The sequence below is a fragment of the Sciurus carolinensis genome, chromosome 9 (assembly GCF_902686445.1).
Source record: "Sciurus carolinensis chromosome 9, mSciCar1.2, whole genome shotgun sequence".
Taxonomy (NCBI): Eukaryota; Metazoa; Chordata; class Mammalia; order Rodentia; family Sciuridae; genus Sciurus; species Sciurus carolinensis.
This window is the reverse complement of record NC_062221.1, coordinates 29,026,394-29,133,249: the sequence shown is the minus strand read 5'-3', so window position 1 is coordinate 29,133,249 and position 106,856 is coordinate 29,026,394. Positions and strand designations below refer to the sequence as shown.

At 47.3% G+C, this 106,856-nt stretch overlaps 4 protein-coding genes, 1 non-coding gene and 1 pseudogene across 25 annotated transcripts; 2 read left to right on the top strand and 4 right to left on the bottom strand.

The window, feature by feature from the left end:
- Positions 1–13,436: 13,436 nt before the first annotated feature.
- On the bottom strand, positions 13,437–15,437 carry Tmem89 (transmembrane protein 89). 2 transcript variants are annotated; one of them, XM_047563303.1, is made up of 3 exons: positions 15,036–15,437; positions 14,714–14,768; positions 13,437–14,575 (listed from the first exon to the last, which is right to left on the bottom strand). In XM_047563303.1, the coding sequence occupies exons 1-3, from the start codon at positions 15,435–15,437 to the stop codon at positions 14,460–14,462; spliced, it is 573 nt and encodes a 190-aa protein (XP_047419259.1). In that variant the 3' UTR covers positions 13,437–14,459. The 2 variants fall into 2 exon arrangements, with proteins under 2 accessions (XP_047419259.1, XP_047419260.1); XM_047563304.1 differs by lacking the exon at positions 14,714–14,768 and having other exon boundaries at positions 13,437–14,566.
- A 1,373-nt stretch (positions 15,438–16,810) lies between these two features.
- Celsr3 (cadherin EGF LAG seven-pass G-type receptor 3) lies at positions 16,811–54,122 on the bottom strand. 13 transcript variants are annotated; one of them, XM_047563302.1, is made up of 54 exons: positions 50,436–54,122; positions 48,019–48,669; positions 47,365–47,590; positions 46,968–47,083; positions 46,523–46,611; positions 46,253–46,410; positions 45,466–45,629; positions 45,053–45,178; positions 44,798–44,967; positions 44,190–44,375; positions 43,508–43,624; positions 42,939–43,110; positions 42,641–42,782; positions 42,422–42,542; positions 41,950–42,133; positions 41,534–41,635; positions 40,071–40,165; positions 39,658–39,867; positions 39,195–39,390; positions 38,793–38,948; positions 38,249–38,420; positions 37,504–37,671; positions 37,146–37,272; positions 36,848–37,054; positions 36,438–36,612; positions 36,103–36,215; positions 35,582–35,661; positions 35,006–35,132; positions 34,300–34,416; positions 34,045–34,193; positions 33,684–33,793; positions 33,159–33,317; positions 32,429–32,629; positions 30,827–31,712; positions 24,615–24,773; positions 24,393–24,532; positions 24,125–24,235; positions 23,423–23,586; positions 23,116–23,280; positions 22,885–23,037; positions 22,442–22,524; positions 22,210–22,357; positions 21,860–21,973; positions 21,670–21,747; positions 21,281–21,376; positions 21,084–21,190; positions 20,844–20,913; positions 19,819–19,911; positions 19,633–19,737; positions 19,179–19,271; positions 18,262–18,438; positions 18,026–18,080; positions 17,315–17,451; positions 16,936–17,078 (listed from the first exon to the last, which is right to left on the bottom strand). In XM_047563302.1, exons 1-54 carry the CDS (start codon positions 54,112–54,114, stop codon positions 17,064–17,066), a joined length of 12,114 nt encoding a protein of 4,037 aa, XP_047419258.1. In that variant the 5' UTR covers positions 54,115–54,122; the 3' UTR covers positions 16,936–17,063. The 13 variants fall into 13 exon arrangements, with proteins under 13 accessions (XP_047419256.1, XP_047419250.1, XP_047419249.1 ...); XM_047563289.1 differs by lacking the exons at positions 16,936–17,078; positions 17,315–17,451; positions 18,026–18,080; ... (15 more) ...; positions 24,393–24,532; positions 24,615–24,773 and adding exons at positions 27,790–29,476; positions 41,311–41,325; XM_047563290.1 differs by lacking the exons at positions 16,936–17,078; positions 17,315–17,451; positions 18,026–18,080; ... (15 more) ...; positions 24,393–24,532; positions 24,615–24,773 and adding exons at positions 27,790–29,476; positions 41,311–41,325 and having other exon boundaries at positions 35,006–35,129.
- A 7,384-nt stretch (positions 54,123–61,506) lies between these two features.
- Nckipsd (NCK interacting protein with SH3 domain) lies at positions 61,507–71,009 on the bottom strand. Of its 3 annotated transcripts, none has more exons than XM_047564149.1 (13): positions 70,752–71,009; positions 69,021–69,130; positions 68,572–68,776; positions 68,302–68,392; positions 67,578–68,068; positions 66,363–66,533; positions 66,101–66,187; positions 65,876–66,014; positions 65,683–65,763; positions 65,372–65,500; positions 65,187–65,279; positions 64,875–65,047; positions 61,509–62,424 (listed from the first exon to the last, which is right to left on the bottom strand). In XM_047564149.1, the coding sequence occupies exons 1-13, from the start codon at positions 70,920–70,922 to the stop codon at positions 62,221–62,223; spliced, it is 2,145 nt and encodes a 714-aa protein (XP_047420105.1). In that variant the 5' UTR covers positions 70,923–71,009; the 3' UTR covers positions 61,509–62,220. The 3 variants fall into 3 exon arrangements, 2 of the variants coding, with proteins under 2 accessions (XP_047420106.1, XP_047420105.1); XR_007110203.1 differs by having other exon boundaries at positions 62,287–62,424; positions 65,167–65,279; XM_047564150.1 differs by lacking the exon at positions 66,101–66,187 and having other exon boundaries at positions 61,507–62,424.
- Positions 69,954–70,027, top strand: Trnat-ugu (transfer RNA threonine (anticodon UGU)). Its single transcript has one exon. It is a non-coding gene; the product is annotated as a tRNA-Thr (tRNA).
- A 1,914-nt stretch (positions 71,010–72,923) lies between the features above and the next one.
- Ip6k2 (inositol hexakisphosphate kinase 2) lies at positions 72,924–102,639 on the bottom strand. Of its 6 annotated transcripts, XM_047564917.1 has the most exons (7): positions 80,652–80,786; positions 80,480–80,513; positions 78,857–78,925; positions 78,543–78,765; positions 77,525–77,700; positions 74,362–74,537; positions 72,924–73,694 (listed from the first exon to the last, which is right to left on the bottom strand). In XM_047564917.1, exons 1-7 carry the CDS (start codon positions 80,745–80,747, stop codon positions 73,194–73,196), a joined length of 1,275 nt encoding a protein of 424 aa, XP_047420873.1. In that variant the 5' UTR covers positions 80,748–80,786; the 3' UTR covers positions 72,924–73,193. The 6 variants fall into 6 exon arrangements, with proteins under 6 accessions (XP_047420873.1, XP_047420869.1, XP_047420871.1 ...); XM_047564913.1 differs by lacking the exons at positions 78,857–78,925; positions 80,480–80,513 and adding an exon at positions 102,488–102,639 and having other exon boundaries at positions 80,652–80,987; XM_047564915.1 differs by lacking the exons at positions 78,857–78,925; positions 80,480–80,513 and adding an exon at positions 102,488–102,636 and having other exon boundaries at positions 80,652–80,984.
- Positions 83,896–84,916, top strand: LOC124993556 (60S ribosomal protein L37-like; annotated as a pseudogene).
- Positions 102,640–106,856: the final 4,217 nt, after the last annotated feature.

Here is a 106,856-nt window from a genome sequence, read left to right as displayed (position 1 = left end):
GCCAATCTAATAACGAGGGAGGACACGGTTTTGAGTAAAGGAAAAAGGTTTATTGCTTTGTTGGCAAAGGAGAAACACAGAAGACTCCTGTCCCAAAGGCTGCAATTCTGCCCATCAGCAGGAACAGGGACTTTTAAAGAAGTGATTCAGAGAAAATAAGATTAGGGAGTGTAAGGAATCCCATGTAAGGAATCCCATGAAAACCACACCGGACATGGGAAATCACATAAGGGAGTTTATTAAGCAAACAGAGTGTCTCCCTGCAGGGTAAGAGAGAAAATGAGAGCAAAAGAAAGGGAAAGAGAAAGGGCGCGCACTAGAGAGAGTGGAAAGCGAGGAGGAGAAAGAAAGTGAGTCAGGGGGATAGAAAAGCAAGAGAGAAAAGATGGCGGGGGTGGCTACCCTTAAGCAGTTGAATTCTGCCGGGCTAACAGGGGACCAATAACAGAGAAGGATACTTGCAAGCTGACTGATGAACCAATAGCTAGCTAGGATGTTCACAGACTGACAGTAGTTGGGAGGCGGAGAAATGACTGCAATGGAAGGGTGGGGAGAGCAGCTTTGTACATTACAGGGAGGAGCAATAAAGAAGGAGAAGATCAGTGAAAGAAGATCAGGGAGGAGAAGGTCAGGGAGAAGAAGGTTGGGAAAAAGAAAAAAAAAGGAAAACATGTAAGTTTCAAAGCCACAAGGTATATAGTCAAAGCATCAAGGGAACCCCTATTACAAGCCTGCAAAACTCAGACCCCTACTGTAACCAGTTGCCATTTTCTCTCTTTATAACGTGTCTAAAGCATCGCTGATCCTTTGAGGTCTGTCTCGGTTTTTTTTTCTTTCTCTTTCATTTAACTTTCAATAATAGTTCCTTGTTTGGGTTCTACCACTGAGCCACATTCCCAGCCCTCATCATTGTTTTTTGTTGTTCTTCTTCTTCTTAGTTATACATGACTGAATGTATTTTAACATGTGATACATAAATGGGGTATAACTTCCCATTCTTGTGGTTGTACGTAATGTGGAGTATTCATGTGACAATAGGAAACATGTCCAATTAATTCTGTTTTTCCATTCCCATCCCTCCTCCCTATGGTCCATCCCTGCCCCCATCCCCAGCCAATCCAGTTTAGCTCCACACACACCCCTATTGTGAGTCAGCATCCACATATCAGAGAGAACATTCGGCCTTTAGTTTTTTGGGATTGGCTTATGATCGTCTCCATATGAATCCATTTGAAGCCAGAATTGGGGACAAGCAGTTAGTGTAGAAATAGGGGATCAAGTCAAATCGAGGAAATGGAGGCCGTGAAAGTCATCTGCCTCTGGAAATTGGAGACTGCCCCTGGAAGAATGGAATGTCAAGGATCTCTGGACCCCAAATTTAGCTGCCCTAATCAAGGACTGCAGGCAAGGAGCTGCTAATTAATGCCCCCTGGGCCCTTACCTAGCTGAATCACTTTGGCCATCCCCCTACCCCATCCCCTTCTCACTTTTTAAATCTCACCTGCAAAACCAGGCCTAGTCACATAAGCAGGAAGGAGAGAACTGGAGAACAAAAGAGACCTTAACCTATGAAAGATGTAGGGTGGGCTCACTTCTTGGGATTCTAGAACATCAGCCATGGCCCCCTTCTCTCTCCCAGTAGAAGTCTGTATTATTACCTTTAAATAAAACCTGCTTAATATGCTTGTCTTGGCTGCTTCTCTAGTGTTCAAACTTCAACATTAGAGGGAGCAGAACTCGTCACCCATAAATGGCGGTATCACATTTACTGGCAGATGCCAAAGTTTCATTCTTCTTTATGACTTGAAAGGCCCCAGCTCTTTGTCTTAAACCCATGACCTAGGACACTCTACCAAACCCCCCCCCTGGGAAGGTTGCACGGCCTACCTGGAGGTCGTTAAACTGATAACTAGGTTAAGAAAGAATAGGGCGGTTGGGAAAGCATAGATCATCGGGTCCCAGGGAGTGCCTGAACAATCAGGAACTGATAAGCGGGAACCAGGAACCATAAAAATACCAAGAATACCAAGTGATAATTGTGGATTTTTTTTGGGATATAATAACCTTACCCTTCAAGTAACCTATGTGCTGTGTACGTGCTGGATTCAAAATAACCAATAGGAAACCTGTTGCTTACCGCGCGCGCGAAACCTGCCCCTTTACCCTATAAAAACCTGTACCCCAAAAAGCCCGGTGTGCCAGTTCACCGAAGCTCCGGCTGAGGTTTTACTGAGCACCCGCAGGCGCCTGTGTAATCAATAAACTGCCTCTTGCTTTTGCAGCCAGTGATTACGTGAGTTCTTCCTTGGACAGGGGGGCTTAGGGTCTTTCAGACTAATATTCCATTGTGTATTTGTACAACCTTATTGTTTTGATATGTGGATATGTGTTTCCCCAATGGCCTGTGATGTTGTGATGTTGAGCATCTTTTCATTTGCTTATTGTTCTTTTTTTTTTTTTGGACACCAAGGATTGAACCCAGGGGCACTTAACCACTGGGCCACATCCCCAGTTCTACTTTGTATTTTATTTAGAGACAGGGTTTCACTGAGTTGCTTAGCACCTTGCAGTTGCTGAGTCTGGCTTTGAACTTGTGATCCTCCTGTCTCAGCCTCCTGAGCCACTGGAATTATAGGCAAGCACCACCGTGCCTGGTACTTTTATTTTATTTTTTTTTAGTTGTTGATGGATCTTTATTTTATTTATTTATTTATATGTGGTGCTAAGAATCAAACCCAGTGCCTCACACATGCTAGGCACATGATTTACCTGTAAGATCAGGTAGAGGTAACCGAAGGACAGATAGGCCAGGTGTAATTTAGAAAAAGAATTTTACTGGGACAGCTCTTGGGTGAGGTTCACCAGTCCTCCAGGGTGAGGGCTGGGATGGAGGACCAGAGAAGTCACGGCTGGGCCCCAGGGGGTCAGTGCTTTTGCAGTCCGGGATAGGTGGGGGAAGGCTTGAAGGTTTAGTGTTCCCTGAGGTTGGCTGGAGACCCTGTAGGGACTCGTGTCCTTCTAGGATTGGCTGGGGACTGATGATTGATGGGCGGTTGTGAGACACCACTAGGGTTTATCTGTCAATATCTGGTTGTTCTTTGGCACGGGTTACCTGATGCCCTGCCCCAATCCAGCCACCTCAGACTGCCCTAACAGTACCACTGAGCCACAACCCCAGCCCTTATTAGCAATTTTTCTATCTTCTTTAGAGTATCAAGTCCCTTGCCCTTTTTTTTTTTTTTTTTTTTGGTACCCGGGATTAAACCCAGGAGTGCTTAACCCCTGAGACACATACCCAGCCAATATTTAAAAACATACTTTTTTAGTTGTTGATGGGCCTTTATTTTTTTCATTTATTTATATGCACTGCTTGAGAATTGAATCCAGGGCCTCACGCATGCTAGTCAAGTGCTCATCCACTGAGCCACAACACCAGCACCCCCAGTCAATTTTAAAAAAATATTTTTCAGTTGTAGATGGACACAATACCTTTATTTATTTATTTTTATGTGGTGCTGAGGATTGAACCCAGGGCCTCACATGCTAGGCAAGTGCTCTACCACTGAGCTACAACCCCAGCACCCCCAGTCAATTTTTATAATTCATTTAGAGACAGGGTCTTGCCAAGTTCCTTAGTACCTCACTAAATTGCTAAGGCTGGCTTTGAACTCGTGATCCTCCTGAGCTGTATGTGTGGGCCACTGTACTTGGCTCCTTGACAATTCTTAATTGAGTTGCTTATATTTTTATTGTTGAGTTGTAGAAATCATTTAAATATTCTAGATATTCATTTCTTAATCTGATACTGATACTGCCATTTACCAGTGATGAGTTCTGCTTCCTCAGGTGTTGAAGTATAACATCAGAGAAGCGCACCAAGGCAAGTATATTAAGAGGGTTTTATTTAAAAGTAATAAAACTGACTTCTCCCCCCTTATCTCTCCTTCCTGCCTATGTGACTAGGCCCTGTTTTGCAGGTGAGACAAAAAGTGAGAAGCAGATGGTCAAGGAGAGGGCCAAAGTGATTCAGCCAAGTAAGGGCCCAGGGGGCATTAATTAGCAACTCCTTGCCTGTAGTCCTTGAAAATGACAGGTAAATTTGGTAATCAATGGGCTCCGGAGATCCTTGACATTCCATTCTCCCAGGGGTAGTCTCCAACTTCCAGAGGCAGATAGCTTTCATGGCCTCCATTTCCTCGATTTGACCCAATCCCCTATTTCTACACTAACTGCCTGTCCCCAGTTCTGGCTTCATTATCAGATACATGATTTTCAAATATTTTCTTCCATTTTATTGGCTATTTTATTTTGATGAGATTCAATTAATGTATTTTTTCTTTTGGTAAAATAAAAAGTTACTATCTTCTGAAAGGATTTGGTGAATTTTCACCCACATTTTTAGTTTTAGTTCTAAAATTTAAGTATTTGATGTATTTTGTATATTATGTAAGGTAAAGATCCACTTATTCTCTTGTGTGTGTTGGTGTAGTGCTCCCCACAGTCTTGCGTATGCTAGGCAAACACTAGAGCACTGAACTAAATACCCCAACACTTTTGCAGATAGATATCCATTTTTCCAGCATCATTTGTTGAAAAGACTGTCTCTTCCTCATTGAACAGGGTCTTATAATATAATATAAAGCTGCTCCCCCACCCTTTATGCTGCAGCCATTTCTCCGCCTCCCAACTTACAACATAGCTTGTCAGTCTGTGAACATCCTAGCTAGCTATTGGTCCATCAGTCAGCCTGCAAGTATCCTTCTCCATTATTGGTCCCTTGTTAGCCCTCGAAATTCCACTACTTAAGAATAGCTCCCTCGCAATTCTCTCTCTCTCTCCTCTTCGCTTTCGTGCTCTCTCCTTCTGGCTCTCTCTCTCTCTCTCTCTCTCTCTCTCTCTCTCTCTCTCTCTCTCTCTCTCTCTCTCCCTCTCTCTCTCTCTCCCTCCCTCCCTCCCTCCCTCCCTCTCATTTTCTCTCTTACCTTGCAGGGAGACACTTTGCCTGTTTGCTTAATAAACTCTCTTATGTGAGTTCCCATGTCTGGAGTGGTTTCTGGGTTCTTACAGGTCTTAGCAAATTGGAAAACTGAACCAAGCAAACTGGCACATGCCTATAATCCTGTAACACTGATCCACTTTATGCTTTGAATATAACCCTTGCTGTTCTGCCATGGCAGCTTGGATTTTTTTCAATGGACATGTTTCTTTCTTCCTCTCTCCCTGCTCTTCCCTAATCTCCCCACCTCCCTAATCTCAGGGGAAACAGAATTACCTTTCTTCCCCATCCTAGGCAGAATTATCTGTACCTGAGTACACACCCACCGTAGGAATGAAGTAATCAGATTTTGAGGATAGTACCAGAAGATCTCAGAAATGACTGTCTCCCAAAATAACAGTGCATTACAATTCCAGACACAGAACACATGGAATATAGCCTTTGAATCACCTCTTTAAAAGCCCCCTGTTCCTGCTGATGGGCAGAATCACAGCCTCTGGGACAGAGTCCCCTGTGTTTCTCCTTTGCTAGCAAAACATCAAAACTTTTTGCTTTTTCTCAAGACCGTGTCCTTGTTATTGGATTGGCATTGGGCACAGGAATGAACCCATTTTGGTGGTGCTGGGGATTGCATTTGAGGCAAGCACTCTACCAACTGAGCTCTATCCCCATATCCCTAGCCGTCCCAAGAGAGAAGGTTTCCCCCCCTGCACCCTACTGGGGTGGGCAACACTGAATATAGATAGCCCTTGCTTCTCTGCCACTGTGACTTACATTTTAAATGGACACATTTCTTTCTCTTCCTCTTTCTCTCTCCCTCCCTAGTCTCTCCCGCTCCCTAATCTCAGAGGAAATAAGATGATTTTTCTTCCACATCCTTGGCAGAGTTATCTGTCCTTGAGCACACATTCAGCACAGGAATGAAGTAATTCAGATTTGGGAATGGCACCAGAATGATCTAAGAACCAGAAGATCTAAGAACAAGTGAATTACAACTCAAGACAGAGAACACCGGGAATGTAGCCTTCGAATGACCTTAGGAAAAAAAAAAAAAAAGCAAAACCCTGTTCCCCCTGATGGTTAGGATCACAGCCTTTGGGATGGGAGTCCCCTGTGTTTGTTTTTCCTTTGCTAGCAAAGCAATTAACTTCTTCCTTTTTCTTTTCTTTTTTTTTTTTTTTTTTTTTTTTTTGGGTGCTGGGGATCGAATCCAGGGCCTTGTGCTTGCAAGGCAAGCACTCTACCGACTGAGCTATCTCCCCAGCCCCCCTTTTTCTTAAAACTGTCCTCATTATTGGATTGTCATAGGGGACAAGGACCAAGCTTTCAGTAACAGTCTTATATGTAGAAAACTACAAAGAATCCACAAAAAAAATCACTAGACTTAATAAATGCATTCAGCAAAGTAGCAAGATATAAAATCAACACAATTTAATTGTATCTCTATACACTTGCAATGAGAAATATGAAAAGGAAATTTTTAGTAATCCATGTACAAAAAAATCCATGTACTATAGCTTCAAAAGATGATATAAATAGGAATAAGGGGAAAGCTTTCAGTTCTTTTTTTTTTTACTACTGAATATGAAGTTAGCTGTTTCATATTTTGCCTTTACTGTGTTGAAGTAATTTCTATTTCTAGTTTATTCACTGCTTTTATTACCAAACAGCATTGAATTTTGTCAAATTCTTACATTATTTGTATAACAATAATATAGCCAATCTGGCTTTCTTCTGGTTACTATTTGCACGCAGTATCTTTTTCCATCCTTTTGTTTCGGGGAAACAGACTGGTAGAGAAGTAGCAAGCAAGCAGAATTCAGTTAGAACTCCAAATTTTATGCAGATGGGCCCACAGGAAAACAAAACTCCAAATTCTGAATAACCATCCACAGCTTCTCACAACATTTATAGGCTATCTATAAATTTTCTAGTCTTCCTGATATACAGTTGTGCATGGGGTTTCTAGCAGGACTCATGTTTACAGAAGCAGAACATGATGAGGGGGATAATTGGCTCCTCTTACAAGGTTTTTGATAAATCTCTAGCCTTGAGCCCAGAGTCTCCACAGGTGCGTTTACATTTCAAAGGGGGAGTAGTCATAATCCCAGGGGAAGTTATCTACGATCCAAAAGGTAGGGGCCCATGGTCAATCAGGCTTCCTGGAGAAAGGCTGAGAGGAGAAGGGAACTGACCCCTCCCCCTGGCATTGGTTTCTTAGCATAACATTTTTATAAATTTCATTTCACAACCAGGTCAGGTTTTGCCATCACACTTTTAGCCTTTCAGTACCCTTATATCTGCAACTCTTATAGACTGCATATAGATGAACTCCTTTTTTGTTTTAGTTATTTTTTCTTATTTTCAGTACCAGGATTATGCATGCTAGGTGTGTACTCTACTACTGAGCTACATCCCCAGCCCAGATGAACTTTTTTAACCATTTGTCAATCTGGTTTTTAAATTGGAGAGTTTAGTTCACTTGAATTTAATGTAATTACTGATAAAGTATTCACTTCTACCATTTAGCTATGTCTTCTGTATGTCTTGTCTTATATATATCTATCTATATACATATATATTATACGCTTTTTTTCTTTCTCTTTTGGTACCAGGGATTGAACCAGGGGCACTTAACCACTGAGTCACATCCCCAGCCCTTTTAAATTTTTTAATTTTGAGACAGGGTCTCACTAAGTGGATGAGGCTGGCTTTGAACTACAGGCATGTACCACCACACCCAGGTTTGTTTGTTTATACTGGAGATTAAACCTAGGGGCACTTAACCACTGAGCCACATCCCCAGACTTTTTTTGTATTTTATTTAAAGACAGGGTCTCACTGAATTGCATAGGGCCTCACTAATTTGCTGAGGCTGGCTTTGAACTCCTGCCTCAGCCTCCAGAGCTGCTGGTTTTACAGGCATGCACCACCACACCTGGCCCAACTTTATTTTTATTTCGAGACACCCACAGAGCAGCCCAAAGAAAGGTCATGTACATTGATCTGTGAAGGAAGCCTTTATCATCAATGATAAAGAGGCTCCTGAACAACCAGACATGATGGTGTATGTCTGTTATCCCAGCAATGCAGGAGGTTAAGGCAGGAGGATCATAAATTCAAGGTCAGCCTGGGCAACTTAGTGAAACTGTCTCAAAATAATGTGTTTGGTTTTTTTTTTCTTGTTGTTGTTTGGTACCAGGGATTGAACTCAGGGACACTTGACCACTGAGTCACATCCCCAGCCCTATTTTGTATTTTTATTTAGAGACAGGGTCTCAATGAATTGCTTAGTGCCTCACTTTTGCTGAGGCTAGTTTGAACTCACAATTCTGTCTCAGACTCCAGAGCCTCTGGATTACAGATATATGCCACCACACTTAGCTTCAAAATAAAAATTTAAAAGGGGTGAGAATGTAGCTCAGTGGTAATGTGTGTGAAGCCCTAGGTTCAGCCCCCAGTATGAAAAAGAGAAACAGAGAGAGAGAGAGAGAGAAAACTGAAATGCCTTTAAGACTCCTAAGACCCCATGATCCTAAGCAATGGAGTACTTAGGATCCAATATCAATGGAATGTTCACAGGTTCCAGTCCTCCTCTTTCTTGGGCATTTTGATCCACATCAGATGACAGAAAAGAGAATCACCAGCAATACCAATTACTAGTCAGTTGAGTTTCTTAAATTTGTCTACCCTATCACTTGAAAGTGTAATCTCTGTGGGACACACAAAGATGAAGTTAAGAGGATAAAAAAAACACAGCACATTTTCCTGTGGAGTCACATAGGTTGATATATTTGAACTGACTGGAAAAATACTGTGGCTTTGAAGTTGGGAGTAAGGGACCCAATTTTGGCATTTTCTAAAGACATTTTGTTATTAATCCTTATAGATCTCCCATTGTTCTCTCTGATTGCAGGATTATCTTTCCATCTCAAATAATTTTTCTTCCCCTTTCTTTATATTCTCATTCTAGAAATTCCATAATGGACATATTCTACTTAATGGTGTCCCATAGGTCCTTCAAGATCTGTTCATTCTTCTTCATTCTTATTGATCCTCAGACTTGATAATTACAATTGTCTTATCTTCCAGTTCAGTGCTCCTTTCTTCTGCCTGTTCCAGTTTGTTCATGAACCTTCTAGTAAATTTTTCATTTCAAACATTATATTCTTCAGTTCTAGAGTGTGTTTGATTTCTTCTTAAAATTTCTCTTAATAGTCTCATAACTGGTATTCTGAAGTCCAGGACAGCGGTGCACACCTGCAATCCCAGCTACCTGGGTAGCTGAGGCAGGAAGGTTGCAAGTTTGAGGCCAACCTCAGCAATTTAGCAAGACCCTATCTCAAAATAAAACATAAAAAGGGCTGGGGATGTGGCTTGGTGGCTAAGTGCCCCTGGGTTGAAACCCTGGTATTAAAAAAAAAAAAAAAAAAAGAACTGGTATTATGAGTATTATGTGTGGTATCTTTGGAAATCCAATTATCTTACTCCTCAAGGATAGTCGATTTCTGCTTATTAAAAAGATGGGGCCACCTGTTTGTGACTTTTACATACTATTTTTGCAAAATGTATGTTCTTTTTGTGTGTAGTCACTGAAATTTGTTCCATTGTCTTAGGTCAGTAAGACCTAATCTTTTAGGATAAAGATATCCTAAAACATCTGGCTTCCAAAAAGAGAGAAATACTGTATCTTTAGATTTCCTGCAACTGGGAAGTCACTTCAGCTTCCCAGCTGCAGGGATTGAAAGAGTGGAAATTCACTAAACTTTACCAATTTCTTTATCAAACTATCTCCTGGATGCTACCAGTGTTCATCTAGACTTCAGAGTTCCAAAAAGTTGGTTCAGGCAGTTTCTACAAACTCAATACTTGTTTCTATGGAGGGAAACTTGTGAAGTTTTCTAATCCACTCTCTTCTGTGACCTCACACCCCTCTTGCATATTACTCTTAAAACTTTATCACTCAAAATAAAAAAACCTCATATTATTAGAATTGCATCAACTCCAACAATTTGGGGTGAAGTGCTTTCCTGGACAGTTGAACGAGAATTTCCAATATCAAGTTCTAATTTCATTGGGTGTAACAGTTTCTTTCAATTTATATCCCTCTTCTTACAGTTACCATAAGTAGCAAAAACCCAGAGTGGACCTTCAACACTTTGCTTAGAAATCTATGCTGCTTTATATCCAAGTTTATAGTTTACAAATTCTACTTTCCACCCTACTATGGGATTCAATTCCACTAAACTTTCTGCAACTAAATAACAAGGATTCTTTTTCCTATAACTTCTAAGCCCTCACCAGCAGGATCCTTAATATTCAGATTTCTTTTAACAGTTCATTGAAGGCAATCTTGGCTTTTTCCTGTTACGCTTCTCATTATTCTTCTGGCCTCTGCCAACTGCCCAGTTCCACCTTTTTGGGAATTTGTGTGTGTGTGTGTGTGTGTACCAGAGTTTGAACCCAGAGGCACTTAACCATTGAGCAACATTCCAGACCTTTTCATATTTTAAGGACACCTTTTTTTTTTTCAGTGCTAGGGATCGAACCCAGGGCCTTGTGCTTGTAAGGCAAATATTCTACCAACTGAGCTATACCCCCAGCCCCACTTTTTGTATTTTAGAGACAGGGTCTCACTGAGTTGCTTAGAGCCTTGCTAAATTGCTGAGGCCAACTTTGAACTCACAATCCTCCTGCCTCAGCCTCCTGAGCTGCTGGGGTTACAAGCGTGCACCACTGCACCAGCATGCTTTTGGAATTGTTACAGCAGTATCTTATTCTCTAATCTCTATTAGTTTTCTATTCCTACAATAATATATTACTCCTGGGTTGGGGGTGTAGCTCAATGTTAGAGCACTTGCCTAGCATGCACAAGGCCCTGGGTTCAATCCCTATCGACATACACACACACATACAAATTAACACAAACTTAGTGACTTAGAACACAAATTTATATCACAACTCTGTCTCTGTAGGCTAGAAGTTCAACCGTGGGTTTCATTGGGCTAAAATCAATGTATCAGCAGGGATGCAATCCTTTCTGGAGGTTATTGGAGAAAATTTGCTCACTAAGGTTGTTGGCAGAATTCAGTTACTAGTGGCTTTAGGAGTGAGGTTCCTATTTCTTTGCTGTCACCTGAGGGTCTTTTCCTGCTTGTAGAAGCCACCTGAATTCCTTGGATCCTTGGCCAATTGTGGAGGATCAAGTCCCTCTCATACTTTGAATATCTGACCAACTCCTGCTTTTCCAACTCTTCCACTTTCAGGCTCTTGTAATTATATTGGGACCACCAAAATAACCCACAATGATCTCACAATATTAAAGTCCTTTCCCCTAACTTCATCTGCAAAGTACTGTAACATATTCAGAGGTTCCAGGGATTAAGATATGGACATCGTTAAGGGATCATCATTCTACCTATCACACCCTCTCTAGTAGACACCAATTCTTGCTCCTCCTTAGACCCCTCCTTCCTTCTTTCCAGAGCACCTTCTTTCCCTTGATCTCCTGATCACCTTAAAGTTCCTTTAACAGGTCAAGTTGTCTCCCCACTAGGCACTTGAATGTTTGTCCTTCTGAGTGGAACTCTCTTCCCTTCCTCTGGTCATTCTACTCATCCTTCAGGTCCCAGCTGTCAGCCCACCTCTGTACCACCTCAGCTGGGCAGCATACTTTACTTCAGAATAATTGCCTTTTCAAGTCTGTTTCATCAGCACTATGCCTCTATTTGCAGTAGGTAAGGGAGGAATCAGGTCTATTATGCACATTAGTATAAATACTCACATCCACAATAGAGTCAGCAAACAGGAGGTGTTCATTAAACCTTGTAGAGTGCAGTGGTGGATCTCACAAGAGGCAAATGAAGTTTGGCCTTCAATGTCTTTTACTTTCAGGCCTTGAGAAGGGCCCCAGTAGTGTGTCTGGGGGCAAATATTTTTGGAAAACATACAAAATTAAGATAATCTAATTGCATTCATTTAGGACCTCTGTCCTTTCTGCTCAGACTTGTCTCCAGCCTCATGTGGTAGGACATTAGAGAAGCTGTGGCATTTTGGAGTACATCCAAGGGGAAGGTGGGTTGGGGATTCCAGGTTGGGTTCCCTGGAAAGCTAGCTCTAAGAGGGAGATTAGCGTCCAAGATATTTACCAGAGCAGTCAGCTGGGATCAGTACCTGAGGAAGAATAGGGTTGGGTAGAGGAAGAAATGTAGGCTCTCCATGGCTGAGGCAAACCTGTCTTCTGGTTGCCTTCCCAGTGGCTGGTAGTAGCCAGTTCTTTTTTGAAGGGGACTTAAGTGGCACATCTGTCTACCACAAGGAAACACTTGGATTGGGTTAGGAGGGACATATTTATGTGATTTGTTCCACTCCTGTGTAAAGTTAGCTTATTAATCCTCTTCTGGAATGTAGCCTGTAGGAACTCCTATCAGGTGAGAACTCCTGATAGAAGTACAAAGTCTTAAAAAGTCTTAATGCACTAAGAAAGTGCCCCACAGCTCTCAGTACTGGAAAAATCATGAGACATGAAGGAAAAACAAGGTTTGAAATATGTGGAGCCAGAAGTCCACCTATGGAAAATTCTTCCAAATCTTACAGTTCCTGTATGAAAAATGGATGAGTTTCCAAATTTGGCAGCAATCCTTATACCATCAGTTGTTGGGGGCTATGCCATGCGGACTATGCCAAGATGGCGCCTGGCAGCCAGCCAGAGGTTGTTTTGATCACATTGGTGGTGAGGTTGATTAACATAAGCACACCCAGGTGATTTATCATTGGCCGTATTCAATTAAGTCCACCGCACACAACGTGCACAGGTGTTCCGAGTGCTCCTGATGGTGCCTGCTCATTTTAACCTTTACCGTAGTTGGACAGCTAGCTCCTCGCCTAATCTCCGCATAATTGGTGTCAGCCCTACGCTTCACCTCCTGGAGGAGATATAAGCCGAGGAGAGCCAGGGTTCCCCGGTTTCCTGAATCGAAAATAAACCATTCCGAAATCAAGAGCCTCGCTACTTGTTTGTCTCCCGCGCCAAACTGACTCCGCTGGACGGCGTCAATCAGTAACAGGATAGAAAGTAAAATAACTTTCCTAAACTATCAAATAATTAAAACTCAAATTTTAATCAACTGTTGGAAGACTGAATTATCTTTCCCTTTTCTAGTAAAAAAATTCTCCCCCTAAATTACAAAATCCTTATTGTTTAGAGGCCATCAGAGTAAGAAGTCAGAAAACGGAGGGGAAAATTATAGGAATGTGTTACATAATATGAACCATAAAAGATATACTTCCAGATTCACTATTATAATTATTTATCAACTTAAAACCATTTTTAATTTGTCATCATTTTTTTTTCAATGCTGAGAATTGAACCCAGGGCCTTGTGCACATGCTCTGCTACTGAGCTAAACTTTTTCACTTGTTTCTAGTGTTCAATTTATTTTTTATTTATTTTTATTGTTCCTAGTATTCAACTTGCAATGGCATATTCTTTTTCTAAAACAGGGGACCCCCAAAATGCATGTGTCTCAGGCCCAAATCCACATGGATCACCTTTATTTAGTAGGACAGAGGGAAGGGAGTAAGTCTGGGGAAGTTTGACCCTTCCTCCTCTTCCAGGGACCTTGGAGCAAGAGCCCTCGGGCATCAGAGAATGTTTGAGGTGGCTACAAAAACAAAGGTAACTAGGGCTGCCTACCTGGCTCCAGGTTGGTACTTCTGGGCCTGAGCTGGGGATGGGGACAGTGGGGGACCTGAATAGGTGCCAAGGATCTGGAGAGTGGCTGCTATAGGAGACTCAATAGCAGTGACCCCACTGGAGTAAGGTCATGCCAAGTCCAGGGAAGAAGGAAAAAAAAGTCAGCTGCTTTCAGGTGGCAAGACTAAAACGTCATGAGGACGTCTCCCCCACTGACCTCCCAAAGGTGATGATGAAGGTGGAGGGAAGTAAAGGATTGGATGATACCCCAGAGACTGGGGGGTTCTCAGTCCCCATCAGAGATCCTTGGAATCTGGTTCTAGCCTCATCACTACCCTCCTCAGATGACCAGGCCCTTTCTCTGTACCCCATCTGCACTGGAGAAGCCTGGACCCTTCCTTGGCACATGAAGTCTTCCACTAACAACCACTACCCATCCTTTCAAGAAGCAGGGAATATCAAACACAGTTCAGACTGAGGTCTCCACCTGGAGTAACCTTTCTCATACCCATTCCTCCATAGGACTCAGGCACTTTGTCATTTCCTAGACTCCACAGACCTGCTGGTTCTAAGAATAGAAAGGGGCCACAGGGTAAAGAGAGGCCGAGAGAGAACACTTGCACCGGCTTGAGTCCCAGCCAGGGACCTCAGATTATCCCCACGTTGGCTGGCCATCAGGCAGAGAGAAATGTGTTGGATCACCCATACTAGGTGGGAGTCTCCTTTATTTGAATTCGTTGCTGGGTAGCTAGACGCTGCAGGTGGCCCTCAATATGGATCAGGAGGGCATCCAGCATGTGAAGGACCCCAAGGAGTAGGGCACGATCTGAAATTGGAGTCCGCCGTTTCCAAGGTCCGTAGGAACAAGTGGTCACCTGTGGATTCTGGGAATAGGAGTCCAAGTCTTATTCCAAAAGGTAGGAGTGATTGGAGGGAGGGGAAGGGGGCCTAGCAAGTGGCAGCAAGGAGAAGGGTGTAGGGTTATGGGCTTGTGCCTAAAGGAGATGGGAGAGATGACTTACGGTGATAAATCCCTGAGGGTCTCCTATAGGCTAGCAGTTCATGGGACCTATGGGCCTGGATGAGAAATGGGTATACAAAAGGAGGACAAATTGGGCAGCGTACTGACCATGGGGAATAGTCAGGATGGATGGGTTCTAGACATGCATTTCATGGAGATGTGTGGACAGATGCAGGGACAATAGGGTATGGGGTTGGGTGAGGTTGGGCAGGAGGCCCATGAGACCTTATAAGGAAGACTTATTGGGGAGGGATGGGTGGAAGGTATGGGCCCATTGGGCATGAGTGGACAAAGGAGCTGTGGGGGAGGAGTACTGTGCTCACCTTACCCTTAGTGACCTGTGAACGCCACCGCTGCAGCATCGCACGGCTGATCACCAGCATCATAGTGGTGGTTATTGTGACTCCAGCCACAGGGTAGATGCGGTTCCCTCCCAGGCCCACCCAACTGCCAGGACAGCCCAGGCTGCTCCTGCAAGAGTCCAGGCTGTTTGGCTGGCAGCCCCAGGGCTGCAAGTCCAAACCCACCTGGTACCAGAGGGGCCGTGACCAGGCATGGGTGGGAGCAGGTATTGCCAAGAGGAGCAGTGACAACAGAAAATACAGTGCGTGCAGCATGGCTGCGGCCACTACCAGAAGTCGGAACCTCTGCGCTTGGCAACCACCAAACACCCCTCCCCCAAGAGCAGGCCCAGCTCTAAGGTAACAGGTTCCAGCTGGGCCCATAGCCTTTCATGACCAGCCTGGACAGAAAATGGAGGTGGGGGACTGGGTTCCAGGGCTGGGGGAGAATGGCAGGTCTGGGGCCTGGCAGGCCCAGGACAGAGGGAACACTTCTTATCCTCTACCTTCCCTGCTTCCACATCACCTATCATCCCTTGCTAAAATCTAAATACCCATGGCCACTATAGCCCTTTGTTCTTCACCAGAGACAACACTCCCAGGTCAATCAAGCAGTGTATAACAGAGCTGCTCACTGACCGTGTCCCAACCCAGCCCAGCTCCACCATCCATATTGTATGAGGGCTCAAAAACATGGTGCCCCTCAGTGAAATCTGAGGGTTTACACTGGCCTGTGAGATCTCCCTCCCACTCATTTGTGCTACACCTGACTCATGCACACATCTGTTATTCCCTATGTCAGGAGCAATCTGTCTTAGTCACCTTCTTCTGGCTAGAGTTTCAGTTCAACTGACACCTGCTCCCTAAGCCTCCCTCCCATGACCATCTTGAGTAACACAGCCCTTTCTAATGTGACCCCCTACATTGTTAATGCTTCAAAGTACTTCTACCTTCAATTTCATATTTGAGGTCTACCTTCCACTCCAGCATTCAAGTCTCATTCAATCAATATTTACAGAGCACCAGTTCCTGGTACCAGAATGCAGTGTGACAGCAGACAAAAAGCTCTGATTTCCTGGACTGAGGTGAGGTTCTAGGGGGAGGACAGATGGTTTGTAAATATAGTGCCAGGCACTGACATAGGCCATGATAAAAATAGGCATGGGCAAGGGTGCCTGGGTGATTTGGAGGGCAGAGCAGTCTCTGTGGTCAGTAAATGATGAATGGCAAAGTTCACATTTTGAGCAGGTGATTCAAGTCCTGTACTCCTTTAAACATTTCCCCACATTTGCTCATTTAATATCGAGTAGTTCATGAGGTGAATACTATTGCCACTCTACTCATACTGAGGCCCAGAAAGATCCTAGTGCCCCCATAGACACTCTGCCAATCTACTGTGTCAAAGTCCCCATCTGCTGGGTCATATGCCCTGATGTTGGCATTTACTGGCAGAAATCAACAAATGCTTCTTGGCTGACAGTACTCTGCCAAGTCCAATGATCTAATTATGTAAATAGGCAATCAATCACACTTATTTTAAAATGTCTATCTGTATATGGATGGGGAGAAACTTGAGCCTGGGATGTCCCCACATTGGGTCTGGCCCCATAGCTCCCCTACTTTGCATACTCTGCCTGACCTTCCCCTACAAACCCTGTCCTCTTCAGTCTCTACCTCGGAGCATAAAAAGGTCAGAAGCCAGAACTGTGAACCATTCAACTCCCCAGTCAAGCTCCTACCATGCCATGGCAAAGCCTGGAACTGGTTGAACAAATCTTTATTCCTGAGACTGAAAATAGACATTGGTTCCCTCCCCAAACCTGGCCAAGGCTAGCCTGACCATAGTACCCTCTCTCAGGCCTATAGCCTGAACTTGGATTCCTAAGACCTCCGTCCCTGAGGATGTGTGCACCAAGGGGTTCCTGGGTGGACCAGGTGTAGGAGAGCTTCTTAACAGTCCTCTGTCACAACCTCCAGCGGTGAGCAGTCTTGGACAAGGTGGCAATACAGTCAGAGTTTGGTGGCCTGCGTAAATGGAGGAGGGGAAGTTCTAGTCAGTCTCCTGGGGACATAAACCAAACACTTTCCCCAGGACAGCAACCCCTGCTCCCAGGAGCAGCTTAATCCAAAGGCAACAGGGGAAGGAAATGGTCCACTGAAGGCAGAACCTGGTCAACAGATGGACTTCCTGGAGTTGGGGTCAGGTTGGGGACAAGCAACAAATTAACAAAATCAGCCTAGTAGGCCAGAAACAAGCTTACCAAAACAGGGCTGACAGGGCCAGACCTGGAGTGTTGGAGGGCAAAGGTCACAGCATCATGAACAGATACAAAGAGATGCTGTTTTGTTATAGATGCATCGAAGAACCGCCCAGCCTCAAGCTGGGTGACCACAGGACCTGTATGCAAGGAATAGGTCTCCTCTGACTCTCAGGACCACTACGAATTCCAGTCCTAGGCACCCATAGAATAATCTGATGTCTGCCACACTATCTCCCACCTGAGACTGCAGCTAGACACCCAGTTGCTCCTTACACTTGACCCTTTCCTCCCAGGGACCCCCTTTTTTTTTTTTTTTAAATAAAGGTGCTGGGAACTGAACTCAGGGCCTTGTGCATGCAAGGCAAGCACTCTACCAACTGAGCTATATTCCCAGCCCAATTGTTTTAGTTGTAGGTGGATACAATACCTTTATTTTATTTTTATGTGGTGTTGAGAATCAAACCCAGGGCCTCACATGCTAGGCGAGCATTCTACCACTGAGCCACAACCCCAGTCCTGTTGCTGGGGATTGAACCCAGGGCCCTGTGCTTGTAAGGCAAGCACTCTACCAACTGAGCTATCTCCCAAGCCCACACCCAGGGCACTTTTGACCTCCAGTTTCACAGACTTTTTCCTTGCGATTTCTGGCAAACCTCTCAGCAAAGAGTCCCAACCTCTTCCTAGATCACCCTGTTAGCCCAAACAACGCACTGTGGCAGGATGCGATGTACACCTCCACTTCGATCTCCCGGAAGTCACGGAAAATCTGCAGCAACAAAAGAGGCTGAACTCAAGGAAGGTTCAGAGACTCAGGGGGGGTACTTCGGTAGGTTTGGGAGGTGAGCTTTCAGGGTTTGGGGCCATCAGCAAGCTCAGAGGGATCTCAGGGAAAGTTACAGAGTCAGCGTGGAAGCCAGGGGGGCCATGGTCTGCCTGCAGCTCCTTACATTCTTTAGGCTCTTGATGCACACAGTGTCTACAAAAGAGAGGGCACCCAGGTCCAGGATGAGGCTATGAAAGTCCGGCTGAGGCAGGCCCAGGGCCTTCAGCGTAGGCACATCTGGAGCCTTGAAATCTTCTTGACCACTAGCCACAACCTCCTCCAGCTCATTCTCTGGCCTTGCCTGCAGGGGAACCAGACATATGGAAGGATAGCCCATGAGAAAGTGAAAGCAGGGAACGTACAAAGCACCTGGGGACACATGGGATCAGACATGACAGCATGCATGTAAACACCCACATATATAGGGAAATGCAGGAAATACATAAGGACATAGACATGGGGGAGTCATGTATGTATGCAAGGACAGGCAATGTAGATATGTGGGGATATACAGGAGGGCATGCCCAGATATTCACATACAGCTGTTACCTCCTGGGTTCAGGCTTAAAAGGGACACAAGAAGGGAGGATGCTGGGAAACTATGTTCCATCAGCTCCAGGCAGGGTGGAGTGGGTAGGGGTACAAGGACAGACCGGAACAGACAAATGCATTCATGTGCACACACTCACACAGACACCTTGGCAGCCCGTTCTGTTTGAGTCTCTAATTGAGCGGACCATCCCTGTTCCCTAGATTTTCCCCATATATTCAAGCCCTTCCCTCTATCCATGAGCACAGACTATGGGATCTATAAATTCAAGGTCTTTATCTAGGCCTGAGATTATAGACAAAGAGAACAACAAGCAGAATTCTGTTTTGCCAGCAGTCTCTCCACAGAGTGTCAGAGCCCTCACCCTAGTCCTGCCGTTGTCATATCCTTGAACCCACCATTGGTGGAGGTCCATGAATTTCCTCAGATGTGTGGGCACCCACATCTCTGCAGTTCATGGCTGACCTCTCCTCTCCCACTTCTAGCCTCACCTTGGTCTTAGAGCCTTCTACATCATTGCTCTTGATGTCTCCAAGACTGGTGTTGACATTGATGGAAAGTGAGTTGTCCCTGGAAGAAGTGGCCTACGCCAGGGAAGAGTGGAAACAGGAAAGAGTTATCCCAGCTGTCATATGACAACATGTCAGGCAGGTTCTGGGCAAGTAAGTGGGCCAGGCTGCAAGGCTCTGACCAATCCTGAGAACAACCACAGAAATGGAAGGATTATCATGGTACACACTGTCACATGTATAGGAAGAACAACAAAAGACCACCAAGAGCCCTGCCAGGGAGTGAAACAGGGAGGCTAGGAGAAAGGTTGGGGGAGGAACACTGGGGCAGGGACAGAGGTCAACAGTGAGATAAGTTGGTTGGGGTCAATAGCAGGATGGGGGCAGAGGCCAGCCCAGGGCAGGGCCAGGAGTCAGCCACTGGAAGGGGCCCTGCCTGTTCTTGGGGCAGCTTGTCTTTCTGCAGGTGCTTCAGCTTCAGCTCCTGCTTCTTGAGCAATTTCTTCTTCTGGGAGATGAGGTGGTCAACATCCACACCACACTAGAGGTGAATGTAAAAGAAGATGGGGCACCCTGGGAAGGCAAGGGGCCCTCAGACAGTCCCCAGGGGTCCCAGTCTCACCCTTTGCTTCAGTGTGTCACTGTAGAGCTCAGCGTTGGCAAAGTATATGGTGGCTGAGGAGCGAAAGACCTTCACACCTGGGACCTCCCTGGCCTGAGGATGGGACAGGGTTATAGGGGAGCTGAGTCCTCTTGCTCCACTGCATCCTCTTCTATCTTTCCTCCCCAAGGGCACTCAGTGCCTACCACCTCCCACCCTCTGTCCCCAGACTGTGACCCAAACCCTGCCCAGAGCTTGACTCCCCATCCTGCTTCTTCACCCCTGCCCAGGCCCTCTCCCCTCTCCTGCCCTTTGCCACTACCCAGGTCAGATTTTGGTGGTTCCTAGGCCTCTTCTTAGATCTCCAACTCCCATCATGTGGGGTTTTTTCCTGTGCGCAGACTCCTCTAAGCTGTCACTCCAATCAGACCACCCTCAGTTCCCACCTCATTCACAACAGTCAGATCTTTGCTAGGCCTGTGCCATATGGTGCTCCCTCTCCATCCAGCTAAGCCAATCCCCTCATGTCCTCTCCCACACTTTGGATTCCTTGGTCCCACCCTTTATTTCTGCCTATCACACTATGCTCACCCTTTAAGTCTCCATGTCAGGGGGAAGTAGCTTACTTTATTCCTGGCCCCACCAGCTGTTTCCGTCCTCACAGGAATCAAATGAATGCTCAGAGATTTAGCAGATCAATCGATTAGATCAGGAAATAGCCTCTCCTACATCTGTGGCCTAGGACCCTGCCCCTCTATACTACTGACCCAGGGCTTCTCCTCAGGATGAGACTTACACTGCTAGCTCCAAGATTGACCCTTCACCAGACCCCTAGACCTATCTCTCTCCACTCCTTCTGTCCCTACCCAGCCCCTCACCCAGAGTGGGGGTTACAGACCCAAACTCCTCACTTGAAATTCCAAGGACCAAAGTCACAGTGCTCTCAGTCTGCTGGGTCCTTGCCAGTGTGGAAGGGATTGACAAGGGCCTGCTCTACCTGTCCTACCCAAATCATGCTGTCCTCCTACTCAGCCTCTGCCACTCACATCTGAGTACTCTGCCACGTCTCTGTAAATATCCGTGTCTGACACCTGCCCCAGGACAGAGTAGTGAGGTCTGTGGAGGTGAGAGTGAGTATAAGAAGAGAAGAAAGGGAGACATGAGGGCACACTGAGGAGCCTATGGTTCCCCCTTTCCCAGAGATATGGGGAAAGCTGAGGGGAGCCAGTGTGCAACTTACTCCCTCGACAGCTGGAATGAGCGGGGGACCAAAAGGGTTGACTCACAGCTGTGTTCGGACCACTACAAGCAGCAGGGAGAAGCCTACTGCAACTGCCAGGCCAAGGTCCAGGTTCAGCAGGATGGTGGCCACAAAGGTCACCAGCCAGATGAGCTGAAAATAGAAGGGCAGGAGTTAAAGGGTCTAGAGAGGTCACTGGGGCTAAAGGCCCCAATCCCATCTCTTGGCTCCCAGGCCTCTTACCAGGTCCATACGATTTGCCTTCCAGAGGGAACATATGTCAGAAAATTGCATCAACATGCCCTTTAGGTTCACGATAATGGTGGCTGCCAAGACTGCCTGAGATAGAGGGAATATCACCAGGGCTACTGATAGGTGCCTAGATACTGACCTCAACCACCTAGGCATGATCCAGACTGATCACAAGAACCTGGTCAGAACCCACCGTGACTCTAACAACTTGGATTTGACTCTAAAAAATTCTAACACCTGACCCTAGAGGCCAAATCTCACCCCACCCTTGAAAACTAGGGCATGATCTTGTATGCCTGCTCCTTACTTGGGTATAAACCAAACTGAGACCCTGACCTCACCAAAGCCCTGAAAACTGGTTGGGTGGGATGGGGGCTCACCCTAGGTAGATCTTGGAAGAGTTCCCCAAGTTTGAGAATGATGAGGAGGATGAAAAGGGAAGAGACGGCTCCAGCAACCTATGGGAGAGGGATGAGCAGTGGGTGGAGATGAGCAGGTGTAAACTACCCTGGCAAAACAATGTGCATGCATAGGTATAAGTATACCCTCAAGCCCATACCCAAAACCCACCTGTGTGTTGCCCCCAGTGCTTTCCTGTACAAGGCTCCGGGACATAGAGCAACTCACAGGGAAGCATTGGAAGATACCCCCAATGAGGTTACTGAGGCCAAGGGCCACTAGCTCCTGTTGGGGGAACATGGGTTTAAGGAGACTTGCCAGAGATGCCTGGTCACTACTCCACTCTGTTTAGGCTGATGCATCTCCAATCCCCAACCCCACTTAAGGGCCTCCAAAGACTTGGCTGCTGTACCACACATCCTTTTCCTCCACCCTCAGTCCCACACAAGTCCCACCAAGCCTCCCTCCCCTCAGGTTCTGGGGACTCTCTATGTCCCCTATGTGTCCCTCATCACCAAGACCTGGTTGCTGTCCACACGGTAGCCATGTCTCAGGGCAAAGATCTTCCCCAGTGAGATGGCAATGGCAAACCCAACCACAGCGATGGCGAAGGCATTTCCCACAAGCTTTACAAACAGCTGGGGGTTGGGAGCCACGGGGGGTACAAGTCTGAAAGAGGCATCTGTGAGGTCAGAGATAAGTCATGTCCCTGGCTACCCAGCCTTTCCTTCCTTGACAGAGTCCAGAACTTACCCTGCAGGGATGTTGCCCACAACATCCACCCCAAATCTCTGCTTCAGGCCCACACCATAGGAAATGCCTGTGGCCCCAATGAGCTGTGGGGAGAGGACAGAATCAGAGGAGGAAGGTGCAGGTATTATTGTCTGGGAAAATGGATAAACCCCCTTGGGAGAAAGAAGACATTGGAGCAAAATAATCTTCTGAGGGATGGGGAGTTGACAGAGTGAAACAGACATCACCATTTTGGGAAGGGGAGATGCCACCAGGGGTAAGGAGAAGTCAATGGTTTTTTTTTTTTTTTTTGCTGAAATACTCAAGAACCCTCACAGTGACCACTTCAACCAGCTCTCAAATACCTGGAGGCTTCCCACATAGCTGGGATCTATCCTCACTTGCCCTCTTCCCCACTGCCCTCTGACACCCAAACCACAAGCAGTTCACCAGGAAACCCGAACCGTGAGCAATTCCCCAGGTATCGGCAGGGGCAGATACCGCTGCAGCTTGTCATTCAACAGCTTCACCACCACAAGTACCACCCCTGCCACAACTGCGGTGACCACGGTGCCGATGACACTCTGGGACAGCTTCCAGCAGACCTCCAGCACTGTCTGAGGAGAGGTGGGGTCACAGCCAGCACTCAAGTTCATGGGGCACATCTATTCACCCCTTATCCCACCCTTACTCACATAGATGAGGGACAGCGGCCCTGAGTGGCTCTCCAGCTGGAGGCCAAACACATACTTGAGCTGTGAGACAAAGACCTGCACAGATGCAGCTGTGGTATAGCTGCGGACCAGAGGCTCTGACAGGTAGGTGACCACAAAGCCAAAGTGCACCAGGCCCAGTCCCACCTGTGGGATGACAGGGGAGAGTCAGGGCAGGCAGGAGTCCTAGGGGTGGTCTAGGACAGATGGAATCAGAACCACAGGGGATAAGTGAATGGGGGTGGGGGGAAGGATGGTGATAGGGAATCTGGGGGCTGGGGAAACATACTTGGAAGAGCCCAACCAGGACACTGAGTGTGGAGGCCAACTGCACACGGGTGGCATCTCTGGCTGTTTCATTGACTGTGGAATTTGAGTCTAGCAGGAAGTCTTTATCTGGGGCTAGGGATTCTGTCACACTGCCCACCATCACAGACATGACAGCAAAGGTCCCTGCAGGGGCAGAGCAGGGCAGGTCTGAAGAGAAGAGAACGCTGCCCTCCCCTGGAGCTTTGGTCTTAAGAGAGCCAGGGGACATCCAGTTCTGAACAAATGTCCTTAGAATAAGGCTGTGTAGATGAGGGCAGGTCAGGAGTCGACCCTGAGGCTCATGGGTTCTTAAGGGTATTAGAAATGCTGCCCTACATTATGTACCTTGCACCACTTGTGTCATTGGCCTAGAGAGACACAGGCTCTCCATGAATTGGGGAAGGGGAGACAGCCTGCATTGACTGCCCCACATTCCTGGCCCCTTGATCTGCCTCATCCACTCACATTCTCCTGGAGCCAGGGCTTTGAGGTACCCTGCATCTGTGCTTCCACAATCAATGGCCTAGTCCTGCCTAGGGATGACCCATGGGCCAGGCTCCTAGTGACCCAGCAGCCATGCTACTCTCTCCCCTACTTCCCTGCCCTGCTCAGCCCTCCCTCACCCTGTCCTCCATGAGGGATATGGGCATCCTCCTAGAAGTCTAGGTGTGACTCCACTTACCCACAGAGATATGCCGGGAAGTACCAAACAGGAAGTAGATGAAGACTGGGTAGAAGGAGCTATAGAGGCCAAACACAGGAGGCAATCCAGCCAGGAGGGCATAGGCTAAGCCTGGGGATCAAAAGATAGCAAAGCAGGTTTGAAGATGAGGATCTAAAAGGTTGGGGGAATCCCAGCCCTGGTTAGGGCTGGATCAGAGATCATGTGTCCAGGTTTGGTATATCACAGATCACAGGGATTCCAGGTCAGGACCTTGAATATGGCTCACCCTGTGGAAGCTGCATGATGGCAACACTCAAGCCAGATAACAGGTCACCCAGGAGCCAGTCACGCACAGGATAATGGGGTAACCAGCCCAAGATGGGGAGATGTTGGGTCAGAAGGGCACGGGTACGTGCGTGGGAGCACCTGGGGATGTAAGGGGTATATATGAGGGACAGAGGCTACCTGGGCCCTGCCAGAGTCCCCAGTCCTCTCTCCCCGGCCTTACTGCAACCACGTTCTCCAATGATGGGTCCTAGGTGCTGAGCCCCAGCGCCCCAGCTCTTCCAGTTGCTCCTGGTTCATTAGTGGTCGTTCCACATGATAATCTTGCTTCTGCAGCTCCATTGTCTGTGTTGCAGACAGGAGTGCCTGTGTGTCCTTTGGTCTGCGGTAGCGAGATCAGAGATACAGGTAAGGATACCCCTTACCCAACCTTCCCTACACTTACACCTGGGACCAGAGTCAAATACCTGATTTTTCCAGGCCCCAAGATCTAGATAGATCCAGCCCCCAGCTGGTCCCTGCAGGCCCCATGCCCACACCCAGGCAGAGGCAGTACCTGAACTTTGGCTGGTGGAAACCTCTTTCTGGGCCAAAGTCCCTCACGAAGGGATGAACAAGACCCACACTTCCAGCCTAGGTGTGGCTGCCCAGCCCTGAGTACTGGTCCAGGTCTAGGTCCAGGTCCAGGTCCAGGTCCAGGTCCAGGTCCAGGCTGATTGCTCTTATTAGCCCCTTCCTCCCAGTCCCTTACCCTCCCTGAGTCAATTCCTGTGTCCTCATCCAGCTGCCACATGAGCCCAGTCCTGGCTGGCAGAGAACAAGTTTAGGGAAGGAATCGAGCAAACTAGAGGTCCAAGTTTTCAAGCAATTCTGTCCAAGCTTTCAGGCCTCCAGATGAGACCCTCCCCTTGAAGGGAAGGACTACTTTCCCCTGGGCCTCTAGTCCCAGGGTGGAAGCTGGGGCCTACTCTGGGGAAGTCAAAGGATGGCTCTCACCTGCGGGAATCTCTGAGGAGAAAGGGGTCTTTCCTGTATTTGGAAGGTCTCACTTGGGAGGAGACAGTCCCATCTGGAAAGCAAAGCTTTTCCCTTAAGTAGGGAAAGTAACCTTGGAATAGAAACTTTCAGGGGCCACTTAGAGGGAACTCTGACCTAACAGGAAAGCCTTCACCCATCAGGCAAATTCTAATCTGAGGTAAAGTTCTGACCTGGAAAGAATCTTTTATCTGCCTAATGGCTCCCCTCTGAAGTGAAAGAAAGACCTTATCTGAGAATAGGAGATAGAGATGGGTAGGTAGGAGGGGGAAGTCTTATCTGGGAAATACTCTCACCTAGGGGAGGCCACACATGGCTTGGGAAAAAGGTCTCTTGGGAATAGCTCTCAACCCGGTAACGGTGGTAGAGGGGGTTCTGGAGCGGGAGGGGTTCTAGCATATTAGGAAAGTTTCCACCAGTCTGGAGAGTTTTGACCTAGGAGAAGCTCCAACCAGGGGAGAGGATCCCACCCGAGGAGCAGGAACTCACCTGGGAAAAGCGTCTAACCTGGATGTCCCTGTAGGAGGAGGGAGTAGAGCTGGTGCAAGTAAGATCCTCAGAGGGCTCCGCTGTTTCACGGAGATCTTAGAGACTCCTCTCCCCTCCTCAGTAAGTCACTGAGGTCTTCTTAAAGGGCTCCCTCCCTCGCAACGCGTGTCGCTCGCCTAGAGGGCGGAGCCTTGATCCTTGGCCCCTCCCTCTGGGAGGGCACAGGGCCCTGTTAGGCCAGAGCTCTCATTCCCTGCTCAGTTATTCAGTTAGGCTGATTTGGGTCCCAGCTGATCCACAGGTCCCAGCCAGAAACTCTCTTGCAGCGATCTCCCAACCCCAACGCACCCCAGCCAGCACACCTCCAGGGCCGGGGCTCCTCTGTACGCAGCCACCTCCCTGCGGCCCCCAGTTAACCCTCGGACAGAACTCCAGTGGCTTTACGCATAGCCCTCAGGGGCTGGGGTCGCGCCGGCTCCCGCCCCCATCCCTCGCTGCAGATGGGTAGCCACCTGTGGGAAATTGTCAAAGCGGTAAACCAGTGATTGGCAGAAGGAAAAGCCTACTAGGGACTTAGCGGTCTCTCTTCGGAAGCCCAGGCCGGGAGACCGCGAGAAGACCACGAGTCTACCCGCGCCTCTCGGACAAGCGGAACCCGAGCCATGTCCTGCACTCACCCCGAAGCATCCGACAGCCCCATGGCCCTCAGGCTGCTAAACCGACTGCTCCAGCAAAAGGCCGCTTGGGGCCCGAGGTGGCACGCAGAGAGGGGCGAGGTGGGCCTCAAGCTCCCGGGGCTTATCCAGGGCAGGATGGGGAAGGTTTGGGCCAATCAGCGTCCTGGGGGCAGGGACTGAGTCACGCTTTCTGGGCGGGGCGAGCCGGGAGAAGGGAAGTTTAACCCCTTCTTCACCCGCGGCATGGCTCTTTTCTTGCTCCCCCTTGCGGCTTGCTTAACCGCCTGCCCCGAGCCTGATGGAACCGCAGAACTTGAACCAAGAACCGAGCAGGACTGCCAGCGCAGTACTGGCCATAGCCACGCCTCTGGGGCCCTGAGTGTGATGGAGCCGATCCTGGTGCTGGTTTTGCAGAGGTTCGCTGGGTAGTGTGACCTAATGGGTATGTCCAGTGACCTCAACATTAACTCTGAGGAATGCAGGTTTTGTGGGGCCTCTCATATGTCCAAGTTAAGGGTGTCACCCTCAGGCTTTCCCTTGGAGACCAGAAGGCATGATTCCGAGACCAGCAAAATGTCAAGTCCTCCTCTTCAACTCTGGCTGTGAGGATCCCTCCGAAAGGTGCAGGAAGCACAACCTTCCTGAGCCATGGAGGAACCCAACATTCTGCCAGTCAAAAAGGCTTGTAGGGATTAGTGCTGCAGTGAGCAAGGCTGGAACTACAAGAGGAGCTCCTAGGGTTAGTTGACAATTCCTGGTGCCTAGGGCCAGGGAGGATCCTGTAACAGTGGTCCACTTTATGTTTTGAATATAGCCCTTGCTGCTCTGCCACTGTAGCCAGGGCTGCAGGCCCTGAACACTAAGGAAGTCCTCATGCTGCTGCCTTGACCAAGAAGAGGTTCCCATTGACACCCTACTCCCAGCACTTTTGCTCTAATTCCAGCCCCAAACACAAGGTGAGGGACCAGATTTCAAAGAGAAAAAGATGAGAACCTGGTCCAAATCTCCCATGAAATGAGCAAAAAAGAAAAAAGAAAAGAAAACAAAAACAAAAACGCCCTAGATATTCTTGAGGGAGGAGGGCTAGGAGTCCTTCCAAAGATCAATCTGACCTGAATCATTCACAGCCACCATCCTACCACCACCACCTCCAACAGAAAGAGGCAACAACTGTTTTCTATAGAAGTTTATTCCCAAAACAGAGCGCGGCTTCACGGAACAATTTACACAGACAGGAAAGAGGGCCACTGGGCTTGAGAGGGGGGACCCCAGAGAGGGGAATCTACAGAACCTAGGACATAGCAAGGATACCCTCTCACCCACAGCAGGCCACTCAGCCCTTTGAGGGCTGGGGTCATTTTGGGTAAGAAGAGCTGGGGTCCTGGCTGGTGGGATTTGAAACCAGTCAGTGAAGTAGAATCTCTTAATCTTAAGGAGAATAAACTGCCTCCAAGAGCATGCATGGCGTGGGGGGTGGGGAGGTGTCTGCATAGACCCAACCCAACACAACCACTGTTGATAATGGTAAAAGGATGCCTACTCTCAGACCTTCTGGGCCTGCAGTCAAATTGGGGGCTCAGGATTGACCTTTGGCCTGGGAGAGCTAGGAGTTAGAAACCCCTTCAAGATGACCAGGCCCAGGATCTTCACAGGTGGGTCCTCTAAGCCCCTCTCCCACTTTCCCTACCTTTCACTTGCAAACAAAAGGGGGAAAAATTCTCAACTTAAACAAAATGTTAAAGTTCAAAATTTTAAGGTGTAAAAAAAAAGTTTTTAAAAAATCTCACCTGTAAACAAAGTAACAAAATTTTAAAGTCCCCAGTTCTGGACATCAGACAAAGTAACAAAAGTGAATTTTGTGAACAGAGTCCTAACAGTCATTTTTCCCTTTAAAAGGGAATAAAGGAGGGGTGGAACTGAGTCACTTCTGCAGCCCGGTGCCTAGGGCCAGGGAGAATCCTGTAAACATGGGAGGCAGTGGCACCTACATTCTGGGTCTTGAATTCCCTTGTTTCTGCTCCCTTTGTTCATTCTCCCACCCACCCCTCAGGGGGTAGTGCGGGGGAATCAAATGGCACCACAGACAACTTTTGCTTGGGCAGGGGCAGGTCAGTGACCCTCAACCTACCCAATACTGGAATGTCTGAGTAGAGGCCTGGGCCCCTCCACAAGGGAGAAAGGGAAGCCTTGCTCTGTAAACATGACATCTGCTGCTCCACCAGTGCCCACAGCATCAGTCCTAGGTCATAAGGCAGTAAGTGGCAGGGACTCCATGTAATAAACACACACATCCACGGGGAGGGGTGGTATAAGCAAGCCCCCATGAGGGGATGAAAGGACCCCTGTTTCCAAGACCAACTCCCAACCCCAAAAGTTAGGCTAGTGGGGCATTTAAGAGAAAATGAAGATCAGTTCTGTACTTTGGGCCCTGACAATCCTCAGATCAAGCTGGGGGTGGGGTGGGGTGGGGGAAGGAGGGCATCTGTCCACCTCAGTAAGATGAGAGAAAAGAACATATGGTTTGCTAGGGACCCAAATGGGACCCAAATTCTGCAACTCTCTCTCTCTTTTCCCTTCCCTCTCCCAGCCCAGTCTCAAACCCCCAGGGGAGACAGAAAAGCTGAAAAATAACAAGCATATCTCTCTTGTTACAAAGGTACAAAATGTATAAAAGTCTTCCCTTCAGTCCCTTACCCACCCCGAACTTGTCACACTCATGCTCACTGACGCACATGGAACCTCCATACTGCCATAGAGGGAGCTGGAGGGAGGGCATATAGGATGCTGCCTTAGGATGGGCTCCCAACTCCTGGATTTTCTCCTGTTGCCCTGTTGTTCCTCATCTCATGTCATCCCTCAGGAGTGACCCTCACTTCTGGGAACCCTGTAGAGTTGAACATGGACATCAAAGTTAATTGCTGAAAGGATCCTAAGTCAGGTGTCTTCTGGCTTCTCTACCATACCTGACCTTCTCCACCTCCCCCATTACCCTTGCCTCTCAGTGTTCAGCCCTTCATAGCCTCTTTGGAGTCCTGAGTCCTCCACCCATTCTGAATACCTGAACTTGTCAATAAGTCTTCTTGACCACTTAGGTCTTTTCTCTTAGCACTTAGCAAGCACCTACCATGTACAGACACTATGTTAAGCACTTGGCACATAATGTCTCACAAATCTCCACATCTCAAAGAATTTGTTACTATTGACCTTTCTACAGATGAGGAAACTGAGGCTCACAGAGGCTTATACCCTGCCCAAGGTCACACAGCTAGTGAGGTAAGAGAACTCAAACTCAGACTGTATATTCTAAAGCCTGAGTCCCTACTCAGTTCCCCAGTCCTCCTCCTAGACAGCCAAAGGCCAAACTGTAGGGGGACCCAGGTGTAGGTCAGCTCCTTCTCATCCTCGCCCTTTAGTATCCCTCTAGAGCCCTGGGTCCTCCAACCCCACTGCCTTTCCCTCCTTTGTCTTCTCCCAAATACTGGGTCCTGCTCAGTTCTGTTGGCCCCCTGTCCTACCCCCAGAAACCCCTCAAAGCCATCTCTCAGCCTATAGACTCCCCACTCCTCCAGAGCTTGACTGAGCTGTTCTCCTTGAAACACAACTCTCCTATTGGCTTACAAGACCTGACATCTCCTGGTTTCTCCCCACGCTACCATTCCCCTTCAGGCTCTTGTGTATCCAGCTATTTTTGGGCATGTCTGCCATCTTCTACCCCACAGATGACTTGCAGGCTCCTGAGATGTACCAGATCCCAACTCAATCCTCTAACCCTCACAGCCCATAGTGCCCAAAGGTAGGAGGAACTTAATATTGACTAAATACAACAATGAACGAATGATTTATCCTCAAAGTTAGCTCTTCAGTCTGACGTGTCTGGTATCCTAGGATATGACCCCTTAGGCAAAGCCTCTGAAGCAAAACCTCCTTCACTCCTCTCTACCATTTGAAAATATGGGGTTATCTTCTACTTCCAGGCCTTGACTCCTGCCTTGCCCCTCCAATAGCTCCAGCCCTTTAGAGGACAACTATTTTTTCCTTAGCAATCATACAGCTGGTGAGTCCCTGGTAGTTACATTCCATTTCCATGCCAGACTTCTGTGCCTAGCCTGTGACCTCCTGGATGTACTGAGCCCACACCCATCTGTCAACCCCCACCCCATTCCATGCTGGAACCCAGGGTAGGAGGCTATCCTAAGCTAATAAGGGTGTGAGTGGATGGCTAGGTCATGCTTACTCTGAGTCTGGCGACAACTCTGAGATGCTGTGGGATGTGGCAGAGCGAGGTGTGGAGGGCCCAAGTGCAGAGGCTGTGGCAGACTGGGTTGCAGTGGTGTGAGGGCCAGAGGGCGTGCTTGAGGACTGCACAGAGGAAAGAGCTGAAGAGTTGAAAGAGGCGAGGATAGAGGAGAGAATGTCCAGTTGCTCTGTGGAGGGGCCATGGCTGGGGCCACTGGTTGGCTCCTCCCTAGCTCTGAGCAGCTGCAGGGGTGGTCCAAGGGCCTCTCGTGAGGAATGCCTACTAGGCACCTGATCCAGCTGCTCCCGGGAGTTCAAGCTCCTGGACAGAGTGTCCAGAGGCCGAGATGGCAAGAGGGGGTCCCTTGAGAGTTGCTGCTGGGGAGACAGGGGCAAAGTAGGGTGCTGTGGGTCAAGGTCCCGGGTGCGTCGGGGTGGGGGCAGTGTGCTCAGCCATTCTCGGGGTGCCCCTAAGTCAAGTGCATCCCGTGACCCAAAGCGACCAGCTGTGGCTCCAGGGTAGTCTCGGGGTGGCTGCCTCCGGGGTAGGGTACTGCCCCGATCTCTGGCCTCTAGGCGGCTTGATGCAGCATCCAGGTGTTCCTGGGAACCCGGCCTACTCAGGGGACGCAGAACAGGGACAGGGACTTCCTCCAGTCTCTCACGGCTCAGCTGCCGCCGTAGGAGCAGATCCAGTTGTTCTCGAGAAGAGTAGCGACTAGCTGGCTGTGAAAGGCTACCTGTGCCCCCACCAGCATAGATGCGACCATAAGAGGCAGCTGGCACAGCACGGTGACCCAAGGTAGCTGCACGGCACCAGGACAGCTCAGGAGCACCTCGGGTCTGTGGCACCAGTGGGTATTGCAACCGGTTCTTCAGGATGCCTACAGAAGAAACAAAATGGGAGGCAGGGTGGTATTCCCTTGGTCTAGAGATGGGGCAGTTGCTGGGACCCCTGTCAGAGTTGGGAATAGAAATCCCCTGGGCAGGAGTAGAGGCAGCCCTGGGGATCTCAAAGAGGCAGCAAGACAGAGGCCAGAATGGAGAGGTAATAATCCTCTGGCTCAGGTGAGGGCAGTCAAACTTTCTTGCTGAGGTCAAAAGAGGGGCAGCAGCCAGGTACTGGAAATGTAGGGTTAGGTCAAAGAGGAAGTTCCCAGGGCTGGGGCAAAAGCAGTCTCCAGGGTCCCTGTAATGCGAAATTGAAGGTAGAAGTGTCTTGTGTTGTGCAGGAACAACCTCTGGGGGTTCCTATAAAGCAAAGTAGGGAGACAGAAACTTTCCAGATCAAAGGGGCTCTTGGATCTGGGGGGCAACAGCTCCTAGTATCTCCTAGACTTGGGAGTAGAGAAGAGAGAAATCCCTTGGGTTGGGGCAGCACTGGCCTCTGGAAGTAGGATAGGGCACAGGAGGAAGGAATTGCCTAGGTCGGGATAGGTGCAGTTCCTGGGGACCATGAAGCAGGGTAGAGGAACAGAAACCTCCCAAATCAGAATCAGAGGAGTTCTCAGTTTGGGATCAGGAAGCTGAAATCGCTTGCATAAGGGCAAGAGTAGCCTCCAGGGTTCGTGCAATGAAGACCAAAGGTCAGAGACCATACCTTTCCTTTGGCGCTGGGACCGGCCCAGGGATGTTTCATCACCGCTGGTCAGGGCCAGATCTGGCTGGTTGTTGTTGGCTGCATCTTTGCTGGTGTCCAGGCCTAGGCGTCTTTCAGAGCCCCATGTCTGCAGAGCACAGGGGGCTACCTCACATTCCCCCAGGGCTGGCCAGTAGGATAGGAGGTCATTGCCATCCATGTCTGTGGAGCCAGGACAGGTTACATAACCCTCTGATTTGACCCCAGTGACTCATGACTTCTGTGACCCAGACTCAGTGACACTCAGTGATTCCTGACTTTTGGGACCTTTGGGACCTTTGGGAATCCTGGCTGTTCTCATTGAGTAGAGGTAAGAACAGGGAGGGGGTTACAATAAGGCCTCACCCCTAACTGAAAGTGGACAGATACTAGAGACAGGGTAGCCTAATGGCTGAGGGGTCAGGAAGACCAGATTGGGCCCCAACCCACAGGGACAGAGAGGTTGAAGGAATAACATGTCATTCTATAACATCCCTGACTTCATCATTCTATTGCTCAGGCTGTTCCTGTGTCATCCAGACACTGCTGGAAAACTGGATGGGAATGCTGCATGTGGTTCCCATGAAGACCTCAGAGGGTCCCAATGTGTCAGACTCAGGCATCCTGAGGAGATGACAGGGTCCCTGAATCACATCTAAGTGGAACATAGGGTATCCCTCAGTCACTCATGGAGTTAGAGTGTTCCCATCACCTTTGGGGTGAGTGAGGAGCCTCTCACTCTGGGCTGCCCGTCGGAGTGGACGCTGGAAACGACCTCGTGTCCGGCCATTGTCCTCGCTTTCTGAAGATGGAATAGACAGACTCCTCTCCTCCTCCAAGGACAGGTCACTGTCAGAGTCAGTGTCTGCACCTAGAGTTGGGAAGACCAGAAGGAGGAATATGTAGCCGTAGCTTGGGGAGGCAAAGGACTTGGGGGTAAGGAAGAGGCCTGGAGCTAAGGGTCTGGAGGTGGGCACAGCAAGGGAGTTGGGGACAGGGGACCCAGGTAGAACTTGAAAAGGGGATAACAGAAGGGCTAGAACTTATCAGGTATAAGCTGGGTTAGGAATGGGTTGGAAGAACCAGGGCTAGTTGGGTAGGTGCCTCCTAAGACAGTGACCTGGGGAGAGCTCATCCCATCCCAGTCAGCCACTGCTCTCAGTTTGGGGCAGTAGAAGGATCAGGAAAAGACCCTCTCCCTCCCTCCTTCCTTCCTGATCCAGGGCTCCAACTCCACCAGCATCTCGATGGAACATGGCCACATCCAGGTCAGTGGGGCCAGCATGAGCCTGGAGGCTGTGGTCAGTGTGGTCAGCAGCTGAGCCATGTCGAACCAGAACATTGTCCCTAGAAATACAGGAGACCCCACCAATCAAGGACAGATGTGATGGGGTGCTTTAGGAGCTGCAATATATTCAAGGACATGGCCAGCTGAGAGTAGAATGGCTGAAGGTATCCCTGGATATGTAGCAGAAAACATCTGGGCAGAGGCAACAGCAAGACCCCAGGTGGCTGAGATGAAGTCACCCGCCTTAGGATCTGGTATTGCCAACCCCCTGGTGAAGGGGGACTGGACTAAACCACACATGGCCACTCACCTGAGGTAGCTGCGGCCCCGCTGGCTGTCCTGGTCCTGGGTCCGGCCAGAGCGGGCACTACTCACTGAGGAGACGGTGGAAGCACCAAGAGTGATGCGGATGAGGCCACTCTCTTCAAAGAGGGCTGTGTTGTTGTAGGCCGCAGGTCCCTAAGGATGGTGGGTGGGACAGGGGTTTGAACCAGCTCTGAAGGAGCCTCAAACTCAGGCCTTCCAGAGTCCCCATGCTGACTCCCCAATCTTGGAAGCTCCTCACCGTCCCAGGTGCTGGCCTTGTCTCCTCAGGTACTGCCTTCCTGCCCAGACAGGCTGGTGTCCAGGCAGCCCGAGCATCTGCATTCAGGACACAAAAGAGCAGCAGCACTGCCAGGCCCTGGAGGTGAGCAAGGACCAGGGTGGGGTCATTAAAAGTCACTAAGAGATCAAAAAAGTCAGACAAGGTCAGAAGAGGGTCACCAGATATCCCTGTGGGTCAACAAGGAGGGAGTCAGTTATTGCAGGTTAGTGTGAGCCAGTGAGAAGTCCAAGTGGGGCTTAGAAAAGTCAGCAAGATAGGGCTGGGGAGATAGCTCAATTGGTAGAGTGCTTGCCTTACAAGCGCAAGGCCCTGGGTTCGATCCCCAGCACCGCAAAAAAAAAAAAAAAAAAAAAATTGAAAAGTCAGCAAGATCTGAACAACAGGAGTTAACTAGAGTCAGTGAGGGACCAGGAACACAATGTTAGTGAAGGTCTATCCAGAATCAGCACCCAGCCTGATGCATCAATGTCTAGTTGAGAGTCTGCCCCAGGTCTGGAGCTCACAGTTAGGGCCAGTGTCTGGTCTGGAGTAAGCACCCAGCATAGCAATAATGTTACCTACTCAGAATGAACTCCAGGCCTGGGGGCAATGCCTTCCCTGGAGCTAGGCCCAGCCTTCTGAAGCCCCATCTAGTTCTGGGATAGAGGAAGGGTGCAAAAGGTACCTGAAGGCCACAGAGTCCAGCATGAAGGTAGTGGAAGGCCAGGATGCTGTGGTTGACTGCCAGGAGGCCAAAGAGCCAGGAGGCACTGACCAGCAGGAGGAGCAGAAAAGAGCTGCGAAGGGTCCTGCTGCGAGGACATGGGAGGATACAGGAGGACACAAAGGGGTCACACTGGAAGAAAAGGAACTTATACAGGAACATGGGAGGTCTCAGAAGAACAGAGGGGAGATGGGAGGTCACACAAAGAACCAGGAGAGTACTTAGGGAGCCATGAGAGGACATGGGGAAAATGGAAGAGTGTAGGTGCCATGGAAGAAAACATGGGAACATATATGGGGCAGAGGGAAAAGTCAGTCACCCAAGCCATGGGAGACTCTGGGAAGGATGAGGAAACAAGGAGATGGTATAATGGAAGCACATGTGGGACCAAAGACAGACCACAGGGCAGGGCAGGCATGACTTCATCCAGAATTTAGAGCCCAACCTATACCAAGGATGCTCTGGGAGCTCCATATCTCATCCAGGAGGGGTCTTCCATCTGTGAACCCACCCTTTTCCCCAAGTCAGTCAACTCACAGCACAGAGGTCTTCTTGGCCTCCCTTTGTCCTGTGGAGCAGGATGTGCGGGCAGCAAGGAGAAACATAGTCCCATTCATCTGAACCCATGGCGGACATGTGGGGCCCAGGAAGGGCAGAGAGAAAGAGACAGAGATAGTGAGAGATAGGAATGGAGAGAGACCAAGACTACAGAGAGGCAGAACCTATGAGAAATTCACACACACACACACACACAAAGATACAGAGATCAGAAACATAAACAGAGGAGCTTAGAATCATGGAAAAGCTGGAAATAGGGAACCAGAGGGACTGAGAGATGGAGACAGAGATACAGAAAGAAGCAGAGAGAGTACCCAAGTCTCTGACCTCATGCCCTTCATCTCCATGCCAGCTGAGTGGGGAATGGTCACTCTGTGACCAGACAACAGAAGTAAAGAGAACCCAGGAAGCCTGTGGACTGCCACCTCAACACTCTGCAAAGTCCTCTCCCTTTGTCCTGGGAGGGAAGCACATGGTGGCATCAACTGTCGGGCACTCACCACAATGACCAGGACAACAGGGCCAGCAAAACTCCAGATGAGGGGTTCGTGGATGGAGATCCAGCAGAAGTCAGGATTCCCATAGCCCTCAGGATCCAGACCAACAGCAAGACCTTGGAAAAAGAAGGGGAAGGACCAAAGGGGTGTCTTCTAGAACCACTGACAACCCCTCGTGTGTGGGGAGTGGAGATGAACAGGTTTTTCCTTGAGTAGATGGCATTGGGGGGCTGGTCAGGGGTCATAATCAGGATTGGGGACATGGTCAGAGTTAGAACATGTGATAAATGGAGATTTTTGGGTCACATCCTTGAATAGACAAGTGGGCAGGGCCTCACCCAGCAGCACAGCAGGGACACCCCAGCCCAGGGTGTGGTAGAAGCGCATGGCACCACGGTCCACATTGCGGGGCTCAACCTGCATGCGATAGAGGTGCAGGCCCTGTACCAGGAGCCATGCAAAGGTGCTGAGGAAGAAGTAGTGCAGGAGGATGGCAACCACAGTGCACACCAGCTGAAGGCAGGAAAGGAGACATAAGCACATTTCCTGCCTTGCCCTACCTCTGACCCCATTGCAGGCATCTACTTCCCATCTCTGACTCTTAAACCACAGTATCTTACCCCAGCTTATTGTCCCAAACTGCCCACAACCTGAGCATCCCTAACCTCAGCTTCTGAACTTTGGCCCCAGGACTTCCCAGGTTAGGTGGGGTCATCAGAACACAGGTCCCCTAGCCCTGATTCTGCACCTGGTTATGGGTCCTGTGAATCCCCAGCAGGAAGAGAAGTTCTGCCACCCCCAGGGCAGCGGCTACATTGGCATGGATCCCACGCACATTGGACTTGAGACTGCGTAGGCTCAGCAAGACAGCTGCAGTCAGTACCAGCGCAGCCACAGACACTGCCACAACCACATGGGTGAACACAGCCAGAAGCTCCAAGTCACCTTCTAGCCGCTGTGGAGACAGAGATGGTTACTGGGGTATAAGGCAGAGCCTCCCTACCTTTCAACTTCCCGCTTCCTCAGAACCCAGAACAGAGCCCCACCTCACGGGGGGAGGCATCCATGAGGACACCAAAGGTGCCCGTCCGGCTGCAGCGACACCGTGCATGGGACCCATTCCTGTGCACCAGCTCACAGTCCCGTGCTGTCCACATGCCATGCTGGTCCACCCTGCAGCCACAGGACAGTTAGACCTACCTTTCCCAACAGGGAGTGCCCACTGCTAGGAATTGTAAAAGATGGTGGAAGGGGCGGAGGGTGCTTGAAGTTGGGGAGCAGCATTCCTCATGGGCCTACTTGCAAGGCAGCAAGGGTAGGGAGCTCAGGAGCAGGCTGGGATTATCAGTTGGCCTCTCAGAGGCTAATAGAGGGATCAAGGGTTTCCAGAGCAGGGGTCCTCACAGGCCAGGTGGGTCCCACTGCACGCAGATCGCCTTGCTCCGATTCGCTGTCTGCAATAGGCGGAACTCAAGGCTGATGGGGGACTCCAGAACACCCCTTAGGAAATTGCGTCCATGGAAAACAGCCACGCTCACCACCGGGGAGTTCATAACAGGGTTCTGGGGGAGCCTGAAGAGATACCCCATTTAAGCTTGGTCACTGATGACTGCTGATCTTTCCAAGCTCTAAATAGCTATCTTGCCCCATCTTCATACCACTTGCCATGGTTGACCTGGGGTCTAGGATGTCCCTAAAACAGATGGTCCTTCAAAGAATGCCTTCTTCCCTGGCCAGCATGCCAGGGGGCTTCAGATTCACTGCCCAGATTGGGGTCTGAGCAACTTTTGATGGTCTGCAACTGTTTGACTCAAACTTCCCCACTCTCACCTCCATCAGACCATCAATGCATCTGTCAGTGTATGTCCCAGTCAGTTGCCCTGTCTGCACCTGGCTCACATACCCCTCTTGTATAAATGACCCATCTGTGGCTCCATGCCGATCAGTCTTCACCTATTCTACTCTGCCCAAGTCCAGAGAAAATTCACATCGTACCTAACTTGGATAGGTCTTGGAGCTGTGTACAGGGACATCTTTGTATATCTGTGAACTTACACATCATTTCACCAAAAAAGAGGGTACTAGGCTAGGTAGAAGCTCACAGCAAACTCAGAAGTGAGGGGCCTGAGAATAGTTCTACTCATAGTACCTGGCGCCCCGGCGCTCAGCTTGGAACTGAGCAGGCAGCAGTCCCCCCAAGGTGCGGTACATGAGGAGAATGACAATGGAGATCCCAGACTCAGGTTCAGGCTCTGGAGGGGCTGGTGGAGGGACCACACTTGAGGCAGTAGAGTTTTCCAAGTTGATACTTGTGGGAAGAACTGACAGGGGGGAGGAAAGAACCACTGTTGAGTGGACTCTAACCTATAGAATCCACAAACCCAACACTGAACCCAACCCAGCATCAAGCACAGGGATCTATTCCTTGCAGGTCCAGAACTGGGAAGTATGGAAGGCAGACACCCATGAATGAAACATTCAGGACTGTGAAGGATCAGCTGTGGTGAGGGAGAGGATCTGGCAAGTGAGATTGGCAACATGCAGGGTAGAAGGTTGACCTGGAAGGGTCATATTTAGGAGGTCTGAGGCAGAGAAAGTCTAACAAGGGGAGAATCTGCAAGAGGGTAACATGGTGTCTGTCTTGAGAGAACAGGGAAACAGGACCTGGTCAGGGATTAACCAAAGGCTCTCACCTTCAGATAGGAATGGCTGTGGAGTCTGGGAAGGCAGCAGCACGTGGGTGTGAGGATCCCAGGCATCTTGGCCCCGAAAAAGGTTACTGTGGTAGCGGGGGTAGCGATGGGCCCCATGGGTTGAACTAGGGTGCTCCACACGGTCAATGCTGAGCACTGTTCAGGAGAAAGAAAGGTTACACCCATTAAGTAACTCCCATACCAAGAGTCTCATTTCCACCTACCCCAATCCTGCACCCAAGTTCCACAAGCCACATTTTCCTTGCCATTAGTAAAGAGACTGTCCCCACAAAGCCTGATATAGCCTCCTGCTACTGTTGGCATTAGCATTTATAGCCCCTCAGAACTCCAGGCCCCTGCCTTTTGCAGCCCCAGCTATACCCTGCCCCACCCACCACGCACTGATATTGGGTGTCACCAGTCCCACAGGATTCAGGTATGTGAGTTCCATATTCCTTGCGAGTGTGGCTGCATATTCCTCCAGATGCTGCATCAGCCCTGCGCTGCCTGGGGAGTCCCCAGGGGCTCGCTGCCCCAGCGCTGCCCACAGGTCCCCTGTCTCTGGAGCAAGCAGTGCAGAGCCAGCCCACAGCAGATTCTGAGAGGATGGAGATAGAGTTGAGCTCAGTCAGATAGTGAGAATGTATGAAGGGAAAGGGCAGGCATGAGGGGTTTGGCAGGTGCTCAGAAGAACCCCAAGAGGCAAGAGGGCAGGCATTGGAGAAGGGAAGAGAGAATGTCCTTTACTTCCCCAATGATCAGGAGGGACCTGAACTGGGGATCCAGGGCTGGAGGACTAGGGAGTCAGGGCACATAGAGCTGGGAAATAGGGCCAGGGATCTGGAAACATAACACACAGTCCTACCTCATTGAAATGGGCATCTTGCGTGGCTGTCAGCCCAAAGCCCTGCTGATGGCTTTCAAAGGCCAGTAGGTAGGCCAAGAGGCGGGCAGTGACTCGGACATCTTGGCTAAAGTAGCGGTCAGTGTGGCCAGTCACCTCCCGTAGCCGTTGAGCCAGTTTCTTGGCCTCTGCAGTATCCAGTGTTGTCTTGTTCAGCTCTAGGCCATCCAACTATCAGGACAAAATGGGAATGGTTGCTCTGTCATCCTGTAGGCTTTTCTCAAGTCTTATAGGGAGAAAGACTTGGCCAGATTAAAGGACAACTAGGAAAATCCCTGTAGGTCAATGACTTAAGATATGATATTTGGTGCCCACCACAGGCCTGGGGAAGTTGAGTCCAGGACCAGGGCCAGGGAAGGTCTAGGCAGTCTCACCAGCAGACTGAGCTCTCGAAAGGCAGGGGAGGTACAGTTGAAGAGGTCAGGCTCCAGCCAACCCCGATCCTCATCACATAGTCTCACAGCAGCACCTAGGGGCAGGCAATATTTGGTCAGGCCTGGGGCCTGGATACCTTTGCTGACAGGGTAACCAGAGCACCCTCTTCTATCCCAGAGGAAACCCTGAGACAGAGGTCAGAGTGACTGGCATCTATGACTAGATGCCTGGATGTGGCAGCCCAAACCCAGGTGGGCCCCAGCTGTGTGTTGGTCAATTCCTGAGGGGTCTGTGGAACATTCTCACCACTAAGCACTTAAAGAAGAGCACAGGATGGGGCTGTAGACACACATGTACACACACACACACACACACACACACACACACACAATTCTCATACAGGCCAGGTCAGGACACACATACTGGTCAACAATTCATACTCATACACTATTGCTTAGCTGCACATACAAGAGACATGTGGACCAGGACAAATGTACAAATACTTGATGACCTCTCATATACACACAAACATACTGATTCAGACAAGGTCTTCCAGGAGTATAATGTAACACAAGTGAGATGGAGTTGGGGTTCTCACACAAGTTTTAACTGCCCCAGTGGTGACTTTACTGTCATCACTCTCCTTTAGGATGAAGTTGAATGAGAATTGACCTGGGTCTTAAGCAAGCTTATAGCCACCAACAAAAGGGACCCTAAATTAAATGTAGTACCCCATTCTCCCAAGACAGACTCACAGACACGTGCACAGGCACTGTAAGACACACACATGAGCATGCGTACACAGACAATCTCTATCCAGTCACTGCAGAGACCTCAAGCAGCAGAGAGGGTTCTGAGGGGCTCTCAGGCAACAGGAAAGAGCTAGTGGATCCTCAGTTAGAGGGGAGGGGTATTTTGTGATCTCAGTCAGTACAGAGAGGCCTACAGGGACCTCAGGAAATGAGGAAAGGCCAGTACAAACCTTCGGAATTAGGGAAGGGTTGGCAAGGGTCTTAGGAAGTGGGAAGGGATCTTCAGGGTTCTCAGGTGACAGGGAAGGGTCTCTGAGGACCTCAGGCATCCTCAGACAGCAGAAAGGGGTTTAGGCAGTTGGAAATAGATTTTAGAGACCTCAGGCAGCAGGGAGGGGTCTGCAGGGACCTTAAGCAGCAGGAAGGATCTGCAAAAGCTCAGGCAGTGGGAGGAGGCAGTGCACCTGAGCAAACACGTACCCCTTACCTGCACCCCGCAATCCTGCCCAGAAGCCAAGAGAAACAGATGAAGGCTTAATGAAGGTATAGGGAGGAACCCAGAGCCCTAGGAGGTAATGAGAGGCCCACCTGGACTCCCAACCCACTCCCACCTCTTTCCAGGTACAAGGTCACCCGACTAAGGAAAAGAAGTGGCTCTGATAGTCAGAGAATAGCCCCCCATCAGCAATGCCCCTATCTCCCATACTCACCTAGGGCCCCCCGGGGACAGGGCACTGTGGCCAAGACGCCAAACTTGGTTTGGGGCCACCACACACCCGATCTCAGGGACTTGGGGCAGGCATCATAGAGCACTAGGGAGAGAGGAAGCTCTGAGCCAGGCAGCCAGGGTCTAAGGAAAGTGACAGTCACACCTACTACCCCTGTAGCACACACCACTGCAGACCCACCACTCCCCTGCTGACTTCTTAAGAGCTGGCCTGTCACATTCTGTGACAGGTCAGCAAAGTACTTGGGGTAAATGTGGGGCTCCCTGGGTACAACTGGTCTCCCCCAGGGGAAGCTTCCCAGAGCCCCCCTACCCCAGAGCTAAGTGTGCCATTGATCCTTTGGTGGCAACTTGCTGGAACCAGCCCTCTACATGTGGAGCTGGGTGGAGCTTGCTTACCCCGGCAGCCACTGGCTGTCACCTCAGCAAAAGGACTGTCACAGCTATTGCACTGGCGGCCAAGGGCTCCTGGGCGGCAGGGGCACTGCCCACTGTGGGGTGCACATGATCGCGAAGTGGAGCCCACTGGGTAGCAGTCACAAGGGAAGCATGAATCACTGCCCCGTGGTCGGTAGTGGAACTCCTGTTTGAAGAGGGGTCAGGGGCCTAAAGTCAGAGCTCAGGGCTTAAGATCTTAGGTCAAGGCTTGGGGAACAAGTGGAATTAAGGACAGATGGTAAAGACAATAGGAAAACTGGTCTCAAATGAAGATAAGGAAGAGATTATGGGACAAGGATAAGAGATGACAAATAGGTCACAGAATTCAGGTAGGAGGTAAGGGTCCAAATCAGGTGGCTGAGGTCAGCCAACTGGACAAGAATCATAGATCATATTTAAGGGTTAAAAGGTCAGGGTTAGGGGCCAGGCAAACCTTGCAGTGACACTGCCCATTTGTCTTGTTGCAGCTGGGGTCAAAGCCCTTATGAACATCACAGTTGCAGGGGCCACAAGTTGGGCTCCCCCACCAGCCCCGTGGGCACTGCTGGTCCATCCTAGGGATGAGATGAGGTGAGAGATGCCTCCATAATACTTCAGTGACCTTCCCTGTCCCCACCGGATCTCTCCATCATCTCAGCCCCCAGACTCTCACCTGTGTTCACAGTGGTGACCAAAATAGCCACTTGTACAGTCACAGGTATAGCCATGGGGGGCTCCTGGGAGGTGCCGGCATGAACCCTTGTTCTGACAAGGGTTCAAGAGGCAGGCATCCACACAGCCTGGGCCATAGTAACCTGAAAATTGGGTCAGGAAGTCCAGATCACTAGTCACAGAGCTTGGAAGGAAGTAGGCATTCTTCCTATTAATTCCTGCCTCCTCCAGGCCCTGCAGCCTCCCAGTCTTTCCCATAGGCCCCTGACTCCTGCCCGAATGACCCTCTCAAGGCCCACCTGGCCAGCAGGTACAGGAAAAAGTCTGCCAGAGATCTCGGCAGTCAGCGTGGGGTGGGCAGGGCCCAGATGCACAGGCGTTGGTCACGACACAGCCAGGCTCTGCATTCACTCGGTGGCTTGGGGGTAACAAGGCTGGGGACCCCAAGGGTGTAGAGCCGAGCCACACCCCCTATGGACACAGCCAGCAAGGGATAAGACCCATGTCAAGGCACCTCAGCATTAAGTCCTGTAGAGCCAGCCACCCAGTCTGATGACCTCTGATATACAGTTTCCCTCAGGTCCCCCCAAATCCAAGGCCCCCCAAAAAACCCCAGTTTAGCCCCCCTACTGGGCCCCAAATTGTCCTATTTCTGATAGAGATCACTAATGATCCTTGATTATCTAATCTAGACTCTTACCTTCAACACCAAAGAAAGACTTGACTAGTCTCTGAATGTTCTGGGTCATTTATCCCCCCCCCCCATGTCAACCCCTACTTGAATGCTATTTTTCAGCTCCACAGGAGCCCCTGATATCTGACCACTGACCCTAATGCCCCCACATCATGTTCTCATGCTGACCCCCACCTGGATACAGCCGACCAGACCCTGAGGAACCTCCTCCTTACTGCTGTGGGGCAGGCCTCCCACGTGGAGTTGCTTTACCTTCAGGCCTTGCAGCTCACTCCCCACTGCCATGGTGTCCTAGACAAGGGGGACAGTCAGCACGGAGGGAAGGGGTGACTAATGGACCCCTGCCATCCCCCAGAGTCAGTATTTGCCTTTTTCTAACTCATAACCATGCTTTGTCCTCCTAAACTAGGGGAATAGTGTGGGAATAAGCTACTCCCACATATGGAGAACCTGCTAGGGCATGGAGGATGCATAATAAAAAGGCTGCAGTCAAGAACTGGGCTCAGACAGGTCCCTTCCTCCTGGACCCAGAGCACACCTTGAAGTTCCATGATTTTGACCTGAAGTAAAGATTGGGGTGCAGACCAGAAGGACCTTTTAGGAATCAGGCAAAGTACTGACTACAGAGGTACCCCAAGACAAGAAATCTGGGTTGTCTCCCTGACATGAGGAGAGCCTTGACAGTGGCTGGTTGGGTGGACTTAGAGCAAGGATATGAGCAGGGAGACAAACTAGGGGAAGAACATTAGATTTGGTGCAGTGGATGGAGTAGAGAGGCCTTGGATTCAAGGTGGGGTCAAATAAGGTAAATCTGATTGGAAGACTGAGAATAGACTACATTGTGGTCAGGTCAGACCTGGAAGAGGCTGAAATCCAGCGAGACCATGAAGACTTGGTGGCCCCGGCGGCCACCTGGCTCCTCCTGCAATTCCAGTCGCAGATCATGCCACCGGCCATCACTGACAGTCACTTGGTCCAGCAGTAGGTGAGTAGCATGGCCTGAACCCCTGGTTACCATCACAGAGAGCAACCCTCGATCTAGCTGTGGTAGAGATAAAAAGCCCTGAGGTTAGAACCCCAAACTGAATTAAGACTGGGAGATGAAATGAGATGAGAATATCAGAGGTCAGAAGAGAAAAATCAAGTCTATACCTGCCACACAGGGGACACCTGTGCCAGGCAACACCATGTTGCTGACATGGGTCAGGGAGCAAAAGACAGGAACAGAGGGTCATGGATTGGAGCAGTTAACATAAGAAAAAGCTATGCTTGTACCCTGCACCTGCAGAGAATATTGTGGTAGGGAAGAGTCAAGGGTCAGGGTCCAGAGTAGGATCCAGTGTGATTAGGACACCTGGCAGAGAAGTATGCTATATGACCAGGTCTGAACCCATAGGAATGTTGCTGGCAGCATCAGAAATTGATGGCTGAGGGTGTATAAAGGGATCAGAAGGACAGACACACCTGGCAGAGAAGCGTGCTGTGTGGCCCAATCTGTACTTGCATCAGGACCCCCTGCGTCGCCCGTGTCCGAAATGCTAGCCCCAGGTACCATGGCACAGTCACAGCCATGTCACTTCCAAAGTCCCAACTCAGTGTGCCGTTGCCATGGAAATGGTAGGAATGGGCCATGGCTGAGGAGATAAGAGAAGTAGGGTCACAGCCCCTATTCTAGGAAGAGACCCTGCAGACCCCTCCTGCCCTATGCTGCCCACTCACTGAGCCGACAGTCTTTGCCACCGAAGCCCACAGGGCAGTCACAACTGAAGCCACCCCAGCGCTCTGAGCAGAAGCCACTGTTCTTGCAGGGGCTTGAGTCACAAAAGTGCAGCTTGGCCTGGCAGCCTGGGAGAAAAAGGCATATGGAAGATATGAAACCATGGGGTGAGGGCATGAGTGCTAGGAAGGATAATTAGGTACAGAGGGGTCAAAAACCAGCATGATCTCTGTATCATGTTTTCTGGTGGAGAAGGGGTTGGTAGGAGTAAGGCCCTAAAGACTGGGCTCCAGGAGCCTAGCCATAAAAGGAGACTGGTTGGGGTCAGATACAGAGCCACCTCATGCAGTCCTCCAGAACCCTCTTATGATGGGGACAGAGCCACAAGTGGGGTTAGTGGGAGCTTTGAGCCTACCTGCCATGGTGCCATTGTTTGCAACGAAGGCTGCCATGTCCACTCGGCGGCCATCAATATGCAGGTCTCGCATACAGCCAATGAAGTCCTTGTGGGACACGGGGAAGTTCTCGGGGAGGTTGGGGACACCCCCCAAAAGCAGAGGGCCCGTCAGGTCCAGGGACCTGGGAGTCAGGGGCCTGGGTCATTGGTGGAACTGGGGCCAAAGTAGGATTGCTCCTGGGGGCCACATGAAGTAGGGGATAGGACTCAGAGGAAAGGGTAAAAAGCAGGGAGGAAAAGGCCAGGCTGGGGAGGGAACAGGGACCTTACTTCAATTGTGGGGGTACAAAAAAGGAGATATGGTGTGAGGACAAATGGTGTGAGGAAAGTTGGGAGAGATAGGGTCAAGGGTCATGATGAAGGAGTGAGGCATCCAGGTGACTGGGGCAAGGGATGGAGAAGTGGGTTTGGAAGGTGAGATCAGCAAGTTCAGAGATCTGGAAAGCTGAATATGAGATTAAGGAGCTATAGATGATATGTGGCATTAGATACTTGGATGAGAGTAGAGACTTTTTAGAGGACTGGGTATCTGGGTACTTACGTGTGGGAGCAGGGAGTCAGGGATAGAATACAAGATTGGGGGCTAGGGTGAGTAGGCTTCCAAGGTCTTTAAAGGGAATGGGAAATCTGATGATTGGGAGAAAGGATGGAAAGTTTGGCTCTGACAGGCTGGGTTGAGGAATGGGGTATGTGAAGGGTTGGAGTGGGTTTTTGTAGTCAGAAGACAAGGGAATGGGGGCCTCACTTCTTGGAGCTTGTTTGCACACCAGCAGCAGCACATGAGTAGTTGCCAATCTCAGCACCAAACTGCAGAGCTATAGCCACATTGCAGTCATCCACGCTTAACACAGCCACCTTGTCCTTGGAGGGGCCCTGAGCACCCCCTAGGGCATCTGTCCGGGGCTATAGATGCAGGCACATCAGTCAGCTATGCCCAAGGATAACCCCTGAGAAGCAAACTCAGAATCACCCCCCACCACACACACACATACACCATGCCAGGGGTGGCACCTACCTTGTTGTAGTATTTTAGATGCACTGTATGCCACTGCCCATCACTCAGGCCCCCTGGAATTGTGGGGCTGACCACTGTATTGGATTCACCTGTGGGGGATATGCACATGGAGTGTTGTTTGGAGTTGCTGAGCTGCTCTACCCCTAGCTGGCTCATACAGCACATTCCCATAGTCATCACTGGATGCATCAGATCAGTATATCTCCTGGTGACCACACTGGTTGGAACAGAGTGGCCCTGAAGAGATAGGAGAAACACACACCTCTTGGAGAGATGGACCTTCAAGCAGGGAATGGTCATGGAGGTGGGTCCTTCACTATTGTCTGTTTGGCACTGAAGTGTGTTGAACAATGCCACAATGAAGTAAACCTGAGGGGACCCATGGACTGCATTTTCCAGTCATTCTGTGCACACACTGTCACATACATTCCAGGGAAGCACCCACCAGTGGAATATGTGAGCCGCACTTGGCCAGCCACGAGCTCCAGGGCCAGAAAGTCATGCTTCTCGTTCAGGCGCCCATTATAGAAGAGTAGCCCGCTGGGCTGCACTGTCGCAAACCTGGGTGGAGTGGGAGTGGGGGCATTAGGAACTAAAATGACCTCACACCCACCATCCCTGAGAGGAGGTTTGCTGGTCACCGCCCAAGCTGGAGCAAGAGAGGAAGACAAGAGATGCCAATGTACTAATGGCCAGCGTACTGATTCTCTGAGACACCCTAGCTGGCTTCAGGGGAGGGGGCAATGTCCTGTGGGGACTTTGGGATGAGGTAATCAGGAATCTGAGGGTCATGGAGGTAGGGACAGAATGGAGGTGCACAGAGACACGGGGCGGGCACCTACGAGAGGGACAGCGTGAGGTGGAAGCGCTGCCGCAGGCCACGGAACATGACGAACGAACTGGGCGGGAATGAGCGTGCAGCCACCTCACAGCGAGGGCCCTCGAAGGCGCCGCCTGCAGGGCACTGGCAGCGGAAGCCACCAGTGGGCGCTTCGGTACAGGTGCCTCCATTGCGGCAGATGCCGGGCACGCAGCGTCCAGCCTCGGTGTCCAGCTCACAGTCTTCTCCTGCAGAGCAAGACGCTGTCAGAGGCCATTACCGCCATGCTCTGCCCACACTGGAGCAGGATCAGCCCCTCCAAAGGCAGTGAGCCTCAAGGCGGGTTCCAAGACCTCTGATGGATCGAGCTGCCTGAGCGCACGCCCTCATTCCATCTAGCCTCGGCCCACTCTTCCAGCTCATATCTGGTCACACCCCTTGTTGCCTGGCCCTCAGTCACACATCCTTCACAGCTCTTCCATGCTAATGCTTTTATTTCTTGTGTTTTTAGGCCTTCCCTAGGTTGAACTCTATGGTTTCAAATCTAACTGCGCCCACACCAACCCTATTGCCTCAAAAGTGATGTCCCGTCCACACTTATACTGTAGTCCCACCCCCAGGCTTTGCCAGTGTTCACCCAGCTCTGGTCCGACCTTCAGCCCTGTATGGAACTTACCAGTAAAGCGTGGGCGGCAGACGCAGGTGTAGCCTCCCTCGCGCCGCGCACAGGCGCCACCATTCCGGCATGGGTTTGAGTAGCAGAGGTCCAACTCAGTCTCGCAGAAGTCACCAGTGAAGCCAGGTGGGCAGCGGCAGCGCAGGCCAGCAATAGGCTGGATGGGTCGGAAGAGCGTAGAGGCGGAAGCCAGGAAGGGCGCGGATGAGTCAAAGCGGAGCACCGACACACATTTCATGTAGTTCTCACAGGGTTCACGCAGGCACACGTTATCGTCGAAGGGCAGTACATCCAGCAGAGAGCGGGCAGCAAGTGCAGCACGACGCACGTAAAGCTGCTCCTGAAGTTCCTCTGAGCTGAACCAGGGCCCTGCAGCGCCCGCCCCCGCCCCACGCGGTGCTAGCGCGGAGAAGCTCACATTAAGCACTGTGCCCCCGACGTCTGTGTCGTTCTGGATGTTGAAGATGAAGACGTCCTCGGTGGGTGTGGAAAGCACTGCGGCCACGCCTTCTAGGAAGTGGCCCAGCAGCGGTGACAGGAAGCGCTCCTGCCACATGTTCTCCAGACGTACAGTCAAGCTGTTAGCCAGTAATTCCTCAGTGATGATGACCACCCGCAGCACACACTGCGCTGTCACACTGTGTAGGCCATCTGTAGAAAAAGGCAGGGACAGTGGTCAGTCTGGGATCAGCAGTTGCCTCTCTCTGGGACACAAGAGGGCTGTGGCTAGTGATTGCCCAGTCCCCAGCACCTCTGAGTCAACAGGTTGACCCCCACCAGGACACAAGTGAGTCTGGGACTAGTGACCACTACCTACCTCCCCCAGCACCAAGGTGTCCGCAATTTGCTCCTTCCTCCCCAGCCCCAACACAGGAGGGGGATGGGTCAGCAATCAACTAGTGCCCAGGGGTTGGCAAGTCACTCCAACAACACACAAGATGGTCCCTAATGCTGGGCATGGTTGGCACACCCCTGTAATTCCAGGGACTGAGAAGGCTAAGGCAGGAGTATCCCAAATTCAAGAACAGCCTGGGCAACTTAGTCAGACCCCCATCTCAAAATGAAAATAAAAAGGGTTGGAGATATAGCTCAGGGGTAGAGCACCCTGGGTTCAATCCCCAGTATTGGAGAGGGGCAGGGAAGGGAAAGCAGGTCCCTAAGTGCTCACGCCCTTATTCCTGTAAAGGTCAGTAGCCTACTCCACTCAGGACACAAAGAGAAGCAAACTTCAATGACTACCCATTTCCAACTTTCTCCCTCACCTATTTCCCAGCATGACAGAACCAGCAAAATACCCACTCCAAGAAACAAGGTTCCAAGCCAGCAATCTTGAAGGAACTCTGGCTCTGGGAACACTGACTGCCACTCCCCAGAATCCTGGGTCAACAAGCTGGACCCTGACACATCTACACCTCCCCCTACAAACACAAACACACCCCAACATTCTTCAGTTAGCAAGCTGCCCACCACCCTAGACTTGGTTTAAGTGCACACCCCCAGAGATGAAGGTAAGGTGCTTATCTGCCTTGTGCATCTTTGTCCCAGACCCTGGCATGTGTTGAGTGATCAATAAAGATTGGTTGTTGAGTGAATTATGAGTAAATGAAGGCTATGCTTTCTCTACAGTGCCAGGACTCCCGCCTCCAGAATTGAGGAATGAGCATTACTAAAGCCTGCCTTCCAATCTCTGCAGCCTCCAGTAGGTAGGACTTCAAGAGCCTCTTCAACTTGTTCTCCCTTCCTAATAGGAGGGGTTCATGAAAGTCTGGAGCAGGGTAGACAAGAAAGAGGCAGGTGGGTCTCTGGACATTTCCCCAAAGACAAGGGCCTTAAGCAGCCAATCCAGTGTGGGCCCACTCTCTGCTTGAAGCTGCCATAGTAAGCTGCTATTCCCAACTATTAAAGTACTGGTCTCTTTTTCCTCAACAAATTGGGTAAGGGTCAGTCTGGATCCAAAGTAATCATTCATCTAAACATGGGCATGGTATGGACTAACTGGCATTCTGGCTCTGCCTGGGACCTCTAGAGCATTATTTGAGGACCTCCACTGCCCTTTAGGAATAGCAGAACTATCCCTAGGGTAGCAGACAGTTGTTTACAACATTTATGGTGTCTACTAGATGCCTTAGAATTTGGGTTTTTTTTTTTTTGGTGTGGTGCTGGGGATTGAACCCAGGGCTTTGTGCTTGCAAGGCAAGCACTCTACCAACTGAGCTATATCCCCAGCCCGAATCTGAGTAGTTCTTAGGATACTGTCCAAGAACCTAAGCAGAGTCCTTGTGAGGTCTATGGCAGATCTGTGGGGCACAGGAACTTGGAAGACTTGGAAATCACTATTTGATTTGAGGAACTTTGGAGTTCCTGAGGTCATGACAGGTTAGGATCACTGGGTCACTTGCCTGTCCCCTGCCCCTCACCTGTGACAGTCACCAACATGGAGGCCACTAGTGGACGGTTGTTGTCTAGCTTTCGGCTGAGTCGCAGTTCCCCACTTGTTTGGTTGACCATCAGCAGCTGCAGCTCATTGCCACGCTCAAAGGAGTAGAAGAGGTGATCAGAGACATCAGGATCATAAGCTGGGATGCGCCCAATGATGCCTGAGGGGAAGGTGTCTGAGTGGTTTGATACATAGTTGTTGAAGAGGATCTGGAAGTTGTTGAGCACAGGACTGTTGTCATTCTGGTCAACCAGGCAGACATGAACAGTGGCCCTGCTGACCAGAGGAGCAGATGTGGCCTGCACCACAATCACATATTCCTGACGAGCCTCATAGTCCAAGTCAATGAGTGCTGTCAACTCTCCAGAGAAGATGTCCATTTGGAACAGCTCAGGGATGTTCCCCTCCACAATCTGGTACATTATATGGGCATTGGGCCCTTCATCGGGGTCTACTGCAGTGATCTGGGCCACCACCGAGCCCACAATGCTATTCTCCTTCACTCGCACTTCAAATTCCTCAGCTGGAAAGACAGGTGCATTGTCATTCACATCTTGCACGGTCACCTGGATACTGACTGGAGTCCTCAGTGGAGGCACACCACGGTCCACTGCATAAGCAGTCAACTCATACACTGGCACTGCCTCTCGGTCCAGCCGCCTCACAGTCCGGACAATGCCAGAGGTGGGCTCAATAGTAAAATCTCCATCCCCATCTTCCCCATTCTGGAAAGTGTATTGGACCCGGCCATTGGCATGAGCATCCCGATCAGTGGCTGAGATCTGCAGGACACTGGTGAAAGGTGGAGCATCCTCAGAGACCAACCCTGTGTAGTGGGAGGCCACAAACTGTGGTGCATTATCATTCACATCATTAACCATCACCTCCACATAAGTGGTATCTGCTTTCTGTGGGATGCCATTGTCCCGAGCAGTAATGGCTAGTGTATAGGTCACCTGGTCCTCATAGTCCAACGGAGCCTGTAGTGTAATGGCCCCTGAATCTGCATCAATACGGAACTGGGGCAGGTTGTCCTCCAGAAGATAGGTGATACGAGCATTCTCACCCACATCATCATCAGAGGCACTGATGACCACCACAGTGCTACCCACTGGGCGATCCTCATTCATACTCACTGAGTAGTGAGCACTTTGAAAGACAGGCCTGTGAGTATTGGCATCTGTGATATTAATGTGCACATAACAATGGTCATGAAGGGCACGGTCAGATGCAGTAAGCACCAGCTTGAAATAGCGTTCCTGTTTGTAATCCAGTGGCAGAGCCAATGTCACCAGACCCACACCCCCTTGGGTGCTGATAGCAAAACGATTCCGGGTGTTACCACCTGTGATCTGGTAGCTGATGGCACTGTTGGCATCCCGATCTACAGCAGTCACGCTGACCACACTAGTGCCCACAGCTGCATCCTCATTTAACCGAAGATGGTACTCTTTCATGGTGAATTCAGGCCGATTGTCATTAACATCTAGCACAGTCACTGTGACACTGGCTGAGGCAGACAGCGGGGGTGAGCCATGGTCTCGGGCCTCTACGCCAAAAAAGTAATGCTCCACAGACTCACGGTCCAGGGGACCACTCACAGAGACCCAGCCAGTGGCGCTGTTTATTACAAAAGGTGTATCGGGTGCCACACCAGTTAGGGAATATTCCAATCTGGCGTTTTCCCCATGGTCTGCATCCACCGCCTGAATGTGGATGACTGAATGGCCCAGGGGTGCATTTTCCAGAACAGAGACCTGGAAGGGTGTGCTGACAAAGATAGGAGTATGGTCATTGATGTCTACCACCTGGATGCTGGCCAGGCCTGTGTTGTTGGACAAGGGTGGCCGGCCTGCATCTTGCGCCCGAATGCGCAAGGCATACTCTCTCTCTGCCTCGAAGTCCAGAGGTGCCACTACCTGAATCTCACCAGTGAGGCTGTCAATGGCAAAGTGGCCACGGCTGTTGCCGCTGATGATGTTGTAGTGCACCAAACCATTGGCGTCCTTGTCCCTATCTGTGGCAGTGACACGTAACACCACCGTATGGGGGCGCACATCTTCCCGTACCTGCGCCACGTAGCGCTTCTCACTGAATTGGGGCGCGTTGTCATTCTCATCCAGCACAGTTATATGTACACGAACGGTGGCCGAGCGTGGCCCTGGCTCCTGGCCCTGGTCGCTGGCCTCCACCACCAGTTCGTAGCTTTCCATGTGCTCGCGGTCTACACGGCCGCTGGTGCTGATGAGGCCAGAGCGTGGATCAATCTCAAAAGCGGCTGGTACTGCAGTGTGAGCAGCCGGCGACCCCACGAAGCGGTAGCGCAGGTTGGCGTTGGGGGGCGCATCGCCGTCCGTGGCACGCAACTGCAGGATAGGGTAGCCCTCTTCCACATTCTCACGAAGTGTTTCCCGGTACTGCGCCTGCTCAAACACTGGCGCGTGGTCATTGCGGTCGGCTACTGTTACTGCTACCATGGTGGTGGCCGAAAGGCGTGGTGAGCCGTGATCCTGTGCAGTCACACGCAGGTAGTGGCGCTCCATACTCTCCCGGTCCAGAGCGGCAGCTGTGCGGATGAGGCCACTCTGCGGGTCAATGCTGAAAAGTTCCAGCGAGCGGCTATTCATGAGTGCGGCCAGCGAGTACACTAGGCGCCCGGCCTCACCCATATCCGGGTCCTGCGCCACCACTCGTAGCACTGTGGTGCCTGCTGCCTCATTCTCGGGCACCAGGGTCTGGTAGTTGTACTGCGGAAACTGCGGGTGGCGATTTGCCGCACGACGACGGCGTGACCTGTTCGCTGAAGGTATTCGCCAAGTTTCAGAGCCCGCCGGCAGTCCCGGGGGGCGCGGCCCGGGGCGCTGCGGAAGGAAGCGGCGGCGGAAGACTCCACCGGAGCGCATGCGCTCGGGCGGCAGCTCGGGAGCTGTCCGAGACTTGTGGGGTGCTGAACCCACTGTAGGAGCTGTCCTCGCCGCACGCGGTGCTGAATCCAGTCCAGGCCCAGAACCCATAGCTCCGGGAAGACAGTCCCGCCGAGGGGCTGCCCTCTCCGTTCGGGATGCTGTGGCTCTCTCGCCCTGACCCCTGCGCCCTGGTGCCCACAATCCCCCGCAGCAGCGTAAGGTTCCCACTCTTTTGCGGGCGCCTCTCCTAGCGTTACGCTGGGAGGATACTGGCTTGGGACCACCGGGCTGGGCCAGAAGGTCCAAAGGGAGGGGCAAGTTGTTCCCTAGACCCGAACCCCCTGGGGACAGAGCCTCTGTCGGCTGACTATCTCTCCGCCCGCAAGAGGAGACCTCTGGGCGCCAGCATAACAGAGGCCCTGGTCCCTGACCTGTCTCTCGCTGCTCAGGGGGCCCTCGGGCGCCCCAGGCGCTTTGCTTTCCCCCTCGGAGCCCCAGGAAGACAGGCTCTCTAACTCCCAAGCCAGACCCCCCATTCGCCCGGACCCCAGGCGGCTCGGGACAAAGAGCCAAGGCTCCGCCGCCGATCTGTGCCCTTCGTCCTGTAGCAGGAGCTACCCCCGGGTCCCAGCCCTGGTCCCCGCCGCCCCCCAGCTCCTCTTGGCTGAGGGGGAACAAAGAGAGGAGGAGAAGGAGCAGGAGTACCGGGGCCAACGGTCCCCTGAGACTCTGCCACAGCGGCCACCTCGCCATCACCCCCCTCCTCCCTGCACGGCCTCCACCTCCCCCCGTCCCGGTCCGGGCCATGGGCTCGCCCCGCCGCTCCGGCCCCCTCCCGGGCCCCTGCCGCCGCCCCGGCCCCCTGCCCCTCGGCCTGTCGCTCCGCGCCGCTGCCTCCTTCTGGGCACCATCTACACCGCGGCCTGAGCCCCTTTGACATACGGCCCCGGCTTTTGCCGCCCCCACCACAGCATCCCCGACGCTGCTGCCACCTCCCGCTGCACCAACATGGCTCCCGGACGCCCCAATGGTTCGCTCCACCTCCGCCCCGACGCCCCAAACCCGGTGGTACAACCCGTTGCGCATGGCAGCTCCGGCTGTCGAAGCTGTTGCCGCCATCTTTTTTGAGGACCCAAGTGCTGCCCACAGTGTTGAACTGAACACAGAGGTTCGCGGTTGTTAGGTCCGCCCTCCCGGCTCTTGGCCGCCGCCTTCTGCCTCTCTCCGTCTGGGGCGCTATCCCGGCTCCTTTTTCTAGCCTTTCTTCTGCTTGTGGATATCTTGTCCCCCTTCCTGAACCCTATGTCCGTTTTTGATCTGAAAATTCATGACGCGGTGAGAAAGTGTTCTTACAGATGGGCGGGGATACCATGTGGAATCCTGGGGCAGAGGAGAAGGCCGAACCGCGGCCGGGAGCCCCTGCAGCCTGAACAATAGCTTTAACTACCTGATCCCAAGTTTAACTTCTGAGACACATCGCGACTGCTTATTAGGAGCAACCCTGCGTAATAGAGACTGGGGATGAACCTCCTGAGTCAGGAGAAGTGAAACTCTTCCCTGTCTCGCCCGCCTCCAGCAATCTCCCGGGCTCGGTTTCCTCCCCTGGAAGCTACATTTCCTCTTCAGGACACAGGTCCCAAGTGTTCTGGGATGCCACGTGGAGCCCAGTGCTGCCCCATAGCTGTAAGCCCAAGCTTCCTCAGATCCCCGCCCCTCTCCTACGACGATCGCATCCCTTAACCCCTTCACGCGACTGACAGCAGCTTAGTTCTCCAGGGTCCTGGTTCAATCCAACTCTCCGCGCAGTCCAAGTCCTGGCACACGCGGGTCTCGACTGGCCAATAGCTGGACGCGGAGCAACAGACATCACAGAAAACCAGCGGAGGCAGGGGTAAATGCAGAGCATTCCAATCAGAGAGTCATTGTTTCTATTGGCACAATGGAAAGCCCCACCCCTCACGGCGGACTCATTGTAAAGGGGAGGAGGCTTCGCAGGTTCCAAGCTAGGTGGGAGAGAGAACCCAGGAGGCTCTATACCACCAGCCTCCACAGATGGCAGCGATAACAGGCTGCATTGTCAGGCGTAGAGCACGCAGGCATCCTGGCACCGAGGAGAGGGTCAGGGCCAGGATCCGGAACGCTCCCCTGGGTGCGGGTCTCCCAACCGGGTGGATCCTGCCTGCTTCAAACTGTCCAAGAACTCCAGGCCCCAAGACCTCCAGCCCTCCCAGGACTGTACCTATGACATCATTACCAACCAATCAGACAGGGCATTCTGTCGACCTTAGACTTCTTCGTTTCCAGGAGGCGGAGCTTACGCCGGTTAAACCTTTCAAACGCCCCACTTGGCTGCTGGCAGAGGGGCTTCAGCTGTGACCGCCGCCCCCCACCTAACACCCTCCCCAGGATCAGAGCTCCGTACCAGTTGCACACTCTAGGTTCTTACAGGTTTGTGTGCCTAGAGGTGTAGTAGAGGTACTGAAGGCAGAACTTCTTTGAATGAGGACCAGCAGGTGCGGGGAACAGAGGAGTGAGAGCCAAGATATGGCTTTAATAGCACCCACTGCTCTTTGGGTTCACAGCATAGCGAGTGGAGGGCACAAAACCTGATACCGAGGAAGGATGAAGGAGGTGGAGTGCTGGTGGGAAAGAAAGCGAGGAGTTCCTGAGAAGTGATGTACCTGAGCCACCTTGGTGGTTTGGGAATGCTTCCCGCAGAAGATGCCTGAGTAGTGCCTTGAATGACCATCTTTGAGGAAAGGGGTATCCATCCTAGATCTCAGAGGCCCTATGGGCAAATGTGCAGAGACATTTGCCCATAACGGGTGGGTGACTGAGGGAAATCAAACCTTGCCCTATCACCTAAGAGGGTTAGTTCTGGTTTCTGCGGGTACTCCTAGTGCAGAAAAGTGCTCCTTGACACCTCTGAGCAGGTTATCCACAGCAGGTGACTCTCTGTGTTGCTCCCTGACCTACCTTCCTTCACTGTTTTCCTCCTTTTGTGGCTGCTGTTCTATGAAGGCCACCTGCTGGCCCTGCCATCCCATCTGCACTCACCTCTGTGCCCCCATCCCCAGTGATATCTCCCAATGCACTCTCTGTAAAGTCAAAAATCAAGTAATTCCTCCCTCCACCTCAAAGTTCAGCCTTGCCCCTACATTCCAGGAGCAATAATAAGACCCCTATATGGTTCATCCTCATCCTTTTCTCATCAGCTTCAAACTAGAAGGTGCATCCAGGACCCAGAGACTTTAAGATTTGAGGCTGCTGTAGAGGAAATGGACATAAGACCAAAAGACCAAGAAGGTAAAGGTGTAGCCTTCTCAGCTCCTCACCTTTACCTCACACAATTCAATGCCTTATAGAATCCATACTATAGTGCATGCCCTGGGTTCAATCCCTAAACACATACACACACATACACTAGAACCCAGCACTATAACTGGCCAGCTCTTTGCTGGGCTAAAATGTTAACCCTACTTAAAACAGACTATTCATGCATTCCTCACTTCTGGAGTGGCAGAACACTGCTAAAGAAAAATATACAATCCTGATTATTGGCTTAATTTTACATTTGTGATCAAAAACCTCAGTATTATATTGGAGAGCCAATGCAATGAAGTAAAGCAAGAAAAATAATAAAAAGAGATGAAGATTTGAAAGGAAAAAATATGAAAACTCATTCACAAGCAACAGGATTGTGGATGTAATAAAAATCCAAAGAAACTACAAATAAATCATTAAAGGTGAGTTTAGAAAGTTGTTGAACAGAGTCCATATAGAAAAACCAGCCTGGCACCGTGGCCCATACCTATAATCCCAGCGGCTCCAGAGGCTGGAGGGAGGAAGATTGTAAGTTCAAAGCTAGCTTCAGCAACTTAGTGAGGCCCTAAGCAACATAGTGAGACCCTATCTCAAAATAAAAAGAGCTGGGAATGTGGCTCAGTGGAGAGAGAGGAAAGAAAAATATGTTGTAATTTCTGTTATGTTGGCAACAGAAAATAAAACTTAAAAACTTTTTAAAATACTATTTACAATAGCATTAAGTAATAGCAAATGCCAAGGAATAAATCTAATGGAAGATCTGTAAAGACTCTACAAATACATATATAAAAAACTATAAAACCTTATTGAAAGAAAATAAGTGGAATTAAAACTGGAAGATTAAATATTGTAAAGGTACTACATTTCTCCCCAAATTGACAAATTTGAGTTCATACAACTCCAAATGAAATCCCAACAGATTGTGTATGTGTAAACTGGCAAACTAGATTCTAAAATATAAGAGGGCCAGGAATACCCAAGACAGTTTTAAAGGAAAACAAGATAACAAGATTTAAAAAGCAACAGAAATCAAGAGTGTAGGGTGCTGGCACAGAGATGGGTGCACTAATAGAACAAAGCCAAGGACAGGCCTAAAGATTTGTGTAAACTTTAATTTTGAAAACAGTGGCTCTACAAAGCTAACACAAGGAAAGGATGGACTTTCAGTAAAGGCCATTTGGATATCCATATAGAAAAAATTAAATGAGAACACTACCTTCATAACAACTGCATAATCAATTCCAGGTAGATCTGACATCTAGATATGAAAGGAAAGACCATACAACTCCAAGAATAGAGTGCAGGAGATGATCCTAACAATAACTTAGAGCAAAGATTTTTTAACAGGACATAAAATGCACCAACTAAACCTGGTGAGGTAGCACACACTTATAATCCAAGAAATTTAGGAAACTAAGGCAGAAGGATCTCAAGTGTGAGGCCACCCTCAGCAACTTAGTGAGATCCTGAATCAAAATAAAAATGACTAGGGGCTGGGGAGATAGCTCAGCCAGTAGAGTGCTTGCCTTGTAAGCACAAGGCCCTGGGTTCGATCCCCAGCACCCCCAAAAAAAATGACTAGGGATGTAGATCAATGGTAAAGAGCCTCTGGATTCAATCCTCATACCAACAAAAAGTACTAACTATAAAGGAAAAAACTGATAAATTCAATTACATTACAATTAGCTACTTCCTTTTATCCAATGACAAGCATTAATAATGGGAACCACCCTGGTTCTATTACAGCTACTTTGGAGGCTAAGGCAGGAAGATCACTTTAGCTCAGGGCTTTGAGACCATTCTGAGTCACATAGGAGACCCTGTCTCAACATATAAATGAATAAAAGAGTGAGATAAGATATTATAAAATATAAAACCTAAGGACTCATATCCTGAATACCTATTACAAATCAATGAAGACAAACTAATATATAAGCAGTCAAGAGGATTTGAATAAGCACATCACAAAAGAAAATATCCAAATGGAAAATAACAAAACCTAATGAAAAGGTGATCATCTTCATTAGTCATCAGGGAACTACAAATGAAAAAGATATCAGTGGGGCAGGGTGGGCTATAATCCACGCCTGTAATCCAGCCACTCAGGAGACTGAAGTAGTTGTATCACAAGTTCAAGGTCAGTCTCAGTAACTTAGCAAGACTGTCTCAAAATAAGAAATTAAAAAGAACTGGGCATGTAGCTCAGTGAGAGCACTTGACTAGCATATGTAACCATGGGGTTCAATCCCCAGTACTGCAAAAATATACACCACTATACTAGAATGACTAAAATAAAAATGGCTGAAATTCCAAGTTTTGGAAAAAATGTGTGTGTGTGTGTGTGTGTGTGTGTGTGTGTGTTTGTGTGAAATTTTGGTGCTATGGATTGAACTTAGGCAGTGCTCTACCACTGAACATGCCCAGTCATACCAAGTTCTGGGAAAGACAGGAGGATTTCTACATTGGTAGAAATATTTGGAAAACATGGGCTAGGGGTATAGCTTAGGAGTAGAACACTTGCCTAACAAGTTAAATATCCTGAGTTCCATCCCCAGCACCATAAAGAAAGAAAATTATTTGGCAGTATCTGCCAGTATCTTGTAATTCTACTCTTGGCAATATGCCCTCTCAAATAATGCACATGAGCTACAAGGAAACATGTACAACAATGCTCCTCATAGCACTATTTATAATAGAAATTGAAAACATATAATATAAATGAAAATAGAATTGAAAGGTCACCAACAATGGGTGGATAAATATGGATATTGTTCATAGAGCTTGGGAATGAACAAACTGCAACCAAATAACTATGGCAGATGAATCTCAGACATTTAAGGGTAACAGAAGCAAGACACAAGAGTTTATACCATATGATTCCAAGCTGGGGGTGTAGTTTAGTGGTAGAGTGCTTGCCTCTGATGTACTAGGCCCTGAGTTTGATCCCCAGTACTGAAAAAAATCTGTATACTATATGATTCCATAGCAAAATCTATTTACGATTAACTCCAGGCAGGAGGGAGGAGTCAGTGACTGAATGATTAAATGAGCTTGGGGACTGTTAACATTCTATTTCTTTGCTCAAATGGTAGTTATATCAGTATTTTCACTGTCTTGGTTCATTGTCACTCTTCAAATATTTTTTCATAGTATATTATTCTTCAACAAAATCTCAGTCTGCATCTTTTGGGGATTGAACAGGCAGGTAATCTCTCCACCTCTTAACCTGGAATTGCCTCCTACATGGGGCTTGTAGTCCAGTCATGTCCAATAGATACAGTGCCAGCACCTTTAAGCACCCATTTCTAGGTGCCATTTCTAACCCAGAAGTCAGCCCCGAACTTCTTCACAAACTCCTGCAATTTCTTGAGTTAATCTTCTCAACTTCACCTAAACACTCCCCTTTGAGTGCTCTCCCTCATTGCTCCCTTTCCTAGTCACATTCCACATTTACCAACCTTTCAAGTAAGTAACCTAAGAGATGTTATCTCAGACAATTCCCTCCTTGAAAATAATTCTCTGGTTGATCATAATCCTTCTTTGTGGTGTAATTTTATGTTGTGAGACTGTCATCAGGGTATTTGCTGAGGGGGTCCTGGACTCCACGGACTCCTAACAGCATGTTTGCTATCAGGACCCAGCATTTACATAACTTGTTAGCTAGAATTTCTGCATCCCTTACAAACACATGCCAGGGTCCCTTAGATGATCCTGCAAAATGGGGAAGGGCTTCGGCCATGGGGCCTCACTTTGTTCATCCTAGGAGCCGGCACTGGGATAGATAGTACAGCATAGCCCTGCTCTTCCCACAAGGTTAGTGCATCTTCACAGGATACGCAGTAAAAGTCACAAGTGCATCAGAAGTTCCTGCCTCAGCTTCCCGAGGTCCTGTGTTTTTTACTGTATTACACTTTCTTGAGAAGAATGGTTCTCTGCCTTCAACATTCCAGTGAGAAAGGAGTCATTATTGGAAGTCAGTGTCATTGATACTAGATGTGAAAGGGAAGGTAGAATGTCTCCAGGATGAAGACAAGTAACCAGGTTGTAACCCCAGAACCTATGTGCTCAACATTTTAACAATACTTAAGGTCATCTCCTCAGCAGCCTCCAATGCTGGGTTTCCCAGTAAATAAATGTTCCTACCTCAGCTTCCTGAGAACCTGTTGCCAAAGTTCCATCCCAAGCCTGCTTTGTGCTGCTGCTGCATTACACCCTTATTGGGAGAAAAAAAGGGCCCCCACCTAAGCAATAGGTCTCCTGCAAAAGATGAAGGGAACTTAAGAACATCACTGCTGCCTGCTGTTTGCCTATAGGGTATTGACTTTCCCACTTTGAGTGAGAATCTTTCTGCTAGCCCAGGAAGAATAACAGTTTTTGCCAAACTCTGGAGTCTCATCACTCTAAAACAGAAGTGCAAACCAAACCCCATCCCTATTAACCTACTCTTTTGCCCTACCAAAATGAGGGCACTGTATTGACTCCATGACAAGGGAAACAGGGCTGGATGAGGTCATGCATTCAGGGAGACCAGATATGAGAGAGAGCCTTCTTTACCTGAAAACAACTATGTAGGACAAGAGGGCTTAAACAGGGAAAAGAATGACTTTCAGAGAAAAAAGGAAGATATTAGAGAAGGCTGGAAGCACAGGGGTACGAGTAAGCCTGGGGGAAAGGAGAACTCAGGGAATGGAGGCCAAAACAGGGCCCCCAGGTCTCAGAGGCCAGGCCTATCAGGGCCTATCACCTCTTCAGGCTGCAGATATCAGTGCAAGCTAGACTGATGGATCCTGAGACCCAGTCCCCCACTCATCCTCTCCCACCCTAGGATCATAGAGGGAAGCCCAATTCCAGATGCCTGTGATTTATTTCCAAAGGTGAGCTGCAGCACATAGGAAAATACACATGGCTTTTTCAGTCTACATTTTTAGAGAAAATAGATTCTGTCATTGGCTTTCTCAACCATCATCCGATTCCTTGAGGCTCTTGAACGAATGGCTTGTCTCCAAGAACCCGCTTTCAAAGCAGCAGCTTGGTCAAGGCCTCTGGGCGCAGAAAGCAAGGGGCAACAACCCCTATGGGGGTCAGGGGAACACATGAGCAGCACTCACTGCAAAGCTAAGGCAAAGAACAGAGCTGGTTGGAGGTACCTCCCCTCACCCCAAGGACATGGCTTGCTGAGGCCCAGGACACAGACCAGGTGGGGTGGGGATGGGGGCTCTGGCCCAGCCTGGAGCAGCAGCGGGACTTTAAGTGTGTATGAGGGAATGGAGCGGAGTGGGGGCATGCTGAAGAGGCAGCCTACCAGGGGATAGAGGGGCTTGCATATTTCCTCTGCCCCAGTTTAACTCCCAGACAATGGTCCCCAATCCTGTACTTGGCCCCTTGCATTAGCTATACTTCAGATGGAGGGCCCTGCTCAGAAACCTTCTACCCCCTTATCCCCTCACAATATCAGTGCAAAACATTCTTTGGGCAAAGCCCCTGGAGTCCCCTGCACCCTAACCAGGGCTGCAGGGAAGGAGGAAAGGGAAGGTGCTAGCTGGGGCCCTCCCCCAACATTGGGAATTCCTTGCACATCTCTCGGACAATCATGCGGTCCATCTGGCACTGGGGGGAGGCTTCCTCCTCAGTCAGGATGCGTCGCAGTGTGGCCTGCAGGTCAGGCAGCCGATGTCGGTGCTGCAGGTAGGGCGTGGAGCGGATCACAGCATGCATCAGGGAGAGGTATTCCATGCGCAGCTGTGGGAAGAGGAGGCCAGCTCAGGGATCCCAAGTACTATGACCACCACCAGAAAGGGACTGGTCACTACTGTCCCATGGATCCCAAGGCTACTGACCAGCTTACACATTTGAACATCAGGGCTGCATTCCCAGCACCCAAAATGCACCTGGCCTTCAACAGTTGCTACATAAGTGAACAGATGAATCATCTCACCCACAAAGAGTCCCAGAATGTGGCCTGCCCAGGGAAGTCCGAAAATTCTTTAGAGCTGAGCTCTTAAGGTATCATGTCTGTCATTGGGAGGTCCTCTTATTCTCACCCTATCCCTCTCCTTCCCTGGAAGATGTCACAGCTTAAAATAGTGACCCACCTCTACCTATTGCCTAGACTGCCTCTGTGAGCACCAGATAAGAATATCCAACTGTAAGCTTGTCATTTCCTGTATATACCAAAAACCTCACGTTCACCATCAAACTCAAGATCTTCGCCAGTCTCTCCAAGCTAAAAGATTTCTCATGTTCTTTATTGTAAGATAAAACAACACTATTCTCAATTCAGAAGCACAGGCCTGAAATGAAGGCATCTGTTTTGATTCCTATCTTCCATACACCCCATATCCAATTCATCTCCAAGACCTGGCCATCTTACTTTCTATGTATACCCTGAACACGTCTCCAACACTTCTCCCCCCATAGCCCATACTCCCAGTACCTGTGGCTTAAGCAAGTCAACAGCCTTGCAACTTAACACCCACGCTCTTCCTTGTCTTGAGACTCCAAATCCTTTGGCCTGACCCCACTTTTTCTTTTCCCCATCAATATCCCTCATTATCTTTGATTAGAGAAATTGATACCAAAACCTCCTTTAGACAGCATCACCCTGCTAATTCCCAATCCTGAAAGCCAGACCAAGGTGCCTGCACATCAAAATGCCTGAGTCTAAGTATTACACAAGTACAGTGGTTTTCAGGCCTGAACTTCACTCACTACCACAAAACTCAAAAGGACAAGTGGCACTACTGGAGACTCCCACTGCTTTTCTTTGCTGTGTTTGCTCTCCTTACAGTATCACTGTTCACCTTCTCTGTCTTCCAAACCTAAATTGCCTGGCCAGTTGGACTTGTGCTTCATGGAGAAAACAGAAGCAATCTTTTTTGTTGTTGTTGCATTACTGGGGATTGAACCCAAGGGACTCTACATCTGAGCTACATCCCAGCCCTTTTTATTTTGAGACAGTCTAAGTTGTTGAGGCTGGCCTTGAACTTGTGATTCTCCTGCTTCAGTCACTCAGGTAGTGAGGATTACTGCACCCAGCTCAGAAGCAATCTTTTAGAAATCCCTTGTCTTTTGCTCTCAGCATTCACATCACACCTGTCTCCACCTGCTGTGACTCCTGCTCATGTGGTCCTGGACACCCCTCACTCCCTACCTCATCTACCTGCCTCCTGAAGAGGCCTACTCTCCCCAAAATGTCAACCATTTTTCAATGCTTACTAAATCACCCCCTCTGGCTCAGGACATGCATCAGTACTTACTACCTATAAAACACTCCCTGAACTCACATCATGTGCCTCTAGCACTACCACCCCTACTACCCCACCATTTTTCTGTTCCCGTCACAGAAAATTTATGAGAGTTGCTTCCATTCCAACCTTCCCTCATTTTTACTCCCCAATAACTTCAAATTCTCTTAAACTTTCCATTCAGATTCTTACCCCAACTCCATCAACATTGCTTGTCAATCAACTCCTGACCTCCAGGTGACAAATTCAATGTCCAGTTTTCAGCCCTTAGACTCTTGACTGTGTGGTGACAGCAGAGCTTCTTCTTCCCAAAATGTGACTCTGAGGTTCCTGTTCGATTGGTTTTGTTCCTGGGTTTCTCCTTACTCATCCCTGATGAAGTCTGAGCTCCCAGCTAACCCTGCCCATCCATCTCATTTTCTAAGTGACTGTACTATTTCAGGTTTCCCATCACATCTCTGCATGGACAACTCCAAAACATCCCTCTAGTTCCAACTTGCTCTTCATTGCATCCCTGATGACTTCAGCCTGGCAGGTAGATCCTTAATCTTTTTTTTTTTTTTTTTTAATTTTTAGTTGTAGATGGTATGGACCTTTAATTTATTTATGTGGTGCTGAGGATTGAACCCAGTGCCTCACATGTGCTAGGCAAGTGCTCTACCACTAAGTTACAACCCAGCCCCTCCTTAATCCTGACCCATTCAAAACATAACTCTATTTTCCCAAAGTTCTCCCCATATCGATAATCAGCACTGCATTCAACTGGTTGCTCAAGATAAATCCAGCAAGCTCTGCCAGATCCATATCCATCATACCCCAAATCTGACCTCTTTTCACCACCACCATGGCCTTTCCCTGTCTCTTTATCTCCATTTGATGTCATGTCCCCTCATTTGGTTCAGAATCCACTCAGAGCCCATCCCTATTGTGATAACCACCAGGCACCTTGTCACCAGGCGACAGGTCTGCAATGTGCCGCACAGTGATGTCAATGAGCGCCATCATGTCTGTGTGGTAGAAGATGGAAGCCGTGGTAGAGCTGCTGAACACATCCTGCAGGAACTTCAGGATAGAATGTGGTGGTTGTGGTTCATGTTTGAAGATGCGCACAGGGTCATCTAGGATGCAGGAGTCATGGGGGTCAGAGTGGTCCTTCCAGGGTCCAAGAACCACCCTAGGAGTTAGAGGAGTCAAAGCAAGGGATCATAACGTTACAGGGTATCAAAGGGGTACACACATGGATTCCTGGGCCCTCACCCCCTCTGTTCAGAAGCAACAGCAGCTTCTCAGAGAAGATCTTGACATTGGCATGTTTGCTCAGGGCAGCCATGATGACGTTCTGGTCAGGTGCTAAGGAAGGACATGGGTGTAGACAAGAGCACAGGTGTAGAGCTTAGAAGCCTCCACTTCGGTCAGCCCCCCCAGCTGGGCCCCAACCTCACCTGGGAGGTGCAGGTTGAGAGCCAGAAGCAGGTTCATGCAGAGGTCCGGCAGCTGCTCTGTGGTGTCCGAGGGCAGCCCATCCTCAACAATGCTCAGCAGGAACTGGGCAAAGGGTGTGCCTAGGTGTTCTGGAGGAGGGGTACACAGAAGTCTGCAGTCTATCCCTTCCAACACCACCCAGCTTCCTGGTCTTTGAGTCTTGGGGACACTCTATCTCTGCAAGGCTGTGGTCTGCAGGTTCCCAGGCCTTTGGGCCATGTGTCCTACCCCTGGAACCTGTGGTCAGTTGGTCAAATATTTGCATTCTTACCATAGTGTGCATAGGGCACTGCCTCCCCCATGGAGAAGACCATGGCCAAGATGAGAGCGGAGTAACAGAGCTTCTGGTGGTCTAGTGGGGGGGGTAAGGTAGGTGGTCAGAATTCCCGAAGATGGCAGAAACCCTTAGCAGAAAATAGGTATACCCTCCAGATGGCAAGAAACAGCCCTCACCCCTGCCTCACCCTGTGTGTCCGTCTGCATGTCCCGTGCCAGCTCCACAGGCAGCACAGATGTCACAAGCGTAGAGATGATGGCTGCATCTAGGCTGCACATAGCACCGAAGCACTTCAGTAGCAGCAGCCGCAGTGATGCACGGTGTTCCTGTCAGAGGACCTTACATGCTCAGTTCCTGGAACCCCAACCCTACCTATATCCCTCCATTCCCTTCCCTTCTGTTTTGCACACACCATTTGGTAATAGGCCACCAAGGCCAAGATAGACTCAAACTCATTCCTCTTGCACATTTTCTTGCAAACTTCAGGGTCTGCATCAGTCTGTAGGGAGGAGGAAGTAAAAGAGTCACCCAGTTTGAGCCAAGCTGTGTGGCCACATGGGGGTGAGTTAAGTATGTTCGTGTAGGGGAGACTCATAAGCATTAAAGAGAGATGGTGCAGTGTGGGGGTCACTGCTCCACATGATGGGTAACACATGTGGGCCCCCACCCCGCACCAATATATGCAGCAACTCCTCCAGATAGCAGCGGATGACATCTTCGTCTTCATACAGGGCCCAGCTGCGCTGCTGAGCATCATCTTTCCTCCGGGCAAGGTCTGCAAAGATCACCTCCAGTCTCTGCTGGTCATGGCAGACCTGCCCTGAGGGCAGGGCTGAGCTCAGATCCTGGGGAGAGAGGGCAAGGTGCAGCTCAGTACACTCCCTGCTTGTCTTCATCTCCAGGAAGCCCTCAACCCTGGATCTGTGGTCTACATGCTGTGAGCTCAAGTCCTACATCACCTACACTGGGTAGGGGGGCTCAACTTTGGTCTTGGTGACCTCTTAGGACAGAATTTTGCATGAGACATGTCTGCGGATTTTCCTTTACTTGTCTCTCACCTTACACCTGGATAAATACCCTCAATGAGAAGGGTCATGGACTCTGTCATTATCTGAATGTGACTCTGACACTCCATGCTCCCATTCCACACAAAGTGACACCAGGCCTGTCACTGATCCACCTCTCACATAATCCTCAAATTCTGTTAACCAGGTACTGGTTGCGGTGCCCAACACAGTGTTACCAGTGGCCCACTACCTCCTCCACATCCAGAACTGTAAAAGGAGCTTAATGGCACCTTTCCCTCATCTAGGCCCCATGATGTAGTCTGGGCTCACTGCCTCAATCCTGTGCCTGACCAGTACCCCAACCCTGGCAAGGGACCACACCCATCCCATGATGCCCACACACCTCACTCTCTCTCGTTCAAGTCAGCACTTAAGCCTCCAACATAGCTCTCCCAAGCACCCATTTCTCTCCACTGCCAAGGCAAACAAGGCAAGGTTTCATTCATACCCTGTGTCCATTCCTTCCCTATAGCCAGAGAAAACTCCTGCCTACCCACATCTGGTCTCATCTGTCACCTGCCCCAGATCTCACCTCCTCCCTCATTGCCTGTGTTTCAGTCATGCTGGTCTTCTACTCTCTCCTGTAAGCCATGCTTAGTCCTGCTCATGGCCCTTGTCCAGGCTAAGTCTCTCACTCGAATGCTCTTTCTCCCTTTCTCCTTCATGCGTCAGCTCAAATGACCTCTGTACCCAACACAATGAAAGCCCAAATAATGAGCTTGACAATAACGCCACTTACAGGCTGGACTAAAGTGTGAGGGTGGGACAGGGTGGGGGTAGCAGGGTGGCCTGAGGGTGGGGAGGCTCCTGGCCCACCCTCACCTTGCCCTCTACCAGCGAGAGGAGGACCTGCTCCATGACAGGTGAACTGGCTGGCACGGAGGCCTGGATGTGGCCCACTACGACGCCAATGGCCACACGGCATAATTCGTGGCTCAGGCCGGTGTTTCTCCGCACAAGTTCCATCAGCTCTGCCCCAATGGTTCTTGGCACAATGGTCTCAGCCTCAGCCTTCTCCTCTGTGGTCCCCAGGCTCAAAGCTCCCAGGGCCTCCAGGTCATCAGGGACTGAGGTTGTACCAACTGCCATCTCCTCTGCAGGGGGTTCAGGGGCTGGTGCCTTGGAGGGAGAGAGCTGGGCTTGGGACACAGTGGTGTGGGTGCCTCTGCGGGGCACAGGTGGAGGCGTAGGTGAGCAACTGGGACCCAGATCAGAGGGGCTGGAGCCTGTATAGAGCGTGTCCAAGGAAGTGCTGCCGACAGAAGAACCACTGGACACGGAACTACCCCCAGAGGGCATGGTGTTACGACCACCTGTGAGCAGAGAGTAGATGCTATGCTGGGGCAGCCTCCTGAGGGACCCCACCCCTCCTAGCCCAGAGTGACTATTCCCCCAATATAGGACACAGTTCCTCTGAGAGGTCCTGTCTCCCCACCAAGTCCAAAACTTCCATCTGCCCCAATAGAGAACCCTATCTTCTCTGACAGAACAACCATTTCAAGCAAGGTGTACCCCCACCCCAATTCCCCCAATCCTGCCTTCTCACCACTCCCGCAGACCACCAGTGCCTCACGATCTCGGCGCTTCACAGGCGGGGGTGGTGTGGTGGGTGCTGCTCGGCGAGGCTGTGGTGGGATCTGGGAGGACAGAAGAGAGATCTTGGGGGGACAGGTTGAAGGCTGGGACCCTGAATCCTGGACATGGGCAAGACTATGCTCTGGCTGCAAAAGTGATCCAAGTGGACCCCTTGATGAAGCCTCTGGATGAAGCCTTCAGTTCCACCCACCCTCTTCTCCAGGATGCCCTCACCATGTACCTGGTAGAGGCCTCCGTCTGTCCCAAGATGCTCAGAACTGGGCAGGCTGTGCTGCCGTTCAAACCCAATTCGGCACATTCCATTGGGCTGCCGAGCAGCAGCAGTATCCAGGTGGTGGTCACTGGTAGACGGGGTCATAACTGCAGCACTGGAAGCTGAGGGGCCTCTACGAGACAGGGTCTCTTTCCGATGGTAGATCAGCTTCCTAATGGAGGGACAGGGAGACTATGGGGGAGAAGCACCTCCCAATTCTCAAAGTCCTTTCCTGGTCCCTGTGGGATGCTGGGACCCCAGAGCCCTGGTCCCTTATCATCTCTGCCATGACCTACCCAACTCTGTGGTATTCCATACTATCCCCAGTCTTGCCTCTACACATCTCTGATCCTCCCTGAAGGACCCCACCCCTCCATGTTCATGGGAGGATCCACCCCCACTTTCCCCATACTCACTGGAGGACTCCGCGCTGTTCCAAGCTGTACTTGCCACCATCTCGCATGGCTGTGTTGTGCACAGCCTCTATGGCTCGGTCAATGGCCTGGAGAACATCCTGTTCCAGGCCCTAAGTGGGGGAGGGGGTAGTAGTGATCAGTTAAACCTGGAGCTCAAGTGGGGGAACTCAATCCAGACCTAGCCCAGGATAGAACCCAGGTGGAGGACCACTACAGCTGGAGTCTAAAATCACAGACAAGAGCAGAGACCCAAACAGGACTATGGAATGGGGTTCTCAAACTACATTATAAGGTGGCCCCATGATGCCAGCTTACATACTAAGGATCTTGACTAAGATGCCTCAAAACCATGGATATAAAGCAAAATCATAGCCCAGGGGTCCCCAACTTGGGACCAGGAGTATATCCAGAATCTATTTCTGGGTTTGGCTCAGAGCCCCAGATTGAGATGCCAAGCAGGACACCTCCAGTGTCTAAAATCCTTAATAAGTCACTCTGGACCTTGCTGACCCTTCACAAAAGCAAGGTCACATCCCACAACAGCCTTGTCTTCAGAGTCCTTCACAGGCCCTGAGAGCTGAGAATGGACCAAAGGAACCTCCCCTCCCCATCCCTGCTACCAGCTCTCATCCTCCCAAGCTGTCCCAGTAATCTTGTCATACCTGCCCTGGGAAGCAGCTCTGTTTGTGGTAAAGGATGAACATTAGCAATGGACCTGGATCCTGCTCTAGGCTCTGTGTTGTCATGCCTAGCAACACAGGGGCCAGTCTATCTCACTGCATGTTATAAGTGGCGTGTGGGCAACAGCTGCAGGACTAGCCACCTCCACCTCTTCCCTGTCCCTAGAACACTTCAGAGGAAGTCTAAGTCAGGGCCTGAAGCTTGTGAGGGGGCATTGCCAGATAGTTTTTACAAGAGCTGTAGTCCGGGGCTGGGGAGATAGCTCAGTCGGTAGAGCGTTTGCCTTGTAAGCACAAGGCCCTGGGTTCGATCCCCAGTACCCCCCCCCCCAAAAAAAGAGCTGTAGTCCTTGGTTCAGAGAGTGTTGGTGGGGCTGGGGCTGGTGCTGGGGCTGGTGCTGGGGCTGGGGGGAGTCTTGGAAAGAGCTTAGGGGGTAACTGAGTACAAGAAAGTGAAATACACTGCGATCCCAGGGTTTGGAGGCATCTAGGAGATGGGGATGATTATGACTCCAGGGTTCAAATGGAAGGGGGTTGAGGGCCTGGAGGATGGTTGGGGAACAGGTGGTATTCTAAGGTGGCTCAGTCTCAGTGATTCCAATAGGTGGTGGATGGGGGCGGGGCGGGAATCCTAGAGATCCAGGGAAGGGGTATAATAAGGTTGTGGGGGGTCTCAGGGATTTGGTGACTGGAGTTTCTGAGTCTCGCTCTAGAATTCTATTCAGATGGAGGTCTCAATACTAGGGAATATGCATGGGGAATATGGGGTTCCAAGCAGTCTCAGTCCCAGAGTTAAGTTTTTGATAGCTTAAGCTTTTGGTAGGTCTGGTCTAGGATGTCAAGGGCCTGGTCTCTTGCAGGGGTTGCTAGCCCTCGGAGTTTCAATCTTCACGGGTCTTGGGAGTCAGGGTCCGGGTTTCAAATTCCCTGTCTGCTAGAGGTCCAGGCCTCGAGTCCTGAAGGATCTGGGGCCCCTGGATCGGTTCTGCCAGCCTATGAAAGGGCCCAGTCTCAGGGGCCACTGAAGCGATCTGGGGAGGGGCACACTCACCTGAAGGCGATGCAGATAGGCAGGCGGCACGTAACCTGTCTCTCCACTGCGCGCCCGCGCCGCCAGCCACCAGTGCGTGCTGCTACGCTCCAAGACCAGGAAGGTCTCGCCTGCGGTGAACGCTAGCGCGTTGGGCTCCGCCGAACGGAACGCGTACAGAGCACGGTACATGAGGCCGAGGTGGGCTGCGCCGGTGCAATGTATGCGGCGAACTGCCGAGCTAGGACACCAGGCCGGGGAGTGCCGCGCCGCGCTCGCCCCGCCCCGTGACACCACGCGTACGCGTGCGCGCGCACGCCCGTTCTCCGCAGCTCAGACCCGGGAGTGTCAGCCCACGCAGTGGAGCTCAGCGCCCCCTGGCGGCCCCAGAAGCGCGGCGAGGAGGGGCTTAAGAGATCACCCTCTCTGTGGTGATCTTCTCCCTTCAAGGCCGATTCAAGGCCGGTGATCCCCAGCCCCAGCTCAGTCACCCAGAGCCCGGACCAGGGCTTCCCTTACCCGGCCCTTGCACTCCCATTTCGCTCAAACCCCAACACTACGGCCCTTCCTACATCCGGATGAAGACTGGGCCTGTGCGCCCTGACAGTCCCGGGGAAGTGGGCACCGACCTACTAAGGACGGTAACTTGGACTGGGTGCTTTCATTATAAGCTTCAGGGCACCTCATCACCAAGTCCCTGCTTCGGTGGGTGGACAAATAAGCACGTGTGATGATGGAAAGTATGAGACTATATCCCAGTTCAAAAATTTCCCCTTTGCTCTCCCTGCCCCACCACACCACCCCAGTCGTCAAGCTTCCACCCCTATCAGTCATTATCATCTTGCTTTTTAATTTTTTTTAGGATTTAAACCCCTGGATTATCTTACTTCTGATGCTCCTTTCTGAGGGCAGACAGGAGAGTTGGAAGAAGGTGGGTAGTGGAATGGAATGACATGCTATAAAGAATGTTTGACCCACCCAACTTTCAGTCAGCCCAAACCTCCAGTTTTGGTGTTTTTTTTTTTTTTTTTTTTTTTTTTTTAATACCAGGAATTGAACTCAGGGGCACTCAACCACTGAGCCACATCCCTGGCCCTGTTTTGTGTTTTATTTAGACAGGGTCTCACTGAGTTGCTTAGCCAGCGTCTCACTTTTGCTGAGGCTGGTTTTGAACTCTAGAGGATGTCCTCCTTCATCAGCCTCCCAAGACACTGGGATTAAGACATGCACCCAGCTTCAGGCTGGACCTCCAAAACTTTGAAATCCTCAGTGAGTTCCTCTTAAGTACTCAGGCTGAGGGAAGATGCCCTGAAGTGTTCTGAGGATATACTTTCCACTGGAAACTAAGCCCTGGGAGCAGGTGTGGACCCAAGGCTAGTATGCACAGCTGACCTGTTTCTAGGCATGGTAGGCCTAAAGGGTCTTGGAGAGGAGGTGGCGGGGAGGTTCAGGTGAGGGACAGAGCTGCTAGAACCTGACAATCAGACCCTGGCTTCTCTGCACCAGATCTGGCTCTGCAATTCCAAGACCTTCCTTGGCTCCTCCTCTTGCCAGAAACCCTCCACACAGAGCAGTAGTAGCTGTCAGGGGCTGCACTGGCTGAACTTTGAGTAGGATGAGACTGGTTAATTGCAGTGGAGCTCAGGGGTGGGTAGAAGCAGTGACAGGTGATGTAGTTAGGAAGACCAGCCTTACCTGAACAATCCCTTTTATTGTGCCCCCAACACCTAGGCCCCCTTTCCACACAGCCTATGGCTTCCACAGCCTAGTGTTACTTGAAACCCCAGTATTGGCTCCAATATATCTGACATCACAATGTTGAGCTGATTAGCTGATGCCAGTGGCACAGGAGGAATCAAAAGCTAGACCTAAAGTTTGGAGACTCTGTTGCCTAACTTCAGCTTTAAGCTGCTACACAGGGCCACAGAAGTAGTAGTTTCCAGGTAGGGATGATGAGAAAGAGCCAGGACAGAGCAGAGAGACTTGGCTAAGGTAGGTTTCTTTTTGGGTGACCTCAGGGTGCTAGGTTGGGCACTGAAGACCAAGGCAATACAAATGGTGACTTTAGAATCCATGGGATGTAGAAGTAGCCAGAATACTTGCAGGGCCAGGGAAGAGGTTACGGCACATGATAAGCTTCTGAGGATTAGGAGGGGTGCTGCATGCCCTTGGAAAGAATGACAATAACATGGATACAATAAACAAAAAGATCTGTATTAGAACATTTACACTTAGGGAACAAAGAGGTATCTGCATCATCAAATGTGGAATGTTGAAGAAATAGTTAAAATAAATAAAGACTCCGAGGGCAACTGGGGCTGGCTCGGGTTGGGGCTCACAGAGGCCACTGCGCATCAGCTCCAGGCTACAGGGGCCACTACCTGGCCATACTGGCCTCCTCCCTGACACAGCACAGCTATGCCTGGGACAGAGTCTCTCTCAAGTACTGGAACAACCAGCAGCTCACTCTCCACTCTCCTCACTTATCTCTGTGACAATGTCTATCAGGCTCTGGAGCCCAAAAATATAGCCAGCATCCTGGCCCTCATGCACCACACTGTCCTCGCCGTACAGCCTGCAAGTGGTGTGAGCAAAGTCGATCATGCGCACATCCACTGAGCTGGCGCCAATGGGCTTGTAGGCATAGGCACCAGCAGACTCGTCAGCTGACTCCTCTGATAGGTCCTCCAAGTCCTCCGCATCAGAGTCCAGGGCCACTTCAGGCCACTCTTTGCCATCATAGATAACCAGTAGGGAGCTTGAGTAGAAGCGGTAGGATTCCTGTCGTTCCAACACTGCCTTGAGCTCAGCCAGCTTCTTGAGCACAGGGCCCAGGAGCTCTCGGCGCAGGTATCGCCCATTGTGGAAGAATTGGAAAAGCGCCTCCTTGAAGCCCTGCACTGACAGCTTCCGCCCATGGTACTTGTTCATGAACATAAGCTGCCCAGTGCCTGCCTGGTACACCTGTGGGAAGACCAACAAGTCAGTGGCAAAGCCTGGACACTGGGGTGGGGAAAGGTGATGGTGATGTGATAGCTGGGATCTGATCCTATTTTCTGTTTTGTAGTACTGGGGATTGAACCCAGGATCCCATGCATACCAGGCAAGCACTATACCATGAATTACATTCCCAGCTCTTTTTAAAATTTTGAGACAAGGGTCTCACCAAGCTGAGCAGGTTGGCCTCCAATTTGGAATTCTCCTGCTTCAGTCTCCTGAATAGCTGAGAACACAGTGTGTACCACTGCGCCAGTCTCTGGACCTGATCCTTTGTTAGTAAGTACACCAAGTCACACATGAGCTGCTGTTTTCTCTGATCAGCACCAACCTGTAATGCAGTCATCTGACCAGGGTTAAGTCATTGTGCTTTTGGGTCAGTGGAGACAGGTTAACTCTCTTGTCTTCTTTCCTATTCCTGTCTATAGGCTCTGGATTCAGCCAACCAGAACAGTTTCAGAAGACTCAACCAGCATACCATATGTGCTTTCTTTTCTTTTTTTAACCAGAAAGCAACACATTCATGTAGCATTACTCTGAAATCTTTAGAGCAAATAAGACTATGTCACAGTGGGAAAGTGGCAGCCATTGGATTCCCTAGCTAGCTCTCATCTTGCACCAGCACGCTACTCACCTGCATGCCACACACACGCACACCAATGACTGCAGATGTGCTCTGCTGACATTTTCGGATCTGGTTAGCTGCTTTCTCCTCTGAAGCATCATCACCATGCTGGCGTGTGCCCATCTTAAGGTCCAGTACACAAGGCACCTCGTAGCGGGAAGTCAGGTTCTCCAGTAAGATAAATTCTAAGTGGTTAAGAACTATACCCTCAAGAGAAAGTGCTACTACACGATCCCTTGGCACTCCCAAGAAATGTGCCTGAATGCAGTGACCCAGAGAGGCCTAAGCCCACAGGGGACTCCATTAGTTGTGCTGTCTCTCATACAGAGCCCACAGCTAACTAAAGAGCTTTGCTTCTTGTCAGGGAACTGGCATGAGAGCAGCTAGTGTCTAGACTCAATACAGGCCTGATATATGACAGCTTAGGATACACAATTTCCTGAATTCATCTAGGTGTGGGACTAGAGTACACAATATCATACTGTCCTCAATTATATAGAATAGCAAATAAGCTCAGTAAATCCCGCAGCCTTAGATATGAACTGTAAATACCAATACAAATTCATGAAAATATTTCTCTTTAAAAAACCTCTTCCCTGTTGTGTGCATTGAAAATGTATAGAAACAATGACCAGAAATAATAAACACCCCTGGTATTGTCTATTTCCCATTAGCAGAAACCAGTGATCCTTAGAGTAAGAGATGGTAAACTATAGTTCACTGCACACTGTTGTACAATCTATGAGCTAGTAATGGTTTTTCCATCTTTAAGAGAATAAAAAATACATGTAAGTTTATGATCCATGAAAATCAAGTGATATTCAATTAGAGTGACCATAAAATTTTACTGGAACACAACACACTCCCTTCATTTAAATACTCTTTATGGCTGCTCTCATGCTATAGCGGCAGAGTTGTGACAAACTATATGGCCTACAACACCTAAATAAACTTGGTAAAGGTAACAAATGCAATGGACTAAAACACATCAAATATATTTACATTCATGCATTGACAATCTAAATTCTAAAGAATCTCACTGGCCTCCTCTGGAGGATATTGGGGAACCCATCCAGTATTAAAAATACCAAGTAAATAAAGTATAGTAAACATTTAACCTGTCTCTTCTCCTATGTAAACTGTACCTCAAGCACATAGTTGATGAGGAAAAGTTGTGCTTTATAGGTTTCCAATTGGTGACTGACAAAATTAGAAAACTGCCTAATGAAAAAAATAGATCTAAGACAATGATGACCCAAAAAAGAAAGACAACTAGACTCTGTTTCCCAATGGACATGTACAATATCATTTCTCAAGGATTATTGCTCCCACTCCCAAGAACTGAACCTGAATCTGATCAAGCCTTTAGATCAAATTATCAACTTACTGAAGACAGTAGAATGAATCAGACATGACTTTCCTATGCTCATATATAAATACACAACCAGGGTATCTCTCCATGTCATGTGCAACCACAAAAATGGGAAGTTATACTCTGTGTATGACATGACAAGATACATTCTACTGTCAAGTATAACTAAAATAAATAAAATATAAAAATAAAAAATAAAAAAATAGTGGAAACAGAGGAGACACAGTAAACATGTAAGACACCTACGGACTGCAATCAGTAAAATCCAGATCATAGAAAACCTGTAGGACCCAGTTTCTTTGACATTAAAAAAAAAAAAAGAAGGCAGCTGGGCATGATGGAACATACCTGTAATTCCAGCTACTCCAGAGTTAAAGTTAAGAGGCCAACCTGTGCAATTAGTGAGACCCGACCTCAAATTTAAAAAGTCTGGTGGGGCTGGGGTTGTAGTTCAGTGGGAGAATACTTGCCTAGGATGTGTGAGGCACTGGGTTCAATCCTTAGCACCACATAAAAATAAATAAAAGGTATCGTGTCCATCTACAACAAGAAGTCTGGAGATACAGCACAGTGGAAGAGTGCTCCTGGGTTCAATCCCCAGCACAGAAAGAAAGGAAGGAATTATTTAATTAATTAATTTCCAAGAAAAGAGTGGTATTTAAAGATTTAATCATTTCAATCCCATGCAATGTATGTGGATCCTCATACTAACAAACCAACAATAAAAACACACTGAGACAATCAGGAAAATGTGAACATGAATTAGGTAGTTTATAGTTAGGAATACCAATTTTTAAGAAATGAGAATGGTGTTTGAGTGTTAAAATAGTCTTATCTTTTAGAGATTCATGCTAAGGTACACACAGATGAAATTATGTAGCTACAATTTACTTCAAAAAGAAAGTTGGAGGGCTGGGGTTGTGGCTCAGTGGTAGAACACTTGCCTAGCATGTGTGAGGCACTGGGTTCGATTCTTAGCACCACATATAAATAAATAAAATAAAGGTCCACTGACAATCAAAAAAATTAGAGAGTCCAGGTGGGAAAAAACTGTTGTTTAAAAATTGTAAGCTCAGTGATAAGAGCACTTGCTTAGCATGCACAAGGCCCTGGGTTCCATTCAACCCCCAACACAGCAAAAAGTTCAAGTATGGGAAGTACTGAGTATATAGAGAAAGCCATGACAGGAGACTGACATAAGTGGGTTAAATGCCAAAACTGGAGGACATATGTTCTGTCAATGCATTATTCTAAGATGTTTTCCTTACTAAAAGTTAAAAATAAATACAACATCAATTCTGAGAAATTTCAACCCATAAGATTATAAGGTTAAAAAAAATTGAAAATAGCTTAAAGTTAAGAAGGGGGGAAAAAAATGAAGGACACTGGCATAACTCATATGCCAGACTGGCGAGCCAGAACTGAAAGGTTAGTTCCCACTCCTTAATCTCTTTTTAGTTAAAAACTATTTGGGAACCTTCTGCAGGAGTCTGAAAACAGGGACCAGGTCTGTACCATCTTCCCTAGGCTATCTAGGTTAAAGCTCACCTGATGCAAGGTGGCACCTTTCTGAGACATCCTCCACTCCCAGAAACCTTTTACTCCTCATTCCCTACCACCTGCACTCAGAGGCCTGTCCCTAGCCCTTAGGGAAGTAATACCTATCCATGAGCATCACAAAAGTATCCTGGCACAACACCAGTAAATTCAATTATGACTAAATAAACCCAACCTCTCTCTTCATGCATTCTTTACTTCCCCTCCCCAACAAGGTAGGGATGTCCCATAAACAAAGGATACTGTACTGGTTCCGATGCTTTGCATTCTCCTTCATTCTTTGTAACTGTTGCTGGTGACATTTCATGCTCCATGGGTTATAGTGTTTAAGCTGGGAACTTATATTCCCCTTTTTTTCTACACTGTAGTATAAGACTTCAGATTTCTTTAGCCACTCAAATTCTTCTTCTAACTTATGGCTATGAAGAGATAAGGTTCCAATAAATCATAATGTCTTAATAAAATTCAGTGTCAAAGATGCATGAAGGAGTTTTCTGGAGTGATGAAAAACTGGATATTTTGATATGATGATTGTTACAGACTCATTAAACACTTCAAGCAAGTGCATCTTATCATTGTGCCTTATTATCATGAGGTATATTATATCATGAAAGTAGATTAAGGGGCCATGCCACCACAATTTTCTATAACAAGGGAAACCTAAGAAGCAAGATCAGCTTCTGCCTCCCAACTCCTAAGGTAGCTTCTACTCCTATTCCAGGCAATACCCCCATCCTGCCTCTGGTACACAGGTTCATCTGACTTCCCATCTGGAGACTGGGAAAATCTTGGGTGAAATCTCATACAAATACATTACTCTACTTGGCCACATTAGACATACTTTATATTTTAAAAAGCTTTACTAAGGTATGGTACTTGGAAGCCCTACCCAATGGATCCTTGAGTTTCACAAATGTCCAACTATTCTGCCCCCCACTATTAGTAAGCAACCTGAGGTAAAGGGGCAGTTCCTGTCATATCCACAGGACCCAGGATATAGCCTGGCACACAGTAGCAGTAGAAGGAATGTAGACTAAATCTCTTTTTCAGCTGCTGCTTTGGCTGTTTACCAAAAATGGCATGACCTAACCCACAGTCAATTAAAGAGATGTTGGGCATGCCATGTGGGAACTAACCATTGAAAGACAAAGCACCTATAAGTCCACCATGAATTTTTACCTCTAGGCAATCCAGCTGTAACCAAGAATCCCAACACTTATCTCCCCACAGAGCCCAAGGATTCCCCACTTAGTATACCCACCTCTTCATCTTCTCCTCTTTCCGGTGCTGTCGCACCCAGTCCTTGGGGACCTTTTCCATTTCTAGCATGTGATGTTTTTTGTTTGTCCACCTTAGAAGCTTACTTTTTGGTTCACAGTCTGAATTGTCTACAAAGTCCACAGTTCCATGGTCCCCTTTTAATGGATACGCTATTAAACACAAGTTCCTGTCTTCATCTTCTTCAAAGCGCACAGACACCACACCTGGAAGTGGGGTGAGGAGCAGAAGGAGCTTTAATTCCACAGAAAAATGCGTTCTAAATAACATGATTTTAACATTTGTTGTTTTTCTTACCCTGTTCCTTAGTCTCTATGTTGCCACAGGCCCCAAACTCATCTGCAAACCTAACAAATATCAAAACAGCTAGAAAAAATGACACCATACAAGACAAGCGATTAGGGAGCAAACATGGCCGAGAGTCTTCCTCTCTAATGCACTCAACAAGGCAAGAGCCAAAGAATTACAAGACACATTTTTCCATCATTGAAAATGTTTATTAATCTTTACGTACTCTTCTAATACTAAGAGAAATGCAAAAACATTGCTCTTTATATCTTGTGGGAATATTTAATGCCCTGAACAGAAACTCCAACAGCCTGGAAGCTTGCTTTAAGACAGAACCTGAACGCAGGGAAACACAAGTTTGTCACAGGGTAAGAAGCATCTAAAAGTAAGGAAGACTGGGTAAACAAAGCAAAATAAAGGGGCAAACAAAACAAACCACACAGCACAACAGACACCCTAGCAAAGGCTTACTGTAGCTCCCCCACTTAGGTAGGTGCCCAAGCCTTTTGCCTTTTGTCCTTCTCAATTATGCTTTTATTAGTCTTCAGTTTGTCGGAAAAAAAAAAAAAAAAATACAAAGTAGATAGGGTTGGACCAGGAGGACAGACACATCGTGGCCTTGAAAGCAGTTCTCCACCCTTGAGTCTCTAGAACCTGCCATGTGTAATTAGACAGTCTTTGAGGAGGGGGCTGTCAGTAGGAGCATTTCAGCAGGTGCCGATGAGTGCCTTACAACCGACTGGCTGAACACCTTTCCTCCCAGGCCTCTCTGCCCCAGGATCACTCAATCTGCTCAGTCCTTGCTGCCCGCCCGCTTGCTTGCTTGCTGCAGGGGAATGCGTGCTCAGAGAGAGATGACACTTCTGAGGTGGCCCCCAGCTCTGGGTGCAGAGGAGCCAGGGTGGGGATTTCAGGGGACCACACTTCCCTGTGGTCATAGGGAAAAGGACCAGAGGAAAAAAGGGGGCAGGGGTGGCCAGCTAACAAGGGAACTCTGGCTTTGTCCTGGAAAAAACAAGAGAAGGACCAAGTGAGGGCCCACAATTCCCCCACCCCCGCCCTAACACACATGCATTTCAGAGTACAGAGAGGTGCCCAGAACATTCTGTTTTTAAAAAACAATGTTTCAACAGTCCCAAAAGAACCTAAGTTGTTCCAGTCTTTTAATACCCACTTAAAATTAATTTCTTTAACTGTGTTCTCCTTTGATTTAAAAAAACCCCACTCCAGACCATTCCATGCTGGTGGCTGCTTATGTCCCCCCCAAAAAATGTACTATAAAAGCAAAAGCTACAATATGTGAATCAACCATTTGCCTTCATGTAGCAATCTGGGGGATTTCCCTGATAGCAAAGGGCTTCAGCTAATCAGCACAGTCCTCCCGCTCCTGCATTCCATCTGACTCAACCCTGCTCCCAGCCTACCTAATCACCAGGGCTTCTGGTTTCCTGGAGGACAAAAAGCAGGCGGCAAGAATTCTGGGTAAAATCCTCCCAAAGTCTTCCCCCACTGTCCCCACCGTGGGGACTATGGGTTACTGTGCTCAAGAGATACCTGAATATAAAACACAACTAAACTCCCACCAAAAATAAACTCAAAACAAATCCATAAAACAGAATTGAGCAATCTTACCAGGGCTTGAAAACTGAGGGTGTGAGGTGCTGGGCTGAGGACCAGGAGGAGGGAAAACAGAGTGAGTGAGAGGGGGTGAGGGTTCCCAGGATGGCTGCCGGGGCCTTCCATGGCCATTATCCCTCACATCTCCTCACCAGCCTGGTGATCACTCCAGCAGCTGGGGGCTCACCTTTGTACTGGGGAGTGAATTTGCGCATCTCAGCTGGGAGGGTCTCGTAGAACTGATGTTCCCTCGGGACCAGGGGCTTGCACAGGGTCGTCTCATTGAAGCGTAGAACACAAGAGTGCCCCCCAACCTGGTGGACAAAGGGCTCCAGCAGGATGCCCTTGGTGCGGGGCTCCACATCCATGGCCCTGAAGGCTGGGCTCATCCTCCGGACCCAGGCGGCAGGGAAAAGGGGGAGGCAGCGGGGTCCAGTGGCCAGCACGTCCTCAGCCTCTTGTTTGTCTGATGGTCCTTCTGTTTGGTCTTCACTCCTAGGTTTGTGCAGGCCAGAATGCTCTGCTGGAAACAAACACAATGATTCGTGGGTTGGAAGCAACCTGGGAACCGCTTTAGGGCCACTCGCCCTTCTCCAGCAGAAAGGCAAACAGTAGGGTTCCGCCGCCCACACTGCCCACCCCAGCCCCACCTCTTCTCTCAGAAAGATAAACACCCTGAGCTGAAAGGGGAGAGGGGAGGACATGGAAGGGCAGAAACTGGGCTCCAATGGCCCCTAACTAGCCAGGGTCCTCCACCACAGCATTAGAAACGCCACCATAACAGACAAAACACAAAGCCACAACACGGTAAAGATCACAATTTCAAACATTATCTTTAGATTAAATCTTACCATTGTCAAACAGGATACACGAACTTAAGGTGAATGGTGCTCAAATCTATCCATTAATGAAATTTTTACACGGAAAACCAACTTAAGTGTCATCTAGGACTTATCTGCCCAGGATGTCCACAACATACTGCCCCAGTCCAAGGCCAAAGACAAGCCCCACTAAACTTATTAGCAGTGGAGCTTGGGACCAGCTTTAATGATTAACGTCTGTATCTAAAAACAACTGATCAAAGCTGGTTAACTTCATTTAAAAAGATACACAGTGTTCTAGGTCAACCGACTATTTTTATCAGTTCTATCCTGATCACCAAAAGCTGGGGCACACCTTTAAGCCAAAGTTGTGTTCCTGAGGCAGTCAGGACTCTTATCTACCATAAGTCCAGGACCTTAGTTCTGATTGTGCATCCAGAGCCACAATTAGACCTCAGCAAAGCATACCTTTTTACACACCCTATTAACTGATTCAAGGCATATCAACCTAGGTCTGTTTTCTGGCTATAATTTATAGACAATGTAGACTCTACTAGCATTCCTTACAGGGCTTAAACTATCATATGCACATGTACAGGGATCTTACTAGGAACTCCTGCACCATTTGAGATGGCGGGAGTGAGGGATGGTATGCTGATGTGCTTTCTGTCCTCTAACACAGGTAAAAGCACCTATTGTATGCTGGGTTCATTACAGGAACTTCTTACTTGGTCCTCAGGTTACTTTTTATGAGGTAGACACTACTCTCCTTGTTGTAAGCAACGAAGTCAAATTTGGGAGGTTAGGAAACACACCCACAGCCACAGTTCCCAAATGAAACTTAAAACCCTAGACTGGTGGATGCCCCCATACAACTGCTTCTAGGGTCCGTGGTCTCTAGTACTTCTGCCTTAATATAGTATTTCTGCTGTGTACATGGGACACTTAGTTTGTCCCATAAAAGTGCTTTCAGAGTGACAGTGGCCAAATTATATTGTTATGTTGTGTGCATATATGACTATGTAACAAATTCCACCATTTTGTACAACTATAAGGTACCAAAAAAGTGAAAAAAAGTGCTTTCACCACAAATTTTATATCTTCTAAAATAGCCTTTTTGAAGAGTTTAAGTTGGTGCTAATCTTTTCTTTTCAGAAAACCTGACTATGTACCCCAGCTGGACTCGAGGATTAGGAAGCTTTATTATATGCAAAGAACAGAGACCCCAAAACCCTGATTTCTCACCTGATGCTACTTTCTCATTACCATAGAAGCCCTCTCAGGAGGACAGGTACTGAGAAGAGTCCCCAAATCACACAGGCAATATGACTTTAAGGATGAATGAATACACGCTTGTCATTTCAGACTCACTCCAGGAGATGGAGCTCTGAGGTGCCTAGTTACACAAGCCCTTTTACTTAGCAACTTAGCAAGAAACAGTGTCAAAAAAAAATTTTTTTTTTTTAAAGGACTGGAGCAGTAGTGCAAGCCTGTGAATCCCTGCAGCTCTGGAAGCTGAGGCAGGAGGATTGTTCAAAGTCAGCCTCAGCCACTTAGTGAGGTCCTACTTAGTAAGACCCTGTCTCAAAAAAAAAAGACAAGGGGGGCTGGGGAAATAGCTCAGTCGGTAGAGTGCTTGCCTCTCAAGCACAAGGCCCTGAGTTCGATCCCCAGCACCGCAAAAAAAAAAAAGAAAAAAAAAAAAAAGGTGGGGGGGGTGCTGGAACATGGCTCAGTGGCAGAGTCCCTGGGTTCAATCCCTAGTACCAACAAACAAACAGGGCTGATTTTACTTCCCCAACATCAAATCTGCTCTAAATTACAGTTCATACAAGTCTACTGAAAAGATCTCTCCAGTAAGTAATACCAAAGGAAAGCTACTGATTCATGGTCAGTCTGACAGTACCAACACATAAGTCAGGCACCATAATTTTTCTAAATGTGAAAGTACAAGATGCTCCTGATATAAATGTGAAAGTACAAGATGCCAGGCTTTAGAAACACAATCCAAAGTCTTTTTTTTTTTTAATTAAAAAAATTTTTTTAAAATTTTACAGACTGCATTTTATTTAATTGTACAGTGTATAACTTTTCATTTCTATGGTTATACACAGTGTAGATTCACAGCATTTGTGTAATCATACATGTACAAGGGGTAAAGATGTCTGTCTCAATCCGCTATTATTCCTTCCCCCACCCCCTCTCCCCCCTCATTTCCCTCTACACAATCCAAAATTCCTCCATTCCCAAAGTCTTATTAATAAAAGTGTAAAACAGTTTTTGCTATCAGAGCAATGATAATGATGATGCAAATCCCTTTTAATTCTGCTCTGAATCCCAGAAATTTATTCAACTAAGTAGAACATTCTCTTTTTCCAGGCATCTATCTTACCCATTACCACCTCAACTGAAAAACCAAACAAAAACTGGTCCTTCATGGCCTCCCTCTGGACTGTGGTTCATGGGTGCAAATGGAGGCCAAAAGGGCCAGCAAAGATTTCCACCTTGGGCTGGGGAGATAGCTCAGTCGGTATAGTACTTGCCTTGCAAGCACAAGATTTCCACCTCTTCCTCCTCCCTGGTCCCCAGGGTGTTCATTAGCTGCTAGACATGTCGTGGCACCTTGTTACCCCTCCACCCTGCCCTGATCTCTGGCAGTTCATAGTTTGCTGCTCCCAGAAGAATCCTCATCATCTTGGGTACAGAAAATAGGGCTCATTCTTGCCTAAGTCAAGTTTGCTGAAAGAAAAATTTCCAAAATGTGCGGTTGAATTAGAGGGACATTAGCCTGTGGTGAAGTGGAGCCAGATTCTCTGCCACTCAACTGCTTGGAGAGAGATCCCCAAGTCTCTGGTTCTGTCACTCTAAATTTACAGTTTTCTGGTTTGTGAGACAGAGGAGAGAGGCTTGCTACTCTTTGGGTTTTAAGTGGTAACTAGTACTTTTTGTTTTTGTGGTACTGTGAATTGAACCTAAGGCCTTGCACATGTGCTCTACTACTGGAGCTAGTCTTTTTCTTTTTTTTTTAATCTTGAGACATCTCACTAAGTTGTCCAGTTGGGCTTGAATAGTGATTTTCCTGCTTCAGCTGCAACAATAGCTAGAAATACAGACATGTGTCACCATGCCCTACTCTTTCAACAGTAGCTTTTTGGTTTTGGTTTTAAATAAACAGGACAGCTGGATTACACACCTGTAATCCCAGCTATTAGGGAGGCTGAGGCAGGAGGATTGCAAGCTTGAGATTAGCCTGTGTAACTTTGAGAAACCTTGTCTCAAAATTTAAAAAAAAAAAAAAAAAAAATTTTAAGCTTTTGGTCTCTTTCATGTTGGCAGAAGCAAGACGGAGAGAAGATCATCATTTGGATAGTGTCATGATAAGACACACATGTTGTGCCACCATTGTGGCTTTAAGACCTACCACTTTCAGAAGTTGACTTGTGGCAAATGTAGCTATCCTGCCAATTGCAAGAGAAAGTATAACTGCAGTGCCAAGGCTAAAAGATGAAATACAACCAGGACCAGTCATATAAGGCACCTAAATATTGTGGAACACAGATTCAGGCATGGATTCCATGAAGAAACTCCTAAACCCAAGAGGGCAGTTGTTGCAGAATCTAGTTCATCTTGAAAGTTTCAACAATTAGCTACCCAACAAATATTCTGGCTTTAAAAAAAAAAAAAAAAAAAAAAAAAAAGGCATGGTGGTGCATGCCTGTAATCCCAGGTACCATAAATACATACATAAAAACAAAAATATAGATGCATTCCTGCAATTGTTTTTTAAAATATTTTTAGTTGCATATGCACATGATACCTTTATTTAGTTTTATGTGATGCTGATGAGCAAACCCAGTGCCTCACAGGTGCTAGGCAAGTGCTCTAATACTGAGCTACAACCACAGCCCCACATTCCTGCAATTCTTGTTTCAATTATATTCAACCTCTCAGTATGAACCTAAGATGGCCTCACTGTGCAAGATACATCTCACATTTCAAGGGGCAAAGAAGTGGAGCTTCTAATCTCCGGTCCCTTACAGATCCTATCCCTGCGAAAGAATAAAGGATCAACTTTCTCCCTAAGGGTCTTAGGTCAGAAGAAACAAAAGCCCCAAAGCACCTGCTCTTTTCTTTTACCTGTTTCTGTGTGTATGTGTTTGTGTATGTGTGTTTTTTACATGCAGTTTGAGCAGTGAGATCTCTTTAATTGTTTTTAAATATCCAAAGACTAAGGTCCAGGTTCTCAGTAATCCTGAATTATTTATGGTTAAAGTTCAAGAAACGTGTGGACTATATACCTAGGGAGATTGGGAATAACTGCAAAATACTGACTTCAGATTTAGTATCTGTTTTAGCTTTCCACATTGCCTCACAGTTATTCAGGAAATTATGAACAGAAAAGGAACATTTGAGCATGATCCTAGGATAGGTAACAATTTTCCCACAACTGATTCCCAAGATCTACAAAAAACTGTTAAGAGGATCTGCTGGAAACAATGTCTTAATATTCTTAACTTTTTAAAATATGCAAATAAAACAGCTATAACTCATGAAAGTCTTTGGGCTCTTTAGCTCACTCATCCAGAATTTAGTTAATGAGGCTACAAATGGGATCCACTGGGGCCACTTACTTTGCCTCAAGTCCCAGGGTCAGGTAGTCAAAAAGGATGGCTTGAGTCATGGCAGAAAAACAACCTTCATCACTCAAACCTTCTCCCCAATGAGCCCTAGAATCACTGCTCAGCACACATACTTACACAACCCAAGATTATACCACCAGGGTCAGTCACTGAAACTCTCAAATATAGTTAGGTACTACAGATGTGTACTACCATTCCTATGTGTATACTTAGTTTTATAAGAAACTGCTAAACAATTTTCCAAAGTGGCTATACCTTTTTGCACTCCTACCAGCTCTAGGAAAAGGTGGGAAAATTGCTTATGTGCAGGAATTCAATATTAGCTTAGGCAACACAATAGGAACTCATCTCAAGGGAAAGGGAAAGGCAAGGGGGAAAAAAGTTAAACATGACAGGCATGGTGGCACATGCCTGCAATCCCAACTATTCAGGAAGGTGACACAGGAGGATCCCAAGTTCAATTCCAGCCTGAAAAACTCAGTTAGCTCCTGTTTCAAAATTAAAATTTTTTTTAAAGACTGAAGATGTAGCTCAGGGATACAAAGCTCCTGGGTTTAATTCCCAGTACCCGCTCCCCAAATTAAAAATATACTTACTATTATATAGCAATTCCATTCCTAGGTTTTCATCTAATGTGCCTACACAAAGATCGTACACAATGTTTGTAGCAGCACTATTTACAATAGTCAAAAGGTAGAAACGACAACCCAGACGTCTACAAAATAGATTAATGGATAAATTCTGGCATATAGAGTTGGGGATATAGCTTGGTTGGCTGGGTGCGCCCTGGGTTCAATCCTCAGTACCACAAAAAAAGAAAAAGAAAAAAAAAAAAATTCTGGCATATCCATACAATGGCATATTATTCAGCAATAAAAAAGAACCTACTGATACATGGAACAGTATATACTGATCATAAAAGTATTATGTTAAGGAAAAGAAGCTACATCACAAAAGACTTTATAACTCCATTTATATGAAATTAGAAAATTAGCAAAACTATAGTGGCAGAGAACAGATAAGCACTGCAAAAAGGCCAAAGAGAGGTATGGGATTGACTGCCAATAGGCCCAAGAGAACTTTTAGGGGTGATAAAAAAGTTTTATGCCATGACTGGAAGAGTGATTGTATGATTATATAAATCTGCCTAAACTCATCAAATTATAGACTTAAAATTGTTGAATTTTACTGTATATTAATTATACTTCAAGCTGGGCAGTGGCACACATCTCTAATCCCAGCATTTTAGGAAGCTGAGGCAGGAGGATTGCAGGTTCAAAGCATTCTCAGCAACTTAGCGGGACCTTGTCTCAAAATAAAAAATATTTAAAAAGGGCTGGGAATGGGGCTGGTGGTGTAGCTCAGTGGTAGAGTGCTTGCCTAGTATATGTAAGGCACTGAGTTCAATTCTCAGCACCACATATAAGTAAATAAAATAAAAATAAAAGAAAAAAAAAAAAAGGGCTGGGAATATAGTTCAGTGGTTGGAAGTCTCTGGGTTCAATCCTTGGTACCAAAACAAGACAAAACACCCATTTATATGACATATGTGTATGCATGTATGTGTGCACAAACTTTATTGGGTAAATTTCCCTTCCTGTTACAGTTTGGATCTGGAATGCCCTCCAAATGATCATGTGTTAGGCAATGCTGCAATGTCCAGAGGTGGAGCTTTTCAGAAATGATGGGATCATGAGGGTTCTGACTCCATCAGTGGATTAATTCACTTGATGTAGCATCACAATTCAAAAATAGTCAAATTCATTTGTAATGGGGTAATAATGTGAGTGGACTTACTGAAAGGTTGATGAAAATTATAAGCAGGTGGGACTTAGCTGGATTAAGAAGTAGGTCACTGGGGACATGACCTTGTGGACTGTTACCTGTTCCTTCCGGTCTGTTTCCCTGCTGCAATTAGCTGAGCAGCATTCTTCCATCCACACCTTTCTGCCACGATATTCTACCTAACCTCGGGTGCAGTGTAATGGAGTCACTGACCGTGAGGCTTCTGAAACCATGAGCTAAAATAAAACTTTTCCTCTAATAATTTGTTCTAGTCAGGTATTTGTCACAGTGACAAAAGGCTGACTAACACACTATCCATTTTAACTAGACTCATTTGCTTCACTCTGATCATCTTCCGGCACTCAAGTAAAGGTCAGCCTAGGTTGCTATCATGGTAGGGCTTTTCCCTCTCTGCGGTAAAGTCACCCCCTGATGGTAGACTTTCAAGGATAGCCAAGTTTTCCCACATAAATCCTTTAAATTCACTGCTTCAGGATGGCAACAAATTCTAAATTCAACTACTCACTTTGAAAGTCTAATTTATTTTTTTATTTCTGGTACTGGGGATTGAACCCAGGGGTGCTTGAACACTAACCTACATGCTTGAACAATAAGTTACCTTATTTTTTATTTTGAGGCAAGGTCTTCCTAAGAAGACCCTAAATTGTTGAGGGTCTTGCTAAGTTTCCATGGCTGGCCTCAAATTGGCGATCTTCTGCCTCACCCTCCCAAGTTGTTGGGTTTACAGGTATTTGACAGTGCAACCAGCTAAAAGTCTAATTTTTATTGGGGTTTCAACACTAACAAACTTCTACCAGTTGCATGGTCATTTTCTTTTCAATTTTTTTTTTTTTTTTTGCGGTGCTGGGGATTGAACTCAGGAGCTTGTACTTGCAAGGCAAGCACTCTACCAACTGAGCTATCTCCCCAGCCCTCTTTTCAATTTTGTAGAGCCAAAGCAAAAGCATCTTTCTTACATAAAATAACAGACTGCCTAGTATGGTGGCTCAAGCCCATAATCCCAGGTACTCAAGTGGCTCAGGCAAGAGGATTGCAAATTTGAGGCCTGTCTGGCCAATTGAGACCCTGTCTCAAAATAAAAAAGGGCTGGAGATGCAGCTTACTGGTGAAGTTTCCCTGGGTTCAATCCCTAATATAGGGGGAGGGGACAGAACTAAAAAGTTTCCATAAGCCTTTCCTTAACACACCCATGAGAAAAATAAAAATCAACATCCAATCTGTTCCAATTACACCAGTTTTCTTCTTATTCCTCAAATGTGCCTGAAACGCACTTATTTCAGGGCCTTTGAAATAACTATTCCTTTTGCTTGGTACACTCTTCCTCATGTATTTCCCCTTGGCTGACTCCCTTAATCTTTCAACTCCTTTTGCAAATGTCACCTCTTCCACCATAACCTACCTTCACTGTCACATGTTACTTTTTTTTTTTTTTTTTTTTAATAGTGTCTTGCCAGATTGACCATGCTGGCCTCAAACTCCTGGGGCTCAATGAATCCTCCTGCTGCAGCCTCCCAAATAGCTGTAAACAGCTCAAATACCACCTCTTTAATAAGGTCTGAGCCACTCTGTCATTTTCCCAGACACACTTATGATGTACACCTCCTTTATTTTCTCCTTAGTTTTTATCATCATCCAACATAGTATGTTTCTTATTGGCCTTGTTTATTGCCTGTCTCCTCCTATCCCGCCTCCACTTATTTTTGACTCTCCCATTCACAGATGAATCTCAAAATCCAAAAGAGCATCGGCACAGAGTAGGCGGTCCACAGAATATACCTCAAATCATTCATGCATCTTGAATACCTGCTGCATACAGATCATCAAGAGAATACAAAAGGCACCCATTGCAGTTATCATCTAAATCCACACCACTCATATAGTAAGTGTAATTACTAAAATGAATGATGCACACTTCAAAATAAAGCATTCCAAGTACTGACTAGTGTTTATTTTGCATTTAGTACTGCCCACCTTATCAACTCTTCATTGACTTGGGAGTATAAATGAGGGACAGTGCATCCAAATACTCCTTTGGGACCTGCTAGTGTGGAAAAAATTTCATATAAACAAACCCAAAACTCTTACTGTGATGACAACTAACCTTCTGGAAAGTTCTTCTTATGGAAAAATGAAGTGAGAGACTGGTCACTTAAGGATAAACTATTTCTTTTTCTTTCTTTTTTTGGTAACAGGGATTGAACCCAGAGCTGTTTAATCACTGAGCCATACCCACCAGCCCCTTTTTTATATTTTCTTTCTTTTTTTTTTAAACTTTTTAGTTGTATATGGACACAATGACTTTATTAATTTACTTTTTATGTGGTGCTGAGGATCAAACCCAGTGCCTCACACATGCTAAATTACTGGGCCACAAGCCCAGCTCTTATACTTTCTTGAGACAGGGTCCCCCTGAGTCGCTTAGGGCCTTGTTTGGGCCTTGCTAAGTTGCTGAGGTTGGCTTTGAACTCCTGATGCTCCTGCCTCAGTCTCCCAAGCCGCTGGGATTACAGATGTGGTCCACTGCGCTCTACTGAAGGATAAACTTCTAAAATGTGACTAGGAGAACATTTAAATCCTATCATCGGGCTGGGGAGATAGTTTAGTTGGTAGAGTGCTTGCCTTGCAAGCACAAGGCTCTGGGTTCAATCCCCAGCACCGCAAAAAATAAAAATAAAAAAAAAATAAAAATACTATAAATCCTATCATCATTTAAAGCAAATATATTAACTAGACTTCAGAAATTCTGTGTTGATATTGAGGTCACATCCCAAAGACCTAAGGTGTTCAGGTTGCCAAACTGTCTCTGAGTAATTATTCCTTTCTTTTGCAGGCAAAGCAAAGAAAGATCATGAGTTGGTCCTGAAAATACACAGAACACCTCTTCAGAATGGATCTGCCAAACCAGGCTTAAAGTGTCTCAGCAAGATGATGCCAAAGGAAAACCATTCTCTCAATGCCTGAACTTCTAAGGCAACAAATAGGGTACAATCCTTAGTGATAAAATAAATATGTATTTTTAAAAAAGAACTTTAGGCAAAATAAAACCAGGAAGCAAAGAAGAAAGCCATCAATATTTGCTTGGGGAGCATTAGACTGACCCACCTGGGTACACAGCAACAAAGTACCAAGAACTTCAGAAAATGCCACAAAACCCAAGTTCACTGCTCCATAAAATCAAGTCTCAGTAGAACACCTTTTATCCTCTAACATAAAGGTACTAACCTTCACATTCAGTAATAGAAGAGGCATGAAACAAAAGTAATTATTTTTACTCGACTGCATTATGTACAAAAGAAGTATGCTTATTTATTTTGTGGGTTTTTTAAAGATTTTTTTCCTATTACTCTGATTTATTTTTTAACGGACACATGATTTTTAACAGTTTGAGAAAATGCTCATATTATTTAACCAAAAGAATAAGATAAAAGAGGATGTGGGGAAAAGGGTACCCTCATACATTGCTGGTGGGGATGCAAATTAGTGCAGCCACTCTGGAAAGCAGTGTAGAGATTCCTTAGAAAACTTGGAATGGACCTACCATTTGACCCAGCTATCCCACTCTTATCCCACCCAAGGACTTAAAATCAGCATACTACAGAGATACAGCCACATCAATGTTCATAGTTGCTCAATTCACAATAGCCAGACTGTGGAACCAACCTAGATGCCCTTCAATTGATGAATGGATAAAGAAACTGTGGTATATATATACAATGGAATATTACTCAGCTATAAAGAATAATAAAATGGTATTTGCAGGCAAATGGATAAAGTTGGAGAATATCATGCTAAGTGAGATAAGCCAATCTCAAAAATCCAAAAGATGAATGATCTCACTGATAAGTGGATGATGACACATAAAGGGGGGTGAGAGGGGGGCAAGAATGGAGGAAGGAGGAACTGTATAGAGAGAAAAGAGAGGTGGGAGGGGTGGGGGGGAAGGAAAAAAATAACAGAATGAATCAAACATCATTACCCTATGTAAATGTATGATTATGAAAATGGTATGCTGTTGCTCCATGTACAAACAGAAACAACATGTATCCCATTTGTTTACAATAAAAATAAATTAAAAAAAAGAATAAGATACAAGATTGTATAACCTACATAGTTTGGATTATAAAGACAAAAACTGATGAAAAGTACCAACTATACCACTGAATTATTCACTTAAAATTGGTTAAGATGGGGCTGGGGTTGTGGCTCAGTGGTAGGGCACTTGCCTAGCATGTGGGAGGCACTGGGTTCAATTCTCAACACCACATAAAATAAATAAAATAAAGGTATTGTGTTTATCTACAACTAAAAAATATATTTTAAAAAATGGTTAAGGGGCTAGGGAGACAGCTCAGTCGGTAGAGTGCTTGCCTTATAAGCACAAGGCCCTGGGTTCGATCCCCAGCACCCCCCAAAAAAAGATTAAGATGGTCAATTTAGTGTTATGTATGTTTCCACACTGACAATAACTAGAAGAAAGTACCAGTTACTCACAGGGGCCATGGCTACCTGTCCTCTAAGTCCTGCAGCAACTACATAAAGAGCCTATTTATAAGAAGCCAGGCACAGTGGCACATGCCTCTAATCCCAGTGACTCAGGAAGCTGAGGTGGGAGGACTGGCAAGTTTGAGGTCAAGCTGGGCAACTCAGCAAGACCCTGTCTCAAAATAAAATAAACAGGGCTGGGCTAGGGATATAGCTCAGAGGTAGAGCACTTGCTTAGCAAGTGCAAGGATCTGGGTTCAATACCCAGTACCCACAAAACACACACAGACACACACACACAGAAATAACAACAAAACAAACTTGAATGCCTTGAAGTCTCAAATACCTTGAAGTGAAAAAAAACAAAAAAAAAACAAAAAAAACCTGATATAGGTCTCCCAAATAACACAACAATATAAAAATTGAAACAACATAGGAATTATGAAGCTGAAAGAAACTTCTTTTTTAAGTGTGGGGAACCTAGGGCCTCATGCATGTAGACAGACACTCTACTCTTTTTTTTTTTTTTTTTTTGCAGTGCTGGGGATTGAACCCAGGGCCTTGTGCTTGCCTCGCAAGCACTCTACCAACTGAGCTATATCCCCAAACACTCTACTCTTGAGCCCTGAAAGAAACTTTTCAGAGTTCTCAGTAATAGAAAGCAGATGGATCACCACCTTAGAGGAGTGACTGTATAACCCTTCTATTCTCTCTACAGAAAGTTGTACACTGCTGTTAGAGTCAAAATAATGCCCAAAAGTGTAGGGGAAAAGTACTGTAGTTGTAGAAATGTCTACTTTTTAAAACATGTAAATTTTTGTGATTTCCTTTTTACTCTAAAATCTATAAATAACAATCACTTTCAATATCAACATTCATTTTTTATCTACGTCTTCATATTGTAAATTCTTTTGTTTAGAGATGGTATTTGTAATTATTTATTTATATGTACACTACATATTCTATTAACTTTTGGTGTCACAAAACCTGCCCTATAGGTAGGTGATAAGATCATTATTCCCTCCTTGTCAGTTTTCTGAATGTTTCTAACTTCTTGAAACATTCTTAAACTCTGAACATACACTGGTTTTGCAATGGGAAGAGAAAACAGGACAGGGGAGGATTCATGGGACAGAAATAAGAAAACAGATGGTGGCCCTGGTTGCCCTGTTCTTGAAGGTTTTAAATCTATCTACAAGCAAGCACTCATGCAGTCACTAAATGCTAAGAGTTTCACTCCATGATGGAGATTCTGGGAGATGGATCACACATAAACAAGTAAGGATAACTACCCAACAAGGAATGTCCTCAAGGCATATACAAGGCACCAGAAAGTCAGAGGAAGAAGTGACCAAACTCCTCAACCTTCAACAATAATGGAATATGACTGTGCCAGAAATGAGAAGTCCTGTTTACCAAGCACTTACTGTTTAAGTTGCTTCTCCATTCTCACAAATATCTAGAGTAGATCCTATGATTACTGTCCTTGTGAGTACAATGAAGCACCATATCACCTAGGCCTTGTTGCAGGAAAACAACAGGTGCCTGAGATTAAAGAATTACTGCTAAGTATGCTGGAATAACAGGTCTAATCTTAAAGGAGCTGCAGCTCATCTGGCTATGAAGGTCCCCCAAGCCAAAAGAGGCAGTGAACCTACCAAAGCAGCAGGACCAGAAAAACAAGGCACAAAAGCCCTATATAAACTTGACTCCTGGGCTCCAACAATAGGTGTTCATTTTCACCCTAAACAGCGTGTTATTCTAGTTCTAATTTAAATAAAAGAAACCACAAGTTGTATTACTGGAACTATTTCATTAAAGCTATACAGTCATGAAGATCCTTTCCCCAAAGGCAAAGGGAAAAAATAAAACAGCAATATCAGTTACCAAAAACTGGACAAGCTTTTCTGTAAGGGCACAGCAGCCTCTCAGCTGCTGCTCCTCTCTATCTCTAAGTACCAGCACAAACACATTACCCCATCTCTGAAATATCAGACTAGATATGGGAATGATAGATTAAAAGGCCTCAAGATCAAGGGAGGCAGGTTGATGGCTCTTTTGGCCTACCACACAATATGTTTATCAAAATTGCCTGCTAGAGTTAACAGCATTTTAACAATTTAAACACTATCAGCTAAAAATCAATTTAACTTCAAAATTATTTTTAAAAATTCAGCAATGAGAAAACATGTATCTGTTATTTTAAACCCCCTCAAATTATTTTAACAAACCAACCCAAAAAATCTCCTAAAACTGTAGCATCACTCCAAGTAAATCTAAATTATTCATTCTGAGGTGTCATATGTCCCCCTTATCAAAACATCAAATTTTCTTGTAAATAGCTAAATGTATTCTATACAACATCAAGTATTTTCAGTCTTCCTTAAAAAGTCAGTTATCGGGCTGGGGATTTAGCTCAGTTGGTAGAATGTTTGCCCTGGGTTCAATCCTCAGCACCGCAAAAAAAAAAACAAAAAGTGAGTTATCCTTCTTTAAGGGCGATTCTGTCTTTAGTACCCTGCTAGGTAAGACTGTATACAACAGGAACTTACAGAAGCAACTCTCTCAGATTGGCCAAAATTGTAATTTATGAGGATTTTGCTACCTCCAGATATTGTTCTCTCATGATGGTCCATTAGCTTCAGACAAGATTATATGCTCCTGGGACTGGGGCTGTAGCTCAGTGGTAGTGCTTACCTTGAGCACATGTGAGGCACTGGGTTCGATCCTTAGCACCAATAAAAATAAATAAAATAAAAGCAACAACAACAACAACAAAAAAAGATTATGTGCTCCATTACCTCCTGCACAGCTCTTAGCCTGTTGCCAATTCAAATGATACAAATTCATTCTTGGAAGACAAAGTGTATTAAAAATGATTCAGGGGCTGGAGATATAGCTCAGTTGGTAAAGTGCTTGCCTTGCAAGCACAAGGCCCTGGGTTCAATCCCCAGCACTGCAAAAAAAAAAAAAAAAAAAAAAAAAAAAAAAAAAAGACTCAGGACTCATGGGAGCCACAGAAGCAAGGCAGTCCCAACATGCCTTGACCAGCATCCCTAAGTGCTCTACCCACTGGATGAAGGACCAAAGTATATCCTATGCTGTACCAGGTCCTGTGCCCAGGATAGCTCTGACAATTTCCTCTGAATTTTTTCAACACCTTATGTAGCCTCCAAATTAAAAGCATATCTAAACAAATGGGCAGTCTGGGGTCAGGTTAATCCCAAAACAAAAGATGTTGCAGTTTTAGCAAAAACCTTGAATCTCTATATAAATGGGGTCTGTGTCTCTCTGTGCCTGTGTGTTTGTTACTGAAGACTGAACCCAGATGCACTCTACCAGTAAGATATGCTTCCATCTCTTTTTTAAAAAATAGTTTTCACTGAGTCAAAAAATATCCTCTTACCACTTCAGCTCGAACTAAAAGGCATTTTGGTACAATAAAACAAGACACTTTCTTGTTACTAGAATGTTAACTTTTTGCTACCATATATTGATAATGCTGGTGGGAGAATGAAAGAAGTGTTATTCTTTTGCTTACCACAGCTTAATTCTTAATTATAAGATCAAATTACCTTAACTTCCATTAGAAGAGAACTCTATTAATAAAGAACAGATGGGCTGGGGAGATAGCTCAGTTGGTAGAGTGCTTGCCTTGCATGCACAAGGCCCTGGGTTCGATCCCCAGCACAAAAAAAAAAAAAAAAAAAAAAAAAAGCAGAAACCTGAATCCAAGGCATCCCCAAACAGGCTGTGGGCCATAGTACTGTTGAATGAATAAATGTTCTGCCACCACTACCCCCACCCACCTCCCAAAATATCCATGAAGAAACCACCAAAATGGCTATGTGCTGCAGTGCAGCCTCCCTGGTCACAGGAAAACCACCTGCAGGACAATATGGACACAATGGAAATGGACAGTAGAACCAGCTAGATAAGATAGCACAGACCTTTTCTCCTCCTCCATGCCCCTGGGCCGGGCCCTAATTCAATACCTCTTAACAACTGTAGTGATGTCCTTTAAAACATGCCAGCGTAAGGAATTTCAGAAAGAATGATGGGCCACTAGTGAGGGGAGACATAACCAGGAGGGGGCTACAGAATTTCTGGGGGAGTACATTATATGGTATGTGAACTAAAAAAAAATGTTTTTTTGAGACAGGGTTTTGCTAAATTGCCCCAGTTGGCCTTGAACTTGCAATCTTCTTGCCTCAACCTCCCTCGAAGATGGAATTACAGACATGCACCAATGTGCACACAGCCTGTGGATTATAAATTAATACATATTTTTAAAATCAATGCTGCAAAATGGTTACACTACAGAAATAACAACCAATTTAGGCTGAGGGTTCCAGAGAGTGTCACATCTCCCATTACTGAGAGGTAAGGAAGTTGTGTTCAGGAAAGCATCAATTGTCTCCAGAGGTGGCCATGGGAATGACAAGGATGCATGCAGGTGAGATGGAGCAGAAGATGTGTAAAAACCATAATTGTTTTTTATTATGAGAAATCCAACTTCATCTTACGTATCTATAAGTTGATACACTTTTGAGTTATACCCAAATAATTCTAAAATCTTTACCCTGGTAAGCTGGGGGCTGCCTTATATTTGGGCATAAATAGTACTTTATCTACTCTCAGCATCTGTTTTCATATATAAACACGTACAGTACAATTAATTACATAAGAGCTGCACATGGTGTGAACAAAGATTAAATATCTAGCCTACTACCAATCATGTATGCCAAGCATTCCCCAAATATGAAAGTCCCAGTACACAATTCTTCCAAAGAGTTCAATGGAAGATGAAGGTCAAAGGGTGAACTTGATAGGATATATAAAGTTTGGACTTGTGGAAGGAGGATAAAGAAAGGAAGCTTCACAACAGGAAAAGGAATGGAGTGCCAAGGTACATGCCAGTCTTTTAAAAACACTGACATTATTATTTGTTGTACTGGTTATAAGTATGAGAAAATGACCATTATTAGTTTGGGATCTCCCCATCCTACAGATTTTCTTCCACGTGTTTTCTATTCCTTACATAAATAAGATTAGGCTGTGAGTTTGTCTTTTAACCCCAGTAAAATCAGCTTTATGTTCCTCTCCCCACCTTTCTGTTTGCAGTGCTGTGGATTAAACCCAAAGCTTTGCACATAGATAAGCACTCTACTACTAAGCTACATCTGAACTTTTTTTGTTCCCTGAGGTAAAGTACACATAATGTAAAACCTACCATTTTAACTATTTTGGGGTACACAGGTCAGCAGCATTAAGTATTTTCACACTGCTGGGAATCACTACCATTATCCCTTTTCAGAACTTTTTTATTTTCCTAAATTGAAACTGTATCCATGAAATGGTATTTCTCCACTCCCCTCTTCCTGTAGCCCCTGGCAACCACCATTCTACTTTCTGTCTGTATAAATTAAAACACTGGAGGCATCTTATAAGTGGAATCATTCAATATTTGTCCCTTGTTTTGGCATTTTTGTCCTACTAAATTTCACACTTTCAACTTCTTTCCATATCTCTGATTCCTTTTAAAGGTTGTATTATATTCATTCATAATCATAATTTACTGTCAGTCACCTGCTATTTCCAATTTTTAAATTACAACAATAATGCAAATGAGCATCCTTGTATTTGTCTTCACATACTTGTACAAGTATTTCTGCAGGAAAAAAATTCCAGAAGTGAAATGCTAGGAAAGAACATATATTAAAAAGATTGGGGCCGGGTATACAGCTCAATTGGTAGAGTGCTTGCCTTGCAAGCACAAGGCCCTGGGTTCAATCCCCAGCACCACAGGAAAAAAGAAAGATTGTACCTTGTTTCACTGTGACCTATAATGTATGTGGAACTGCAGATTCTGAAGCACAGTGGTGGCATTTTACATTAGAAAAATTAGCCAGGAGAAAAGAGGAGGGAAAAACCTGGTTTTAAGAGGTCCTGAAAGTTTGGGTAAAGGGATTTCTGGCAGCAGGAATAAGCATTTATTCAGTCTTCTTTGCGCTAACAGCCTTCTTTGGCTATATTACTGAGAGAGCAAAGTAGAGGTGTAATTCCTATACATATTAGAAACACATGCAAAAATGGAAATAGTGGGAACAAAAATTTATAAGAAAAACTGTGATTGAGAACTCTCTCAAACCATCCAGGTGTAGTGGTACACACCTGTAATCCCAGTGACTTGGGAAGCTGAGGCAGGAGGATTTCAAGGTCAAGGCCAGTCTCAGCAACTTGGTGAAACCCTGTCTCAAAATTAAAAAGAAAGGGGCTGCAGGTTCAGATCAATGAGAGCGCCCCTGGGTTAAATGTCTAGTATCAAAACAAATGAATACTCTCAAGCTTCTTTTGTGTTTCTTATCACAAGCTTCTTTCTTAGTTCCTTATCACAGAAATGTTTTAGGCAACCTAGCAAGTTCATGAATTTAATATCTGATTATTTGAAGATGTCAAAACCAAGTGGGTGGCACACACCTGTAATCCAACTAACTACTCAGGAGGCTCAGGGAGAAGGATGACAGGTTTGAGGCCAGCATGGGCAACCTAGCAAGAACCTGTCTCAAAATAAAAAATAAAAAGGGCGTGAATGTAGCTCAATGGTGGGTTCAATCCCCAGTACCCATCCCGCCTTCACAAATTAGAACAAAAATGTTTTGTTCATGATGTCAGAAATAACTGAGTAGATACTGAATTAAGCTGCAGACAATTAGGGAATGGTTAAGCACTCAAGAGAAAGTGTTCACCAGATGGCTGGAAGCAGTGGGACTGGAGTTGACATGAATCTAAACAGAAATCATATTTGGGCCAGGTGTGTGGGTCATGCCTGTAACCCCAGCAATTCCAGAAGCAGGAAAAGGTCTCAAGCAGAGAGAGTGATCAGCAAAAGACAGCATATGGGAAATTCCACCACAGAGTTGCTTTAACAGATAAAATTACAAGGAAAAATAGACCAGGTACATATAAATTTGAAAGGCAAGAGCCATTTCAATCAAATGCCATGTGCAGTTCTTATCTGAATTGTGATTTGGGCTAATCAACTGTTAAAACCTATTCAGGCTGGGCGCCCTGACCCAGGCCTGCATTCCTAGCACCTCTGGAGGCTGAGGCAGGAGGCTCACCTTAGCAAAAACAAGGTGCAAGCAATTCAGTGAGATCCTGTCTCTAAATAAAATACAAATAGGGCTGGGGATGTGGCTCAGTGGTGGAGGGCCCTTGAGTTCAATCCCTGATACGCCCCCACCACAAAAAAACACAACTACTCAGACAACTGAGAACATGTGAACATCAAAACCTGAAAAAAATAATTAAGGAATTATCACTTTTTAGAAAGAATAATAGTAGATTCCATGGCTTTTTGTCTTTTAGAAATACACACAGGAACAGGATATTTACAGATAAAGTTAACTTCTTTTTGGTACTGGGGAATGAATTCAGGGATGCTTTACCACTGAGCTACCTCCCAACCTTTTTTTTTTGGAACTTGCAATTCTGCCTCAGATTCCTAAGTCAGGATTACAGGCATGTACCTCTGTGCCCGGAGATGAAATAACATTTCTGAGGGCAGGGGTTATAGCTCAGTGGCACAGACTTGCACAAGACCCTGGGCACAGCGAAACAGAAAGACAAAAACATTTCTGGGAAAAATGGGATTAGACAAAAACACAAGTTTTCTTTTCTATTTTTTTTTTTTTTAAAGATGAGGCAGTGAGGGCTGGGGATACAGCTCAGCAGTACAGCACTTGCCTAGAATGGGCAAAGCCAACAGATTTACTTCCCAGTACCACCACATACACACACAGAGACAGTGAGGGAGGTGAGTGCAGAGTACATTCGAAACAATACTGGCCAGAAACTGGTTAACTGCTGAAACTGGTGATGAGTGACAGATTCAAAGCAAATATGCATCATCGAGCAGTAAGAATGAAGGAAAGAAGGACTGTGTAGAGGGAAAAGAGGGGTGGGAGGGGTGGGAGGGTGGGAGGGGTGGGGTGGAGGGGAAAAATATAATAAACATCATTACCCTATGTAAACGTAAAAAAAATAAATAAAAAAAAAAATAAAAAAAAAAAATAAAAAAAAATAAAAAAAAATAAAAAAAAAAAAAAAAATATGCATCATCTTGGCAGATTGTCCTTTAAACTATGAATGAACCTACACTCAATTTTTTTGGAAAAGGGCATTTTATTGCCATCAAAATCTATTGCAGAACACTACCTCTATTACACTGCATGCGAAAAGGCAAAACCACAATTTATTTAAAAAACAAAAATATGCTTTAAAATGTAATCACGTGAGACTAATCATCTGCTTACTTTCTACAGTCCAAAAATGGGTTCAATTTGTTTACGACAATCGCCTCATTAAGTCAAATAACTTCACTTAAAGGAAAAATTTTTCTCCAAAGCATCCTCTTTATGAGCCAAACAATGGAAAATTTTCACCTGGCAAACTGGCCTCAGGGAGGCTCATGCTCATCCCTGTTGCCTAGATACAAGTGACATCTCAGGAGCTTACACTGCTCTGGCATCCTTTTTGCAAGGGAGAATGGCTAGCATTCATCAGTGGGAGATTGCTCCTTCCAGGCACATTCCAGATCACCCGCCAAATCCAGAGGGGAGCTTCTCTTCCCGGTGACCCGATTGACCCGATACGAGACCGGGTACGATGCTTCTCGCAAATGGCCACAGAACATATGACTCCACGAACACCCGGGGAGACCTCCCACACAATGACAGAAAAATGCACGGCTGATATACAGTGATCAGTCTGTCTCCTATGAAGCTTCCAAGCAAAAAGAAGTATATTACATCTGCTAAACTGGTTTCTACAATGATATCAACTCTAATCCCAGTTCTTATCCACTTGATTTCTAATAATGCCTCTGAATTCTACTTTAATATCACAATGCAGGTAAACCAATCTGAACAACAGTTCAACAGACTTTTTCTTAACAGAAAAAATTGCTAGGCAATCAACTGACCTACTAATGTCAAATATTATAAAGTATTCATTTGCCATTTCAAATTCTGACGGTGGTTAAAGTTAAAACACCACCCTGAAATTTCTCTTTAAATACTCAAGGCCAAGTTACAAGATACAATTATACAAACCCCACAGCAACAAACTACACAAATAAGCATATTAACTTCCCGCTAAAAATGCAAATAACAGGGCTGGGAATATAGCTCAGTTGGTAGACTGCTTGCCTTGCAAGCACAAGGCCCTGGGTTCAATCCCCAGCACCGCAAAAGAAAAAAAAAAAAAAAAAAAAAAAATGCAAATAACATTTTAAATCAACAAAATTACTGTAATCATGATCCTTTATTAAAAAATAAAACTATTAGCCTCCAGTACTTTTGTTGCTCTTCTAAAGTTTCAGTAATTTTTCTTAACCTATTCTTCCATATGATTTTAGTTTATTCTTGCTCTGTATGCATTTTGCTAACGTTTAATTCCAAGCAGTGACTAGCTCCTGGTATTAAAAAGCACTAAACTTTATTGGTTTCCACATTTTCTTTTCACTCATTTTTCTGCTAGTAAAACTTTCTTAATACTTGAGAGCCAATAATATCTTAAAATAAGTCATTAGAATAGACAAAAGGCGTCTTGATTTGAAATTAAAGCTCCACTCATGGTGGAAACGTCAGTATAAAGGCTTCCTCTGATAGACTTCAAGACATTTTAAAAATAATGTTAGGTGTGCTGATTCCCCCCAACAAATACGAGCTGTCGGACCCAACTGGCATTCAACACCCAAAATGGCTGCACGTTTGCCAGCCCCAGGTAACAGTATCTGAGGCGTTGGGCTGACCCCTGCACTCAAAGATTAAAGACCACATCCTCAATAACTTGGGATATCATGATCACCAATGATCTGGGGACATATCTCAACACCACGGGAAGTTCTCACCCACCCAAAAAACTCGGAAGATCTCCTCAAAGACGGGGGAAGACACTAGCCGACACACAAAATTCCAGAAGATCCCTCTCCAATGACTAGCAAAGACCCAGTCCACCCGCCAAATCCAGAGGGGAGCTTCTCTTCCCGGTGACCCAAAGATACGATGCTTCTCGCAAATGGCCAGAGAAAATATGGCTCCACGAAGACCCGTGGAGACCTCCCGCACAATGACAGCGAGAAACCACCTCCCCAAATAATGTGGGTAGACACCCAACGACCAGAGACCCTGTCCCCTAACAGCCAGAAAAAAACCTTCCCTAAAGTTCCTGGGGCGACAGGACTACAGGTACCGCGAGACGGGCGTTACCTGCGGCCACAAACCGGTCCCGCGGCGCTTCCGTCCTATTGTTTCTCTTCCACCAAAATGGCGGCGGCCACTCAGAGCCCCACCCCCCGCACCTCTCTCCCAGTGCCCCTCGCTATTGGCTTGTACCGGAAGCCGCGCACGCGGACTGGGCAGCCTGAAATGCGCTGTTGCTAGGGCGCCGGGATTCGTTGCTGCTGCTTCCGGAAGAAGTGGGGAAATGAGGCGGAGCCAACCAGGGGGCGGAGCTTTTCCCTTAGGCTGGGCGGGTGGCCAGGGGGTCCGAGACCTGTTTGGATTGAAAGATGGCTGCAGAACAATGGATCGACTGTAGGATGCCTGGAAGACGGATGGGTCAACCAACCATTTTGGTTTGCCCTGCAAAACTGGGAACTTGGTCACTCTAGCAAATGGATGGATAGGACTGGATGCAAATAGTCGCTAAGATGGATGAAAGAGGGTTTTATAGAGTAGACAGAAGAGTGACTGGCAGCCGACAAAGGAATGGTTTTATGTAGACAGGTGAAGAAATGACTGCATGCATGGGTGCACAAAAGAAGACACAGACACAGGAGAGGCAGTAGAGCCTTGTGTGGACAGGTGGATGACCCAGCACCTGACCCAGGTCCACCAAGCTCCACAGGGGTTGTCTAATACTCATTTGTTCCGGGGCCTTTGTTGGCCAGAAAGACTCTCTCCTGAGTAAATGTTGATGTAGCTGGGAAAGGTAAAGGAGAAGGTGCATGGCACCAAGAGTGGGCAGATCTCTCTACTTGATCTCTGCTCTTTCTGTAAAGGAGACTAATGTTGCTGCCTTATATCCTGGGCATTTGCAAAGATTTGGATTCACCCATGCACTTTTTAACTCAATAAATTTTTCTTAAGCACCTATACTCTTCTAGAAATTTGGCAGTAAACAAAAACAGTAAAATAATAGACAAAAAGATAATATAAAACAAAAATCTGATGTTGGGGCTGTAGCGTAGTAGTAGAGTACTTGCCTAGCATGCACAAGACCCTTTCTGTCCCAAAACAGGAAAAAAATCCATCCCCTTATGGACCTGATTAGGAGAGACTTGCTATATGACCAGCAGATCTCTCCTCTTGGGATCACCTTCACTGTGTGACTTCCAGGTTCTATGCCTGCCAATTTCTTGTGATTTACCAGTTTTTCATTGTTACCTCTTTTCTCTGTTGATACTCACTTCATACTTATTTCATACAGGCTTATTGCTTTAAATGTCACCAATATATCAATCACTCCTAAAGATGTTTATTCAGTTCAGACCCTTTCTGAGCACCAGATACGATGTCTGGTTGTCAATTAGACATCTTCATTCTGAGTTGCAGTCATCAGCATCTCAAATTCAACTTGTGCCACCCTAGCTCATCCCCCAAACCTTCTCTACCCTACCACCCCATCCCCACAGATGAAGTAATGGCAGCTTAGTTTTGTTCATTTGTTTGTTTGATTGCTTGTTTGTTTGTTTTTGGTACTGGGCATTGATCCCAGGGGTGATTTAACCACTGAGCCACATCCCCTTTTTATTTTTATTTTATTTATTTATTTTTTTTTTGCGGTACTGGGGATCGAACTCAGGGCCTTGTGCTTGCAAGGCAAGCACTCTACCAGCTGAGCTATCTCCCCAGCCCTATTTTTAATTTTTACTTCTTTTTAATTTTTTTTAAGTTACCAATGGACTTTATTTATATGTACTGCTGAGAATCAAACCCAGTGCCTCACACATGCTAGATAAGTGCTCTACCACTGAGCCACAACCACAGGCCTTTATTTCTATTTCTGTTTTTATTTTTCATTTTGAGACAGGGTCTTGCTGAGTTGCTGAGGCTGGCTTTGAACTTCCAATCCTCCTGCTTCAGCCTCCTGAGTCACTGGAATTATAGTTGTGCACCACTACGCCTAACAAGATTCATCCTTATTGCTCAGGACAAATACCTCAGAGTAACCTTGACTAATTTCTTTCATACCTAAATGCAATGGGCCAGGAAATTCTACCACCTCCATTAGCATCATCTACTCAGAATAAGATCACTTCTTGCCATGACCATGGCTTCCAACAAGTCCAAACTGCCACCAAACTCTCACAGCTCTCTCCCAGTCTCCTACTACTACTGCCCCTGTTGTCTTCAGTCCATTCTCCACATATCAGCCTATGAGTAAGTCAGATCGCTTCACACCCTGCAGTAGCCCCCCCTTAAGGAAAAGAGGAGTTGGCAAGACGCTCATGATTTCTGTTACCTCCCCAACTGCAGACTGAATCTCCTCTACTGGTCTCTATTCCCACTGCTCAAAGTTCCTCACACATCACACCCTGTGCACTCTCCAGCTCAGAAGCTAAGCGACAGTTGTTCGCCATGCCTGGAATATACAGGTTTCCACAGGGTTGTACTCCAGCACTCTCATAGCCCTTTTTTCAGACTGTTAATTACTCCTTCAGCATATGGGATCACTTTTTTTTTTTTTTTTTTTGGGTGCTGGGGATCGAACCCAGGGCCTTGTGCTTGCAAGGCAAGCACTCTACCAACTGAGCTATCTCCCCAGCCCCTGGGATCACTTTTATTCCCTTGTCCTGTTCCACTGCTTCCTATAGCAGTTACCACCTTCTCACATACTTTTTTTAAAAATATTTTTAGTTGTAGATGGACACAGTAGCTTTATTTTGCTTATTTAGTTTCTTATGTGGTGCTGGGGCACAAACCCGGTGCCTTGAGTGCTCTAAGTAAGCACTGTACCACTGAGCCACAACCCCAGCCCATCCCATACTTTTAAAAATATTTCTAGTTGTAGATAATTCATTTATTTATTTATGTTTATGTGGTGCCTCACATGTGCTAGGCAAGTGCTCTATCACTGAGCTACAATTCCAGCCCTTTTCACATACTTTTATTTATCTATTTATTTATTTATATATTTATTTGGGGGGGGGGTGCTGGGGATTAAACTCAGGGGCATGTAACTACGGAGCAACATCCCCAGCCCTATTTTGTATTTTATTTAGAGATGTGGTCTCACTGAGTTGTTTAGTGCCTTACTGTTGCTGAGCTGGTTTTGAACTTGTGATCCTCCTGCCTCAGCCTCCCAAACTGCTGGGATTACAGGCATGTACCACCACACCTGGCCTCACATACTTTTAAAAGTAGGACCAGATTTCTGGGAGGTGGAATCTCTGTTTTGTTCAAGGATGTACCATGAGTGCTTCATACACCAAGTAATCTCCAGAAATATCTGTAGACTGATTGGATAAAAAGAAGTCATGTGGTAATAAGAAAAATAAAATGGGGCAGTGAGGGTTGAGGCAGGGTGGGAACACCCCTAGTCAAGGCTAGAGGTCCCTTCCACTGGGCAGGATTGCTGGAAAGCCTAGCCCAGTTCCTGCTCTTGTTCCCTACCTGTGGCTTCAGGACCTGTGACTGCCGAAAAAAGCCCCCAAAGGCACCAGACATTCAGATCCTCACAGATAGGCCACTGTTTTACCTTCTTCTGTCCACCCAATCTTCCATTCCAAAGGTCTTCCTACATGTGGGGTAGGAGGCTGGACAATGTGGTCCTAGAACTAATTCACTCTTTTGTTCTTTCCATAAGTGTTTACCAAGGGCTGACCTGGACTAGACACTATGGATGTGTCAAGAATGGACATGACTGGACTGGGGTTGTAGCTCAGTAGTAGAGCACTTGCCTAACATGTGTGAGGTACTGGGTTCAATTCTCAGCACCACATATAAATAAATAAAATAAAGGTCCATTAACAACTAAAAAAAAATTTAAAAAAGAATGACATGGCAAGAAAAACTGATTTATAGGGCCCTGTGGGGGTGGGTGAGGAGGGACAAGAGATGGATACGAAAAATAGAAGAAGACAAATAATTATAGGCAGTGCAACTATAATGAAGAAAAGGAAATCAGCCAATATACAGAATATGGCATCTATGCCCTAGGCAGCAGGAAATGTAGATCTGAGAAGGGGATATCTGAGATAAGATTAACCCAAAGGTATTGGCTGAGTAGAAGAAGATCCAAGAAAAGTCATTCCTGGTAAAAAGCACAGCATGTGCAAAGACCATGAGGAAAGAACAAATTTGGCATGTTGAGGGAATATGGAAGCAATTGAGCCTAGTGGAAGAAATTGCTCAGAATTCAAGGGAAAGATGCACAAAGCTGAAAAGTGTAAGATCAGCTATCGGAAAGGCAAGTCCATAGAGGCATCAACTAGCTAAATTACAGAGGAAAAGTTTTATTATGCGAAGAAAAACCTGTGTCTATGATGGGATATACTGATCACATTCCCAGGTAGGAAAGAAGGGAAAGATTACAGTAAAATTATTTTAATTATTTTTTTCTTTTGTAGTATTA

Bases quoted from the DNA above. Each gene is read 5' to 3' on its own strand.
- Tmem89 (XM_047563303.1), bottom strand. From the start codon at position 15,437: ATGGGCCCAGCTGGAACCTGTTACCTTAGAGCTGGGCCTGCTCTTGGG. The intron at 14,769-15,035 runs GTGAGCACAGTA...TTTCTCATCCAG, and splicing joins CACAGGTCACTAAGGGTAAG to GCCCATAGGTCCCATGAACT. The intron at 14,576-14,713 runs GTAAGTCATCTC...TCCTATTCCCAG, and splicing joins ACCCTCAGGGATTTATCACC to AATCCACAGGTGACCACTTG.
- Celsr3 (XM_047563302.1), bottom strand. From the start codon at position 54,114: ATGGCGAGGTGGCCGCTGTGGCAGAGTCTCAGGGGACCGTTGGCCCCG. The intron at 47,591-48,018 runs GTAAGTTCCATA...CTTGCTCTGCAG, and splicing joins CTGCCGCCCACGCTTTACTG to GAGAAGACTGTGAGCTGGAC. The intron at 35,133-35,581 runs GTGAGTTGACTG...ATGTCCTCGCAG, and splicing joins GCCAAGAAGACCTCTGTGCT to CAGGACCCTTCGCAGCTCTT.
- Nckipsd (XM_047564149.1), bottom strand. From the start codon at position 70,922: ATGTACCGTGCTCTGTACGCGTTCCGTTCGGCGGAGCCCAACGCGCTA. The intron at 69,131-70,751 runs GTGAGTGTGCCC...TCCCCCACTTAG, and splicing joins CCTATCTGCATCGCCTTCAG to GGCCTGGAACAGGATGTTCT. The intron at 65,280-65,371 runs GTGAGGTTGGGG...GTCCTTCCTTAG, and splicing joins TCTCAACCTGCACCTCCCAG to CACCTGACCAGAACGTCATC.
- Ip6k2 (XM_047564913.1), bottom strand. From the start codon at position 80,853: ATGAGCCCAGCCTTCAGGGCCATGGATGTGGAGCCCCGCACCAAGGGC. The intron at 78,766-80,651 runs GTGAGCCCCCAG...CCCCACTTCCAG, and splicing joins ATTCACTCCCCAGTACAAAG to GTGTGGTGTCTGTGCGCTTT. The intron at 77,701-78,542 runs GTGGGTATACTA...ATCTCTTCATAG, and splicing joins AAAGAGGAGAAGATGAAGAG to CCATAAGTTAGAAGAAGAAT.